The sequence below is a fragment of the Pelecanus crispus genome, chromosome 3, assembly GCF_030463565.1.
Source record: "Pelecanus crispus isolate bPelCri1 chromosome 3, bPelCri1.pri, whole genome shotgun sequence".
Classification (NCBI taxonomy): Eukaryota; Metazoa; Chordata; class Aves; order Pelecaniformes; family Pelecanidae; genus Pelecanus; species Pelecanus crispus.
The window spans coordinates 16,873,234-17,011,657 of NC_134645.1; the positions used below are offsets into that span (position 1 = coordinate 16,873,234).

General features: G+C 43.9%; 6 protein-coding genes across 12 annotated transcripts; 2 read left to right on the forward strand and 4 right to left on the reverse strand.

The window, feature by feature from the left end:
• Positions 1-29,478: 29,478 nt before the first annotated feature.
• Positions 29,479-36,280, reverse strand: PSMB1 (proteasome 20S subunit beta 1). Its single transcript, XM_009491364.2, has 6 exons — positions 36,149-36,280; positions 34,972-35,079; positions 33,473-33,554; positions 32,894-33,023; positions 31,179-31,285; positions 29,479-29,746 (listed from the first exon to the last, which is right to left on the reverse strand). Exons 1-6 carry the CDS (start codon positions 36,247-36,249, stop codon positions 29,561-29,563), a joined length of 714 nt encoding a protein of 237 aa, XP_009489639.1. The 5' UTR covers positions 36,250-36,280; the 3' UTR covers positions 29,479-29,560.
• A 1,043-nt stretch (positions 36,281-37,323) lies between these two features.
• Positions 37,324-57,316, forward strand: TBP (TATA-box binding protein). 5 transcript variants are annotated; one of them, XR_012830926.1, is made up of 11 exons: positions 38,170-38,200; positions 39,122-39,357; positions 40,008-40,339; positions 41,478-41,565; positions 43,567-43,658; positions 44,833-45,000; positions 45,294-45,388; positions 46,305-46,569; positions 47,633-47,810; positions 48,421-48,534; positions 57,295-57,316. XR_012830926.1 is itself a non-coding variant. In XM_075707146.1 (8 exons), exons 2-8 carry the CDS (start codon positions 39,304-39,306, stop codon positions 46,382-46,384), a joined length of 909 nt encoding a protein of 302 aa, XP_075563261.1. In that variant the 5' UTR covers positions 38,170-38,200; positions 39,122-39,303; the 3' UTR covers positions 46,385-47,615. The 5 variants fall into 5 exon arrangements, 1 of the variants encoding a protein (XP_075563261.1); XR_012830925.1 differs by lacking the exons at positions 38,170-38,200; positions 57,295-57,316 and adding an exon at positions 37,324-37,349 and having other exon boundaries at positions 48,421-48,562; XR_012830927.1 differs by lacking the exons at positions 38,170-38,200; positions 57,295-57,316 and adding an exon at positions 37,335-37,365 and having other exon boundaries at positions 48,421-48,562.
• PDCD2 (programmed cell death 2) lies at positions 53,506-59,384 on the reverse strand. The gene is made up of 6 exons (XM_075707145.1): positions 59,087-59,384; positions 58,756-59,007; positions 57,255-57,440; positions 56,081-56,196; positions 54,637-54,753; positions 53,506-53,930 (listed from the first exon to the last, which is right to left on the reverse strand). Exons 1-6 carry the CDS (start codon positions 59,382-59,384, stop codon positions 53,769-53,771), a joined length of 1,131 nt encoding a protein of 376 aa, XP_075563260.1. The 3' UTR covers positions 53,506-53,768.
• Positions 59,385-60,284: 900 nt separating this feature from the next.
• Positions 60,285-82,513, reverse strand: GNPAT (glyceronephosphate O-acyltransferase). Its single transcript, XM_075707310.1, has 16 exons — positions 82,250-82,513; positions 78,580-78,771; positions 75,953-76,129; positions 74,938-75,067; positions 72,213-72,340; positions 71,683-71,758; positions 70,923-71,074; positions 70,702-70,832; positions 69,786-70,009; positions 67,005-67,247; positions 66,219-66,298; positions 63,605-63,745; positions 62,588-62,687; positions 62,401-62,494; positions 60,642-60,703; positions 60,285-60,334 (listed from the first exon to the last, which is right to left on the reverse strand). Exons 1-16 carry the CDS (start codon positions 82,511-82,513, stop codon positions 60,291-60,293), a joined length of 2,238 nt encoding a protein of 745 aa, XP_075563425.1. The 3' UTR covers positions 60,285-60,290.
• Positions 82,514-82,575: 62 nt separating this feature from the next.
• Positions 82,576-89,350, forward strand: FSAF1 (40S small subunit processome assembly factor 1). The gene is made up of 7 exons (XM_075708202.1): positions 82,576-82,636; positions 82,819-83,108; positions 85,703-85,759; positions 86,624-86,719; positions 87,431-87,514; positions 88,549-88,601; positions 89,026-89,350. Exons 1-7 carry the CDS (start codon positions 82,576-82,578, stop codon positions 89,153-89,155), a joined length of 771 nt encoding a protein of 256 aa, XP_075564317.1. The 3' UTR covers positions 89,156-89,350.
• Positions 89,351-98,632: 9,282 nt separating this feature from the next.
• On the reverse strand, positions 98,633-133,076 carry TRIM67 (tripartite motif containing 67). Of its 3 annotated transcripts, XM_075707287.1 has the most exons (11): positions 132,958-133,076; positions 132,135-132,876; positions 125,853-125,948; positions 121,318-121,440; positions 119,888-119,998; positions 117,515-117,674; positions 110,775-110,920; positions 107,693-107,831; positions 106,345-106,648; positions 100,199-100,361; positions 98,633-98,698 (listed from the first exon to the last, which is right to left on the reverse strand). In XM_075707287.1, exons 1-11 carry the CDS (start codon positions 133,074-133,076, stop codon positions 98,633-98,635), a joined length of 2,169 nt encoding a protein of 722 aa, XP_075563402.1. The 3 variants fall into 3 exon arrangements, with proteins under 3 accessions (XP_075563402.1, XP_075563401.1, XP_075563400.1); XM_075707286.1 differs by having other exon boundaries at positions 117,521-117,674; positions 132,135-133,076; XM_075707285.1 differs by having other exon boundaries at positions 132,135-133,076.
• Positions 133,077-138,424: the final 5,348 nt, after the last annotated feature.

Genomic DNA, 138,424 nt, shown 5'->3' on the forward strand with positions numbered 1-138,424 from the left:
ATGCAGTCTGTAATAGAGAAAACAGATGCAGTGATAATTATCCCAGTGCCCTGCATATCAAACATTAACTATTGGTGGTGGGAAAAAAGAGGCTGAAATCAAAACAAAGTGGGATTTGCTGCACCAGATCAAACTACCAGTTCAGGTGGCCTGACACTATCTTCAAATATGGGCTGAGCTTGGTAATTTATAAATAAATCAGGTATTCTTCTCTATAACATTGCAAAGAATATATAATGCTTCTTAGGCTTGCTATCAGTTGTTTGCATGTGATTCTTGCTAGTCAGGCATGGAACTCAAGAGGGCCCTGGGGCTTCTAATTATAATTATTTGAGTATTTTAAATCTACAACCTGAATTGTCCATGCAGTTTTACTGCCCTCAAAAGCAGTAGCCAGCTGTACTCTGTCTTCAGTAATATGGGAATTGAAATGCCTCGATAGGAAGTTTGAGGTTGGATCACTGAAATAAGTTTTGCCTGTGGCTGTTGCGGAAAATTCCATATGGATGTGCAAGCTTATCATCTGATCTTCCAAGATGCTGGTGAGTATAGCACTAGCCAGAGCAACCAGTGTGTATGTTAAGATCTTAGCCCAGGCTGGAAGGTTTAGTCCTTTGACTAAAATCATTGCAGCTGTTTCTGATTGCTCTTGTTTTGCCATCACATAGCTGAAGATGATTCAATTTGAAAAAATAAGTGTCCAATAAATAGCCTGCAATATGATCTAATCTCTTCTGCTATTTTTTTTCTGATTCTTTTTAGAAGGGTTTCAATACTGAAAATGTGAAACTGCTCTCCGAAGCAGACAAAGGTATTTGGCACAGATTCCTGTCAACTAACTGGAGGCATCTAACTTATGATGCCTTAAGGGCGCTCACCCAGCATTAGCTGTCTGAAAGCTGGGCTGCTGCAGATCCAAACTGATAGTCTGTCTTCCTTCGCTTGCCAGTCAGGACACAACAGGTATTTTCAGAGGGCAGTTCAGCCCCTCATAAAATAGGTGGGGAAATTGTCTCCTGCAGGTGCCTGTTTTATGTCTGACTGTAAAGGGATCCTAAAGTGCTGACACGAGCTAGAAGCCTGATTTTTGGTGGCTTGGTTACCTGAGGTGAGTGTTACCTCCGTTAGCCTCATTGTTCCCTTCACTTCTTCTCAACATAGAGGAAAGACAGCCTCTTCCAGAGGGTTCTTTAGATCACTTGAGACCTGAATCTGCCCTTGCAAAGTGCTGTTTTTCCTTTGACTATAGAAATGGGCAGCTCAGAGAGATAGTGTTAGGATGAAACCAGATTGTCCTCCTGCAGTCTTATTCTGGAGGAGAGGGAGAGAGGACTTGTTGCAGAGCCCCGGAGCACTGCCAGTTCACTGGAAGTCTCTCTCTGGGAGCTGTTCCTCCTCCAAATAAGGAACTCTGTAAGTGCTAGAATCTATGGGACACAAATATCTTACCAAAAACTTTTGACTTACCAAGCAGGTTTTCTTCATGAAGTGAAGATGTACAGTATATTGATTAGAAAATAGTCTGCTGTGACATCTGAACATGGACACTCATGCCTGTAGACTTAACAAAGTGGGCTGCTTTTATTTTGAAAACTAAATAAATTGTCACTCATCAACACATTGCTCCATAAAAGTGGCCTTGCTCATGTTAGTCCTTGTCACATTAACACAAGTTAGAAGTATGTGCCACCATTTTCTGATGTACACATGAATGTGTTCATCTCATTCAGTTGTCCTAAAAGGTTGGGCAATAAGATCAAACTGCTGTGCTAGGCCTGTTACTTCAGTTCGTCCTCAGCTGGTCCAGCTTTGTTCAGAAGCACGCTCATGAGATGGACTCACTGATCTGGAGTAGAAAAGTGTGACCCACAAACTGGGTGAACTCACCTGTGCGAAATGTATGAGAAATAGATCAAGACAATGCTGTCTGTTTACCTGCTTTTGATCTCCACCAGACCATAGCAATTTATCATCTTTCCAAAGTGAAAGCCCTGCTCAGTACAGAGCTGAGGCTGCTTAGGACGCACAAGTGTTCAGGTCAAAAAAATCTAATGGGCTTTCTGGGTTTGAAGTATACCTGTCTAGATACAGTTTGTTCCAATTATATTTGGCTGTCGTTCTACGTATATCAAATATACTTACGGGATGGTCTCCTAAGGGATATTGTCGGAGCAGAAGAGGCTTGCTTTTTTGCAAAACTCTCCTAAAGTTGGACAAAATGTTTAGAAATACCCCATATGTGTAATCATCCAGGAGAAAGGTGTGATTTGTTAATGTGAAAAGCCATGTGCCCTGCTCTGGTCATAGAAGGAAGACAAGAGAGAAGGGGCTATTGGAAGCTGAAGGCACCTCCCCGGGGTACAGCTGAGACCAGGTCAGGCTGGACCCGAACACCAGACCCTTCTCTGCATTCTCCTGCATGACACGCTGAGCAGCAGCAGGAGCAGCCACTGCTTTGGTTCAGCAGTAATCACTGGGCTAGCCCTTCATTAGTGTCTGACACTAATTAATATGCCATGTGCTCTTTCATAAGTACTCACAGCTTTTGCTAGGCAGATGGTAACTTTCATTACTTGACCAGATTTGTTGATCTCCTGTTAGATATCTCACCCCTTGCACAGCTCTGTGGCCATACTGTGTCAGGCTGCTGAGTGTTGTCAGCCACAAAGAAGGATCCTGTTTGATTTTGAAAGCCATGGCCTGAGTAAAATCCCATTGCTCTTTTCTGATACATCTCCTACTGACATCAACTTTTTGTCTGAATTTTGTCTGAACACAGAAGAACAAGCTGCAGGTTTAAGCTCACTGTGGGCAGCAAATTCCCTCCCTCATCTTAAAACCCTTTTGTTTTTCTGCAATTTTGTAGCATCTTTTATGTCTCAGGAGGAAAATTACAAGTTGTAAATTTCTTTATGTGTCCTCCTTTCACACTCCTAGGAGTGAAAAATAAAATGCTGCCCAGCTAGGCCATCCCTCTGCCTCTGAATAAACATTTGTGTGAGGGCTCCCATTCTTGCCAAGGTGTTAGGATAACATTTTCATGCTGATTCCTCTGCTCTCTTTCAGCATCCCAGTGCTGGAGATCCATTTCCGAGGCTTTGAAATGGCCATGCTCTCACCTCATCTCATACACATGGAAATTAGATCACCAGAAGGAGCAGGCTTGTAAATCCCACCACGAAGCCCACAGGGCAGCTTAGGAAATTATGACCTGCAGTATATTAACAGCTGAGTGAAGAGCTCTGTGCAGCCAAAGAAGCTGCAATGAAAATGGAGGAGGCAGGGTTGGTAGGTGGGCAAGGGCACAGCTTGGGCCCTCTAGGAGGCTTGGGCCTCCTTCCTTCAAATTCCACTGACCATTTTGCCATTGTTTCAGCAAAAGCCAGAGCTGAGCATTTAAAACTTTTAACTTGTTTGTTTATTTTTATACACTGAGGACAAAGGGTCTCTTATCATTAGCTACTGCTTGTGTAAGGATTCAGAAACCACAGCTGATAGGGGAGCCATGTCATACTGGGCACCACACATGCCCAGATCGTCCTTGCCACAAACTTGACAGACAAGAGACAAAGGGCTACAGCATACGAGTAGCATGGGTATTGCAGCAACACATTTCTGGCAAGACGGGCCAGTGCCATCAACCACAAGACCAACTTGTCTCCTTAGGAGTTGTGTAAGACACAGAGGGGGCTGACTGGGGGCACAACCATCTCCTGCTTATGCTGCTTCTAATTAACCAGAGGACTTGCTGGCACATGGTGTCAGGGAGGCAGATGATAACTCCTGCGACTGCACAGTGAGGAGAACAAGGTTTTGTGCTTCAAAGGGGATCTTGGTGTAGTTATTCCCAGAACCATGTTGGCAAGCCCTCCAGCTACCGGCCGTCACGTCCTCTGTCTGGTATTGATCCTGCTCATTTTCTGAGCAGAATTAGCCACGAACATTTCTGCTGGTTTAGTTGTACCTAAACAAGGGCTGGTAAAATGATGGTGGTAAGAGAAGGAATATTCTCCAGCTCCTGGCTGCCATAGCTGGTCTGAGAGGAGTTTCCAGTGCAGACCTGGAAACAGGTCTGCAGGCAGGAGGGTTATGTCAGTCCTCAAGTTTCACAGCTGGGATCCAGAAACAATTTTTCTCTTCATTACCTAATTGCATAGGTAGCTTAAATTGTGGGGGGGATCTTTCTTGTTTCTTTCTTCTGAATTTCCTTCACTTGTGTACTCCATCCATGTCCAGGGAAGCACCTAGACTTTGGTTTGGTTGCACTGTCAGTGCTGCTGTTTTGTTCTCTGTATATGCAAAGCAGTTCCGAAGGAGCTTATGTGTGAACAGGTAAGTGTATTGCTAAACCCACACCTCTGAGAGCTTAACTGAACACTTCTGTTCACTCCTGACCTGTAAGCCAGAGTGAGTAACTCTGTTAGGTTTGAAGTGTCTCTCTGGTGACAGTAGATAAGGTCAGTGTTGCTTGTTTAGGGTAAGGCAAATTAGGTACAGTGAAAGGCCTGAAGGGAAGGAGGGAAGGCTATTGTGGGAAAGACAATACATTCAGTATTGTTGTGTCCCTGTAAAAGAGAAAGGAGGCAGCCACCAAAGCCCTGATCTAGATTAGATCCAGAGGTCTTGTTGGGACTGCAATAAGATCATCTTCAAAGCTGACTCAGATATTTGTTTTCTGAACTTTGGCAGGAGCTGGTTTGAGGATATTGCTTCAGGCACAACTTGAATATAAAATACCATGAAATTCATATTTGTCAGTGATCAAAAAGACAGATAGAAATAAGCTGTTTGGGAGATGAAAACTTTAACCAACACTGAAAGAAATTATACAGAAATCCCAAGATCAGTCAAGTAGGGTATCTTAACATATTTTAACATGGTTAAATGCCTATTAGTGTGGGCCTTTAGAGCAAGTGTCTTTTGATACATTGGAAAAAATCAGCAAAAGAACAGTTCTCATGGCTCTTTGAAAGACTCCTGCTTTTTTAAAAGCAAAGTAAGAGGTGGATTTCTTCCTGAAATCCTGTACTACGGACTGTGTCTCCCAGGTGAAATCCTGTGTTCAAAGATAAACATGTGCACACCTTTGCTATACCCAAGCTCTTTATTTTTACGGATTATTTGTTTTAGAGGCCCCTGAGGACTTCTAAGTAATTTTCTTATAATCAGGGGGACACAGTGAAGCATGTGCAACAGCACTTGAAATGGGAATGTTCCTCATTCTGTATTAGCTGGCACACTCCTTCTGGGGGGTGTCTGGTTTGGGCTGTAGGGTTTTTCTAGTTCATGTCTGTAGAGCTGTCTTACATCAAAAGAGAACCAAGAGAAAAGGGAACAAAATCTTAAAACCATTCTCTTTCCTCTGCCACTACCAGGAAATATGCTCCCAAGAATGAGAGCAGGTCAGATTATTCAGCATTGGTATATAAGTGCTTTGGGAAGGGTTACTAGGGCATTTCCATTATGTGCTGTGGTTGTTTGGTGGTTGTGACATTTAGAGGGTACTTTGAAGAAAATAGCCCGGCTGGTAAATGACAGCAGAGAAAGGGGAAGGAAAGCAAATGGAGAGGAGGGAAGTTCACAGAGATTTCCTGACAAGATGAAAGGGTGAAGAAAACCCAATGAGTTCTTATTCAAAAACCATTTTGGTTGCTTCTGTTTGAATGGGAGAATGGTTTCTTAGCATGCTTAACAACTAATTGGTCCTGTCCAGGAGTATACTTCACCAAATGTCTGCTGTGTTTAACACCCCAGTCAACTTTGTAATGTGTGATGAGAATTATTTTTACAGCTGAGCTTCTTAAGGGAGGCCCACATGTGGTGTGTAAACCCTGGTGGGTTTTAATGCACCTCAGTTGCACTAAAGAGGGAAATGCTGATCTTCACTGGGATTAATAAGGTGGACTAAAGTATAAGCATCCAATATTTAAACCAAATGAAAAGCAGCCTGGGAACCTGGTGTGCTCTACAGGGAACCCCGTGTGTGCATGTGGGGGGACAGGGACGATGACAGGACTTCCCTTGCTGTATCTCAGCAGTTTTGGTCACGTCATCTTTCCCATATATCCTCCAGTGTCACAACCCGCAGAGGAGATGAAATAGTGACCGCTACTCCAGCAGGATGCTGTGAGAATTTAGTGGTTGTACGTGGCTTTAACAAAAGGTTCAGTAAGTCTCAGTGCTCTCATATCAGGTGATGGCATAAATATTGCTAAGTACTTAACTAAAAATGACAAGTTTGGGCATAAAGTATTAGTCTAGCATGAGAAGGAGTCTTGTGGGGAAGCACATTCCTATTTTGAGTGTGACCTTGGGAAAATTGCTTAACCTGTCCTCTGTGTCTTTATTGCCCAACTCTAAACCCAAGTTGATATGTTACTTACTGCCTTGTTTTCAGGATTGCATGAGCAAATTAATCAACTTCTGAGAGGCATTCAGATACTACAGTGATATAAATAGAGCTGGCCAGGAAACTTTTCTCAGATCCTTCAACGTTATTGCACATCAAGATAAAACAATCCTTCAAATGTTGTTTGGTGGATTGGTAATTGAAACAAATACACACATAGAACAGATATAATTTTGGTAGTAAGCATGCTCCTATAGGATGTGGATTCACTTTCAAATTGCCATTAACTCATTTCATAGAGGGACCTGAACCTAGGGCTTTCCTTTCCTGGAAAATTGTTCAGAATTGGGGTGCTTTGTTAAAAAAAGCTTTTTGTGTTCAAAAAAAAAAAAAAAATCTGACTGGCTCTGCACAGAGTAGGAACAGGAGGAATGTGATGCATAAGTGCAAAATTTAAATATGGACCAATCCTTAGAGAGAAGGCAAGGCATGAGGGGAGAGAAGAAAAAAGAAAGAGAATAAAAAAAGGACTGCATATCTATCACCAAATGTCTTTTCCAAAGCATGTGGAAAAAAGCATCATGAAGAGTGCAACACAGCAGGCTAGGTGTAGACTGAATACATAAACCTGTCCCCAAAACATTGAATAGTGCAATGGTATGGGATAGTGAGGTGTGAAACAGGGCAAATTTGGAGAAAGGAGAACTATGTCAGCAGCAGCAGCAGCATCAAAACATAGAGGCCAACATAGCCTTGTTTAAGAGGAATTAGAGGCTTGGAGAGAGGGGAGGGAGAAAGTGTTGATGCACTATGAGATTATCACACATTTCTAAAGAGGTCTGAAAGAGTTGACTTCCTGCTGTGGGGTTTCTCTCATATTGGTGTGAACAGGCATTGCACTATCACCTGCAAAGTCTTTAAGTGCAAGCGGTGACACTTCAGTATTCACAGCCTGCCTTAGAAAATCCAAGGGAAGCAAAAGAAAGATGAAAACCATGCAAGTCAAAAGGGTGCTGCTCCCATTGTTCTTTTTGCTGCTTGGTTAACTGGGAATCCCTTTGAGCAACAGAGAGGTCACATCTCCCCAGATGCGCTCTGCCCGCATCCTAGGGCAGGGCAGCACTGCCAGTGTGGAAGCAGCTCCTCACAAACACCTTTTATGCCTTTCATGGTAACAGCACAATGAAATCACCCTGCTAGGCAGGACACAAGCTATCACCATGAAAGCATGGTTTTAGCAGAATATATACATGCGAGCACAACTACCAGTGGAAGATGATTACCTTGTGACATGACAACACGGCCCCTTTTACAGAAGAGGCAGGACTGAAACCACTTGGGACTGTCTTGAACTGAGCTAGGACTTTGTGGGCACTTAACACTGTGTCTGAGTTACCAAAGACAAGAATGGGTGCACCTAGACCCTCTCCAGCTAGGGGATGACCGCTGCACGCCCCTGGGCATGAACTCCTGCCGGTCCCAGCCCACTGGCTTGAGGACTGAATGTGCTGTCAAGTACGTGAAGACCTGAAGCTAAGGAAGCCACTGTAACTGTGACAGGAAGGAGTGGGAGCTTCACAGAAAAAGTATAACAGCAATGAGCGGGTCATGCATCAGAAACTGAGGGGAAAGGCAAATTAGCCCGAGTTTTTGACACCAGGTGAAATAGTTTGTCAACAGGGCGACAGTCACTGGAGGACCGTGCTGAAATCAAGAAAGATGTTAGGCATGTCCGTGTGCTTTGCTGCATGAGTTTCATACTTTGCAGAAGGTGTAGCACAACTGAGCTCTCCCAAGGAAAGCCTTGGGCTTCCAAAGGGCACTCTGCTATCTCCAGCATGAAGTAATGGATTGGCAGTGTAGGCTGGTTGTTGTACTGTGTTACAAATGTGTAACAAGAACCTGGGAAAAGCAGGGCTAATCAAGGTCCTTTATTTAGACAATACAATAGGAATAACAAAGCCTGGCTTATTTTCCAGGAAGGGATATGTGGGAGGGTTTCTTCTGGGGGTAGGGGGAGTATGCTCTGAGTATATGCTTGTCTGGTTTTAATACTTATTTCTGGTTTGGATAAACTCATTCATGTGATGTACAATCCTCAAATAAGGATGAGAACTAACCGTGATCTGCAACCCTATGACATCTCACAGCCATTTTCGGCAAGGAAGAAGCTGTTCATGTTCTTGATTCTTTGTGGGAGACAAGACTTTGGTCTATTTTCTATAACCACCACCAAAAAAATCAAGCAAGCTGCAAATGTTTTATTTTTCATTATTATTAACCCATCCCCAGCAAGTTAATCCTTTTCTCTCTAAAGACAGTGAGATAGTGTGCCTGGCTGACACTTACCAGAGAGCCTTTTGAGCTTGCCTTCCCCGCATTTCAAGGAAAAGGGTTTTTTTTCTCCTTTTAATGAAAATTCACTTTTTTTTTTTTTTTGGTCCTCATTTATTCATTTATTTTTGAGGCTTTCCACCTCTTAACTGTGGGAAAAGGCTTCACTTTGCCAGGGTACAGCATGCATTGTAAAAGTAATTCAATTTTACACCATAGCAATGACACGATCAAGGGAACTTTGAGCAGGCTTTGTGACCAAGAGCATTTAACAAGTATGTGAAAAGCTTCCAAAGAGGCTTCATGAAAGAAAGAAAGGTTATAACAATAGGAGAGGTAGTTTGATAGTGGCAAATTAAGAGTCATAGGAGTGATTCTAATCAGGTTAGACTTTAAAGAAAGACAAGCACCTTTATATCTCTTGGGTATAGGCCTGAGTGCATTAAGAACTGTTGGATTTGTGTTGGGAAGTACACGAATAAATCCCTGTGGCACTCAGCACTTGCTCTTTCTTGGGCTGAAGAATTTAGCCCTGCAAGGACAATGGTGTTCCAGGCAAAATAAGTAAAACTGCAGATTTGGACCAAGTACTTCGGAAAAATAATATTGAACCTTTGTTGGTTTTAGTCAATATCTAGACCTTGTTAGAGGTTGTTAATCTTCCATTGTGTTCCCTGTGGAGACCTCCTGGCAGTTCCAATGCAAGCATGGAAACAGTCTTGTGTATAAAAGCAATGACGAACCATTCACACGTTACTAGTTTATAAAGCTCTGTGCAGCCTGAGCCAGATTCTGTCCTGAGCTATATACCAGTGAAGTACACCAAGTACCACATACTAGAAAGGCCATGCAAATGACGAATAACTATATAGACTGAGTGTATTCATATGCACATTAGGGAGTCTGGTTTTGGGCATATCATTAAAACTTAGGGTTGATAAGGAACATGTATAGAAAAGTACATTTTAAAGGACAATCCAGCTAGCTAGAAAGATAATAGATATACAAACAGCCTATCAAGCTGTTAAGGCTAGTTTTGTTTCTCACATGTGGCTAAATCAACACCTTTTATATATGTGTTACTGTGAAAAATGGTCAGAGTTTATTTTGCATGGGAAAAGGTTATAATTTGTCTTTTTTTCTGTTAGTGAAAAAAAAGAAACAAAAAAGTTGAGCCTGACGCGTTTTTGCAATCGACAGGGACACCTACAGGAAGACAAAATTAACACATTGGCATATTGGGTGTTTTCTGCTTTATTTGTTCACAGCTTGAGCCTATTACCTAATAGAGACACAAGAAAATGGCCCATCTGTTTGCAGTGGGCAAATGTGTGAGTACTACTCTCTGGGGCTGCATGGGAGAAGGGTTGCTTTTCAAGAACGTATTTACTTTACTCTCTGTTTTCTCAACGGTGTGTATAACTCAATACTAAAAGGCTAATTTGTTTAAGAAAACCAAACCTGACTTCTTCAGTTAATTGCTTACAGAAAAGCTGTAGGTATTGCATGGAGTCTGTGTGCTTTGCTGAGTGCACTGGAGTGGCCTCTGCTATGCAACCAGCGAGGAAGCAGAAAAGCCAGCCCAATGGCAGCAAATCACTCATTGTTCCTGGCCTGCTTGCTCTGGCGGGGCTGCAGCTCTTGGGAAAGATCAAGGATGTATGCGTAAGGAGTGGGAGAGAGATGAAAGTCTGTCTATCAAGGAATGGGGATGAGGCAGCTGGGAGGGAAAGTCTGCTCAGGGGCACGCAGGATTTGAGATATGATTAATGCTTTGGCAACATGTTAACAAGAACAGGATCTGGCAACTGAGAGGAAATGCCTATGTGTTCGCTTGCTACCAGCCTCAAGCCAGAACAGGAGCCTATGCTCATGCAAAAGTGAATCCAAGCTTTTGCATGTACATAAGTGGAAACGGGCTGTAATTGAACCACATGGAATTTGGAGACCCACAAGCTGAGGGGCCCGTTCCACTGGTGGGAGCTGGGTCTACTTTGTAGCTCCTTTTATCAGCAGGACGGGGGTCGTTTTCATAAAGAGCAGCACACTCTCAAAATGTCAGCAGTCACTGCATCTTCTGTCCAGCTCCTTTGCCACTCAGGCTTTTAAAACAATCTTTAAAACTCCTAGAGTCAAACCCAGCAATGACAGAGGTAGCCTTTACTTCCCTGTAGTCTGCAGGGACAGAACTGCTTGAAGGTATTAGCTATGCTAAGCCTCTTAAATAACTATTAAACGCATAAAACTCTTAAATGCACACAAATCCTGTGTAACAAATGGCAAACAATAAGGAAAAGCTGATCAACCATTATACAGCAATTTAATCTATGCAATTTGCATAATTTTGTCTAACAGAAGGAGGCTGTAGCAGAATTGCTTTCTTAAGAAACACAGAGATGTTGTACAAAACAGGTAAACAATTGGGAATGAGGATTTTGCAAGTCCTTGGCAAATTCTTGGCATACGGACAAAGGGAGTGTAATAGAATTGCAAGGCATGTGATGTAGATGGACTGGAAGAGACAAAAGGCAATTTGGGCGCATGAAAAAAAGTAATTTTTGCAATCAAATTGGGAAATTTAGAACAAAGGATGAATATGTACCTTTAACTCTGTCCCTCTGTATCATTGCAGTAGACTTAATGTGTCAGCATCCGGTACCTGATCTATAGTACTCTTTATTATGACAGACAAGCTACAGCTACCTGCAATATTTGTGCATGTGTAGCACCTTCACATCTGGAGAGATCAAAGAGTGGTGACTTCTGAGCAGCCTGTTTTACAGATGGCCACAAGGCAAATGAGCCACCAGTACCAGGACTGGGGGGCACTCCATGAAATAGCCCGTGCCTCCTCTGGGGCTCTTACAGAAACAGTTTTCTCTGGTTTACAGTCTGTAAGGTGGGTCCATATTTCTGGAAATATGCCTAGCACGTTGTGGACTCTGTAACACTAATTTAAGCTCACATACTGAGCATACATTATTTCAGGGACAGGAGCTGTACAACTTACTCGTATAACTGGGGGCTGCTTGTCACTGCAGAGCCACCTACTTAGGTACAGCCCCTGCACCCTATGAATTTACACCAGCAGCTTATTAACAACTTAGTGCTGGGCTGCAAAACACCTTCCCCCCACCTGCCCCAGGAATGTCCTCTATTATGTTCCCAGCAATCTGGTGGCCATCAACACCTTGCTGATAAACTGGAAATCTTCACCTTCTTCTATCCTCACCTCTCAAACGACCCATGAAAGAGTCTTGGAGATCAAAGAAATCCCCTTCTATCCTTATCCTTCTGACAGAGAGACTGATGGGATTTAGCACCCATGTGGGAATATCAGCATTGGTAATTGGGGAGTGGTAGGGGTGGAAAAATGATTGGGGAGGGTGGAAGAGCCCAGAAGATAAATTACCTGGGGAGGAGGTGCATACTGAATTGTGGTCTCCATAGCAAGTGTGAGAAGACAGAAGAGAAATTACTTCCTCTGCTCCAAATAAAGATCAAGGAGTATTTGCATTCAAAGGGGTTGGGTTTTGCACATATGTCATCTCTTCAGTCACTTTCTTTTAACTGGAAATCCTCACTAATTAATTGTTCTGCAAATTCTGCTCCTGCACATCATATGACTGAAGGGCTTGCTTGTTTCTCCAGTGCTGACTGCATGTGTTCCTTGCCCTTGCATTTTGCTGTCCAAAGCTAAATAAAATGCATAAAGGACTTAGATGAGAGAATGAGGGAATTCTATGAGTTTTTTAAAGGATCCTGCAATTCCAGTACATTTAAGTATAGGCCTGTGTGCTACAGATAACCAAACAAAATGTCCAGTAACAGTTATCCATTATTTATCCTTTTTTTCCCAGAAATTTTAGGCTTTATCTTGAATTTATGTTAGCAAATTCAGCAACCTGGGGGCTTTTCACAGCACCTTAGGCAGGCTAAAGTGGAACTGATGAATAATCAGTGATGGAACAGCTGTTATCCAGAGATAACAGAGGACTTCAGGCTGCAGATGTGCATGGGGTCAAGGGAGACAATGTTGTGCATGAAAAAGTCATACAATGGAGTTCTGTGTATTTTCTTCAGATTGAAGAACAAAGAAGCAACAACCTTTTGTCTGCTGCTGTCATTCCCTGCTTCACCATTAAGGTAGTTTTCTTTTTTTTTTTCCTTATGGGAAGTATTTTGAAATAGACCCCTGTCAACCATGCCCTGAAACAGATGAGCCCATCCATGAGCAGGATCCTTTTTAGAAGTTTAAATAGTCTGTATGTCAAAACATGTGGCGGTCAGGTTAGCACAGTGCTTTGGATACCTGTGATTTGGGTATATTTGTTTCAAAGACAAGTTAATTTTTAATCACTGAGTATGCCAAGTTTCAAAGGACAAATGAAAAATACAAGAAAACAAGACTATACTTATGGGTTCAGTAAAGATCTTTCCAGCCTGGTAGCTGGCCTCTAACAGTGGTCAATAGCAGTGTGTAAGAACAGGCTAGCAAAGAGAGACAATTCTTTTTGTGTATCCTTCTGATAGCTGGTAGTCTGTGATTTAAGATATTTTGGGTTGAGCTTGTATTCATGTCTTTGTGTTAAATTGTATTTATGGACTATTCTAAACAGATTTGTCTTTTGGTTTGTTTTTTGTTTGGTTGGTTTGGTTTTGGTGTTTTTTTGCTGTTAATCAATCTGAAAGTTTTGTAATTTATACTTTATAGGAAGAGGTACTTCATCTGTTTTGAACCTGTCAGCAGATCATTTCAGGTGAAGCCCATTAATGTTTGTATTGTGAGAAATGGTGAATAACCGTTCCCTTGTTGCCTCTCCATATCCATCACAATGTTACATATCACTGTTGTTCCTCAATTAGAGTCTTTGTCTGCTTAATCTCTCCTTCCCCAAAAATCATCTCCTGCTTTTGAGCATCTTTGTACAGTATTTCACCTGACTTCCAGCACAGCCGGGGGAGCAAGTGTGGAGCAAGCGCCATGCCGCATCGTCGTCCCCCAGCACATGCGGAGCTCGCCTCAGCCATGGGCAGGTCCCCAGCATCTGGAGGAGAGCAGGCAGCTCCTCCAAGCCCCTGCTGCAGAAGTGCCCAAACCCCTGAAGTACTGCCATGCCAGGGAAGGCAGGCAGGAACCAACTTTGTATAATGGTGTGCTGTGGCACCAGCTTGCCAGGAAAGTCAGCGTGCCTCACCTGAGGCTGAGCACAAACCTCTCTCTCTTCCTCCTGGCAGGAGCACAGCTGTGAGAGGACAGGAGCCCCAGCGCAGAGCTCTGTGCCAGCTGTGTGCCCAGGAGTGGGGCGTACCCAAACATCTCCCCTGGAGCTGGCCACAGCCAGCAGGCTGCATTGGGTGTTTGGCTGTGGGTCACTGTCCCACACACCCACCACCCTGCTAGGGGGCCAGCACCTTAATGAACTGATTATGTTCTAACTGTTGGGATTTTTTTTAAGGAAGGTGAATGTTCAGAGATAATCTCCCCAGCTAGGCAGGGGTGCACTCATCCTCTGTGGAGCATCCCTCATATTCAAAATGGAGAGTTGTGGTGGGTTTAGTTGAGAAATGCCAGTGAGAACACACAGCAGTTATGTTCCCAGCCCAGCTTGTTATTTTTTTATGGTTCCCATCCCCAACAGAGGACAATGGCTTCTGTTGCTCTTACAGTCCATGGGAATCTGGTGTTTGACAGTACACTCCCAACACTTCTGGGGTTTTTTTCTGTTTTTATTTTACTGTTGAACTTAGGATTTTAGCTCTTTTTTGTTGTTGGGGGGGTGTTTAATTGCTTTCTCCCCTCCTCCACACTTCATTCTTTCAGCATAGGGCTGCCACTCACCAGCTGTTCACAATTCCTTCACCCCTTCTGTTTTTCAGTACGACACTACCATGACATAGGCTCAAAGGACATTTTCTTTCTTGCAGGAGGCTTCCCATGCCCACTGAATACATTTAATAACAATACTTTTCTCTCTTTTTTCCTAGCTTGGAGGAAAGTTATTATATCTGTACTCCTCATATAATTCAGATTGGCCAATCTCTCATCCTCAAATTGTCTGAGTTTGATTTCTTGAGTGGTTTTAGATCCTAGGATGACTGATCTTCCTCTCTCCTTGGTAGAGCAAACTCATCCACAAAGTGAGTACTCCATAATTACTTTTCAACAAAAAGTTCACTTATCAACTCATAAATCTCATCTCATCTCCCCTGCCCTTTCCTTTTTATTTTGTGTAATTGGATTCTTTTTTCTAGTCTGAAATTTAACCAAAAATCAGCACATTCCCACATATCAGCAAATAGTACCCAAAAGAGGCAAACTGGAATGACATTGTGAAGCAATTGGTTACAGCAGAGTCATCTGCTGAAGGGAGGGAGAACAGCTATCGCTTGGCAAGGTGCAGAGCATGGCAACTCCTGCTGTTGCTAATGGGAGAAGAGGCTGCTGAGCTCCTCTCAGGAATGTACTGTTTTAATTTCTAATTAAGTTATTTGTTCACTTGTTAAAGAACTCATCTCTTAGGGCAGTGACTCTCAAAGACAATAATAGTGGCTGCATGCAGCCACCAGGGAATTCATTGCAGCCACAAGATAAAAACTTGCTCTGATTGTTCAGTTCTGTTTTGACTTAAACTGTCAAAGCTGTGGCCACCATTAATTTACTGTGATGGCACGCATCACAGCTGCTTGTCTGAGAGTTGCTGGTTACTCCTCTCTCTTAGACACTTGGAGCAGGAGTTCCCAAGCTGCAGTCTAATGGACTATGTCAAGTAGTCTGCAAAGCCGTACTAACATTGCATATTGGCATTGTCTCTGTAATGTTTTGTTAAAAGCGCTTTGAGAAGGAGTGCGACAGGCTGCAGGAACACCAGGGTGCTCTGTGGCTCCAGAGGAAATGGGGACCATCAAACTGACAGGTCAGGTTTGCTCTCAGAGCACGTCTCTGCCAGTCTCCATTTCCAGGTGACCAGTGCCTTCTGCTGGCCAGGGTCCCTGTCCCTGGCTTGTGTCTTCCAGATCTATCCTTTGCCTGCAAAGCAACCTTACAGGCATCAAAGCAACCCCAAAACATGTTTTTCTAAGGAACTGGCCATGTCAGAGTTCGTGTGCAAAAAAGGCCCCTCTAAAGACTCCTAATCCAAGAGCCTCTGACAGCCAGATTGGCTCAAAATCAATTCCCTACAAAAAAGATCCTGCCGATGAGATGGCTTCTCTTTCATTGCTGGTAGACAAGGACAAAATTAAACACATCAAACATGCTTAGTTTCCAAAGGCAAAGTTGCAAAATGTTGCACAAAAGATATACATATATCCATTACTTTTACTACTTGTACTACCTTACTTTCTTGTCTTTTCCTTTGGTGCTTATCTAGCTTCCGGAGGAGCCATTTCTGTGGTAGGAAGTAAAGGACAAAATCTTCCGTGTTTTATTGCACAATGTACTATACTGTTCCCTTACCATAAAACCTTTTATGAGGATACTGTTCCTCATATGAAACAGTTTTCTCTCCTGTAAATGATCAGCTTTGTATTATTTTTCTATTACTTATCAACATATCATCAAACCCCTTAACACCCTCCCCCTAAAGCCCAGCTTTATAGAAGTATTTGCTTGTATGGCTTAGGACAGCACTTGCATGTGGTTCAAGGCTTGCAAAAAATAACCAAAAAGAGCAAAAGGAATTTGAGTGCTTTGGCTTTAAGGAAAAACATTGACTATGGACAAATATTAGTAATATCCCAACCATGAGATAAGAAGGTATTGATTTGGTATTGATGGTCTATATGAGAACTGCTTGCAAAAGATAAAAATGGGACCCCTGAAATTCCTGAGACATGACCAAGCAGTTGGTTAGAAATACTTCCTACAAAACACTGCAGCCCAGGCAGAGCGGAAGCATCCAGGAAAGGCTGCAGCTGAGTTGAGTAACTGCTGGCCAAGGAAAGTCAGCAGCAACCCAGATAGGTCAAGAGCAGCAGTCTGAAGCAGGCTCTGCTCCTGGGTTTGGGTCTTTTCCCAGGGGGAAGCTGGGTCAGACTCCCTGTAGCCCTGCAGAGGAGGTGACAACTCAGGACGGGTGAAGTTTGGATAAGGAGACACCAAAGGCTGGCATGAATTACTTTGTTTAGGAAGAGAGTTTGGTCCTTCTGGCCTCATAAGCCCTTTCAGTGTTCAGAGAGACAGTCTGGGTATGTGTGCATGATCTGTGTAGGACATGTGCAGGGGGCTGGACATGCTCTCCATGCACAGACCTGTGATGTAGCATGCAGGCTATGTCTGTTGCTGCTTGAACCTCTGTTTGTCTTCACGAAGGCTGAGGAGTCTCCAGGGGTATGCGTGGTGAAGGTACCTGGGTCTGCAGCATCTGCAGTGGCTGGTGGAGGTTACTGTCCTGCCTATGAGTTATAAAATGCTCATGGTCCACCTGAGCAGAGCTCCTGGGAAAAAGACGTGTTGTGTCTATAGCAGATGCCCTCATTTGCCAGTGATGGAGGAACATGCTGCTGGCACTGGGCTGCTGTGCCTGTCCCCAGCTGCTGACAGAGCCCCTTGTCTGCTGCTTCTGGTTCCTCTCAGGTGGGTGGTACATGTAAGCAAAATACACAGGTGGCGTAAGTCCCTCGAAGCCTTACTTACTCCTCCCTGACATGTAGAGGCTGAATCCAAGAGGTCCAGGAAGCTGCCTGTGGCCAGCTGGGACTGAGAGCCCTGAGCCTTCCCAGGGATGGGGAAAGCAGGCCTTCCCTCTCCTTCACTCTCTCAAGCAAAACAAAACACAGGGCTTACTCTTTTTAAGCGTCATTCTGGGGCTCTCGCTGAGGCAGCTGACCCAGTTGTGTCTGGCACTGTAAATTACGCAAAGAAAATTTAGGCAATTCTAAGATAAGGCAGCAGCTAAGTATGTGTTTTGGGGTTGTTTTTTTTCAGTCATTGCTTTGGGATTTTTTTAAAGCAGGTGCCCGTTTTCCCTAAGTCAAAACCTCTTCCAGTTCACATCCCTCCCCCACCCCTAACACACGGTAAATAAAATGAAGCTGGCTCAAAATACCTGTGTAATACTCCCTAAAATGCCATGAAGACCCCATATCTTCTATGGCAAGTCACTTTCAAGGCTGAGACACATACATATTTTGTGGGATGCTGTGGACTAGGATTTGACAGGTGCATGCATCCATGGGCATGGGGCTGCAAGGTCAGAGTGCGAATCTTCTAACTAAGCAAGTTCACCCTTATCCAGAACAGCTCGTGCTTTCGGCAGTGAAGGCAGCTTACATACTGTGAAACTTTTGAAGGAAACCCAAAACCTAGAGGATGTTTTTCCCTAATAAAAATCAAGTTTGAAAGCGTATGAAGCCAACAGTGGCAAAAGGGCATAGGGCAGCAGTGCGTGAATGCAGTACGGGGAGTTTTCAACAGCAAAATGATTCGGAGAACAAAAGTCGTCTTTTTCAGAAAGGATGAAGGTTTCTGATATTTTAAGCCCAAATCTGATCTTTCTTAGTCTGTTTCATCACGAATTTACTTTTTTGCACCTATTTCCACCATGTATATAACATGCCAATTAGAAGAGACAGCTGTGCTGGAGAAACCAAGCTGCAAAGTAACCATGTTCGCTGTCTAACACTGAGCACAAGGGAGAGGGATGGCAGCTTGTTTCTGAGCTTATCCTAAATCCTTCGCTTCCCCAGAAGTGCCAGGGGCTTGCGGGCGAATCTGGGACCCCTCCAGGTGAGGAGGGTGTTGGGGAGTGGGGCCAGCTCTGCAGAATCCCCGGTGTTTGCACGGGAGAGGAAGGTCTGCAGCAACTCTGCCCTTTCACACGAGGGAGGGAGCTGGGGACGCAGCCTCAGGGCTTGTGAATCTGTAGCTGTGCACCAGTATTTCGCGCTTCTGTGGCACGCCTGATATGATCAGCTTTGTTTCCAAGTACTGCTGTGGAGGTTTGTCATCAACTTTTTCGTTGAGTCGTCATGCTGTCCTCCTCCCCTCCCCTCCCTGCCCTCCACCCCTTTATCGGTGCCCCCTCCACCTTCCCCCTGCTCAATCGCACTCAACAAGACAGTCTGAATTTTCCATATCTACTTTTTCTTTTTTTCTTTCCCCCCCCTCTTTTGTCTTCTGGTAACAGCGTTTGGCATTTCCCGGACAGCCCATACTCCATAAGGCCTCAGTGTCTGAATACGAGGACGGCTTGAACGTTGCCTGCTGAGACTGAAGAAGAACTTGAGTGAAAATAATCCTCTCTTTTGTTCCGCTTGGGTTGCTTTTTGTTTGCCTGACAGATGTTCGGCCCCTGTGTGTGTGCACAGAGTGGCTCCTCCACCGGGCCCTCTGATCCGCCAGCTTATTGATTTCTGCCTATCTGTGCGGCTTGTCTCCAGCCCTTACAGATGCGAGGGCTGTGGCCCGGGCGGCAGCCCCTCTCCTTTGCACACAAATAGGGTGATCCTCTATTGTGAGGGGGCTGGCGGAATAGAGCTGGCCTCGCTCCCTCTTGAGCCGTTGTGACAAATTCAGGCGGGTTTAGGGGGGCAGAGGGGAGGTGCATGTCAAGTACCAAGCCGCCATGCTGCGTTTTGACATGTCGTGATGCACTATTGCACAGGTGACCGAGTAAACAGGAAGGAAGAGGCTGCGGGCAGAAAGGCCTCCGAGCCTTGCACTGCACCTGTGTGTTATCTCCAGTTCATATTTCAGTTGCTTGACTGATGAACGTAGGGATCAAAGCTGTCGCCAGGGAAAGCCTTGTAAACCACAGTACTCGCTATTGCCCTGCTCCTCCTCCATGGCATTGCTGCCTGCTGCCCCAAGTTTCACCAAATGGCCTAGCCACACAGTCACTGCAACTGAGAATTTCATCTTGCAATTAATGGCCTTGTAAGCCACTTGTAATGTTTTTCTTCCACCTTGTTTTTTTTTGTTTTGGCTTGATTTTCTGCCTCCTGAGCAGAGGCGCAAGGACTCTGTCAGCAGAAAGGTGTCGGGGTGCTCTGCGAGAGAGGCACACTGCAGACTTGCATCCACGTTTTGGTGTACAGCTGTAGGCTCACTTTGCTGTTGACAGCAGTTTGGCTTTTATTTGTCCCCTGACATATGCCTGCAGAGGTCTGATCCACCACTGGCTCTAGTGCTCTGTATGGAGTGTGGAAAATGCGGCGGCTGCTTTGCTGCACTCAGCTGTCCCCGCTCCATCAGTCCACACTCCTAGAAAGAAGTCCTTGTGCATGCTGCCCACCACGTGCCTGTGACGGCAGTGGACACACTCTCAAGGTGCATCCCTTTCTCTGGAGCTGGGATAAGGGCTGTAAGGGCAGCTCGGGGTGCATATCTCCCACCCTGCAAACCTGTTACATGCCTCGCACCTATGGTGAGCTCACTGTCTGCAGACCAGCTTTTCTGCTCTGTATCACATTGCCCTGCCTTATTTCCCCTCTTCCTAAAGCGTATCACATATCGCCGTGCGTGTCAGAGCCTCCAGAGCTATGACTGTGCGGTGGCTAGGCAAGGGGCATCCTTTGATTTCACTGATGCTATTAGGCACTGGGTTGTCATTTAATACCGCAGTAGTTGGGCGCCAGCTTATTGAAAACTTAGCTAACTATGTGTTAATGACCTGTTGCTTGACAGGATATTTTACCCCACAGAAACAAATACAGACACGTTTGTAGTGCCACGGAGTTCATCTGTTCTCCTGAAGCGTTGCTCTTTGCTTGCAAGGGTTGGGGTAGCTCTGTTTGGACTTGTTAAGGGAAAACTCCCACTGACATGTAGTAGTCTGTTGGATCTTCCTGAGAGGCTGTCAGAGCTGGCAGCGATACTTCACATGGTGTCAAGTGATTTATACTAACGTGAAAAGCAGGCAGGGAGGGAAACTGAGTTCGCAGCCTGGGGTGGCCTGCATTGCACCTCCAGCTGCGTTACGGTTACTGGATCTGAGACTGAAACCACAGTATGGTGCCTTCCAGTGCTCAGTGGATGCTTCCCATTGACAGCTTACTGGGACTCAGTCAGAGCCAATGGCAAAGGACATGTCTCTGTGTAATACTTCTTTGAACAGCATCTAGCAGTAGGCTGGGAGGAGAGACTCGGACAGCATCTGTAGGGCAGGGTGGCTGTTCCAAGCAGCCGATGCCTGTGTCTCAGTGTGCTACAGCAGCACCATAAGGGTCACCTTCACTCACGTGGGTAAGACAAATAACTGCTCCTCTCAGCATCATCTCAGGCCTTGAGCTTTCCTTCGCTGATGCACATGTCATGCAGTTCAAGCAGGGGTGTGTGTATAGATCTTTAATTTAGGGAAAAACAACATTGACAAGCCACAGTGGTATCAGTAGCTAGCAACTTTAATTACCCTCTTTGTTAATCTTGGATCTTCCTTGACACATATGTAAAAATGAGGAAAAGGGGCTCATTTGGAAAGGAGAAGAGCTTTGTAAAATGCTCTCTGGTTTGACAAGTGGGGCCTTGCTGAGCTTACTGGACCCTGTACTTGGCCTCTCTTTTGGTCGACAGAAGCAGACTGTAACTGCTGAGAATCACTCAATGCAAAGGGAATTTTGTCCTGGGAGTGTCACCCAAACACTCTGTTAGCTGGCTTGTGGCTCGGTAACATTTAAGATGTTGGGCTCAGCCTGCTAAAAACAAGAGGTTTGGGGCTAGGCATTCACAGAGCTTGCCTGTAGCAAGTTGTGGGGATGCCCAGCCTCCCAGTTCAAGCCAGGAAGGACTGCAGATGATGTATGAACAATTCCTGACTGGAGGATGAAGGGGAGAAAAAAATTCCAAAATACACATCTATTGATCCTCTGAAGTCAGGAGGTGGGGGTGATAAAAACTTCCTCTGGCTTTCAGGTAAGAAATGCCTTGTGGGTGTGGGAGGATCAGTGAATACAGCCCCGTGCATCAGTCAGTACCTGCAGGACAATGTAATGCATCACCTGGCACAAGTGATTTGGTACATGTGTATTTTTGCAAAGGCCATGTTATGATTCTCTGTAAGGACCATTAAACCAATATGGTGGGAGTTATGTAAAGCAGTTATATTCCATAGGTGGTACCTGAAACCCAAGCTGTGCCCATGCTGAGTGTTAGAAAGGGAAAATCAGTATTTGGATTAAATCCTTTGACTTGCCTTGTTCCTGCCTTTACTCTCACAGCCCTTCCCTTTGCTCCGCACAGCCTGTGGGTGATGTTGTTGTTTGCAGGGCTGTGTGCGAGCTATTCTGTGACTTTTCTTTTAAAGCAGTTCTTTGAAATTCTGCTGCTTCTGTAATGGGGTTTGAGCGCGGTTGTATCACTGTTGTGATGGTCTGTCAAGCCATCTAATTGGGTTGTCTCATTAAAACTTACAATCAGCACTTACAAGGCAGAAATCCTGTAGTCCAACACTGTAAGCCAGAGCCACGCTGTCTGACCAAGAGCCTCCACATGGGTTAGGATGTGGATGCAGAGGTCGATGGGAACCTGCGTCTCTGTGCGAACTCACCCCCCCCTCTTCTAAGATGAAGTTTGAATATATCAGGCCACCTCCGACTTTACCTTCTCTTCAATGAGACTAATGGGAGCAAGTCAGCTAAAATAAAAAAATAGGTGGCTTTTAGTCTCCAGTTCAGAGACAAGACTACTTCTGGGATCTTAGACTGGATAGTCAAGGACTGTCCACTAGTCTCTGCTGGATAGCTTGGTCTTGATATTTCTTTTTGTTAGCGAGAGTGTGAGGAGGAAATGGTGCAAGAAAAGGGAAGATTTGTGTAGTCTCTAATAGAAATTAAATTCTTGGAGTAGCTCTGAAATGCATTTTGGCTTTGAATAGAAACGGTTTATGAAAAAATCCTCTACCTCTGCAGGTCAAAATATTAGTTACATCACTGCAACTGCATTTTCTAATGAGAAGTCCTTTTTTATTTTAAATCTGAGCCAACTAGGCAAAAGGACCTCACTTATTTCAGGAGCCTGATTCACTGTCTTCTTTTTTTTTATTTTAACTGCAATGATGACTTCTGGCACCATAGTTGAATTTAACTGGGAGCATGAACTGGAGCTCAGAACTCCAGGTCTAGACACAGAGTGAAAATGAAGGCAGCTTTCCTGCCAACTCTGGGCTTACACTGAACATGGTGTTTAAACTAAACTGCCAGAAACCACTCTTAAATGTTTGTGCAGGAGTTTTATGGGTTAAATTAGGCATGTGAACGCCTGCATATAGATGCTGCTTTGGCCACTGTGACTCCCCAGATGCTCGGAGAAGAGCATCTTGGCTGTTTGGTGCTTCACTGAGTTTGATGCAGAGTGTCCCTTTGACAGAGAAGCATCTTCACAGAGGTGAAGGGCACCACAGCCCCTGACTTTAAAGGCTGTAGAGCCAAACAAAATACATTTGATGGGTTAGATGTAATAAGCTGCACTGAATAAAAAGCCTGCCTGTTCAAGGCTGTAAGCTCAACGGCACTGCACTGAGGGCCTGGAGAAATGAGGGGGAATTGTATTCCTGCAGAAATGCTTTTGGCTGTGACCAAGTGCATGCTCTAGCTGAAACAGGATGGCTGGCCAGAGACATTGGCTGCCCAGGTGACATCTTTAGAGAGTTAAGGAGTGTTGATAAACTTTGTTACGCATCAGTCTAACAAATGCGTAGCCCAGGCTGAGCCACATATCACACTGGTCTTCACATGAGCTTGTGTGAATTCTGTTCAGCATCACTTACTGTGCAATAGGGTGTGGACAGCAAAGTTTTCCTTTGCCTACCTCTCACAGTGATCCCCAGGTTGGAGTTGTATGAGAAAAATCTGTGTCACAACTGAAATCTTCTTGTTTGGTTGTGTTTTTTAAAGAGCAGTTTAATGTAAAAGCCTCACTAAGTACCAGCTGAAAACACTTTGCATCACCCTTTTAAATGTTTTTACTTCAAATTTTGTGGGTTAGCTCTGGGTGAGCACTTCTCTTGGCTTTTGTGAAAAGTCGTAAAACCCCAGACTTTGTGGCTTATTTTAAATCAGAGAATGAAAACACACTGCATGGCTCTTCCAAAGACAAATTATCTTTCATTTTTAAAAATCCCATCTAATTGTCGTCAATCAAGCCATTCCCTGCGCTAATAAGATGGAGGCGGGGAATGGAATGCCATTCCAGCTGAGGCAGCTGTTGCACGTGTCAACCGGTTTCAAAACGCTTGGCAAAAGTTGTAAATGCAGTTCTAATGAGATCGACTTGTCTGCAACTAGCAAACAAATACCAGCCGCACCAAAATGTTTGTTTGCCATAGGACTTAATGGAGATTGTGTTAACCATTCCACATTCAAGGGTATATGTCAAGAAAAGTTCAGATCAAGCATAAGGCAGTGACACTGGAATGCAGCTTTCTCCAAAACAGTTGCTTATATGAAACCTGAGGAAAACCCTTCTGTTTTTTTCTTCCGCCCCTCCCCCACCCCCACCAGGCCTCTTAACTTTCTGCTCAGTGCATGAAGTTCTTTGCAAAGGATGCATAAGCAAGCTACAAACAGAAATATATTTTCTACTGGTATGTTTGAGGATGGACTTGTGGTAGGGGACAGACTCCTGAGACACTCTACAGCATCTCTCACCTTCCAGGTACCTGCAGCTGGGTACAGCTCTATCAGCAGCTCAGGTTGGTTGTGGAGAAGAAGAAGAGGCACTCAGCTGAGCCACCCAAGGTCTCCAGTATGAGAGCATAGCATTGAGAAACCAATAAACAGACCCAACTGCCAAGCTGATTACAGCCATTTTTCACAAAGCCTGGTTAAACAGAGCATTGGTCCAGTGGGGTTGTAATCCTGTTCAGCTCAGCCACCTGAGTGGGCCATGCACTGCAGATGTCACACACCCACATCTGGGTGGGCACCTAGGTAAATCAGCACATCAGTGACTTCTTGTAGAACCACCAAGGAGATCACCAAACTTGTGTGGCTGGAGAAAGCCAAGCAATGGAAATATCTAAATTTCAGAGAAGTCAGGTCTCAGGTAAGCCAAAAGCACTTTACCCCAACCATGAACTATCTGTAACACTGCAGTACAACTTGCCATCAAGTACAACATCCACATCTTGTTCCTCTTCCTCAGCAAAAATGGGAATCCTGGTTTTTAACTTTCCTTTTATGTTTTTTTGATCTAAAGTGCAGAGGACTGGTTGAATATTTGGTAGCGTGACTACTCTCTTACCAGTACCCCTTTAATGCGTGCCTTGTGCCAAAGAATATTAATTATTGTAGGCTACAGTGAAGTCCATCCCTACCCCCACTTGAGCCTCTGAAATGAACAGTGAAGTTGAACTTTGCCAGCAACTGTTAGGAAAAGGGCCAAGAACAGCCTAACAGGAAAGATACTGAGGATTTTTTGTTTGTTTTTCTGCTAAACCATGTTTTTGTAATTATGACTACTTTGTTGAAATTGCTTAGAAAAGGAAGTACACATAAAATGGTCCATACAATTAAACTAACTACATATTAGAGTTGAAAGAATATAAGGCTGCTCTCACCCTGTTGCACTCACACAGACAAAACCCCTTCTCAAAAGGAATTTGGCCCGAGAAGGCAGATCTGGAGACAAATCTTAGTTAACTTCAGGCCCATGTACCATATTGCCTGGTTTATGACTGCCCCAAATGGCCTAAAGGCAAAGGACATTCACACTAAACAAAAGCAATGGCTGAAAGAAAGAGAAGGAGGAATTGGAAAGCTGTCATTTCCAAATCCCTTCTACTCAAAAGCTGGTTCCTGACTCTGGATCAGAAACCCTGAACAAGACAGCAATTACTTTACGCTCCTAAAACTATCTTCTGCTAGACTGGGGAGAAACAGGACTACTTTGTTTTGTTCAGATTCACATGAATGCTGTTTTAATCATTCTCCACTTGCTCCTGCCACTTCTCCCCAAGCTCAGGTTTGTAAAATCCCAAACTGCTAAATTGAGATCACTCACCAAGACAGCCTTCTCTTGCTTTCCAGGACAGATGATGCTAGGATATCAAAAAAAAAGTTTTTCAAGTGTGGAAAATTACAACTTTGTCCCCTAAGTAAATAAATAATGTAAAGGAGTAAGTTGCAGTAGGACTACTTCAAACTGCTATACTTCAAATATATTTAAAGTTTTATAATTTCCATTTAAATGTTTTTCTCTAGGAAATGGCAATAAAATAGAAGCAGCCTGCTCCTGACTCCCAGCACACTGAGTCTTATGTAGTGTTACAGGCACATCTCACTGTAAAAGGAAAAATGTCATCCCATCAGTATTTGGTTTATAAAACATTTTATGATTCAGCCTTAAGAAAGACGTCGTTTTATTTAAAGGAAAATTAAACTTATCCTTGACTGATACAGTGGACTAAACTTCTAAAAGCATATATGCAATATATATGTCCTGTCAAGCACTTTCACTTTCCAAAGTAACAAGCCCCCTCCCCTGTACACAAAATGGATTTGACGCATAAAGAATATTGCTGAAAACACATCCAAAAATAAAGCTAGGTCTACTTTAGAAACCTAGTTTTTAAGGCCGATTCTGACCTCGTACGGTCCCTTATATAAGCAACAGCATGCTGCCACTTGGCCGAGATCAAAATAAAGCCTCCCATCTCCTCAATAAACAATACCGCAAAGCACATTATAGCGGGCAACTGGTAAAGCATGTATGACTATTTTTACCCACAGTGCGTGTAATTGTGTTGAAGCCTGTGACAGCAACTAACTATTGCCATCTTAAGGCGGCCCTTAGTATTGCTGCAGATGAAGTCGAGCTAGCTGTCGCTGCTACTGTGCACTGCTCGTTACATACCCCGTTGCTTGCCAGTTCTTGAACAAGGTGGCTAGAAGTGCTCGCTGCAAGGTTAGTCAAATCCTGCAGTACAGCTCTCTTTTGAAATACACATGTAACGTGTTTAGTATCAAGAAAAAGTATTGCAAGTATAAACATTTTCCCTCTCCTTTCTCTTACATAAAACTGTGTTAAAGCCATCTAATCCCTGGCCAAGCAGGTCCACCAAATCCAGACCTCTGCTTCTAGTAACCTGAAGTGGTATTGTTGCATTTGTACCTCTACAGCCTACCTGCCTGGACAGCTCTGTAGCCAGATAGTGCTCAAAGTGCTTAATAAACGATTAATTTACCTTGTAGACATGGTGCAACATGACTACTGACCTGATTTATACATAGGAAGTACAGGCACAGAACTAAGGAGACCTGCAGACGGGGCATTCCTACCTTCCATCCCCAGGTGATGACAATCTTCACAAACAAAGCTAAGTAACTTGGTGCATTAAAAAAAAAAAAACACACAACCCTCTTGGTGCCTTTTATCTGTGAGACACATCTGACATCCGTACCTTTGAATGTGTTTGAATGTGTTTAATGAGCAAGCAAGTAACTTCTAGCTGAGCGGCCCGTGAACGTTTTTGTACCCGCGCATCTTCTGTCACTCCTGCAACTCCCAACTCTGAGCATGAGCGGTGATGACATCAGGGAAAGACATAACTGGGAAGCAAAAAGACAAATTGGGAAACAAACCTTCCCACATCACTCGTTCCAAACCCATCCACAGAGGGAGTGAATGTAGTGCTACCTTCTGCAAAAGAAGTTTGTTATTTTTGGCCCAATGTCCCTGTGAAAAAGCTTCCATCCCCTGCTGGTTCTTCAGCCAGCTGTACTCTGCAGGGAAATGGAAAACTGAAAAGAATACAAAATGGCCAGCTCATCTGCACAAGTGCTCCAACAGGATAGCGCTGACACATGGTGGCAGGAGAACTTGCACCCCAGTACCTGCTGCTGTATCTCTTCCCAGACTGCAAATGAGACCTAAACACTCTAATCACCTCATATTGCTCCTAAAACAACTTACAGAGACAGGCCTAGATGCCTCAAACTAAAACAAGTCATTCCTAAAATCTCTTGGACATGCATTTACTTCGGATGTAAAATTTAGCCTGAAATATAAAAGCATCCAAATTTATCAATTTTTTTTTTTTAATTTAACCAGTGCAACTCTCCTACACATTTGGCATCCTCTAAGAACATTCAATTAATTCAGGTACAAATTAGATAGTTCTCCTTGTCTGTTGCCCTTCCCTTCACTGTTTAGATCTTGCATACTGCAAACAGACCTGTCCCAAAGGCAGGCATGTCAGCTTGTTACCCTCAGCTGCTTTTCTTTGCAACTTAAGTACTATTCAGTTTCACTAGACTTCACCAGCTCTGCATAAACCTGTAGCACTCCATTGTGAAACACTTGGGCAATTCAACATAAATCTGGTATCAAAGATAGCCGAACTTAAAGTGCTTTAATTGAATTTTATAGATGTAACAGAGCATGTATTTAATTTGGTATTGCTGATTTGTACTTTAAATATACATAAGCTTTCTGCTCTCAGAATTACTGCACCATGTGCAGTCTGCTCAGTACAGAACAGCATATAGCTACACAAGCATTCACACAGCTAACCTCTTCCACTTAAGATGACTTTTGCAAATAATGTTAAACATCCCACCAAGTTACCTGAACCTGTCTGGAAGTTCTGACTTGGGTGACCAAGTGACTTCAGCTCCAGCATTATTCAGACTAGGACACTGTGCTCCTTCCTTATTGCCTAACTACGCAGGGATGAGGTGTTCCCTCCTTGCTCTGCCCAACAGCGGCACCCACTGGTCAAGTGTTTTCATGAGCACTTTGGGAAACAGCTGCTGTTCGAGTTCCCACTCACTGGACTTCCTAAACACAGCTACAGTCAGTTTAAATGCACTAGCTGTTTGACTATTGAAGTTCAAAATGCTACCCAGTATTTAAACCGTCCAGAAAACCTGAGACTACCATCGCTGGTGAAGACTAGCCGGAGCTAGGAAAAATGCACAGCACCTGAAATGCTGCACAGAAGGCAGTCAGCTGCCTCCAAACAGGAGACAAGGTTACTGTACAGTCAAACACGTCAGGAAAATGGTTCTTTTAAAAAGCCAGTATGTCACATCAATCAATGAGATATTTTATATGTCCTTTTCTAAATAGCTACAGACCGTGAAAGGATTCCTGGGTGAGAGAAGATTATTTTGCCTTTGATGACGCAGCTCTGATTTTCTAAAGGTCCTGGTACTGAAGCCAATTTCCAGGAGTGCTATACAGCACATCAAAGAGTCTACCCCTGATGCAATTTCCCAAGAATCAAAAGTAGTAGTAGGACTAACGAAGCCCCCAGACATTAACAGGCACTCAGGAATCTCCATACTGAGTTATCTTCCACCAGCAGCCAGAAAAGGATGATGCTTCAGATTTTGGGCATTAACCAAATAGAAACACGTAGAGGTGAGCCCAGATGCAGAATCCAGGACTAAACTCTGGAAGATTCCATTTAACATTCTTTTTACACAGAGAAATTGGTGTCAGGTGACTCATATTTATAGTCTCTGTAAATAAGTACAGAGAGGTCAAATGCCAGGACAGCATGTCAGAGAGATAAAGAAGATAGGAAAAGCAAGCTATGAAGTGCAGAGAAGGAGAAGACAGCACGAACACAGCAAATGCTTTTCTCACTAAACCGAGGCTGAACTGAAAGCATTATCAGAAAAGTCAGTGAACCTAAATTTTAGTAACTTTAAACTCCTCCATATTGTAGCATAAGGGATTGTGAAAAGGGAATTAAATTGACATTGGAATTAGATTGATCAATAGATTAAGAAGAGATGAACGAAACTGACTCTTAGCCGCTTCCTTACGATGAACTGCTCTGGTTTCTAAAACACAGTATCACTTCTAACAAAGGTAGAAAATATTCAGCATTACAGTTGTTGAACTTCTTGAAAAAAATTTAATAGGACAAATGTCTTCATAATACAGGTAAATTGTACATTATAGATTATGTGTTTATAAGTGAACTGAATTTAGTCTTTTCGTAATTCGACAGTTTCCTCTCTAATGCCATCTTTTGTAACAATGCAAATCTTAAGTGCATCCCCAGTGTACACATCTCTCTCAGCAGCAGAAATAAAGACATCCTTAACCAGCTGCAAAGCCTTCTCCAGGGTCAGAGGTACATGTTCCACATTTTGCATGTTCTTGAAGCCAATCTAAGAAAAGATGAAAATGCATTTTAAAGGAGGTATGATCCATCTAGCAGAAAGCTGTTTCAGTCTCTGCACTAGAATGAGCAGCTTTAGACAACTTAAAAAGAAGAAATGGTTGGTCTGTTTTAGAAACCCAAAGCTGGCAGAAGTACTCCTCCACACAGTTTACAGCTGCACGATCAAAACTTTGCCAGTGCTTATCCTCTTACAAAAGTAACTAGAAGCAGACTGAGTATACAGCCCGCATAGCTCCTCCCACCCATTCAGCACATACAAGATTGCAATGAACATTCAGATCTGAACTGATCTAATTCTTCAGAAACTTCTCACTGGGTTAGCAGTATCAGAAGTGCACACAAGCCTTTTCTCTTAATTAGGAACATTTCTTAAAAGCAAATATTCCTAAACATACCTAGAATTCAAAAATAACAGCCTATACTGGAGCATAACTGCTCCTATTAAATAGTGTATTTTAGCTAACAAACTTAAGTGCCCACTTAAGCATCAGAACTGGAAAAGGAGGGGAAGAGTCACTTACTAAGCCTCAAACTCATAAGCGATAAAAACCAACTTATGACAACTTTGTTTCTACAGAAGATATTTTATCTTCTTCAGTTAATAGAGTTCAAAACTAAGTCAGAACTGAGAACCTGGAGTTGTTTAAAAAAAAAGGAAAGATTCTGTTCCTTACTCAGCGGATAAGAACTAAGAGTGCTTATGGCTTTTTAAAGCACAAAAGTTGTGTTGACATCAGGCTCAACTGACTAAACAATACCAATGCCAATATCTGAGAATAAAATGACTAAAACATGCTTTGGTATTTCTCTCATTCAAAAATTAACAGCTTCAATTAAGTATGAAAATATTCTTCAAGTATTTTTAGACAGATTTAACTGAATAGGTTTCCAGCAGTTTTTTGTAAGAACATTCTTAGAAAATGGTGTCTGAATTGTGCAAAACTTAACATACACTTGTTCAGAAGTCTTAAGTGATAAAATGTATTATATACACCTACTAATTCTATCTTCTTAATTTAGTATTATTTCATGCTAAATTACAGGCATATTTATGTTATCAGCTAGGGAAAAAACACAGGGGGGAAAAAAAACCCAAACAAATAGCTCCTATGGGAAACATAATTCCCTAATTAAAACATCTACCCGTATTTTAAACAGGCAGTCCACTGTTTGTAGCATACTAAAAACCTGAACAGATTCTAAAGCAAAACTTTGCTTTCTTCTGAGAAGGTAGAGCCACACAATTTATAAATGTGTAGATTAACAGTCCTACCTGTAATACAGTTAAAACTTCTCTCAAAAAGTAATATTCCTTAAAAGTCAAGCTACATTAATTTGAATGTCACAAATGTTTATTGAGATCATTAAAAAAAAAAAGGGGGTGGGAGGACGACAAAGGAGAAAGAGAGCTATTTTACCTGGTTATCAAGCAAGGGCTGCAGCATGGCACTTGCTGATCCACCTGCTTTGAAAGAATCTCTCTGGTATGAGCCCACTGGATCAAAGCTATATACCGCTCCCTTTCCTGGAGGGGGTGGGGGGGGGGAAAAAAAGTACGTAACCACTATCCAGAAAGATTCTCAATACAGATATGCCTTTACATCAAAAACCAGCTCTCTCCATAAGCAGTCTCTGGAATACCAGAGAACCCAGCAAACCTTTACCAAATAATACTGCAGTATGTTCAGACAATGCTTCGTACAGTAGGCTCACTATGGTTGTGACCTGGTACTATATGCAAGGTTATTTCCAATATTTAAGCTATAACCATGCTCTAACAGACGTTTTCTACAGTACCGACCAGAAAAAGTGCTGATGCAGAATAATCAAAGCAGGAGAATGTGCTAGAGTGCAGCGCTGCGCGAAGAGCTCTACTGGTTCTAAAGCTAGCACAAAGAGGCAGTTTAGCCATCGTTCCTGAACACCACAGTTCTTGAACTACTTCCAGAGAGTGTGCTTGGATGCTTCTGCATTGCCTTCCCAGAACCAGGGATGATGCTCTTGCCTCTTTTACACATTTCCCTCTGGAGTCAGGCCAGGTTGTGTAAAGCTTATTAGCTTGCGCCAGCATGAGAGATGCAGACATACTGTACCTGTGAAGCATCAGCATTTGATGAGGCCATACTAGTCAAAACGCACACCTGGCCAAGCTCATCCTTTCTCTTCCAACAGGCTGCAGCTGATTTAGTAAACTGGCCAGTGCACTTGGCAGCACAGCACAAATAGCTGAGCAGCTCTGAGAAAGCTAGCAGGCGTCCAGAAAGTAATACTAAATCAGAATGAATCCATTTTGCTGCACCCAAATTAAGGCCATGCACGCAAACCTGCGATATTTTTTTATTGATTGCTACAGCACCCTCATAATCTGAGATTTACCATTACACAGGGCGGACTAATCCCTTTCCAGACTCCACATATGGTAGACATGTCTTAGCAAGACTGGGAAAGCAGTGTAACTTAATGGTAATAACAAACTGTGGGGAATGGTTGAAATTATCCAAACAAGACCACCACTGAGCTCCTGCTCAAAGCCAGAGAACACAGTATTTTAGCAACCCAACCAAATCATTGGACAAGAGCCCAGTAAGTCCTGGAAGGGCTACATGCTGAACTACAGCTTCCATGTAGAAGTCATGATTTTCATTAGAGATTAGTTAGCATTTAAAAATCTCTTTGTAGAAACCTGTCTCTGGAGTAAATATTAATATTTAATAACCTCTAACACACTGATGGGCTCAAGTAAAATATATGCAATTTTACTGCTAACATCTCCTTTAAAGGCACAATTAAGAATTCCAGCAAAGCTGTTATGAAGTGTTCCAGTCTAGAGTAAAGTATAAGAGGTAAGCAACATTAGAAGATTTCACTTGTAATCAAACAATTATAACATAGTTTTTAGACTTTCAGACCTTCAGAAATGGAAGATCAAGTTAGTAGCAGAAACTAGGAAACAAGTCAGATGCCTAATACGCATTTGACGTGTGTAAGTACCATAATGCCTAAAGGTAGGTGTTAGGAATAAGAACACAAACTTTGTTATTCCATCAGTACACCCAAGATGTAAAAAGATAGCTAGCTATTCACCTACAGAGATTTAACCCCCCTTTTCTTCTTTTTTTTTTTAAAGTCTTACCTTCTTCATCAAGTCCACCAATTATGTTGTAAACATAGTAAGGAAAGAAACGTCGAGAATACAGAATCGTAGACAGCATTGCTGCGATAGCCCCAGTAGTCATGGTCTTGTTATTGGAATGCTTGTACATCTGCAAATGGTACCGCATGTCCAAAAAGAAAGTCAAACACTAAATTTTACACTCAATCAGAATTACATTTTCTGTAACCTCACTACGGAGGAATCTGATGCTAAGCAAGATTATTAACTAGCATGATTACTGAAAACACACTGGTCTAAAAGTAAAGCCTTCTTACAAGCCAAAAATTAACATTTCTCCAAAGTTTTGCAAAGAATAGATGTTGCCTCACTAACATTATCCTCTCCAGCTCTTCCATTCTTTAATTTTGTGATGTTACACTTAGTAAGAACACAGCATCAATTTCCCCTTCCTGACCTTTCCCTAGCCATACAGGCATAGTTACAATACAAACACTTGAAGAAAGCCAGCAAAAATTGTATTTAAAACATACCATATGATTGGTCTCAAATGTGATACTAAGAATATAAGTTGCTAAATATAGTAAGATAGTTAGCTACCTTTAATCTTGCTTCAATAATTTTAGTAAGGGTAAGGCAGTCACCATGGAAACCACTGCATCCAATGACCGTTTGTTCTGTTCTGTAAAATGTAAAGTTTTGTTGTGAGTTTAGATTTAGTGTGAACCATACCACTTTCTTACACAGTAGATTATTACAAAAACACCAAATGTATTTTCAGTTTCTCTAACGCTATCAGAAACAGCTGTCTAACACGTAGTACCAGAAATTTTGTGTACAAAAGGTAACTGCAACCTGCATCTTGGAGAGGACTCATGAAGTGCAGGACCACACAGATGTCTGTCTTCAATCCACTGACTTACACAGCAAGACTGATGAAAAGAAATTCTTAATTTCTTCATGCACCCCTAACTCTAGCTACTACCATTCAGTCTCGCTAGAGGGTCTCTTCTGAGACGGGGAGCCTGTTAGATCATATCACTCAGCCCAGTTTTACTCCATCTGGGCAGACGACTGTGTCAAGATCACGAGATGGTTATGTAACATCTAGGCAGTAGGTGGGTTTCTGCATCAGCACAACAGAAGCTACCTGCCTGCGGGTGCATCGCAGAAGGTTAGCTCTTTACTCAGTTTCAAAACATTTCATGAACACTAACTACAGGAGTGCATGTTTGGAATTTAAGTTCTAGTGAATTAGTGAGAGTCTACAACCATTCACACGTACTTATAGACTAACACAAAGCAGGCATTCAGAAAACAGTTTAAATTGAAATCTTCTCTCAGTCTGTCGCTAGAATTACACAAAGCCATCATGTGCAGTATGCAGACAGTATTTTCCGTTTGGACAGCATCAGAGAGTCAAAGATACAGTAAGGAGATAGCCGGGAGAAACATACGTTCATGTGATCTTGCGTCATCAATTAAAAAAAAGTTTATGTGGCTGATGGCAGCCTACTAGGTAAGCACCTGCTACAGTCAAAAGAATGTAAACAATATGTATTTTTAAACAAAGGGGATGCTATCTAGGTGAGTCAAGATAAGCATACAATGAGCATAAAAAGTTCAATAATGGAACTACTGACAGGTATACCTCTCCTAAAACAAACACCTCTTTGAAGAACCAGATAGCTGACTACAGAGACACAGTACAACTGGCAGCAGTGGGCGCACTTGTGTCTCAACACCAGGTGTCCTGACGAAGCAGAACAAGTTACCACAGGATTAAGTTTTGCTACAGTTAAGAACAAAAAATGAACAAAAGTTCATCTGATTATCCAGCCAAAAAACCCACCCAGTTTACTTTAAGCCTTGTATCATGCTAAAAATGTTATCAGCATGCAACAAGAAATCTGGCTGTACTTAACATCACATCTTGCATTACAGCAAGAGTCACCATCACTCCAAAATCAATTTTGTTACTATCCTTTTTTTCTGAGAATTCTGCTTAAATAAAGTGATAGACCATTCCAGGCAGGTGACATGCTGATCAGTATAAAAGATCTTTCATCTGTATCAATTCTCGTAAGATCTGGGCTTACAGTTTGTAGCATTTTGGACTGTCCCGGGAGTGAATTGCATAACCTTCACTCAGTCGCGTGTCAGAGGCAACGATACAGAAGTCTTCTCCAGCAATCGCCAACACAGTCCTTAAAGAAGAGTATTCATATAATCATGACTTTTAGCATAAACATTTTCTTAGGCAACAGAGGAACAAACTAGATAGTAGTTCTATATCCAGAGTCACGTTTTGTCAAGCATCTTATATTCCTTGCTATGTTTCCCACTATGCACATCCCTACATGGGACTCAAGATTGGAGAAGATACTAGACACACTGAAGAAAATATATGTACATGATTATCTACTTTGACTAAAAACTGTATGGAACCTTGGCAAAACAGAGTTTCTATACAATGCAAGAACCGGACTCAATGGACTAGCAATTTTAGATGCCTAGTAATAAAAAATTCACCCTTCTAAACCAGTTTGGCTCTCCAAGCAAAAACACTCCAGCCAAGTACTAAGCATCAATATCATTACACTTAAATTATCATCATTTTTTTTAATCTGATGTTATCCTATATTATTTACTTCCAAATAGCTAGTTTTCTGATTGCCACATGTGTGCTCCCATTAAGTAACAAACAGATATCCTTTAAAAAGCAGTTAGGCATTATTTAAAAAAAAAAAAAAAATCTAAATAACACTATCCTGGACAGATCCTGTCACCAACTCAGAAAAAGCCTCTGTAAAACATCACCCAACTTTAACACTTATGACAAGGTAGCTTACAACCCAGTTACAGGTTTAAAAGCTGGTAATATGACCACTACATAAGTTTCCTGAGTCACTATAAAGAAACAACCCTGCGGGGAACGGAAGGGGCTTATTTTGACCCGTAAAAGTTCAGTGAGCCCGAGTGTGCCAAAAGCCACAATGGACAGGCAAAAACACCCCGAAGAGCTGCAAGGACCCGCGGGATGCTCAGCCCAGGACAAGGGCGAGCCCAGAGCAAGGGCAAGCCCAGCTCTGCCCCGTGCTGCCTCCCCTTCCTCTACAAAGAAGCACTCGCAAGGGGAGACAAGCCCTCACAGAGTGGCGGGGGAGGCAAGAGTAAGACAAGGAAGACCCAGCCCTACCACCACTCTCCTCAGGGCCCCCTCCCCCGGGAAGAGGGCGCCTCAGCCCACCCCACTCCCTGCCTGCGATTCCTCACCCTCCGTTAAAGGTGTAGGGCGAGAAGCGGTACTGCACGGGCGCGCCGAGCTCGTAGCCCATCTCGGGCCTGGAGTCCGCGTAACCAGCAGTGGACAACATCCCTGCAGCCCACCTCAGTGCTGTCTCACGGCAAAATGGCGGCACCGGAGCCGGAAGTAGCGAGCGACCGCTCTAGGCGGGCAGCGGCTGCCTCCTCTCGTCTGCTCTGGAGGACGCTAAGCCCCAGGCTGGGGCGCCCGGGGCCATTGGGAGCGGCGGTTGCCGGTGCCCCGCTGTCACCGGCCGCTCCCCGCCAGCGGGCAGGCGGTGGGCTCTGCGTCTGCCTGTCTCACCGGGGCCTGTCCCAGCCTGGGCTTGGCGGGGCCCCCCGGGCGCGGCACCAGTTCTTGCCCGGTCCCAGCCCCGGTCTTCTGCAGGCCTGGTCGTGGAAGCAGGCAGGTTGATGGCAGCTCTGGTGAGGTGATCAGAGACCCCCTTGTGTCCGAGCAGACCCGGAGCTGGGTGGTTCCTGCTCTGGAAAGGGGGGAGCACCTTGAAAAGCGCTGCGAAGAGTAGGGATCTGGGAGCACACAAGGTCCTTCAGATGGGTCGTGGGGTGCTGTGCCCCGCACCACGGCACAAGTAGGAACAAGCAGGCAGGGCTGGCGTAGAGGCAGAAACAGGTGCCCGGGGAGAAGGACGGGGGAGCAAGGAGCTGCAAGGGACGCGTGTGGTCCTCCAGAGGAGAAGCGCGTCCCCCTGCCTAGGAAGAAGGGCTGCTCTTGCTGAAGTCCGCGCCGGAGCCGTGCACAGGTAGCAACGAGAACCGCGAGGCGGTGGCACTGCGGGGTGCGCGGCTCCGCCGCAATGAGCGAGGGGCGGCGGTTTGCACAGCTAGAAAATGGTGAACAACCTTCCAGCACCCGAGCCTGTGGCCAGGCCAGGCCTGGCACCGGAACCACGCGTGCTAACGCTGGGCACTGCTGGAGAACAACGGCCTCCGCCGGCCGGCCCCGCTCCGCGGGCTGCAAGGCCGGCGGCCCCGCCAGCAGCTCAGCCGCCGCGCCCACCTCCCCACGCCCTCACTGAAGGTGGCGGCGGGGAAGGCGGTGCGGGCGCGCGGCGGAAGTGACGCGCTCGGGACGCGCCGGCGGCGCGGGGGGCAGTTTGGCTGCCGCGGGCACTGTGCGGCGGCGGCGGGGTGGCGCCAGGAGCGGCAGGTACCGGGAGCGGCAGGTACCGGCCGCGCCCTCCCTCCCTCCCCGGGCCGCCGCACGCCCCGCTGCCCGAGGAGGGGACGACGGGTGCCCGCGGGGCCGCGATGGGCCTGGAGGGCGGGGGCGGGGCGCGGGGCCGGGCTCGCTCCGCACCTCCCCGCCGGCGCCGCCGTAGGGCCGGGGCCCTCCGCGCCGGCCTGAGCCGCGGGGGAAGCGGGGAGGGCCTTCCGGGGCGAGGAGGTGGCGGTCCCCCACCCCGCGGGGCTCCGGGGCGTCTCGGGGGCGAGCGGCGGCCGTTGGTGCCGCTGGCGGGATGGCCGCGGGCAGCGGCGACTGCGGCGGTCACCGCCTTCCCCCTGTGAGGGCGGGCGGGCGGGAAGGGGGCGCGGCGGTGGCGCGGCCCTGCCGGCGGGGGCGGCTGCGTGCTGCTGGCGCCGGTCTTCGAGCGGGTGGGGGGCCTGGGCGGCGCGGAGAAGCAGGAGGGGCCGCCTCATGCCGAAATGGGCTCTTTCCGAGCACTGCTGTGTGTTCGGGGAGAGATCCTGAAAAGGGGTTCGGGGGGCGGGGCGGGGCCTTCTCCGGGGTATCTCTGGGCTCTGTTGCGTCGACAAAAACGTTCCCCAACGTTTGTAGCGCGGACGCGAGCGAGCCACGGCTAGGCGGTTGCAAGATGGACCTCTGCGTAGGTGGTGTCCTGACTGGGCTCTGGCGTGCGGGGTATCTAGACTTCTTACTAAACAGCTGGGCTGTCGAGGAGTTGACTTTGTTTCTTCTGGGGTAGTCTGTAGGCTCCTAATTTACCACCATCTCCAGGCTGTAAAACCTGGATGCTCTGTTTGATACCTTTGGTGAAGGTAAAGATAATATTATCTTATGGTCAAGGGGAAAAAAAGCATGTCTTTTCAGCTGCAGTATAGATATTAATGTAATTCTGAGTTCTCATACCTTAAAAAAAAAAAAAGGCCGAATAGACTTTCTTGAGATTTTGAGGTCTACCTCCAGCCTAAAAATGACCTTGAGTATTTCTGGGCAACAGATATCTAGTTAAGAAAGCTATAATTTAATGGAAAATATTTGATATCAAGGTGTAATGTTTAAATTCTCCACTTGTGTTCTTTATTGCCGTAACACAGCAACAGAGTTACAGTTAAAAAAAAAAAACCAAAACCCCATGCATACATTTCACTTGTGTACCTGAAACTGGCTTTCACATAGTTACTTTCTTCTCATAAAGCACATGTTGTTGTTTGAAATGTCTTAGTACTTTATTTTATGGAAGTGGATGAAAGAGGGTTACCTAGCTCCAATTTGAGCAGTGATACTTTTACCATAGAAGAAGAAATATTTTTGAAGCCCAAGCCTTAAAATGGCCAGGAAGAGACTTACAAGCAATGTGTCAGTAAGCTTGTCCATTAGCAGTCAGTGGAATTCAATTCTAAAAAAAAAAAATTAGTGATTTTCCAGCTAAAGCAAAGCTTGGAGTAGAATGAGCATTAACAGCTTGAGTTGTTTGTGCAGGAGGATTAGGTTAGACAAAGGCCTGCTCATGTGAGTCAGGTTACCTGCCAGGGGCTTCAGTAGAAGCACGCTGCAAAGGTTCTATAGAGTGTGCCTGAAAAAGGTTATTTTTATGGATTGTGCATGTGTGCCTGTGTGTGAATGTTCTTATATATATTTGTATGTGGGTGTCTCTTGTCTAACTCAGCAGCTGATAGGTTTGCTTTTGGTTTTGTGTTTAGATATTATTCTCAAGATACTACTTTTTCTCTTTTCAGACTTCGATTAGTATTTTAGACTCATAATGCACATTTCTCTGGAGCTGATGTTTTCCTAACACTTTCGGCTTGGCCTAAAAAGCTGGAATGTTTTAAAGGGTTAAAAACCCTCTTGGATTTGAAGTTAATTTAAATTAATTGAAGGAAATACTTCTGGCTTCACCAAAGAAATAACTGGAATTATGGATCAGAACAACAGCTTGCCACCTTATGCTCAAGGCTTAGCCTCCCCTCAGGTAAAAACAAATTATTTAATATACAAGTGTGATCTGAATTTCTTTGTGAAAGAGTTTTCCATTTCTTGCATGTAACTTCAGGTTTTTTGTTTCCATATCTGAAAAATTCTGTTAGGTATAGAATTATACTAGTATAAAGCAGAATTTTAAAACCATCAATTTGTATATCCAGAGGTATAAGAAACATGCAGATATGTGGGATTCGTTTAGTTGAAACATTACTGACAAGTTGGAAATATTAATCTAATTTTGGTGGTTGCCCTTTAAACTAACTTATATGTAACGGACTGTCACTGTGCTATGAATGCATTTGGTACGATGAGCACAGTCTTTGTTCAAACAATTGCAAGTTAAACTGTGGGTCAAAGTTGAGACATGCTTGCAAGGTAGTGTGAGAAGCATATCAGTGTCACTGGCTGGAGATGAACAATGCTAGAACTGACAGATCCCTAGAGATAATATATTATTCTATAGAAGAACTGCATTTCCAAGGGCTTTCTGTTTTTAGTGAGTTACTACTATGTGCCTCAGGTTTGATACAACCAACTTATGCTGATTTATTTTTAGACTCCTCCTGAAAACTTTTTCTCTTAAAAATAAAATGGAGTCAACAAGGATCTGTGGTTTCTGTTTGTTGCTTTCTTCTGTAGGGTGCAATGACTCCAGGAATTCCAATTTTTAGCCCAATGATGCCATATGGCACAGGACTGACACCACAGCCTGTCCAGAGCACCAACAGTCTGTCCATCCTAGAGGAACAGCAGCGGCAGCAGCAGCAGCAACAAGCAGCGCAGCAATCTACGTCACAGCAAGCGACACAGGGAACATCTGGTCAAACTCCCCAGCTCTTCCACTCACAGACTCTTACCACAGCCCCTTTGCCGGGAACCACACCTCTGTACCCCTCTCCAATGACTCCAATGACTCCGATAACTCCTGCAACACCAGCGTCCGAGAGCTCTGGGATAGTGCCACAGCTACAGTGAGTATCCCATGTGTTCGTGTAACACGTCCCTTTCTCAGGTAGCCCTTTAAAGACTTAGGACCAAAGCCACATCAGGAATTGGGTACTGCATTTTGGTGGAAAGGGACGTCCTGAGAATTTATGGGTATCCTCTAGCTATATGAGTAATCTTTGCTTTCATTTTTAGCTTAGCTTCATTACTAAGCCACTTAGTAATATAAACAGTTTCTTAGTGATTTGTCAACCATATATTTTTTAAGCATAACCAGTGGAGGATGTTATATATGTCTTCATTTAGTAGGGAACTAGAAGGGTAGAGGGGGAGGAACTAGTTGCTAGTCTAGGAGCTAGAGCTGAGTTGTACTTAATATTCCATGTTCCCTTTTCTAGTTCACGGCTACAACTGAGTTTGTGGTAAGGGAAAAAAAACCTAGAACTTGTTCTAGGCTTAGGTAGGAAAGTATTTTCACCGAACTTTAGTTTTAAAGAGACCTTTACAGCAATTTATGGAAGGCCCAAAGAGAAATTGTTGATAATACGAATTTTGCACTGAGTAGTTCCTCGTATTTCTTTTTTTTTTTTTTTTCCCCATTGAGGACCTTTATATTTCAGGGTTTTCCCAGGAAACAAGTGTCCAAGGAAATTTTGCATCTAGGAACTTCTCTTAAACTTTCTAGAGACCTGCTTTCCCATTGCCTGGCAATTTGTTTACCTCCTGGGTCATTCCCACTTAGTCCTGCGCCTCCTCTTCCTCCTTGAAGGGCATACCAAGGAAAATTTCAGATGGTACTATTGCTACCTCATTTTCTCCTGTTTCCAGCAGCTTCCCTGATTGTGGTGGGGGCTCTGAGCATCAAGAATTTTTCCTGCCAAACTGAGTCTTCTCATGAGACACTTTTCATAATAGCTGGCAGATAAGGAGGAACCAGCAATCATGACTACTTCGGAGCTACTGCCCTACAAAAGGAGGTTCCTGAGCCAAAACACTGCTCAGTGCTCCTGTCAGTAGGAAAGATGTCACTCAAGCTCACTTGGAGAAACAAATTTAAAAGAAAAACACAAAAAACAAATAAAATTAATCAAGCATGGTTAAAAATGAGGAAGACACATGAATTCTTTGTTGTCTTTTTAATGTATTTCTCTGAACTATCTTCAGGAATATTGTGTCCACGGTGAATCTTGGTTGCAAACTTGACCTAAAAACTATTGCGCTTCGTGCCCGAAATGCTGAATATAATCCCAAGGTAAGAGAAATGTATTAGAGTTCATCCTAGAACAGATAAGCAAAAGGCACAGGTTGTGGGTGTACTTTGCTGTAATAGATTGAAAAACCTTCCTACTATAGATGCAGTTTTATACTGTAGTTAAATCTTTAATAAACTTAGAAGACTCTTGTCAAACTAGCAAGAAGCATTTTCATACTGATGTAGCTGTGTTTTACACCAGCTCGTAATTTGGTAGATTTAGAAAGAACACAGCACATTTAGGAAGAACCTAACCAACAGTGTCATACACTGGCGAAGTTTTTTGTTGTAGAGGTGGCCTCTGCTCCTCTGCTGCTGTTCATATGGGCATGTTTGTTTGTAATGCTCAGAAAGTTCCTTTTTAATCTTACTGTGAAATGTCTGATGATGAAGTCTTGTTCCCTGTCTCCCAACAAAAAGAAAGGAAGGAAGAATTCAACTTCTGGGCTCCTGCTAGAGCCACGGTTGTTCTGTGTACGCTGTGGCTTCCTCCACCCAGCTGCTCCCCTGGAATTCTTGTGGTCGCAGTGCTGTCACTGGGTTTTTACACTCTTGCTTCCCCTCTGAGCTCCATTCCTACATTTTCCCCCAATAGTCCTGCCATCTCCTTGCTCCCAATGGCGAGGTTTGGTGGAACAGCAAAATGAAATTTGATTTTTTTTTCATGTTGACTTCTAAGTTGCCCACTGCTTCTAAATAGAAGTTTGTTAAACCGTGGGATTTTTTTTTAGCTCGGGAAACTTTGAACAACAGCAGAGGACCTGGGGCGTTGAATCAAGAAAATTATGTCGCTTCATTTTTCATTCGGGTGGCTCCTCTTGGGAATGTTATCTTTGCAAACACAGTCGTTGGACACTATTTGTAATACAAGTTTATAGATGTTGTGTAGTTGAATTGACTTGCCTTGGGAAGGCTTCAGTTTTCCTGGGGTGTGGGGTTTTTTGTTGTTTTAATATTTGGGATTTTGCTGCAGTTGACCTGAACTCTGCTCTCAAAGATTAAAGCACACATGCAGGCATGTGTGATAAATAACTGTTACTGTAAGTTTGCATCAGTGATGCTGTTACATAATTACATGTGAGTAAAAATTTGAGCATGCCATGGTAACTCTTAAGGTAGGGGTAGGTGGCTGTGTAAAATTTGTAGGCTAGAAAAATCAATACAAAATGCTGTTTTCCACAGTGGAGAGAAAGAAGGGTTATGTAACACACTCCAGACTTTTAGGCAGTACATTCGTCTATCAATGAAAGATGTTGCTTGGCTGTATTATTTAAGCCACAGTTTAACAAACGTGCTGTTAGGTAACCCATGCTACCGCCTTCGTTATGTCAGCAGAACAGTTTATGGGACTGCACGGTGAGCTGGTCCAAGTTAAATACACTGGGCAAACAGGGGTTTGTGTGTGTGTGTGTATGCCCACATCAGTTTCCACTATCTCTTGCTTCAAAGAGTTTAAGAATATTTGGAAATGCAGGCAGAGAGGTTACAGTACTTAGTATAAAAAGCTAGAGCTAACCAGGCTGCTGTGTTCTACTGTGGTAGTTGAGATGACTTCTGTTTACACAGAACTTCGATCTGCGGACACAGAAACAAAAGATCATAAAATATTTGCAGATAGATAGACTTCCATCCTGCTTATAACATCAAATTTCAAGACATGTGGAGGAAATTTTTTTATTTACTTTTCAGACTGTCTCTATTGCTGTGTTGCAAATGTTAGCATTATTTATATGTTGCATATACAGTAATGAGAGATGAGCTTAGAGATGAGATAGGAATGCAATGGTAAATATCCTTCCTGACTCGACCTCTCAGTGTGTGTGTGTTTGAAGCTACTTATGATTTAAGCATTTCAAGTAAATTTTCAGTGATCCATAAGTATGTTTGAACTTAGTATTTCTTTACGATACAGTGTAAATTGCTACTTAGATTATGCAAATTTGGTTTTAATGTAACAATTACAGCAATGTATCACTAATAGTCCCAATGCTCCTATTTCAGCGTTTTGCTGCTGTTATTATGAGAATAAGAGAACCACGTACTACTGCACTTATATTCAGCTCTGGAAAAATGGTGTGCACAGGAGCAAAAAGGTATGTTTAGGCATTACAAGCAAACTAATTCAGGCTGTCTTTTCTCTTGTACAACGATGCTTTAGAAGTACTATTATTTGTGTACAGTATTTGTATATATACAACGAAGTCGTACAGGTACAGCTAAGCTTGCTTCCCAATTATTTCAAACAGACTAATGATTCTTCACAAAATGTCCTTTCATGACTGAAAGGACTACGGAAAGGGAAATGGTAGTTCTGTTTCTGAAGCTCTTTCATACAGTCTGATAAACTGGTTTGCAGAGGTTATTATATTTACTTATTTGGCTTTGCAGTTATCTTTTTTCTAATAATTAAAATTTTCAATGACTGTGCACTGAAACTGCTTAAACTGTAGAGGCAGTGGCAGAGGAAGAGTGATTTTATATTTGAATAGTTTCATTCATCTCAGGCCAAGAGCTCCAAGTCACTGGTCCCTGTAAGTCTGGTCTGTTCTTAACATGATCACTGAAGCATAAGAATTGAAAAGCAAACATAAGCTTAACTCCAGTGGGCAGAAGAGAAATTCTGCTCTGAAGAAGTCTGTTAGGAATCCAGAAGGAATAAGCTAAGGAGCAGAGATGAATGAATAGAGCTGTACAGGAAACGCTTTCTTTGCCTGGTGACGTTTGAAGTTCAAGTTGTCTTACTCTGTTAGGAGCAACCAGATCCTCGGCTTTTTACAAAACTGAAGCAAACTGAGTTCTGCAGCAGCATGTAAGGCCGTGCAGTTGCCTTAAACCCAGGTTTGAATGCCTGGGCTGAATCAAGCAGAGGATTTTGGCAGTTTACAGATTTTTATAGAAATACGCATTTTCTAGCAGTAGTAGTTCAAAGTTGTTCTACACTGACAACTTAAGTAACAGTTTTCATGTCTCATTAGAGGGACTCGGGTCGATATTTTAAGAGTGTGAAATATATGGAATTATAATTTACTGTTTTCTGCCTCATGAACACCGAGTACAACATTAATGGTGTTCAGGATCCTAGTACCAAAATTAGCATGCAGACCAGTGCTAGTTGTTAATTTTGTTTGTAAATATTTTGCATGTGACCGTCCCCTCCCCCTCAACACAGACATTTTTTTCCCCAGTTAATTATCTGTTGTTTAATGCTATTTGCTTCAAGTAATACTTAACTGAGGAAATAATATGGATATCCTTTTCTCACTTCAGTGAGGAGCAATCCAGACTGGCAGCAAGGAAGTATGCAAGAGTTGTTCAGAAACTGGGTTTTCCTGCAAAATTTTTGGATTTTAAAATTCAGAACATGGTGGGCAGCTGTGATGTGAAATTTCCCATCAGATTAGAAGGACTGGTACTCACACACCAGCAGTTCAGCAGGTAAAAAAAGGCTTGCTTATGTTTCATTCTTGCTGCATGTTGACTAGCTTAGAGAGTGACATGTGTTTAGATTATTCCTTTGCACCAGAGGGAAATCTGCATCTTTGTTCCCATCGCTTCTCTGCCTCGGGTGTAACTGAGGTTGCCCAAAATGAACCCATTGAAGTGATCTTCCCTGCTACTTTCCAGATTTCAGTGAGGTCTACATCTGCTCTGCCTATTCCTGCAGTCCGGCAGATCAAAGACTGGAACGTGTGTCTGCAAGCATGTTTAAACACTCTCTTCTCTTACAGCTACGAGCCAGAATTGTTTCCTGGCTTAATCTACAGAATGATCAAGCCCAGAATTGTTCTACTTATTTTTGTTTCTGGAAAAGTGGTTTTAACTGGTAAGTGAAGACAGTATCTTACCCCGGTAGGTTAGATTTAGACTGTGTTACAGAGAACACACAACAATGCCAGAGGTATGTAGTTTGCTAGATGCTTTCCGTTAGAGAAGACAGGACTGAGAAAGAACAGATAGTACAGTATTCTGTGGATGAGAATACATGAAGCAAACTACACGTTTGGCTAAATCCATATAAGCAATGATCATGAATCCTAATCAAGTATGCAGGTGCCCAAAAAGCTGTAAGAGCGCAGGTGATGTTTCTGCCAAAATCTGGAAGTCTGTTTCTGTGTGCTGGATGTGTGTGACTGAGCTAACTGTTCTTTGACAGCTTGGCTGGAGGCTGCTGCCATTCTCCTTTGATACAGCAGCCGAAGAAGGGGAGATATCTGAGCTCTAGGACCTCCTCAACCTCGGGCACTTCACCTACACCCCTCCTTTTCCTCTCATGCTGAACCTTACTATGGAGAAAAAAGTCCACAAGACTCTCAGACAAAAGAAGGAGCAGTATGGCAAGGGGTGGGCCTCTGCAGGCTGTCTCTATTGCCAGACCTTGCTCCCCAGATGTTCACGCTCTCAAAAAACGCTCCACCAGTTAGGCCTTTATGCAGAAACGTCCCATAGGGCTGTACTTTTTAGTTGGGTCTCCTGCAGAAATTATGTATAGAAAAATCCCATTTGCAAGTACAGCATAAGCATGAAGATGCTAATGGAAGTTTTACCAGTTATCAGAATAAATAGTGAGAAGGCTGGTAATGTATGCTCTACATGAAATGGGTATTTTAAAAAAAAATCATAAAAATAGGGATTTATGGATATGCATAGGTTTTTATATAGAGTCGCATTCAAATAAACATTCTACGAGCTAAAATTAAGTATTTGGCGAAAGGTACAAACTTAATTCCCTCTCTTTTTAGGTGCTAAAGTACGAGCAGAAATCTATGAAGCGTTTGAGAACATCTATCCTATTTTAAAGGGATTCAGAAAGACAACGTAACGGTTTCTACATCTTTCAGAGAAATCGGGGGGTATATTTTAAAAGGTATTGCGTATGGCATAGCAGTGACAAGAGATGGACTTCAACGAAACTGCAACACCAGGACTTGGACTATTTCCCAGTTAGTGCCTACTTCCCTGATGCTCGAGGGGAACTGTATTATTGATTATGTCTACTGAGTTACTGTGAGTTGCTTTACTGGGCTGTTCCTGGAGCAGTCCCTCCAAGTTTTATTTATGAATATAAATAAAAAATTCTAGCTCTTAAATAGTTTTAATGCCAGTTCTATTAATAGAAAATCCATAAGTTGGTTTAAAAGACAAATGCAGCTGTGTCACTCTGTATAAACCACTTAAATTGCCATGTATATATGTTTTAACTTCCATAAGACCATGGTTTTTATAGTTTTCAGAAGTTCAGCTTTTAAATTTTTTCAATTTTAAATTTCTTTGGTGCCAGACACATTCCCTCTTTCCAGTATTAAGCAAGACAGAATAAATTTATTAATGAAAATGGCTCACTGTACATATATATATAATATATACCTTCCTTCTCTTTCCTCCTTCAGCTCCACATGTACAATAAACCCTGTTTATACAATTATGGGAACTGTCTTATGAATTTTAAAATTACCCAGCTGGTCGAGTTAAATATGTTGAAAACTTTTTTTTGTTTAAATTTAATCTGGATTTTTCAATAGCACATGCACTACTGTAAGTGACTTGTTGTTTTGAGAGAATCTTAACAATGCTCTGGCTTGCTTACCAGCAGTCATATCCCTGGCAATGTCTGGCTTGAATATTTCTAGTACGTTAAAGCAAAAGAGATGACTGGTTGAAGAAGTTTGTGTTCAAGTACGTGTTGCCTCATGTTCAACAGATGGGATTTATGCAAGTCTGAAATAACTACACTTGACTGAATTGGAACAAACATCCCTGCTTAGCTTATAGAATTTCTTTAAATACTACTTTTGTATTTTACCAACTATGACAGTCTCGCTATATTAGTGTTCCTGTAAAATGTCAAAGCCCTTCTAACTAGAGTCAGTATGTACATAATCTTCCCTCTGAACTGTGCTTGAAGCTTAATGGGCTGAGAACTAAAAATAAACTTTTTTTTCTCCAGTAAATTTCCAGTAATTGTAACCTCCTTTCTACAACTTGCACGTTCTTTCAAACAGCTTTTATCTAAAACTAACCCCAGTGTAACCGTGGTCTCTTTATTTACTGAGTTGGTGTTTCATTCCAGACAAAATGAAGTTTTGGCTGGCTTTGCTACTGCTCCGTTTGCAGATCCTGAGTGACCTTGATCCTTAGTCTTCTCTACTCCCCTCACAGCGGTGTACACCAGTGTGTCTCCAGGTTTTAATAACTGGTTTCATGGATCTTATCAGAAAGCTGTTGTTTAATAACGTAGCTCTGCCAGGGTAAGTTCAAGATACCCAAACACTGCATTGCCTTCAGTGCCACACCACTCTGTGCTGTGAGCTAATAAACGTTCCTGAGTGCTCTTGAATGTAACTGTAGGACTGCCCATGCTTTTGCAGGACCCTGAACTATTACCAGCTTATCTGCAAAAGTCTTAACTCTGCAGGAAAACTTGGAGCCTTAAGTAACTGTGGGATGGTTTTCAACAAAATCAGTCAAGCTGTACTACAGGGACTTAAGTTACTGTTTGCTGTTCCATGACATGTACAAAGGCTTAAAACTACCCTTTTAGAAATTAAGTTCTGTGATGACCAAACAGCTTATACATAACGCATTCACTACCTGCGCATTTGAGTATTTCCAATATCTAAGTTAGTAAGAAAAAAACCCCAAACAAACCAACAGTGGGCCTAGGGCTGTCATAAAATCACCTTCAGAAGCACTGGTAAGCAGACATGAGCAGATTAAGGGAATATGTAACAAGTAAATTCTATACTGAGACACACACACACAAAAAAAAGCCTTATCTATGTAGCTATAGCCACAGGAGTAGTTAAGCAACTACCACAGTAAATTCAGCATGATGGTTTCACTTTTCTCTTCCCTCAGCTATATGGCAGTCAAGTATCAGAAGAATCCTTGCAGAGGGCACTTATTTTTGACCTTCACCAAAGACGGCAGACTTACAGTACTGCACAGCTTGAAAATCTGCTGCTACAGGCAGTAAGTAACGAGACAAACGTGTTCTGTTTAAACTGTTTCTGCACCAGACGGTCCCATACAGAAATAGTTTAACTCTGTTAATAAAGTCAGAAAGAACAATTTTTGTGCATTTTATCTTGAATAACCACTCCGTCAGAACATGTAACAGCTGCCAGGTTAGATTCAGTGTACCTTTTGAGAAAGAGAAGCAGAGTCTCCGAGGCGAAGGGCTCGGGAGCGGACGCTCGCGCCGGGGCACCCTTGCTAAGGCGGCAAAAAAGCGCAGGGCGAGAGCGGGCAGCCCAGCCCCCCGCCTGGAGCGGGAAAGGGCGAGCTGCTGACGTGCGGCAGCTCTGACGCAGCGTGGGCGGGGACAGGAGTGACGGCGGCCACCACCCCCCACCCCCACCCCCACCTCCACCTCCACCTCCACCTCCACCTCCTATAAAAGCAGCCCCCGGGCAGCGCGAGCGACCAGGACGGGCAAAGAGGGCGTGGCCACGTGCCCCTCGTAGCTCAAGGGGTAGGTTCGGTAAGTTCAGCTGGTGAGAGGGAGCCCAGGCATGGCTATGGTGTCCATCCAGCGGAAGGCTGTATCCTCTACACTACCCAGAAAGGCTGTATCTACCCAGACTGAGCTCCCAGGGAAACACGCAGCCCTCCAGGTCTCTGGCTGCAGGAAGTGCCACCAGCTTGCACTGGGAACAGATGGCAGCAGAGCAAACAGCTGTGTGCGCTGTGACCAAGTGGACTATCTACTTGGCCTGGTGGCAGAGCCAAGGGAGGAAGTAGGCTATGGAGCATCAGGGAGTCTGAGCAAGAGATAGACAGGTGGAATCACGCTCTGAGCTCCCAGAAACCTGACCAGGGACAGCCTCCAGAAAAAGCCTGTGACCAAAGGGAGTCAGTATCCTCCCCCCACCAAGACGTAGGCAGGGTCTTAGAGGGAAGCAGTGAGTGGAAACAAGTCCACAATCAGGGCGGCAAGCAAACCCTTACCTTGCCCACCGTGACCCCCCCAGGTGCCTCTGCACAATAGGTATGAGGCTCTAGATGTGGAGGACCAGTCAGTGGACGATGTGGGCATCAATCCATCGACACCAGAAGAGTGGCCAAGACCACAAAGACCTACCCCCTCCACAGGGAAGAAAAGACGGGTCATAGTCATAGGAGACTCCCTCCTGAGGGGAACAGAGGGTCCAATATGCTGGGTGGACCCGCCTCATAGGGAATTCTGCTGCCTGCCAGGAGCCTGGGTCAGAGATATCACCAGGAGACTTCCCAGCCTGGTACGGCCCTCTGACTACTACCCCTTACTGCTCTTCCACGTGGGTGGTGACGAAGTTGCAGTGCACAGCCCAAGGGTGATTAAAAAAGACTTCAGGGCCTTGGGACGGTTAGTGAGGGAATCGGGGGCACACGTCATCTTTTCCTCCCTCCTTCCAGTTGTGGGAGGTGACATCGGTAGGAACAGGCGGATCCAATCTCTTAACACATGGCTCCGTGGCTGGTACCACCATCACAACTTTGGGTTCTTTGACAATGGGACAGCCTACATGGCACCAGGCTTGCTGGCGACAAATGGGAGCCACCTTTCTCAAAGGGGAAAGAGGGTCTTTGCTCAGGAGCTTGCGGGGCTCATTGACAGGGCTTTAAACTAGATGTGAAGAGGGAGGGGGAACATATCAGGCTTGCCTGTGACAAGCTGTGGGATGGTACGCAATGGTTAGAGGGACGGGGTGCTACTGTGAGCCCTCAACCTATTACGCAGAGGCATGATGGGGACACCGCAGCACAGTTGGAAGTCTGGCAGAGATGAGCCGGGGGCTCCTGAGATAGTTAGAGCTCACAAGGAAACCTTCGTGAAACACCCCGAGGGAAACAAGGGATGTTCCACTAAGAGGTGACACGGCCAACAGCCCAGATGAAATGCCTCTACATGAATGCACGCAGCATGGGCAACAAACAGGAGGAGTTGGAAGCTGCTGTGCTACTAGAAAGCTACGACCTGATTGCCATAACTGAAACCTGGTGGGACGAATCCCACGACTGGAATGTGGCTATCGATGGCTACAGGTTGTTCAGAAGGGACAGGCGAGGAAGGAGGGGCGGAGGCGTTGCCCTCTACGTAAAGAAATCAATACAGTGTGAAGAGCTGTCCCTGAAAAATAGCCATGAGCAGGTCGAAAGCTTATGGGTAAGAGTTAGAGACAGAGGCAACAAAGGGAACCTTGTGGTTGGTGTCTACTACAGGCCGCCTGATCAAGGGGAGCCTGGTGACGAAGCCTTCTTCCTCCAGCTCTGGGAGGCTTTGCGCTTGCAGACTCTTGTCCTGCTGGGGGACTTCAACCACCCCGACATTTGCTGGAAAAGCAACACGGCGAGCTGTAGGCAATCCAGGAAATTCCTGGAATGCATAGACGACAACTTCCTAAGCCAGGTAATAGACACCCCTGCCCGAGGGGACGTGATACTGGATCTGATGGTCACCAATGCAAGTGAGCTCATCGGTGATGTCAAGACTGGAGGCAGCTTGGGCTGCAGTGATCACGCATTGGTGGAGTTCACACTCCTGAGGGACATGGGAAAAGCGAGGAGTACAGTCAGGACCCTAAATTTTAGGAAAGCAAACTTCCAGCTCTTCAAGGAGTTAGTCAGAAGGACCCCCTGGGAGACGGTCCTCAGGGACAGGGGAATGGAACAGAGTTGGCAGATCTTTAAGGACACCTTCCATAGAGCACAAGAGCTATCAGTCCCCAAGTGTAAAAAATCAGGCAAGGAAGGGAAGAGACCAGCATGGCTGAGTTGAGACCTGCTGGTCAAACTAAAGAGTAAGAGGGAACTGCACAGGCAGTGGAAGCAGGGACAGGTGTCCTGGGGGGAATACAGGGAAATGGCCCGGTTGCGTAGGGAGGAGGTCAGGAAGGCCAAGGCGAGGATGGAGCTGAATTTGGCAAGGGACATAAAGAATAACAAGAAGGGCTTCTACAGGTATGTCAACCAGAAAAGGAAGGTTAAAGAAAGCGTACCCCCCTTGATGAACAAAAAAGGCGAACTTGTATCAGTGGATGAGGAGAAGGCTGAGGTACTCAACTTCTTTGCCGCGGTCTTCCCTGGAAGCCTCTCTCCTCACCCCTCCCGAATCGATGGACCAAAAGATGGGGACCACGGGGGTAAAGCCCCTCCCACTGTAAGGGAAGATCAGGTTCGAGACCACCTGAAGAACCTCACTGTACTCAAGTCTATGGGACCTGATGAGATGCATCCCAGAGTCCTGAGGGAATTGGCTGATGTAGTTGCCAAGCCACTCTCCATGATATTTGAAAAGTCATGGCAGTCAGGTGAAGTCCCTGCTGACTGGAAAAAGGGGAATGTTGTGCCCATTTTTAAAAAGGGAAGAAAGGAGGACCCTGGGAACTACCGACCTGTCAGCTTCACCTCTGTGCCTGGGAAGATCATGGAGCAGATCCTCCTAGAAGCTACGCTCAAGCACATGGAGGACAGGGAGGTGATTTGAGACAGCCAGCATGGATTCACCAAGGGCAAGTCCTGCCTGACCAACCTCATGGCTTTCTATGGAGTAACTGCATCAGTGGACAAGGGAAAAGCAACAGATGTCATCTACTTGGATTTCTGTAAAGCATTCGACACAGTCCCCCACAACATCCTTCTCTCTAAATTGGAGAGATATGGGTTTGATGGGTGGACTGTTCGATGGATAAGGAATTGGCGGGACAGTCGCATCCAGAGGGTTGTGGTCAATGGCTCGATGTCCACATGGAGACCGGTGACAAGTGGGGTCCCTCAGGGGTCTGTACTGGGACCGGTGCTATTTAACATCTTCATCAATGACATAGACAGTGGGATCGAGCGCACCCTCAGCAAGTTTGCAGACGACACCAAGCTGAGTGGTGCGGCTGACACACCAGGAGGACGAGATGTCATCCAAAGGGACCTGGACAAGCTTGGAGAGGTGGGCCTCTGTGAACCTCATGAGGTTCAACAAGGCCAAGTGCAAGGTCCTGCACCTGGGACGGGGCAACCCCCAATATCAATACAGGGTGGGGGATGAAGAGATTGAGAGCAGCCCTGCGGAGAAGGACTTGGGGGTACTGGGGGATGAAAAGCTGGACGTGAGCCGGCAATATGCGCTTGCAGCCCAGAAAGCCAACCGTATCCTGGGCTGCATCAAAAGGAGCGTGGCCTGCAGGTCGAGGGAGGTGATTTTGCCTCTCTACTCTGCTCCGGTAAGACCTCACCTGGAGTGCTGCGTCCAGCTCTGGGGCCCTCAGCACAAGGACATGGACATGCTGGAGCGGGTCCAGAAGAGGGCCACCAAAATGATCCCAGGGCTGGAGCACCTCTCCTATGAGGCCAGGCTAAGGGAGTTGGGGTTGTTCAGCCTGGAGAAGAGAAGGCTGTGAAGAGACCTTATTGCAACCTTCCAATACTTAAAGGGGGCCTACAGGAAGGATGGGGAGAATCTTTTTAGCAAGGCCTGTTGTGACAGGACAAGGAATAATGGATTTAAACTAAAGAATAGATTTAGACTAGACATTAAAAAGAAATTTTTTACAATGAGGGTGGTCAGGCACTGGAACAGGTTGCCCAGAGAGGTGGTAGAGGCCCCATCCCTGGCAACATTCAAGGTCAGGTTGGATGGGGCTCTGAGCAACCCAATCTAGTTAAAGCTGTCCCTGCTCACTGCAGGGGTGTTGGGCTAGATGATCTCTAAAGGTCCCTTCCAACCCAAAGCATTCTATGATTCTATGATTTAAGTTTCACAGTGAAGGGCTACGCAGCATTGTCTTAGCTATGACTTCTGTACACCTCCTGAGCTTAAGCACTCAAGTGATCTTACAGCAGTCTGCTTTTCTCTGTGAATTAATGTTAATTTTTGGGTAGCACAAAGAAAATCCTGACAGACAACAATCTAAGTTCTTCAAGTTCAGTCACCAACAAAAGGTACTTTCACCAATGCAAAAATATTTAATTTTTATTTAAACATTCAGAATTCAGACTGAAATGAAACTCACTTAACAAATGCATCTGGCTTCATTACCAGGTTGAAGTAAAAGCTCCTGTGGAGCACAAGAGAGAGGCTGCCAAGGTCTACTTTTAGTAGTCCTATCACCGTTACAAGATACACAGATATCAGTGACTTTAGTTCAATTACCTGTTTGCCTAGTGCATAGATGCATTAAGATAAGGCAAATATTCTATTTAGATGACTCAACTTAGTAACTTGATGGAAGTTAAATAGAGCCTGCAGAGAAGTCTTGTTTCCATATGACCTCTTCCAGGTATTTGTTTCCCTCACCACAGTTGTCAGCGCAAGTGTATACCACCAGCGTTCCCCAGTCAATGCTCTCTCCAAGGCTGTCAACCTGAAGGTGATTCAGGAGCTGTGGCATAATCTTCAAGGAAGAACAAGGGTTTAGAGGCAGGCCACAGCTCTCCACCCTCTCCCTGCATCTCTTCCCAAAGGAGGGTTCTGCCTTCATTTATGTTCTCTTACAGCAAAATCCCAATCAGAGCTACTAAGTAACACAGCAGCTCAAATAAAATCAATTTGGAATTCCCAAAACAGTGTAGTAGATGCACAGGGAATGAAACGCATGGCCCTACTTATTTTATCTACAGAATTTTTATTTATTTAAGTGTTGCCTGATTTGTAAGCCTCCTTCCATTTGAAATTACCTTCATAACTATGTTTTGTCTTTGCATAACATTAAGTGTATTCACCATACATATGCTCCTAGCATTCAAAATTCTACAACTGAATACTTCCAGCCAGACGTATTTCCAATTCATATCATACAGGCTTTTTTTTTTTTAAATATACAATACCAGACTCCCATTACTTAAGAGATGGTTCCATATTCACAAGTGCACCATTTTACGGATGGTGCAAATTATCATACGGGAACCTAACCTTCTGTATGTGAAAGCCTTACAGGAAATAGCAGTTAAAATAGTAAATAAGGGCTTTGTGCAATTTAGCATAGTTAGTCTGCAGTAACTTCAACTATCCTGCTCTAACTACAAGACAACACCTATACAATTTGAGCCTGTTAAGTCTGAACTACATTACCTATATTATCTTTAAATGAATTTACATACCTGGAATTCAAAAATCCTTTTGGCACCGCATAAACAATTTGGGATATCTTTTTCTTCAGGAATATTGTCACCTGATACCCAGATTGGGCCTTCTCCTCCTCTGCAGTATCTAATAATCTGAAATAGAGCAGAAGTTCTCAAGACTGTCTTTTCATCTTGGTATAAAATTGGTATTTATTGACATAGACAAAGCGGTAAGATGGTTGCAGAAAAACATCAGTTCCTTTAAGTAATACCCATGGCAAAGTCTATCAGTTGCAAATGCGGTATTCTAAATAAGACAGGTTCTTTATATAAGTTTTCTTAACTATGTGAATCATGCAAGTATGCATACAGCATTTTTTCAACGATCCAGGGATAAATTGCTATGATCTGAATTCTCTAAGCAACCTAGAAATGCTAGGCCAGGTATTTTATAGCCTTGAGATGGCGGAACAGCAGATTGATAGATCAGCAGATAGAAGTGTACAGAAAAGTCAGGAATTCAACCCAGCTCTGTTTGCACTTCTGCATCTAAATGCAAGGGGACTGTCCTGATGTCCAAGAAGGAGGTACTTTCAGACATTTGTATCCTTTGTTGTTCTGTTACTATAAATATTTATATAGCAAATCAGGCATTATCAACAAGAGGACTCTTATGCAGATCAGTCAGTATGGGGATGGTCAGAGAGGGAGGTGATGCACCTACCCCAAACAGACAAGGGAACAGGCTCCAAGTGTCCTACTTTCTGGATGTGCACCCTCACCCCTCAGCTACAAGATAAAACGTGGAGAGAATGTCTTCCTCCACCACCTTTAAGGATTCAGGCCCGTGTTTCCTCTGAATGGGACCAGGAACCATGTTTTTGTTTGACAACATGGCTTTCTTCAGCCTCTTGTGTTAGCAAGAAATAGCATGGGGGGAGATTTCTTATTTTAAATAGTTGAAATTTTAAATGGGGGGAGATTTCTTATTTTAAATAGTTGAAATTTTAAAGCCATCACTAATTTCTTCAACTTTAAAAAAAGCCAAACCAACCCCCCTGCTCCCCATGCAGCTGGTGACTGTGCCAGAGCTCCTCTTGGAAGTTCTGGTTCTGCTGACAAGGAAAGCCAGCAGAGTCAAAGGCTGGGGAAGAGAGCGATGGTTCACCACCCACTTTGGTTAGAACCACTTCAGAGGCCGGCAGGTCCTCCCCCACCAAGCTGGCTTCAGTGCCTCTGTGCCTTCTCATCCTGACCAATTTCTGTTTGAGATAGATGAGCAGGTGCTAAATTTTTACTTCAGCATGAATCAAGTCCTGCACGTAAGGAAGATTAGGGTATGCTGGTTAAGGTGTGTGGAGGATGAGGGGGCATCCCCATCGCCATTTCTAACCGTAGGTATGAAAGGCACTGAAACATTTTGCAGATGCAGCAGGATGCTGTGCCAGAACCCACAAGTTCTAAGGCTGCCCCATCTGACCTGCTCTGGTTCGGCAGCTATTTGCTCTTGAAACATTTGGAAGATCTTGTCTTCTTCAGTCTCATGTTTTGCCATTGCTTCCAATGTCTCTTCGTCTAAGGCTTGAAATGCTTCACCTAAGCAAGAAAAACCCCAAAAGGTTAAAGGCTAATGCAAGAGAGCCAAAAATTAAAACAAATACTGTACCTGTAAGTGCATTTTGCTCTCAAGAATCATTCCCAGTGTAAATCACTATGACTTTTTTTTTTTTTTTGGTGACGTAGTAAGATTCAGTCACACACAGATCCATTTACTAGTTTTAGTTGCATTTTAAACACAGATGTCAGTAGTAGAACGCTGGAAAGGGAAGGAGTTATCTACCAAAGTTTATGGCTCCCAGTGGGATTGCTGAGACTGCTGAACCTTCAGAATGTGACATCTGGAAAAGACCACCCGTGCTGTGCACGTGCCAGACTTCGGCTTCTAGCACTGAAGAGCGTATCTGTTACACTCCCACGTTCACGTCAATGTGGGGCACTGAGCAGTCTCAAGACAGCTTCAGACCAGAGTAAGGGACAGCTGGGAACCCAGCAGCCTTCCCCTGTAACACCACACGCTCTCCACCCTGGGCAGGTGCAAAGCCAGTGTGGTGAGCTGCAAACACACAGGGAATTTTGGGGAGAGGGGCAGTGCCTGCACTTCAACTGCTTAATTCAAGGTCAGTTAAAATAGCCTCACAACAGTTTTCTTCTAGCACAGACAAGGAGGTTTGTTAAGTACTTCCCGTAAATTAAGACAAATTGAACCAAGTCAAGCCAAGACCATCTAACTCAATCTCCCAATTCCAACAGTCTCCTCCAGCAGCAGACACTCAGGGCCCTGTTCTTCACACTGGAGTTGATCCTTACCTGCGGGAAGCACACAGGGACACAGTCTTAACTCCCAGCTACCTGCAGCTTCACTGCAGCAGCAGCTGCTTCAACAGCTCCTGGGGTTGGGGCTTAGTAAGTCTCTCCCCTAAAAGCAACTTATATTGCAGGATATATGCAAAAAACTTGCATCACAAATGACTGTAGATTAAGCCTTTTGTCACCAGTAGTTAACAATGAACGCTTAAAAATCACAGTATTTTACATTTTAAAGATGTAATACCGGCTTCATTAGGAAGAACTACAGACAGCATCTTATTTCGTACCTGCACTGCCTGTAGCTCCAAGTTCCTTTTGTTCTTCCAGGTCCTCTGAAGTATCTACAGCTCCTTGTTCATCATCAGGATCTATGCTGCTGTCAGCAGGAGATTCTGGTTCCTCAGGTGCTATCAAAATTTCATATTCTGGAAAAAGGAATTCATTATGCTCTGGAATGGCATCCACCGAGTGCTCTACAAAACAGAAAACAGATACCACTTCACAATGTCATCTCATATTACGTGTCTTTCTCCCCAAAAGCTATGCAGCAAACTACATAGCAAAAATACAGCACAAACATTGCATGAGCAAGAGCGATTTACATCACTGCTAGACCTGATTTAAAGATATCGAAGATTTTATATTAAGGACAGTAGAACACTACAATAAGCGATGCATTTCTTTGAATCTTTGTAAATCTATAAGACACAGAAGACAGACTAAGCAGTGTTAGCAGCTGCATTTTAAAAACCAAAACCTGCAGTCTGACAGCTCCGTGCATATCTCATTCTGACCGGCATATGCACGCAAGTCAAGCATGCATCAGGTGCCCTGAGGCGGTATCATTTTTTCTTATTTTTCCTTTGCCTATATTGAATCGGCAAGGTTTCCACAAATGCATCAAGTGTACCTTCTGTAATGACGGTATTAACTACGTGCTAGTAAATTTCAGGTTTTCACTGTTTCAATTAGACATTTCAAATGTCTGACCTGTAACTTGATTTGCATAAATCAGCTTTTAACGTTCTGCTTATTTCCACCTCCTACAATCAAAGTTTTTGGGACTAGCATCCCACACTGTTTGACGGGAGATACATCACATGCACCATGTCTCATTGCACCATTATTAATGCGATGCTTCTGAAGACAAAAAAAAACCCCAAACCCCTTTAAATACTCTGTACTTGTCCCTTTAACAACCAGCAAACAAACAAGCCTACGAATGAGAGGAGAGCAGGAGAGGGCATGGTTTAAGAAAAGGGTCTCTAAAACAGCACACTTGTGGAAACTACACAGTATCCTGTGAAGGCATCACCTCTGTACGTTCCTTTCCAATTTATGAATAAGCCATCTTAAAAGCCGCCTGCAAAGGGAAGAAACCGGTCTACATCCTTTCAGCTTTTTATGACGCAAGGTGGGCAAAAAGAGGTCTCTGAAAGAGACCAAAGGTGTGCCTTAAATTTGTTTGCCTTCCAGGAACAACAAAGACGCCACATTCTTGAGTCACGCTAAGTAATCATCTAAGAGAAAGAAAAGCATCTGAAACAATTACTGATAGTTTCCTTACAAATGACAGAACAGCGCAGACAACGCGCCCTTCTCCGCCCTCTCCCCTGCAGGCCCCTACCCCACTAACAAGCAAGCTCGGCGCGCTGACAGGGCTGCGGCCTCGCACCAGCAACACCTCCCGGCCAGCCCCGTGCGATTTTTGGGGGGGTGCCACCGCACCTCAGAAGCGACGGAGCCGACGGCAAACTTGCAGCACCGCTCCGCCCCGCCGAGACCCACCTCCGGCGGCGTGCTGGCCGCAGAACCGCCGGTGCTGCCGCCAGTCCAGCGCCTGGTGCTCGGGGCCGCAGTAGGCAGCGCGGCGGCAGCGGCCGCAGGCGCGGGGCCCCAGGCAGCCGCAGACGCGGCAGAGCGCGGCGCCGCCGCGGAGCCGGGCGGTGGGCCCGGCGGCGGCAGGGCCCGGCGGCGGCCCCTCGGGGGGCGGCTCCTCGGAGTAGGTGTCGTTCCGCCGCGGCAGCTGGTTCCGGAACACTGCGGGCGAGAGACAGCCGTCAGCGCGGCGGCGGCCGGCAGCCCTCGCCCCCTCCTGGCTCACCGCCCCCCGCCTCACCGCACAGGGCCCCCCCCGGGCCCGGCCGACGGTAGCAGGAGGCGCCGCGGCAGGCGAAGACGAAGAGGGTGCGGTGGAAGGCATCGGGGCGGTCGGGCAGCGGCGCGTACAGCTGGAGCAGGAAGGCGCGGGGCTGCTCGCAGAGGCCGCAGCGCAGGGCGGCGGGGCCCGGCAGCCCGGCCTCGCCCAGCCACGCCGGCCGCCCCCCGACCTTGCTCGGGAAGTAGGCGCTGCGCAGCCGCCAGCCGCCGTCGGGCCCCACCGCCGCCGCGAAACCCAGCTCCACGCCGTCCGCCATGCTGCCGCCTCGCCCCGCCCCCGGCGGCCGCCATGCTGCCGCCTCGCCCCGCCCCCGGCGGCCGCCATGCTGCCGCCTCGCCCCGCCCCCGGCGGCCGCCATGCTGCCGCCTCGCCCCGCCCCCGGCGGCCGCCATGCTGCCGCCTCGCCCCGCCCCCGGCGGCCGCCATGCTGCCGCCTCGCCCCGCCCCCGGCGGCCGCCATGCTGCCGCCTCGCCCCGCCCCCGGCGGCCGCCATGCTGCCGCCTCGCCCCGCCCCCGGCGGCCGCCATGCTGCCGCCCCCCCCGGCGGCCGCCCCGCCCTCGTACCGGGGCAGAGGCGGGGAGGGCAGAGCTCTGCCGCCTAAGCGGGCACCCCCGGCGGCGGGGCTGGGAGGAAGAGAGAAGGGACGAGTGAACGACACTGCTTTAATTCGATTTTTTAAATACAACATTCACGAAGTAATTCGAATAATGCCAAGTGGCCTTAAAAACAAAGCAAAACCCAACATAATAAGCATTTCTGGTTATTGCCCAAGATTAGCAAGTATTTTAATTCCCTCTTCCATCTTCACATCCATGAAATATTTGAAAGCAATCACATTCCTTGTTACAAGTCTAGAAAAATGCAGTTAAGTAGCCATTACTGTGCAAGTCCCTTTAAATATTTATCAAAAAAAAAAAAAGACAATGCTTAATCTGTTTTAAAAAAACAAAACACAGGATACAAACACAACTCTAACCGTCGGTGGCAACGGTTTCTACGTGGTAAGGGTGAGCTGCCCGCTGGAGAACACCGCTCTGCCTCCCTGGGTCGCAGGCCGGCCAGGCAGGAGGGGAACCTCGCCTGCTCCCGTCCCACTCCGGCCAGCCAGCAGTCGCTGTGCTCAGCCGGCGCTTACATCCAGTCACGGCCTCAGGAACCACTTAGAGTCGTGCAGCCACAGGTTTCTGTACAGGTACCCTAGCGTCTAACAAAGGAAAAAAACCAAAAAAACCCACTTATCAAAACGCTGTATATATTGCTCCATTAAACTTCCTTTTGCTCTATTTTTCCTTGGTCATTCGGTTGCACAGTGTTTCAAATAAAGAAGAGAGATTCAAAGCTGCAGTCAATGACACCAGAAAAAGTATTGTAAAAAAAAAAAAAATTAGGGTTTTTATACAGATAAATCTAAGGAACTAGTAGGGAAAGCACACTACGTCTAACGTACATGCATTGTCCAGAGTAATTTATAACTTGAAAAGCTCTCTTCAAATTAATTAGAGAACACTTACCAAACATGTCCAGGATTTTATTAACAGCCTCTTGATTTACGTTGTAAGTGAATCCATTGGACCTACAGTTAAAAGAAAAAACCCTGCTTCTTCAGTGAATATTTCTTATTCCAGTCATGTCTATGCAAATAATCCGAATTAAACATTTTCATAATTACATCCTATTCTTCTTCCTACCAGCATACATATTAAATTTTAAGGACATGGCAGACTTCTAAGCAGATTGTACTCAAGGACACTTATAGTTTGTTTGTTTTCAATCATATAATTTTCAAGACTATCTCTCTGAAACTGAACCAAATGTTCAGCTAATGTCAAATTCTGTTGCACACAACTGATTTACTCCTTTTACTTGAAAGGGGAATTTAGGTACAGACATCTATTTAGCACAGTGACATGGCAGGGGACGTAACAACAACAACAACAGTACTTTGTGCACTTTCCAAGAGCACTACAAATCTTAACCAATTCATTTCCTGAACAGAGGCATAAGAAGATAGCTCAGAGCCATCAGCTGCCAACTATGTTCTGTGAAACGCTCAGACAATGTGGGGACTTGTTGCATCAGGGACTTCCATGGTTATACTTTTAAATACAGTACCACAACACAAATTAGTTTGATAACAGGAAATGCATGTCACCATATTTTTGTGTAACAATAGCTGGTTTTTAACCTTAGGCCTATAAACTATGAACTGCGTTAAAAGACTTTAATGACTAAGCTTTCAGTTAAATTGCGTTGAGATGTCAGTGCCGAACCCCCCCCCGCCAATTAGTAGTATCCTGATTATTGCTTACATTGCCTGATGAGGCTTATTGTAACACAGACAGTAATTCTTTGTTGTGGTTTAACCCAGCAGGCAGCTAACCACCACACAGACATTTGCTCACTCCCCCCCCACAGTGGGATGGGGGAGAGAATCGCAAAAAGAAAAAAAAAAAAAAAAAGAAAAAAAAAAGGTAAAATTCATGGGTTGAGATAAAGACAGTTTAATAGAACAGAAAGGGAAGGGAAAATAATAATAATAATGATAAAAAGATATACAAAATAAGTGATACACAATGCAATTGCTCACTAACTGCCGACCGATGCCCAGCCAGTTGCTCAGCAGCAATCGCTGCCCCCCGGCCAACTGCCCCCAGTTTACACGCTGAGCATGACATCATATGGTATGGAACACCCCTTTGGTCAGTTTGGGTCAGCTGTCCTGGCTGTGTCCCCTCCCAGCTTCTTGTGCACCTGGCAGAGCATGGGAAGCTGAAAAGTCCTTGACTAGTGTAAGCAGTACTTAGCAACAAGTATCAGTGTGTTATCAGCATTATTCTCATACTAAATCCAAAACGCAGCACTATGCCAGCTGCTAGAAGGAAAAAACAAATTAACTCTATCCCAGCCAAAACCAGGACACTCTTCTATTAAAAATAAGCAGGACTGTTCTCTTTGTTATCAAAGCCTTGGGAGAAACTTTGAAAACCAAAAGGTAAAGGGAGTCAGAAGCAGCCTATTAGTGAGTTGATGAATTTTGTTGCTGGGTCCCACAGGAGTGTTTTCACTATGAGGGGGTGCCACTCTGCTTCTACAACATGTACAGAAAGGAACTACCTGGGTCTTCACCACGACTCAGGTAAATCCAATCAACCTTCAGCTGACTGGTGCTCAGGCAGTCAGGGTTCTGCTGTTCTGCTTCATACTAATAGCTCACCGTTAAGAATTGCCACACACTGACTTCTATATACCAAAAAAGCCAACGTTACTTACATTTTCTTCTTCTTCACTGCACCTAGTTGCACAAGAGCTGCTAAGGCATTTTTCTGCATGTCAGAAGACAGCGCTTCATAACACTGCGTATTTCCTACAGAGAAAGCAGAAACACAATTAAGAGTTTTATCACGGTCCATTAACAGGCTACACTTGCAAAATCATATTGCTTAATGGCTGTACACACCCTTCTCAAGAAGTTGAAAAACAAAGTTGCGGACTCCAGGTATAAACTGCTTCTCAGTAAAGGCTTCTCTTGTTTCCTTTGAGAGGTATCTGAAAATTAACTAACATTTTTACAAAAATTAGTGCTTCTTTCCTTTTGATTGTCAGCTTGTTATGAATTACAAACAGATGTGTTCTCGTAAGTAATACTGTTACATTGAAAAGCGTAGCAGGGGAACTCAAAAGGTATCATTACACAGAGCATCTGAAATTTTTATTACTGTTTAACAGGCATGAGAATCCTAACATTAAAATAAGATTCAGTATTACTATAATAGTTACCTTACACACTAATTTAACATTCCTGTTCTCACAATCAAAAACAGTATGATTTTTTTTTAAAGCAATACCTGTTTTACAGATGGGAAAAACTGGGCAAATCAGTACAGTTCAGCCCGTCGTACACCAGATCATTAACAGACTCCACTAGGTTCAAACATGTACAGTCCCACCAATCTTATGCTGACATACCTGAGATTTTAGCCTCCTGTTTTTGTATACAGTTTATTATAGGCATGTAAGTGTCTAGTCTTATTAAAACCTTGGAAAACCAGAAGAATTTAAAGAGATATGGATGCAGTTAAGGACTCCAAAAAAAGCTATCAGAGGCGAGATGCAATTCATTTCTGCACCTGGCAGGACATCTCACATAAAATGAATTAAGCAAGAGTTCCTCATAAGAAAAGAACAATTAATCCTGGTAGCAGGACACTCCCCAGGAAGTTTATAAACACACAACAGGCCACCACATTACAAAGTAGTTACTGCTTTAGTCAATTGGAAAAGTCTGAGCCAAAAGCTGAAATCAGGATCCCAGGTGGGAGGGTGACATTTAAGATATTTATTACTGCCATTTCTCAACTCTTGCACTCCCCAGCTGTAAAAACAGTCACTATTTATACTGCAGAAGTATCACAGCTCTCCTAGTTTCCCTATAAAACACAGGAGAAAAAAGAAAATTTTCTTGAGAACAACATACCTGATAACCTTCCACAAAAGGTCTGAACACAGCTGACAAGAAAGACACTATAACACTTCCTTTGTCGGTAGGGTAGATTTCCTGTTGACTTGTTTGAATGGCATCGCATTTTGTGAGTAGAAAACATCCTTCCTCAAAATCCTGGGAGAGAGAAGCATAACTGAAATTTTAACATCTATGGTAAGCGCAGCTACCTTCCCCCACAAAATCAACAATAAAAACCACACAACAGGACACCACTTCCATTTCCGAACTCAGTTCTCAAGAGACTCGAACCAAAATTTTCCTGTATACTAGAAATACCCTTATAAAAAGGCAGCAGGAACATGTTCTTAAACACAGCAGTATCTCGATGCACAACAGGCCTAGGAGCAAAGGAAGCAGCTGTGGCTGCTATTGTAACAGCCAGCCTGAGCTCCCTTGGGATTTTGTCAGAACAGGGTCAGGTTGTCTGGTTTAGGGTTTTTTCTGTGGGTATTTTTTATTATTTATTTTTAAAGTCAGGGTTTGCCTTTATCTTGTGTCCACTGTTTGCAATAAACGATAACATAGTTCACTGACCTGGCCTCTACAAAAGAGCCAAGACAATGGCCAAAAGCTACAAATTATGGAAATGTCAATGACAAAACCATTTTACTGCCAATATTGGTATAAGGGGGAGTGGACACAGGACATACACAGAGAACACGAGGGGATGGGACACAGGCATGACAGACACATGGATGACTAGAGGGGTGGGTTGCACAGAGATCCCTTAACATTATAGCAACTCTTTCGAGTGCAGTAAAGTCAGTCATAGCCAGTCACCTTCCTGTTCCCTGCTTGGTTTTGGTACTCAAAAAAAGCTGCAAGAGGCAACAATTGCTAACAGTGAAAACTTAACATAATGGTGCCAATCAGCCTTTTAAAAACGGCCCAATTCTCTTCTGTATAAAAATATATGAGGTTTTAATATAGTTGCAAGTCTTGAATATTCTTATGAAAATTATACTTACCTCTCTTTTTAATGCAGGAAAGGTCACAAATATCACCATCAGATATTTGGCCTTATCATTGATAAAAATCACATTTAATCAGTTTTAAATCCACATAAAAACTACACGTGGACTTACAAGTTTATATTGGGTATGACGTTGAACCAGTTCTTTTACTAATAAACTTGTGCTGAGCTGCATTTCAAGCTGGCTGTACTAGAGCCAGCTCCGACCCAGCAGGATGTATACAAACTGACACAGCAAGTCCTGCAGAGAGCAAAGCGCTGCCCACAGTTTTCACAGCTTGGCTGTGTCCAGCTGTTTTAGGAGAGCACACAGACATACTGGGCCCTGTAATAAGGCAGTATGCAGGAACAATACTGGCTTTGTCTGAGACATGGCTGTATGAGGTGGGGGGTGAAATGAGAGGAAACTCTTTTCAAGCAAATAGGATGCAACTAAAGCTTCCATAAGACTCTACAAGGAGCACTGTTACACCATTAGGAACGTTCTCACTTCAAAAACCTTCAACAGGCTGCATCGCCTCAACTCTGTAGAAGATTTTGGCTGCAGAAATTTAAATCCGGCTTTACTATAAGCACTTCCCTCATAGTGCTCGCAATGTACTATCTGAATCTACACAAGGTAAGTGCCAATAATAAAAAGCTGAAAGGGCTCAACCATGAACCATCAAAATATTAAAAAAAAAGTTTACTAATGCACAGGAACATCAAAACCTTCAGAGTTCAAGGTATAAGAGGAACATTAGCCGTTGTATAAACACTACAGAGTAGATACTGCCAGGCTGCGCAGGCAAGGAGAGGTGGGTACAGAGGTGTACTTTAACAGATGAGGCACTGGGTGTTGGCACAGTCCTCTGGTAGCCCTCCCACCACAGACCACACGCATGGAGCTACACAAAACAACTGATCACAGCTGTACTGGAAGGAGTATCATCAACCAGAGGAGAATAGGTACTTATATTTAGAATTGCATACTCTATTTAGCAGAGATAACAAGGGTATACAATGGTTGATCATTAATTGCTATAATACCTATAGTTTAACTTTCTGAAAGAGCAGGAGTGCCCCTCTGCTCCACAGGCTGCAAGAGCTTTTAGGAAAAATTATCCTGGTGTACCCTCAATGAGAATTCTTGTTTTGTTTCTCCACTGACAGAACATACCCACTCTGTGATAGAATTCAATTAAATCTACATTAACACTTTTTTCTTCACAGCCTAAGGTCTCTTTCATAAGTGTAAATACAGGCCTCTTGCTCTGCAGTTCATTTAAACGACTGCTTTACATATAGTTTTATATCCATGCTGGAAGACTGGTAGCTCTATGCAAAAAAGCCAAACTTCTGCTACAGTTCATTTTAATAGTTCAGAATTGGGCAATTTCAGGATTTTTAGTTTTTTACTGGAAGGGGGGCTGAAGATTGCATATGCAACCTTGTGGATTCAGACAATATTTGGAACTAACCAAATGACCCGCTTTCATGTTCTCCCTCCCGCTTACAGATCAAGTTGATATCGCTGTAGGTGTTTATCACAAAGCACTTGTTTGGCAGAGCCCTGAAGTCAGATGCTAGCTGGCTGTGTTACTATCTGTATTTTTGTATAAAGTACATTTTTACCTTCAATGAAATGCCAGGAAAGAAGATGAACTCATCAGAAAACACATCTCTCAAGAAGCTGAAGCAGCTATAGACTTCCTCTGAAAAAAATATTGTACTGTTGTTTAAAAACATAATTTAAAATATGCAAGTGAAAAGCCATTTACTCCTTAGAGAGAGTACCTACTTCAAATAAAATTTGGACTTGACATTAAAAGCATACATACACATGCAGCAGAAACCACCACAACAGAACAGCAAGTACTCAAAGCTATTGATTAAATCGTTACCAAAAGGAAAGAGCAGGGGGTTGTAGCTTCTCAGAATGTGCATTAAGTACCACATAATCAGATGCTGCACAAAACTAAGGCATGTATTCTGCAAAGTTTAAGAGCCAAGTATTGGAAAACACTGAACAACTTCAGAAGCAGTAGTGGGAAGAGAAGACAGACCGAGAACTGGCTGTACTGTATGCAAGTGTGAGCTGTGTGTAATTTGTAACCTAAAAAGCTGGTCTGCTAAATGCCAACAAAATAAGACACTTAGGAACCGGGCTCAGCTCATCTTAACCCTGCCCTCTCAGCAGAATACACCTACTTTCAAAAGTATCAAAGGGTAAACAAACAAAAAAGGCAAGCAAAATACCCCCGTCCCCTCCCAACACATCCACCTTATGCCATGGGACCTTATCCAGAATATAACAGTCTCGGATAGCTCCCACTAGCAGTCACAGGAACCTTGTGCTCCTCTCACAGCTGACAGCACAAGGAGCAAAGGCAGCAGGCTCTCAGAGCTACCCAAACATACCTTTTCTGAAGCTGTGTGTCATCTGCAAGGCAACTGCCACCAGAGATGGACGCACAAACACATTCAGCAGCTGGTTTCTGTAGGTGGCACACATGAGGATGGCCAGAGCGCGCTTAAAGACAATTTCCCCTATGGCTCCATCTTCCACTCTGTCATTTAGGACCACCTGGCCATCAACAAGGTGAGCGATGTTGGAATGCAGGGTGAGGCCAGACAGAACTGCCTTTTTGGCACACAGGTTATCTAGCAGGAAAATGCAACACTCAAGAAGATGCAAAAGGGAACACAACTCCACTGAAACAGCCTAAAATGTATTTAAATTAAACAGCATTTAATTAAATTTTATCACTGAAGACAAATTATTACACCAAACATTCAGTTAGAGAGATGTTCTAAAATAATCCATACCAGAAATTGGCAGCCTAGGCATAGTGTGAGATGGAGAGAACAAATTTCAGACATTTCTGTAATGAAAGCACTTTAAATTCTTCCACTTGCTAAGAATGACAAATACTTCCTTTGTCTCTGGCACAAGTATTCTGAGCCTCCAAATAAAAGAGATAGATCTGTTTGATGGATACATCCATCAGTAAGGAAACAGAGACCATACTTTTGCTTAGGCATTTCTGACACTACAAGTTTTGAATCAGATGCACAAGTCTATGTTTTTCCTCAACTCTCATATACAAGGAAGGCCTCATACCGAATTAAGTTTAAAGGAATCCTAACATAAGTACCATTACATAGTATACCTCTCAAAAAGAAACCAGACTGTACTTGCATCCAAATCTCTTCTTGTTTTGCAATACAATCCTTTTAAAATGCCTAAAGCAAGGAAGTCTGTGGGTTTGGGTTTGGTTTGTTTTTTTTTTTTAAACAACAAAGTTCTTCAAAGGCAGGCATGGGTTTCACAAACCTGTGGGCTTTAGTCAAGCTTTTTTGTCAGTATGGCACACCACAAACTTTATCCGAATAAAGAGCAGCATCTCAGGTCTTGAAAATAAGATCACCTTTTTAGAATACCTTACACTTTAAACACTACCAAAACATCCCGTGCACCAAATGTGAACTCTTTGACAAGCAAGGAAAGAAGCAATAAAAACTTCTTACTGAACACTAAAATACACTTTACATGTTCACAACACCAGAAGCATATCAAATCAATATAGCCTCTAACAGAAAAAAAGAAAAAAATTCCTATTCTTTCCCCCTTAACATAGGTTTCACATAGAATCTTCTTGCATCTTATTTGCTCCTTCAGCCTACTTTGTTCAAGTTTTGCTAAAGCTCCCAAGTTTCTCAATGCAATAAGAAGCAGAAGACTGAGCAAGTCATTTCGCAGTTCCTGTTTTTAATATAAAATTTCTAACAGCCAAGCAAATTTCTCCCTGTAACAACCAACCAGCATGACAAAGGCAGAAACAACTAGCTGTTTGGAGACAGAAGAACAGACAGGGTACATGTAGTTGCTGACATGGTGACATCACCAAACTAGCCTTTAAAATATATCTATCCTTTCAAATTATTGACAATCCAAAACAAAACAACAAACCCTGTTTCTATGCAACTGATGCCTAGACTGGGGCCAGCACACTCCAACAAAACCTGCTCAGTTGTCATTCCTCTCTTTCATTACCATGCCTATTTTGCCATTCCCTGACTACATCACAACTATACTAAAGCAAAAGCTTATTCATTGTTGCTAAAATAATAAACAAAATAAGCAAACAAACCCAAATGTGGTATGTTTTTCAGTTTACTGTACAGTAAGATTGTAAATGATGTTTAAATATTGCCATGCAGTTCTTCCTTTTACCAGTCTGGCAGGAGCAGACCTTGTCTGCATTCACTGCAGTGCAGGTCCCTGAAAGGAAAAGTGATTTTCTTCCAGAAATGACGGAGCTCCGTTATAACTGTAGCCTGCTCCTATTTCTTTATTGCAGTATTGAGAGGGATCCTGAATTATACACGACTACAAAAGCAAAGATCCATGGTTTAAGCCTACCTACAGTGAAAAGGTAGATGTACTTGCATTACACATCATTTTTCTTTGCTAGCTTTACCACTTAGTCCTGAGGCTCTAAAAGTAACTACCTGTGTCACTTTGGCTCACAGAGAGAAGTTTAAAACAACTGTTCAGAAAGTTTGGAAGGAGAATCAATCTTTCAGCAGCCAATATGTACATACACATTATATATATATAAAAAAGAGAGCATGTGTGTATAAATATATAAATAAAACCACCAAAGAAGCCTTCTCCCCAGAAGTCATCACTGTTTCTGGGGATGAAGTGAAATTTAAAAATAAATAAGACAACTTACAATTTTGATTTTCTCTCACCCATTTGTTCCTACTGGTTCTTTGACACAGTAACAACTTTGACTATAGTCAATATCAAGCAATAAACACAGCATTACACCAAATTGACTACTGCAGATCAGGTAATTGCCTGTGACTTACATAGGGTTCAGAAAGATAGATACTAGGCAAATCTCAGTACTCTAATACAAGTATCTTATAATTTCCCCCTCATTCCACACTTCAGGATATAACAGTAAAGTATCTGTTCTACTTCCACCTAACTGTTTTTCAAAGTATTATCTTATACAGGCTAAGTCAAAACCTATCAGGTTTTAGCATCATTTTTAGCATATCCTAAAATCCATTTCCAACTCTGAGGAAAACATTCTGTAAAATTGTCACCATACACTGCTTCCACAGAAATACAATTTATTCTTCATAAGCAAAAAAAGGACTAGAGAGAACACTTTCTCTGCATACCAGGCCATTCAATGAATCCTCCAAAAATCTGTGTTAAGCCTTTAAGCCACAGGGTCTTTTCTAACAGAAGTTCAAAATCCATGGCTGGCAAATTCTGGAGCAGGACAGCAGCAACTAGCACCCATGGGCTCAAAACCATGTTTTCTATTTGCAGGAGCTCCATTTTATAAGCTACGTCACTGACAAATTCTTGGATATCCTCAGATGGCTTTTGGGGAAGGTGCCTGAAAAGAACAATGCAGTTCAAGGTAAAGAGCTCCAAAAATTGGAATATATATCATACCCTTATTTCTTCTGTATTGCTCCCAGATCCGTAACTACTTTATAGCACCTAACATCTGGAGGGTGATTCTATTTGTGTGCTATGTAGAACAGAAGTACAGAGCAAAACATCAGTAGCTTCATGACAGTATTTGAAACGCAGATCTCTATTGATGCTGTACGCTTGCTATCTTAAAAAAAAATTCAAAAGCATTATGTTTTATACAACAAATTGCAAAAGCCACCCAATCCAGTCCAGCTCACCCATCCACTGCAGCTCCCTGGCACATGATCACATAACAGTTTGCAGTAATAAAGCAAGAAGGGAGGGGAAGGTGGAATTTTTAAGTTACAATAACACCGAATTCTCAGAAAACAGAGCTTTGTCTGGCTCATGTATCACCATGAATTTTTAAAATGGCATCTTCCCGACACAGTACAAAGCTATGCAAGTAACAACCTGTTTCAGAAACACCCAATCACAAGCATGATAAGCCTCTGCTCAGACAAAACAGGTTCAGCTGTCTAAATAGTCAGGTGGAGGGGAGATGACAGAAGTGGAAAACAAAGTATAAGAGAACATATTAATTATTTTACAGAGGTGAGGACTAAACAAATGCTTTTCCTGTGCATACACCATGGAAAGATGTGGTACCTGGGAACCAAATTGTATGGGCACCGACTGATTCTCCCAGATGCCAAGGTTCTAAGTGATACCGGCTGGCCAACGTAGATGTGTATGGTACCAAAATTGTCACTGAGGATTCTTCTGGCTTTTAACAACCCCTAAGAAAACAGGAAGAGCAAAACTCAAATTTTGGTGCTACAGGGTGTGTACACATCCACCTATGTTCTGTTCTTAAGGAATTTACATACAGATGTAGATTCTTTGGGCTTTGGGACTCCTAGGAGTTCATATGCATAGAGAGATTCTTCTAATATCCTCTCGTAGCTGATGCTGATGGGAACAAGGTATGTGTCAAAGACTTCACGTTTAAAAAATGGTTCCATCACAATGCTGAGAAGACCTGCAAATTAAAAAAAAATTTAAAAAAAGAAAAAAAAAGTGACTCACCTGTCTTTTTTGAGAAGGGAAAAGCAACTGCAATTTAACTTTGAAAAAGGTATCTTCAGATTTTAGAAACTGCTAATATGCGTACATTGTGCTTGTTCTCCCTTCAAGCAAGCAGAAGCGCAAGACCTTGCCCAAGCTTTAAAACAGAAGCTAAATTTAAACAATGCCTTTGGACAACTATTTGTGCTCTTTTCAACAGCACTGCTCTGCGGTCGCACAGCATCTTCCTTCTAAAGATTCCCCATTACTTTTACAGTTAGCTTACAATATTTCTCTGCTGGTAAGGGGACGCCTATTTTCTAGAAAGAAAATGGGGAAGAGTTACGCAATGAAGTACACAATAGGGCAAAGGGAGAGAAAGCAGTAGAGCGCAAGAGACGTGCATTGCCGTTCTTTGTATGGCTTAGGAACTCTAATCATAGTGTTTTCCACTACTCTGACAGACCTCACCAATTTCCCACCACTTTAACATCCCTTCCTGTCTGAAGAACTTACGAAGCACATAGCCACTAATGAAAACACTAATAATCGTAAAAAGTTCCAAGTTTTCAACAAACCTACCAAACTTTGGAGTCAGAGTCTTGGCAGTGCGGCTTCTAGTCCCTTCAAGAAAAAATTCAATTGGGGCATAGCCACTCTTCAAAAGTAAAACAGCAACAAAAAAAGCTGGTCAGAAAAATAAAACCGTTTCTTCTTTACTGCCCGCAAATAGTTTTAAGTACTTCAAATGTAAGTAAGTTTTTTTAATGGAAGCCATGCATATCTAACTTCAGTCATCTCTAAGCCTATGTTCATCCATTGTATCTGGCACACCGTAACTTAAATTAATGAAAATATTGTGTCTGTCATGAGATATGGGCACATGATTCAAAGCAACTGATGAGTAACAATTTGTTTACCACCTACTGCTGAACTATAATAACAGAGTATACGCATGCTCTTCACCTACAGCAATTCTGTGGTAAAACGCATTTACTCAGGTCACAGGGAAGACTCAATCACATAGCTATAACATCGTGCATATTTCACATGAATTGTTCCAGCAGAGTATTTCTTAAGCATACATTTTGAGAGCTCAGTAATTTATTTACCCTTAACATTGTTTTTACATATTCAGCAAACACTGCCCAGTAGAGTCTGTTCCCACCGAAGGAACGTCGCATAAAAAAGGCACCTGCCCTTCGTAGCAGCTCACCAACTATTTTCATTCCTAGGAAATCTGAAAAACAATCAAACAAAAAACAAAACCGCACACACAAAGCTTATTGATTGATATCAGCCAGCAAAATCAACTATGTTCTCTAATACACTGAATCAATTACGAGAATAAAGACGACCTCTTTCAAGGATTCTGTTGTTGCAAATACCTTTATTTGCTTTCAGATTGTCTAGCAAGACTTTTGTCGACATGAATGGCATATTATAATACACTTTCAGTTTTTTTTTTTTTTTTGTAAGCAGCATTCACTTAGAGCAATTTATTTTCGTAATTTAGATGGCCAGATTTCAACCATAATAAAGACTAAGTTTTTGAAGGACATTGTCTCACTCATCTTCAGAAAGATCAGTTACCACTTGTATCCTAGAAGACACAGAAATTAACTGACCAATTACACTACATTATACCATTTATGATCTGACTCATCACTTCGGGAGGTGTACACCAAACCAGCTAAAATTTTTTATAGTTTTCTAGGTTTAAGCAATGATGGTCAACTTATCAAAACCAGGAACACTTAGCGTTAACAAATTTCTTAGGGAAGCATTTCAAACAAGTCTACACAGCAGCTGGCCATGTGCTGCTTCAACCTCCTTGCCACCTCAATCCATGAAACACTTGAGAACGATATTCACTCAGTAACATAAATTCACATTTCCAGCTGCAACACTGACAATGACTGCCTTGAAGATGTCATGTAATATGTCACACACACACACACACGTGAGAGAGATATATGTATCTTCCTCTAAGAAAAAAATAGATAAAAGGAAATTGGATACAGGGCCCTGGGCAGCAATAGCAGCTGTCAGAGCTTCCCATGTGCAGAGGTCCATCTTTTTCCCTTACTCTCCTACTACCCTCCCTGTCTCATCACAACACAGACTCTATCCCCTCCCTCACTTCCACCCTCCTGCTGCATACTCAACCCCCTAACCAGGATGCTGGCTGCACAGCCAACGCCTCTCCCCATCACACACTGCCGCCCCACAAACTGGGACTGAAATGTATCCTTTCACATACCTCAAGCCCACACCACCTCACTAGCTCTATGCCTCTAATATGACCTTTTCCCAAGACCTGAGACAGAAACACAATCCCAGCACCAGTTAGATTCCCACTAATGTTCTGTATGAGCATGTACTCTGGTGCTACTGGCAACTGTTTACCTTCCCTTAGCTAATCCCCATAGATCTGTATGCTGTTTGAAGCCAAGCGATAACTAACAAAGCAGAGGCACTTACCACCTATAACAGGACAGTGTCTCTCCACTCAGCACAAGTACCACTTTGAGGGTGACTTTGTAAACTGCATCCCATGAACCTCTAAACACAATATGAAGTAAATACAACTACAACCATAGAGAAGTGTGCTTTCTCCAGAGGAATTTAAAATAACACACACATGCAGCAGTATAATCAAGCTGCAAGCCCCTAATTCCGAAGAATTTTGACCCCCAAACACTTAAAAAATGTTAATCACTAAAAAAATCCCTCTAAGCTAAACTAATAGTATCTTAAGATAATGTTTTGAGGCCCAGAACTCAAAAAGGCTCTAATCCATAAGTCAGCAACGGATTACACTGATACCTATGACAGCACGTGAGCAGATTCTGAACAACACATGGCTGCACCACCTTGATCAAGGCAGCTATGAGACATCAACTTCTGAATTCACCAGAATCTAACCTGCCTCTCCCAGAAGCAAGACACTACCAACTTGAAGACCAGCAGAATCTCGTCTTCCCTAGCAAGCACACTCTCCCAGCTTCTTCTGATTTTCTACTGGTCCTCCTAACATCTTGATTGGAAAAAATAGACTACAGTAGAGCAGTAGGTTCCCAGATCTTTGCTAGCTTGCCTGTGCACATTACAGCACTGCACCAGACCTGAGGTTGTTGTCTGCCTGCTTAGAAGACTGGGTTGATACCCAAGACTTCCAAGATCAGGTTTCTCAGTTAAGTGCTGCCAGAGTCTGGATTTTCAAAAAGTACATTAACTCAGAAGATATTTACTGTTAAAGTCTTCAAGAATTGTTTCCTGCAAATATACTGGCTTCATCTGTTTTAAAATTAGAATCTCCAAAATCGTGACCTCTGATGTGAAATTTTGTTTCCCAGCCAGCTCTGCTCTCAGCACTTCACATAACAGAGTTCTGCCAATGCTTCAAGGGAATCAGTGGCATCAGCAACAAGCACAAGGTGGCTGGCACTTCCTATCTGGCTACTATGACTGCACTTAAAACTGTATAAAGTATCACAAAAGGTTCTGCATACACAGCAGCTCTTTGTCAAGTTTTCACCTGTCCCCAGGCAAAAAAAAGCAATATAGAAGTCTTCTTTACAACATCTATCTTTGCCCCTGTCTTGGGTCTACAGATGGAGTACTTCTGGGCGAATCTGCTATGAAAAAATTCACCTTTGATTGGACTCAGCACCGATGAGAAGCTTTCAGACGCTGTAAGCATCTCACCCAAGGAGGTTTTAACCAGACATGTTTGGAAGAGAAGTTAAACACAACTACTTACAGTAGCAGCTACAGGACCCCTTGCTACCGATTCTCTGAATCCTGAAAACATTGTTGAAAGAACATACTTGCCTATTCCTGCAGCAATGACAGGCAAAGCCAAGTCATATGTATATAGCAAATAAGACAGCATCAAAAAGTCTACATAGCTTCGGTGACTGGGCAGCAGTACAACTGGATGCTCCTGAATGGCATGTTGCAACTGAAAAAAAAAAAAAAAACAAAAAAACCAAACCAGCACAAACAATATTGTTCTAATATTTACAGACTGACTGTTGAAATTTGCAAATACAGATCTTCACAGGGCTTAAGGCAAACAGAAGCCGATTTGTTTGAGGGTGGTTTCTCTGCTCACGTACTCTATACCTTTTTCAGCATGGAACCACAGGAAATTTGGAGCAGTAGTTTCCAGACCAGCAACCTGTGGTTTGCAAGCATCACAGGACTCAAAAGCCAGGGCCACCTCATTATGTGATAGTCTAATTCAAATCCCTTTTGATGGGGATGGGAAACCCAACAGGGGCTGGAAGGGCTGACATTGCTGTCTTCCAGGCAATGCACTGCACCCTCCAGAACAGTGGCATCCTGCAATGAAACAGGGGGACAACAGCTCCCCAGGGAACTGGGGCAAACTTAAAGCATCTCCTGCCTCAGAGGTGCGCAGTGTTTCACCACTCTTAGCTGTACAAAGGTTTTGCAGAACCGCCAGCCCACTCAGCCACATAACATTAGGTTTTCACCCCCAGTTCAGCTAAATGCGTTATTAAATTTATAATACGAGATAAAAAAAACTCTCTCAGTGGCTAACAGAATCACTGACACATGACTGCAAGTACTCCTTACCATAGGAAGCATTTGGAAAATGTACAAAAAGTTCTGCTGACAGTTTGCCCCTAAAGTACTTATATATCATCTATCTTCCCGCCCCACACACACTTATTAAGAAATGCAGTAATAAACACAAGTGCAGTCTTGGTTTTTTTAAATGGTATTTTTTGTATTTGTTACTTGGATCGAAGATTAGAGTCTTTGTCCCAGTGACTGATATGAAAATATTGTAACTTTTTTTCCCCCCACCAGTACTTACTCTCTGCATTCCTTCTTCATTCACACAAACTCTCTGGAAAAGCCGTTTAAATATTTTACTCAGAGTAAAAGCAAAAAATCTGACAGCTCCTAATTGCATACTGTGGCCCATCTCATCCAGGATTTCCGTGGCTTCTTCTTGAATAATATCAGGTGACTCTCCCACCTCTTTTGCTAACTAAAGAGAAACAGAACAAACAAAATAGCAGTCAGATGTTATTCCCTTCTCCTTGCCCATGCACACCATTCTATGTACCACAATTATGGCAGAACTACTATGGCTGACTACTGCAACAGTCAGCAAGATTTTGTTTTATGTGATAGGCATGCATCTAATCTTACAGAATCTGTTCTGTGTCAGCCAACAAGAAAAAGCCAAGTAAAAGCTGTTCAAAAATCAAGACTGAGCTTAGATGTCAATGGCGGGGGAGAGGGTGTGCAACAATTCCTGCCCCCCCACCCCCAAACCACACCATCTGAATGTTTTAATCTGTAGCATCTTCAGAGGAGATTTAAGTTTGAAGAACATTTCCTATTGGTCTGAAGAAGGCTATGTACAATTTTCTAGTAAAATGAAACCTATGTTTGCAGAGATATTCACAACATAAATCTTTGAAGTGCATTTGGGTTAGATTTTAAGACTTGGCTGAAGAACCTCAGCCCTGTCACTCCTGAATTTCTTTGCAATGTATTACTTTGGCAATGGGTAGCTGAAATGCATACAAAGCACTGTCTCTACCAACTTAGCATATCAATGATCTTTTTTCCTATCGCTATGCACATTGCATTTTGCAGTTTCTTAGAACAGACTTAAATAATGGTCGTCTCTCCTATTTGGTACTATGAATCTAGAAATATTTAATTGAAAAGTTAGTCTTTTACTGCTATGGAATGAGGAACATGCCTTTCACTGAACACAGAGGAGGGAAGAGGAGGAATGGCAGAAGAAAAAGCCTCCAAAAAAGCATGGTTCTGCTTAGAGGCCAGCACTGCTTACATATTATTTCTTTTTTGTGACATATGAGAAAATCCACCTCCTCATACCACCTTACTATCATATCTACTGTTTCAATTGTGTTTTAATAAATGCATTATCCTTCATCTTGTGTACTTCCACATGTAGACATAACTGATTATTTTAACCACTTAAAGAGCCAAAAACTGCTTCCACTTGAGCCTGAGAAAAATCAATCTCTCTTAGGAAGCCAAAAAATTATTCTTGTTATTCGCTAGGGGAAGTGTTCTCATTCACCAGTAAAAGGCTCACCACACAGTTGATCCTGTGTGAATTAAGTGCACATCCACTATAAAACTAGGCATTTACTCCCCAAAAATCAGGAATCAAAAAACCAGACCAATCACATATAGCAAGCTAAAACAAACAAATACACTTCATTTCACATACTGAACATTAGTAACCTCAGCAATTTGTCACAAGAACAAATCGTAGTATGCCTGTGTAAAGCTGTGTAAACTCTGCCCAGACAGGAGGCACACTAATCGTAGATCGTTAGGCATATTGCCCAAGACAGTCCCAGTTAGATACCTTCTGTAATCCATAGTGCAAAGGTGATAACTAGGTTGCAATGGCAGAACTGCTAACCCCTTTCAATCACTTGACGCTAGCTGGGAAAATATCCATCAACATCATTTTCCATCAAAAAAGCAGCACTTCAGAAGAAAACATCACACAAATGTCTTTCTGTCAAATCCTCTGTAAAATATTTTCTTTCAATAAATATTTTAGTATTTCTAGAGTTGAAAGATTCAATTTTTTTTTATTTCATACTACTTAGCAATTCATGATGGCAAGAGGACTACTTTGTAGGACATGGTTTAGTTTGTCACATCATAAGAAGTTTTGATATCTCATAAGTAACATTGACCATTAAAAAAAATAGAAAAATTTTATGGTAGCCACTCACTCAGGACTAACCAAAACATCTTATATACTTCTGTTGGCCTGGAATTATTTTTCATGAATACTGAAAATAGTTACTCTGCTAACTAAACACACACACTCTTATTTCAGCCATTTCAACACAGCATAAAATACGAGCCAGTTTGAATATAAAATATTTCATTCATTACAAAGTAGTAGCTGCCCTTCATCTTAAAACAAAAATATGGTTACATCTTAGACAGTGTTTCTAATTCAAAGAATTCTCTATGAAATATACTCTTACTTTAGGGAATGTAGCATTTATGATGGATTCATAAATAAGTCACTAGCCTATAAAATTCCTACAAGACATCCACAAAGTACAAAAACGCCTACTAAGAAGGAGAGTGCTTATGCCTTTCACAATGCTGCTCTCTGACAAGGGGGGGGGGGGAATGTAGTCAAGCACATCAGATAAGTTAGATGGTAAAGTGTCATATATGCAAAATCAAAACACCATTTCATGAATGAGCTATCCAACAGCTTTAGTGGCAACTCCATGGTAAATCAGTACTTGTTTTTCCTGCCAACAGAGTACAGCTTTCAAGTTACTGATTTATTGGACCATCTTTCAAACTACAGCTATCGTGTCTGATAAGGTCAGCAATAATCTTTTTTCCCTGCTGCTACACAAAGTTTGGCTGTGTTCAGTCTGCCTTGTCTTACAGCTCAGTACCCAGCCTCACCTGCTTGATAACATACTGAACTTGCTCTGACTGGAGAACAGCACTTTTAATATCGTTTGGCTTGCAAGGTGAAAGTCCCTTGTAGATCACAGGAGTATAACATTTCATCGCATATCTCAAGTCACTGGACAATCTTCTTTCCTCCAAGATATCTTCAAACTCATCTCTTTTCTTTGACGTGAGCTCTTTCTGCTGGGAACATACAAATAAAGAATGAGATGCTGTCTCGAGCCATTCAGTGGTCTGCTTGGCTACAGTACCAAAATAATGGCACGCAATACTTTTGCAATGTTTGGGGGTTTTTTTTTAAGCTTTCTGTAGTGTCTCCATTATGCATTACCTGCTTGGAACAATGCTGCAAATAGAAAGAAACTAAAAAGAAAAAAAAAAACCACAACCCCCAACAAAAAACCTCAACCATTTCCATCTGCAAAGATCCCCAAAGCACCCTATGCCACATTACTTAATTCTGCCCAACAGGAAGAAGCTGAGAGAACACTTGGGCTGTGAAAGCTAAAGTGCCTTGCCTCCAGCCTTTCCATGAGTAATAGGTATTAACTAAAACACCTTTGATTCCAACTCTTGCAGCTGCATGAAGACAATGCCATGAATGACATTATAAACATGCAATCATCCCCACAAAAAAATAATCCTTGTACTTTAAGCTGCATCTGGGACCTTGGTAATTTGTGCTGGCTTTTCAATCAAGCTTGGACACAGGGTACATAAACCACGGCCAGGCAGGAACAAACCAAAAAAACCACTATCGGCCACATGAAGATCAAAAATGCAGTACAGTGCACACACAGGTAAAAAAGAGAGCACAGCCTGTGAGTAACCAATACCACTGCTAAGCAGGAAAACAAATGGTATGCCAAGAACTAATTGCGGATCCGTCCTGCTGCAGAAAATCTCAATGACGAAACTCTTCCCCTCGAGTCAGTAGGCATCCCCTGGGCTGAAGAGAGATGTCTCCTATTACACCACAGTTTGTATGAATGACCCCTCAGTCTTTCCAAAACTGAAATTGTATTTCTCTAAACTTCAAAACAGCAGCAGTAGCTACCAGACAAGCAAGGTAACTGGAGTAAGCCTCTGTGAAACACAAATGTAAAAGTATTGGTTATAAGCAAGCATATTTATTAGAAGATGCTAAAATAAAAATGCTTACGTCTTCCTTTACAGCACCACTTGAAGGGTACCACAGGCATCACTTTCATTCATTCTGCCTCCTCTCCCTATATGCAACCTGTGCAGAACCAGTCTGGTAATGAAGGATAAAACATGTTGTTTCATGGGCTCCTACAGTGACCTTTTCTGGTGTTGAGAGGAAAGCCTGGCCAGCAAGTACAGGGAGAACACCAGGAACAGAGAAGCAAAATGCCCAGCAGTGGTGGCTGAGTTTTCAACCTTGGGAGAGGGAGTCCGGTTTCACTACCAGCTGACCACAGCCACATCAGCAACACTATCAAAACAAGCTGACATTTAAAGTAAGTAGAGAGCAAACATTTAATTCCTGTCCATTGATCAACATAAGATAATTTGGCAAAACAAAACAAAAAAAACCCAAACCAGGAATATCGCTACTTAAGAACCACAAAAAAATCCTTCAAAGCCTCAACTGCATTGAAAGCCAATTTCATTTTGTCAGAGAACACAAATTGCACTATAATGTTTGACCTTCTCATTCTTTCCCCCACACAGTACAGTCAAATTTGAATGCCATCCTCCTACTACAGTAGCATTTGGTAGATCATTTAACTTCTCTCTCCACTATTGTAAGTTTAGAGAATTGTCCCACAGTAACTGCAGAACCAACTCTCCAGGGACTTTTAAAACAATCCTATACAATGTATTAAACCCAGGCTCATATTCATTTAAAAGTTCCAGGGTTTTTTTGCCTGTATGGTTTAGCATTACAGTTTTCAATCTTTCTTCTTCCACAGCTTTCAACTAGTTGGTGTTTTGCAAGAGCCAAGTAAGCTAAGAACTGTTAAGAAGACTGGAAATAATTTGTATTAGCCATTTGTTGCCATTGACACCTTGTAGCAAGCCCTTTGATTAAACATGAAACAGAAAAAAAAACATACCCTGTAACAGCAAAAAAGATAGCATCAGAAAATATTAGTTGGCTCTAAGTATACACCTACTTAGATCAGTACGTGCCAAGTCATTGCTCAGAAAATCTAAGCAACTTTCATTTCAGTTACCAAAGTTTAAATCCTGCAACATGCAACTACACAAAAGCCAGATCAAGAAAGCCAGCGCTCAGCTCGGGTATCATCAGCTGCATCAGCAGTCACTGCACTGCTACAGCCATTCCCCAGCACACCTCTGGTGAGCAGAGTTTTGCAAAGGCCACGACCAATTGAAAAGGCACCTCTCTGCCACTGCTCCTCGTCACGTTTCCAGATTTGAAGTGCAACTGATTTCATGGCAATAGGTATTTTCACACCCTGTCCTGAAGTAGTGCTGAGGGAGCCAAACCACACACATTTTACCAACCACTAAAGAAGAAAAATGCTGCTTTTAGACAATACAGTCAAGCCGTTGTTCCAGCTTCGGTTGCTGACTGGTAGAGAATATGCTGTTGGAAACCTGGATGTTGGACAATTCAGTTATGTGCGTGCTTACTGCACCACTGGTGAAGTACAAAAGTGCAACAGTGGGAGCCTGAAATTTCTCTGCTTCCATATAACCTCTGAAAGCAACAGAACAGGAGGGCTCATGACGCATTTGGGATATCAGCATACAGCCAAAGAGACACAGAAGAGAAGTTTGGGAATCTTTGCTGAAACTGGGACCTGTTTCCCCTCTCTCCCCAGCCCTCTCTTCTAAATCCAAGTAGGGAGCGGGGTTTAAGCACCTCACACCCAAATCTTGTCTGAGACTGGCATAGGAGCTGCAGAGCAAAAACAAGGTCAATGAAGTCATTTCCACCACCTAACATGGGAAAATCTGCTTTGGCCCCTCCATCTCCGCGACAATTTTCTGGTGCTGAATTTGTCATGGCTAGCAGGTTTCTGTGCTGCACGACTGCCTTCTGAAGTGGCCCCTGCTCGGACGCCTGCCGCCCCAGCCAGCCTCTCAGCCAGGCCCGGCTGCGGGGCAGAACCTCTCTGCAGGAGCCCGAGCCCCTTCCCACCTTTCTTCAGCCGGCTGGCGTTCCACAGCACATCCGAGGGGAGAACCGGCGCTCGGGATCGGGAGCTTTGTCGCGACTGACACGACAGGTACTGGGGAAGCAGGCGAGCAGGAGGAGCGGGCGTGGGGCCCGCAGCGGCTGGGAAGGTGAACTTCTGAGGGGAAGCATCCGGCTCCCGCTCGGCCCCCACCTGCCCCCGCTGGGGCCCGGGAACGGCCTCGTCCCCTCCCGAGCCCCGCAGAGCGCAGCCCCCGCGCCAGGGCCGCGCCGCCTGTCCCCGCCCCGCGAAGGGGGTAGGGCCGGGGAGGTTGAGCGCAGCACACCCGCGCCCGGCGGAGCCCCGGAAACCTCCCTCCGGAGCGCGGCCCCCGCTTCCTTTGGCCCAAACCGGGGATCCCGGCGTTGCGCCAAGCACCGTCACGCCGCTTCAGAGCGACGGGCACCGAGGCGGCGCGGGGGCGAGGCGAGCAGCCCCCTTTCACCGCAGCACCGAGCCCCGTCCGCCCCCGCCCTGCCGCCACCTACCGAGTACATGGGCGCCCCTCGCCGCGCTCGCCCGGGCGCTGCCGCCGCTGCCGCTGCCGCCGCTGCCGCCGCCATGGTCCTGCGAGCTCCAACCGCCCCGCGCCGCCCCGCGCCCCGCTCGCCCGCCCTACCCCGCCGCAGGGGCCTCATGCCCGCCGCCGCCTCCCGCAGCACCCATGGCCCCAAGCCGCCCGGGCTCGGCTGCCCAGCGCGCTGCGGCGGACGCGGGGGAGGGCGGGGGGACCGCGCGATGGGCGGCGCCATCTTGGGGGCGACGGGAGCCGCTCGGGATCAAACGTTCTTCCGCCCGCCGCCTCGCGGCCGCCATGGGGTCGCGGGAGCCGTGCCGCCGGCTGGAGGCGGTGCTCGGCGCGCTCTACGACCTGGGTGGGTGAGCGGGGCCGTGCCGTGGGCTGCCGGCGCTGGGCAGTGCGGCCGGGCCAGGCGCTGCGCCGCGGCACCGAGGCCTTCCCTGGGGGCTGGGGAAGGGAGCGGGCTGGGCGTTCACTCTTAAGCGGAGTGATGGCGGCCGCACATGGCTGACCCGGGGCACGTGTTCCGGCACGCAGGTGAGGAGCCCGGCGCTCGGGGCGCCGCGGAGGGCCGCCAGGCGAGCGCAGGGGCGGCGGCGGCGGCGGAGACCCGGGGACCGCAGCCGGCGGCGGGCATTGCCGGCGGGGCGGCGGGCGGGCGGCGCGGAGCCCGCGACTTCTTCGGGGAGCTGCGGGCTGAGCTGGGCGCTGCCGCCGCCCCGCCGTCCCCCGCCGCGCCGCCGGTCGTGGAGGTCGTCGTGTTCCGCGGGAGGACGAAGAAGAAGGGGCGGCCAGGCCCCGCGGCGGCCCCCGCCAGCAGCGCCCAGGTAGGGCCGGGGCGGGCGGGTGGGCTCCCGGGGGCGGGCGGAGCGGCCCCCCGGCTGTGTCTGGCCCCCTCTGCCCCAGGGCCGCCCTCTGCTGCGGGCATGGGTGCTGCTGGCCCGTGGCAGGGGCCGCCTTGTGACGGGGCACGGCACCGGAAACGGTGAACACAGCTCAGTTTTTCAAAGCACGGGTATTTTTCTTTAAAGCCACGCCAAAGACTTTACACTGAGCAGGTGTCCCTTTCACACTGGGATGTCCCTTTCTGGTGACAGTTAAAAGCAAACAAAACCCTCTGCATGTTTGGGGTTTTTTTCTGTCTCCCCAGTCTCTCCCCATAAATTGTGAGATACCTTCTGTAATTCCCTCCCCTCTTGTGCCTAGTTTCTTCCCTCTTGCTAGTACAGCTGTCTGTCCAGGATCTTTCAGCGATCTGCATGCTCAGCCTGATCAGCATCCAGTCCTGCTGATTCCTGACAGAGCTGCTGGCAGGGCAGGCTGAAGCAGGGGTAGGGGCAGGACTTGAAGACTTTTTTCCCAATTTCAGATCTCTGGATAAATATCCTGTATTTGAAGTGGGTGTATCCCAACAAAACAAGTTATCTGCAGATAGGACTGCCAATATGGCAAGTGAGTGAAATGGAAAACAAAGCCTCTTGGCTACTTCTCTGCCTGAGAGTTTTGTGTGCTGCTCTATTCTTGTGAATAGGTGTGGATGTGAGGTGTCAAAGCTTCCTCCTCTTCTCTGGCATCACAGTTCTTACCTATTCACAAGCAGCATGCATCTTGGAGGACCGGTGTTGGGTGGTCAATGGCAGAAGGCATGACAACATTAGATCTCAGTTCTCTGGTTTGCTTTGTGGGTGTTAAATTCCCTTGTGCTACCAAAAACTGTAGCTGAGTTGCTTCAGCAGAGAGGCCTGGATTAGGCTTGGCTGGAAGCAGAGCTGCCTTCCACACCGGGCAGAGGGTCGCTTGCTCACTAGTTGGTCTCCAGATCTTACAGGTTTTCTGGTTGTTTTCTTTGAGTCATGTTTACAGCCATAACACCAGAAGCCCAATTCTCAAATAAGCTCTGATGAGCCAACACATGGCTGGCTGTAATTCAGGGAGATTTACTGGTATCTGGGGTTTGACTGCTTGGAATTGGGAAGTTCAAGAGACTGACCAAGCAGTTGGTTGAATCCGTAAAGTTTTGTGCTTTTTCCAGCATGTTTTCCTCTAAAAATTGCCCTAGATACTTATTATTTTCTTACGCTTTTTACAACTTAAATATTTCTGCCTGAAAAGACTCGTGTTGGGCTTGTTAGTAAAATGCTTTGAAAATAACCAGGTTCCTTTGTGGTTGAAATGGACAATTTTATATACAAGCTTTTGCAGAGTTGAGACAAGTTTGGGTTTTGCTCTGGTGGGTGCAGAGGGAAGCCCTGATGTAACCCTGGGACCTGAAACTGTGACTTAACATCCTGGAGATGTGAAAAAGAAATGTGTTAGAAGCATTCAGGTTCAGTTTAAATACATATGTATTACTCCTGCTTCTTCAGAGGGGATAGAGTGCCCTTGAGAGTAAATAGGGAAGGATAAGGGGATGCTCTTGAACAGACGGCAGCTCCCCTGCCAGTGCCTCCTGCCTGCAGAGGTGGTTCAGCACGTCCTCCCTGAAATCAGGAGTCAGACGCCAACTAAAATAACCCTGGGAGATTTGTTACTGTTCTGAAGCGTCCCATGTGGGGCACTCCTGTAGCGAGCAGGTGTTGAGCTCTCCCTGGGAATTTTGTGCTGCTTTTTCTTCCTTGGATACAGGCTGTCTCCCCTGGAGAGTTTCCCTCCAAACTGAAAACTGCTGATGGAAGGTTTCAGTGTAAATCACGGAGCAGAAAAGATGTAGTTTTTACTAATCCCATTTTGAGCAAGTAGTTTCTTTAAACAGCATTAAGTGGGATCTGCCGTTTGCTGACAGCATTTCTTTTGGAGTTGTTTCTCTTGCATTACTTAAGCTGGGTATGTGCGTTAATATATGTCCATGCAGTTACGAATGAAGCTTGTTCTGCGTGTTGCCACCAGCTATCGGTACGTGCACTGTTACCACTGCACTCTCTGTCTTGAACAAAATGACTTAAAGTTCCTGTCCTGTCCTGCATTAGCAGTTTGATATGGATTTGGAAATGGAAATGTGTGTGATGTGTAGCTCACGTGGCAGTTTTTCCTCTTATAAAATATAACTTATACTTGAAGGAATAAAATTAGTTGCAGCTATTAATATCTTACTGAATTATGAAACTTCTTGTAAGATGTAGCAGATGATCCAGGCAAGAAAATGCCGGACAAAGCTATATGCTCTGTGCTATAATGGTAGCCTATAAATTGTGCAAGGTTGTTCCAGTAAGACCCTATAATATCTACACATTAAAAATGCCATTGGGACCATCTCTTTTAATGAATCAAGGTATTAAAGCTAGAAAAAGATACTGCTGGAAAGCTGTATACTCTTCCCTACCACCCATTTTACATTTTGTTGCTTTCCAAAATACTATCACTGTCAGCATTTTAACTGGTGTTACTTGTTACATTCGTTCAAAATGTTTTATTTTGTTTATAGACCAAAATAGTGGATGAAGAGAAAAATGCAAATGAACAAGAATTTAACTTCGAAAAAGTAAGTCAGCGGGACCTATTGAACCTCAATATTTTAGTGTGCAAGGTGTGTGTATTGGGAACACCTTGGGAAAGCTACGGTGGGACCGATGAGAAACGCTTCTAGAAAAGGTTCTCTCTTGTAGGTGAGGATTTCCTAATAGGTAATTTTGGCTGTGTGCCATGCTAAAGGAGGAGCATGCTGGCTGTTGTCAACTGCTCTGTGTGAAGAGAGGTGTGTTACAACTCTGTGGCCTTTCTTTTTGATCTTTCAATGAGAATTTGAGGAAGATCACTGTGTGTTAGCTGTGTAAAGCTATGTGAGTACCTGTAATGTATAGCATAGCTCTTTCAGGCCCATGGTGTTAATCTTGGATTTCTGATCTTGTGTGGGAGGGGGGAAAAAAAGCATATTGGCATCTGTTTTTGAACGGCAGATGACTTTTTTCCATTTGTGTTTTGTTCTTATCTGCTCTTATATGAGCCTAAGTAACATTGGCCTTCTTAGATACTGACTCGTTTGCAGGTCTGTGCAAGTTGTGTTACATGCGTGATCTCTGCTCAGAGATGTGCTGTGATCCAGTGAAATCTCTCACTGCAGATGCTGCGTGGAGCTCCATACTGCTGAGAACACTGAGGATTTAACCACTGCCTTTAAAAAGACTATAAATTCACCACTGATTTGCCAGGGTATTCTTCTATAGTGTCAACTATATGTATGTAGGTAGTCAAACCACTTCGCCATCTGCTTTATTTTATAGCATGCCGACTTCAGGTATTAGCCTGGGTTTCTTTAGGAGTATGACTTTGTTGTGGTCTGTCAAGCGTTATTTTACAATAGGTTGGACAAATTATGAAATGCTTGCAATTTTCTGTAACGTTTTAGGCTCGTTTGGAAGTGCACAAATTTGGAATCACTGGATACAAGAAGCAGGAACAACGCATATGGGAACAGGAGCGTGCTATCATGCTGGGAGCCAAGGTAATTGTCGCTTGGTTTTTGTGCTAGGCAGTCACCCAGCTGTTACAGTGCAGGAAAGGAGTAGAAAACACTGGGGGGGGTTTGCCACTACTTCTTTAAAACACAAGATTCCCCACCCTGATCCTTCTTTCACTTCATCCTTACTTTTACATTTTCTATTCTGTCTTGTCTATTTTCTGTTGATGTTTGGAAAATTAGTATGGTTGTGTTATCAGAGATGTTGTTTAGATGAAATATGACTGTCTGGGGTAGAAAACATTTACTAATTTTTTTAATCAGGCTATTCAAAACTAAATTGTTGGAGGGAGGGGCTTGCTTTTTAAAGCTTCACTCTCCCAGTGAATTAAAGATGGAGAAGACTTTTCAGTTTTATCATCAGTAGTGTAGAGGAAAAAAATAATTTTTTTAGGTCTTCTTTGGGTGGTGTGGAGGGGTATGGGTTTTCTTTCTAGCTGAGAGTGTATGTGGAAACCTTGTAGGACTGATATAGAGCGTAAGCCTCCCTCTCTACTGGCCCCACCAAGAAAGATATGGTTTCTGTGTGCCTACCTTACATCCCTTAAGTCTCTTCCTCTCGCCTAAGAGGAAACAAACCATTTCTAATGTTTCCCCAGCACCACCTGAAAAATATTTTCCATGCAAGTGTGTGAATATTTTTTTGAACGTATTTGAAAATTTCATCAGTGGTATCCCTCCCAATCTTTATTGCAGCCCCCCAAAAAGGAACACGTGAACTACAAGACTTACCAAGAGAAAATGAAAGGGGAAAAAACCGCAAAGGATGATATGGGAAAGGTTTGTGTGAAATTTTCTGTGTAAAAAGGCAGCATGTGAGAGCTAGCCCAAAAGCCTGGCAGGTAATGGCTCAGGTGCAGGAGGAGTGCCTGAGCTTGACACCCACTGCTCCCCATGGAGTGGGTTCCTGGCTCCAGCAGGACTAATTGCGTCACTAAAAGCTGGTTGTGTGCAGGATGAAGGGCACAGAGCTAGGCTTGTGTTGTGGTGGGTGTCACTGCCTCATCCTTTGAGGCTGATAGACTGATGACACAAAATCAGCAGGTTTTTTTTTTCCTTGCCTCTTAAAGCCGGGGGGGGGGGGGGGGCGGGCGGGAAAGGTGTTCAATTAAAGTTTGTTGCATGTTTTCTAACCACAGAGAGCCAGATCTTCAGCTGGTTTTATATCAGCACAATTCCATCTAGGATCTTGCTCATTATTTAAAGCAAGGGTGAGGTTTCTGTTGCATCCATCCTCTAGCATGGCCCATCTGGCTCCAAGCCTACTCCCTGCCTCCCCGTGGAGCCTTCTCATGTAGGCGGGAGCAGGCTGCAGGGCAGGCGATTGCTCTAGCAGCCTGTTTCCTGCCACCCTCTTTCCCAGGGGACCTACTTCTCCTCCTCTGTCACATGGCTCAAAGTGCATCCAGTGCCTGACGAGATGTGGTTGAACCCTGTCATTTGACAGGTATGCTCAGTCAGGCGACTAGGCACACCTGCCTGGTAGCAAGTCCATCTTTTGACCCAAGGATCTGCCACATGCCCAAGAAGCAAGCCTTTCTCCCCTTGTGTTGCTGGATTTGTGCCTCCTCATGTGGCAGGGGCAGCACGTTGGTCATGAGAGGGCTGTGCTTTCCATAAGGTGACAGGAAGGGCTCTGGGCACTCCTAGCAGTGCCTCTGTAATGCATTGCATCACTTGGCCTGTTAGGTCTCCCTGCTTTAAATGCCTGCTGCTCCGTGAAGCAAAGGCTACTTGAGTGTTTTGTGTGCAGATGGTTGTTTATCCAAGATGCTCTGTTTCTTTTCCATTAAAATACGTGTCTTTAAAAACAGGAACATAAAGGTGATTCTCTTAAGAAGAAGAAGAAGAAAGAACAGAAGGAGAGGTGAGCTGTTTTTAACATGGTTAAAATAAACTTGCTTTTATACAGCCTCCCCAGTGTATAGCCCTTACGTAACTGTGCAGAGTCTTACACCAGAAGTCAGGCAAATCACAGTGGAAGGAACTTCTCCAACTGCAGAAGAACTGTTAGTCACAAAATGGTGACCTTGCTCTGTGTCTAGCAGTTTCAGAGGCCTTAGTTACACAGCTTGTGTGTCATTTCTGCCCCAACATGTCTAAGACTGCAGCTGGAGCCGAGATGGATGGAAATCCCTGTGTGCGGACCCAGGGTATGCCACTCACTCAGAGCCCTGGAAATAATTTTTGCAAAACACAAGCTACAGTATACAGAGGCTTGAAAGGTGAAGGGAAGCTTCATGAGTTTCTGGTGTATTTCTTAATCCATTGTTTCCCCCTTCCTATTACAGGAAGGCCAAAAGGAAGAAATCGGTGCCTAGCATTTGGCCTGCAGGACAAGTGGGAAAATTCAGAGATGGGACCTTGATTCTGCAAAGCTATGACATAAAGAAAATTAAATCATCTAAAGTTATCAAATGAACTTCTGGTACAAAGTGAAATGGACAATACGCATAAGATAGAATTCACATTGCTACCAACACGGACTTACAGAGCCTATCACCGTCCCACCATGTCCTGATTCTTTTACCTTGTTTTTTATTGTAGGATTTCCTATCTTCAGTTCTGCCTTGGGGAAAATATGAGAATTTACCATTTTATAAATAAAAAGAAGACTTTTTTATTAAGAAAGTTACACGGGCTGTTTTTATTAGTTAATATGTGTTAAAGAAAGCATTTCACTTTCTAGAATTAACTTATTGGCTGTAAGTAAAAAATTTAATTCACTGATGTATTAAAATATATAGCTTTTTGCTTTCATCTGGAAGGAATATGGAAAAAGCAATACCTTATTTGCTCTGAACCTGAAGCAGGTATTCTGAAACACTTACCAGGTATGTATCTGTTTCTGTATCTGTATGAATTGTTAGCGGATAGTGGAACTGCACAACAAACAGTTTTCCTGTCCAGCAAAACCTCTTAAGGTTTCAAAATTTTCTGCTTTGGAATGCAAATGAGATTTTCTGAAATTTTGACCCAGGTCAGAGTTACAGACTCAACTTGTATATCTCTGCAGAGATGTCCAAATAAGCACCATTTCATATGGTGGTTTGGTGGCTTGGTTGGTTGGTTTGTAAAAAGAAAAACATGTAAGACTGAGCCAAATGAGGCACAGATACTCAATAGCAACTGTTTGTTCATGGTTAACTTGTGTGTGTTTGTGTTCCCATGCTCATAAGGTTTTTCTGTGATATCTTTATCAAAAGTGAAGTTCTAGTGCTATTTGGATTTCAGCAATTTGGTGTTTCTGGAAGAACAGTTTTGTCCTCTGTAGCTAAATATTTTTTTGTTTTTAAGGTTGTGTTTCTATTAGAAATGGCAATGGTTAGTAACCTTCCAAAATGTCCTCTCCGCTATACCTCAGTCTAAAGAAACTTGAATATTTTAGAGGGAGGCAAAAATAAGGTTAACTGTTAAATGACAGAGGAAAAATTTCACACTGTGTTCTTTATATGTAAGGTTATTTGGAGCTTGTTTGAACAGCTCTGGCAGTGAAGCAGGTGTATACGAGAAGGAAAACAACCCTCACTGGAGAAACTTCTTATAGGTGTGTTGGTGAAATTCAGCATACCCCTGTGGGCTGGGGAAGCAAAGCATGCTTCCTGGCTGCCACCTGGGAGACTGAATAAGGTGATCTCTAACCCTGAGCGAGCGGCGAGGTCTGTGTCAGCTTGCAGCTCGCAACAAGAACAGGAGCATAGTCCTCTCCCCAAACAGCAGTATCAGAGGCTGCACCCTTCACAGGGTAGGAAAGTATTCTGGGGTAGGGAGAGCTGCACCACAGAAAGGGATGCTTTCTGGCACACTCCTTCCCCCACACCTTCCACCTTACTTTCAGGTCCTGGAGAGCCCTGCCAGCACAGAGAGGACTAAGAGGAGGGAGAGGGCCTGGAGGGCACGAGAGCTGGGTAAAAAGCAGAAGGGAGTGTTTCTGGAGCCATGTGGGAAGAGGAGGGGTGTGCAGAGTTGGGTTGCTAAATACTTCTATCACATACCATAATTGCATCATTCAGTCTCCTCTTACTTCAGTATTGGTTGCAGATTCAAACTGGAATTAACAATCCTGTCTGGTTACAGACTTAGAGAAATGTCAAATCGTGATTGCATGTGAAGATGTAATCACTAAGCAGAACTGAGTACAGAGCATCAAGACTTGTTGAGGCAACAGATGGGCTTTGGATGTTGTGGGATAACCTGTATTTTTTAATTCCTGGTTAATCCTTGAGCTCAGTTTTTCACTGCTCACTTCTAGATAGTTTTGTTCAACTGGCTTTGGGTATAATCTGTTGTGGGATTTTATGTACTCAATCAGCTTTGGTAATTGAAAGGGTTCACTTTCCACCTCCACAGCTCCCAAAAGCTATTTAGGACTGAAACTTGGTCAGAATGGAGTGTCTAATTTTTGCAGTCCTTGTCTCAAGCTTTTAAGCTCTGTTAAAGAAGAGTTGAGAAAAAAATCAGTTCTTAAAATAAAAAGTTGAAAACTGAAATGCTAAGCTGACAGCAGAACGTGAAAGCTTGGGGGAAAAAAAACCCCAAAATAAAAGCTTATTAAGAATTTTGCATTTTGTCACTTGTTTAACATTGGTGTGTATGCATTATGAAAGGTTTCTGTTATATGGTGATAGGTTGCTTTTTTATATCAAATCCCGAAGGTGATTTGAGCTGGCCATGCTACATCCTTGTAGGATGCTCTTCTCAGGTAAACATGGTACTTTCAGTCCTATTTTGTTATTAGACGCAGTAACAAAAATGGTAACAACTGACATTTGGCAAACAAAACTGTTGAGAACCTGTTATGCACCTCGTGTTTCTCTGGATTGGCATGTGTTACTAATCGAGTAATTAACAGTATGTAGATGTATGTTCAGGCAGCAAGCTGTGTTGCTTTTGGAGCATGCACTGATACACAAAAGCCAGTGTTGACTGAATAACTGATTGATTATGGGCAAGGGAGAGCAGGGACCATCTTATTTTGCCCTCTACCTGCAGTCAGATAGAGGAATGAGTGATAAAGGAAGAATGCAAGGATTTCTCCTTATCTGCTCTCTTTCGCATGCCTCTTCCTGTGACAGTTAGCTTTATTCTGTTTCCCCATGTGCTAAAACCATTGTGATTATCCTTCCTCCCAGTAAAACCCTTTGCCATGAAGGAGTTGAGGCCAAGTTGTTTCCTGCAGGAAGACAACAAAAAAAAAAAAAAGGCCATGTTGGATGGTGTCTCCACACTCCTGTCTGTGCTTATTCCTGATTGTTTTGGCTGGGTTTCTGTTTCTTACTCTGGTGCTGCTGTTAGTGTGTTGGCATGCTTTATTCTGCTTTATTAACAGACATTTATGAAGGTCGCATAGCTTCACTGAGGGCCTTTTTGCAGGGACTGAGTGTGCTGCCTCTGTAGCATTGCTCAGTCCCCCACAAGGCATGTGCTTGATAGAGGCGCGAAGCTCCAAGATGATACGTCATTTTAAACCATCTCGCAAAGTTAAGCCTTTTGTGCCCTGACAAGCTTTCTGCCCAGTCTGACTTTTACACTTACCCAAAGGCCTTTCCAGTCGGATCCTACTGGTGTCACAGTTACTTCCAGGCTCTGCTTACTCCAATGTCAGAAATTTCTAGAGGCTGGGAAGTCACCCAAAGTGTCTAAGATGGGTTGGAGCTAAGTAACACATCTCCAGGTACTCTATAACCAACATGAGCTGGAGCTAATGGAGTGGTGCTGAGAAAGAGAGGTGTTTCATGCCACTGAATCCAGGGTATGCCTGAAGTTGAGGCACAGATGGTTGCTCTGAGGGAGGACTCTTGGCTTTCTCCAGCTACTGGATTATTCTTGACTGTGGTAACAAAGCAGAGTTAGGCACGCATCCTGCGTGAGTGCCTCATCTACATTATGACTTTCTTTTTTATAGTAACTTGTAATAATAAATAGGGTACTGATGCTGAATTTGTTGGCAATGTTTTAAGAATTTATTTAGAAACTGTAAATCAGCATAAACTCATATGTCAGGTTTTCCAAAAGTGTAATAATAATAATAAACAAAGTTTTAGTTGGACCAAAAGACAAAAAGCAGTTTGTTTCCAATTCAAAAAATACAAACGTTTGCTACAGGTACAAAATTATAAAAAGTTTGTATTTTCTTCTTGATCTGGTGACAGACACATACAGCAGTTGTGTATTTCACCAGCTCCAAATTCTTATGCGCTATGGGAAATGACAATAAAGAAAAAAATGTCATGAAGAAAACACAGAAACAACTTCTTATCTTTCATTTAACCAGAAGTGAACACCATTCTCTTATTCCTTTGCACTTTTTTCGTTGCCAACATTTAAATTAGTGTTATTCATGCTTCATATAACAATCAGAAATAACAGCAGGTTTACCTCATGCATTTATTTTTAATATTCATCACATAATGTCTTCTCACCATGCTACCTAGAAAGGTTAGTGTTTTTATTGACAACATTTAAGGGAGGTGAGGGATGAAGGAATGCAGTTAGGATCCAGGAATATTTCTATCTACTACTTCACAACAAAATGTTAGAAATCCTCCAATTAGCATAAAAATAATTTTGTAATTAATTCTGCTTGGATCTGTTTGCAATAACAAATGTAACAAAAAGGTCACTTAACAGAAGGGGGAAAAGCTGCTGAGTGCCTCTGTCAGTAAAACGCACGTCTGTCTCCTGTATTGTGCAAAGATGCAGGAGCCCCGCATGTCTAGTCTCTGTGGCTTGCAGATGGGCTTCTGCATGTAAGAAGACCAAGTGCGTCTTATTTATGATAGATTTGTGCTTTAGGCTGCCACTGCAGCCGATTGTGTGTGTGCAGTGTTCAGTAGTGCTGGGCAGAGGAATCACCAGAAATGTTGTCAGTAAAAACTAGAAGCAGCTAATTTTTTTTTTTTTTAAAAAAAAGACTCTCCATCTTTGTTTGGTCATTTTCAGTGACAAGTGCCCTGTACATTTGCAATGTGGTCGATTTGTTGCTGTAACCTGTTGAAGGACTTGAAACTGTAATCTCCCTTCCAAAGTTGATCTAGCCAAGATGCTTGGGGTTTTCATATTATCTTTCCTGGTTCAAAGTTGAATTCTTGACTTTGCTATTTAAGCAGAATGCTGCAAAGCTGGTAAAGCCCGAGATTAGGTCTTAACAACTCTCTTTCCTCATCTTTCTGTTTGTGAGCAAAGGATGTACTAGATGGCACTATAAAGCTGCTGTTACCAGGTTGTTGGTACTTTGCATCCATTCTCACAGGAGCGAGTAATCTGAATTGTGGTCCAAAAATGCACCACCTCTTGTTGGCAGTCACAAACACGGTATTTTTCATATGTTGGTAGTAGCAGCTTAGCTTTGATCTCATCTCTTTCTTACTTGTTTAAGAAAAATTATTATGTAAGAAAGAAAGGGAAAAAAAAAAGCTTCATCTTACATTTCTTCTTGCTCTGGAACAACCTGGAAACCAGAATATTGGGTGCTCTCTGCCATCTTTACTAACTACACTTTGGGGAAAAAAAAAAAGACCAAAATAAAAGCTTACATAGCAGTACAACAGAACTCTATCACCAGCCAAGAACAAACTACAGCAATACACTATAATGGCATTATTTACAACATGATGGAACATTATGCATATAATAAATTACATTTAATACTTTTCCTCTTAAACTCTGATATATGTAAGCTCATGCTTTTTTTATTTATTTTGTTCAGTCCAATATATTTTCCTCTAAGCATCTTAACTGAATAGGCAAGTATAGGAGGTGACAATGCTGTTTGCCTATCTTTTCTATGTTTTTAGAAGCCAAATTGCTTTCCAAATTCATGATGCATCACAGTATGCTATTGTTCTCACTGACATTTATTTCGCATACCTTTCCACAGCACTAGTAGTAAGGGATTGTCAGCTAGGCCTGTGCTCATACTGACATTAAGTCTTAGTAAGAGATCTTGTGAGCTCTTTTTGAGTTGATGAGGGAAAAGAAGGGAATGCAAATTGTGTAGCACTGCACGCTTTGGAAAGTGTGACGTGGTCCTGATGGCACGCTTCTGTTTGTTTCCACTAAACCTAACAGGGGAATTTGCAGAGGAAAGAGCCAGGAAGAAGGTTCACAACGGCTAATGTTCTGGATCACTGGGGTAGATGAAAACTAAGAGTCCCCTGTTGCTCTGCATGAAAGAAGTTTGCCTGCTGTATTTATTTAGCAGCTGTGTAGAGGTCAAGCTTTGTTATGTTTATTAGAGGAGGGCTTGTTTGTTTGTGGTTTTGGGGTTTTTTTTTAAACATTAAGTCAATTTACAGCTACCTTGTGTGGGCTCTGTACCATAGTGGATGGGATTCATCCCAGTGCAAAAGGCTCTGCTCTCCTGCTTATAAGAAGCAGCCTGGCCTCTAGGAGCAGCAGAGTCCCATGAAAGGCAGCTCTGTGCGGGTCCAGGTGCCAGAGGAGGTTGGAATCCCAGACAGCTGCACAAATACCCCAAGGAATCAAAAGGAAGCAAGAGCATCCGCAGTGGTCCCCTTGGGTATCTATGCTACTCTTCAGCCCCCTGGGTTCTCCCTAGACAGTCAGCAACACAGTCCCTGCGAGGACCATAGTATAAAGGCTGACTCCCTCCTAAAGAAGGGATTTGGAGGAAACAAAAACTGATGAGATGCTGTAGATGAAGAACATGCAAACTGCTGGGTTTATAACAAGATGGACCTTGGGGGAGTTACCTGCAGCGAAGCAAACTACCTCCAGCCTGAGCAGAGAGGTGGAAGTGCCCCACGTCTCCCCACCTGATACTGTTCTACAAAGGGAAAATTCTGATGTGTCTGTGTTCCACCACTGCCATCTGGATGCTCTGCATAAATATTCATGTGTGGAGTAATTAGTTTCCTAGTGTAATTCTAACTACTTAAGCATTATTTCTATTAATCAAACTACCAAAATGTATCCAGCTGAAGTCAGGAGACTACACTCTATTGGAGTAATTGGTTTATTGCTATGAGTCATGCCAAGCCCAAGTCCTTGAGTGTGTACACACCAACACATACAACCACTTTGTTTAGTTTTTGACCTAGGCTAAATTAGTCTTACTAATAGAGATTACCTACTTCTAACTGTATTCCTTTTATTTGCATTTCCACTAGGTTAAAAGGAGACTGTAATGGTAGCTAGTCTGTACCCTACTTTTATGAATGTTAGAATGTTTAGAGGATAACAAATGAGCTTCTCTACAGCTCTGAAGCATGTCCCTACCTACTGACCATATTTCCACTAGAAATTAGTAAACTGTATCACTGTGTTCCCCTCAAGGTGTAATGCACCAGGAACCAATACCAAAGCAACTATGAAAACCAAGTACTGCAAACACTTCTAAAACCCATTCAGAATTAATTTTAAACATCTGGCAATAGTTGAAGATTGCAAAGATGTAAATTCATTTGAGTTTCCTTCACAGAAATTGGGAGTAAAGACAAAGGTTCAGTCCCAAAACAAACAATGCCCTTTTGTTTTTAATATAAGTGAAAGTGGAGTGCCTTCTGTATTAAAATTATCATGGGATGTTTCCCAATATAAAAAACTATGTGCAACTTATGTACAGTATTCCCATACACTGCTCTAACTGGCAATACTCAAAGCCAATGCTATGATTACAACTGTTAGGTTTGTAGAAGAGCACACTCAATAGGAAATTCGGGGTCCTGTAGCATTCTAGCTGAGGTAGGTTAAAACAGACCTGCTAATTAGAAAATCCTGCATGAATTCACATGGTATTAAATGAAACCGAAAATTGTAACGCAGTTGGTCTCTGCTATTCTTTAAGAAACCAAGATGGGCATAGCAGTTATTCCAATGTCTACAGGTTTACTAATACAATCCATTCCAGACTTTGAAGAAAGTACCATTGCTTTCCCACTTAAAAGCTTATGTTATTTTTTCCTGTCGTTGGTTTTATTTCCTATTTCAGTCTTGACATCACTGAAGGTGCACTACTGTTCTGCAGGAGAGGTGGGCTACAGGGTGCTTGGTTGGTTACAGGCAGCATGATGGCAGACTGCTTTTTCTCTGTGCAATAGCCTGGGACTGTTTTGTTCTGGGCTGCCTCCCCCTCCCCTCTGGGCTGCAAGGTGGGCTGACCCCAGGGAGGATCTTGGTCACTCTGCCACAGGGAAGCCTTGCCATCGCTCAGCACTACCTGAGTGATGTGCTCTGGCCACAGACCAGAAGTGGACCTGCAGCAGGATGCTTGGGGGCTGGCAGGCTGCCTGAGGGCAGGCCTGGGCTGTTTGTTCCGTGGCTGTGGTTTAATGCAAGGCAGTAAGCTGGATTTTGGTTAGAATATTTGTTTTCAGGTTTAATAATTACATGCCTGGTAACAATAGGCGTGTGTGTATACTTATGCTTGGAGAGGAAAATTTGTATTAGCAGCACGATTTAAAAAAAGGAACTAGTACATCAATGGGATTTAAGAGTTTATGCTTTTCTTGTCTGATGGCACCACACTTAGGTGGGATTAGAGTGCCAGAGCCTGAGATGTCATGGGCTCACAGAGTCTGCTGTATCTTTTTCTTATGCATTGCTGCTATACACACACACACTTGCATATGTTAACTGGGTTCAGAGGAAAAGAAGCACACACACAAATCAATGTGTTTTCTGACAACAGCACACAGGTGACAGTGCCATGGCTGTGGGAAAAGTTCCCTGTCAGTCAGACTCCAGTTGCCATGGGCAGCACCTGAAATGGCTACTCATTTTCATGGAAAATGCCAGACACAGGTAAGTCTTGCAAAAGATTTATGTCCCAATCCAGAAAAATTCTTAGGGATGGATTTCACATTAATACTATGAATCTCTCTTGCTCAAGTGCTTCATTAGGATCAAGACATTAATTAGCTCACACTAACCTAATAGAAAATTAAGGCTTCTGATTGCAAAGCTACATTGGAACTACAGCTGCCCAGGACTTACCAGGATCAAGGCTGGAAACAGCATTTCTTTACATGGGATACTTTGCATGTGCCATATTTAAATAAATCCCTTGTCAATTCAATCCAAAGGGATCTCCCCTGCACTGTTTTTCAAGAGTTGTGCTGATAACCACAATCAGATCTTCTGTATGTGATAGTCTCCACAATCACACCTAAATAACAAACGCTAAAATGTATCAAGGATATTTTTCTCTCTACTTTTCGTAGCTGAATTCTGCATGTATCATGTGTTAGCTAAAATGAGCGCAACTATTACATGGCAGTGTTTGGAAACCAATCTTATTCTCGTTGAAGATAACGAGATAAGTTCTGCTGCTGAATTCTAAGGGAACATTATCCCATAGCTTACTGCAGTCTAGAGCCAGAAGGAATAATTAATGGTCATTTGAGCCCCTGAATGTAATGGACAACCAGGAATTCTTGAGCACGGAGCCTCCACTTCAGCTGTCAAAACATATGTTTTCTTCATTTAAGGACTTCAGGTGGCAAGGGAATCCAGTTCACCTACTGGTAAATTGCTCCAACAGCTGTTGACCCTCAGTCTTAGTCTTACCCATTTTTTCCAGCATCCCTAATATCTTTTAAGCACAAACCCAGCCATGAGACTGAAAATACACTCATTTAACCTTTTGCTTCATAAATATACATGTGTGTGTGTGTGCACATGTGTGTACATATGTATGCAATGCAGTGCAGATATGTTCAAGTACCCATCTGCAACTGAGAGCCAGTTCAGTGGGTATGCTTGCTATGGCTGTTAAATTAAGAATGGAGGCTGTAACCAGCAGCTTATTCGGTGAGCAACATGCTGTACAGTGTTTTAAGTCAGGGAAGAGAGTGCTTTTTTACTGACTTACTGAAAAGTGCCAAATCACACTGAGAAAGCTTATGGAATCCAGTACAGGGTCGGGCAGGGGCTTCATTAGTTGTTGGGCAACTTGGGCTGTTTTACACATTGTGGCACCTCCAGTCCTGTGTGCAGGGTCACCTGCACAAAGAAGAAATAACATGTAGATTCAAAACTGGGACATTGTCAGCAGAAAGCATTTGTGAAGTCCAAGAGCAAGTAAATGACAGGGAAGGGCTGTGGGAGTTCTGGTCCAGGTTTAAGTCATCAAGAATATTAATGGCGATGATATTGAGCCCCTGAAATAAACAAGTCTCCTTCCCCCTTCCCTCCTGAACACCTTGGGGTCTGTATCTCTTCTCAAATCCAGCCACCAATTGTAGGTCTCCAGCAGTGCTGCTTGCTAGACACAAGGTGGATGGTGTCTTTGTGTGAGGGACCCTGAATAATTCAGGACAGGGGTCACACAGTGGAGCCCACATACTAAAATAAGAAAATCCTTTTATCTTTGCTGTCCTGGCAGGACAGAGCACAGGACATTTTAGTGCTCCTTCTGTAACCTGACGTCTCTACAAGGTCAGGGTTCCCACACAGATGTACCAGAGCACCATTCAACAGCAAACACAAGCTTAGTCTCAAGAGTTTCCCCCTGCACCCTTGTCAGCCACGCTCTGCCTTAACTCAGCTCTGGTAAGAAATGTAAGGCAGGTACTTAAAGGATGTAGGTAGCTAAAACTGAAGGTAGGTTGTGAGTAAATATCTATGTTGAATATAGCAATCAGGTGCCCAGAGAAGTGTCTGTGTGTTCTATGTTGGTGCATCAAATACAATAAAGCTATGAAACCTTCCTGAAGATTTGGATGCCACCAGTAACGAATGCTAAATGTTCATGTACTAGTAAGGCCATGCAAGGTTTCTGGTTTCAGTTTGGGTGTTTTAAATGACAAGTGTTCCACCCTGGCTGCATTGGTCCTGCTTGACATAAGCTGACCTCCTTCAGTCCTCAGGCTCCTGGGTGTTTCCATAGGTTCTCCCTTACATTATGTCCTGTTTCTAGCCATATGCGCTGGTCTTGAAGTAAAAATGCATTACATTTAAAAAGGGTTCCTCCAAGGGGATTCCTCTTGAGAACAGACAGTAATCTCCAAAATTCAGAAGGAGCAGGAATAATGTACTGACTGGATCTTCTCTGTTGCACTAATTCTCTGACCTACATTGTCTTTGCTCTCCCTACCCCTGTGCTGCTCACATTTCTGTCTCTTGCCAACGTTAATAATCTCCAAACATAAGATCTAAGTGGAATTCAGATACTCATGTTTTTTAGTCAAACTGGCAGGGGAAGTCTTAGCACCGCTGCTTTCCAAGTGGAGCGTTGCAGCAAAATAAGTGTAGGAATTAGTGCGTGCAGGTACTTTTACTTGTTTTTACAGCATTACTCCTCACATCTGTGAGGCAAGGCAGAAGGTCAAATGCAGTTTTCCAAAAAGTGCTAGTAGCCTAGGTGTCAGTCTGAGAAGGAAAGAGCCCCTATCCATACTGACTACCTACAGATGACATTATCAGACCCAGCAGCATTGGCCAGTAGCATACATTCTCCTTTAGATGAGAAGGGTAAGTGGGACTGAACTGCAGAAGACTTACCTGGACGTTTCGATTGAGGCTTAATGCAGGCATGAAGACACCCTCGACATTTTCAAATGCTGGAGGCCCTTGCTGCTGCCCATTTATGTAAAAGGTCAGGCTGTGCTTGTTCAGATCCAGGAGAACACCAACGGTGGCACCTTTAGAAACTCCTCCTTCAGTCCTAAGGTATAAAGGGACCACACGGTTGGTGAAGGCAGAGTGCTACACTGCTGATGCTCTCTCTAGGACAAGGCAGTCTTACTAAGCAAAGGGAGAGTGGAGCAGCATGGTGAAATGATTATCCCCGCGGCATTTGGCAATGACTGATCCACACCTTTATCTGAAGCATATGTACCACATTCATGGGAGCTTAATGGGGGATTCTAAAGAGAAATGAGTTCCATCTGTCCTCCAGCTGCAATCTAAGAACTGAAAATGGGGTCCAGAGCTAACAGGTCCCCTCGGCTGATGAGAGACGGGGAGGTGAGCAGGTCAGCTCAGTACTGAGCGTGTGGGACAGGAGTCCTGGAGACACGGCTCCTCAGAGCATCCCTGCTAGAGTGAAGAGATGCACAGCAGGGAATGAAAAAGCAGAAAGCCGGGTTCATAGGCATTCATTTCTAATCATTATGCCTGCTAACAGCTCAAGACTCAGACTTCCAGTTCGAGTACTCACCTTGGCATCCCCTAAGGGGACCCAGCTTTCCAGAGACCAGGGAGCCAGCACAGGTACAACAGATAGTGGTTTTGGGGAGGAAGGGAAGGTCGGGCTTGTTAGGGATAAGCGTAGCTCCCTGACTGACAAGGTGCTCAGCTATAGGACTGGGAGCTGTTTCAAGTGTGCAGGCACAGTTATTAATACTAGTGATAATTGGTTGTGTCAGGAGCAGCTGCTGAGAGCTACCGTGGTATCAAAGCTTGCCAGGACAGACTCAGCCAGCCATTACACGCTTGAGCGATTTGACATTAATGCACTTTGATTTGGGGGTTAGTCAAACCCAGTATTACTTTAAAGAGCACTGAGCAAAAAAATCTACTAGATATGCAGATTGGCCACAGGCACTGCTACTCTGTTAATATCATGGGGGTTCTGCGATGGATTTGCAGCCTGACACAATTCGTTCAGGGTAAATCAGATTTCAAATAATTTGCGGTAGGAAAGGAAGCAGCTGTCTTTTGTCCCACGCACTCCCTTCAGGCACAAAACATTCACAAGATTAATGCAATTTTAACATAAAATTTATCACACTAGGTAGGCAAAACATTCAGAAAGCGGGGGGAAGGATCAAAATATGATTAGGAAGAACATAGTACAGGGTAAGAAATTTTCATCTTGTCCACTAGGTGTCATGAACCTCTTTCCTTTAAAGGTGGCACATGGGATTTCCTCTGAAGACAAGGGAGTTTTATCTGTGGCATAATAGTATAGAATACTATTCTGACTTCTCCATTGAAAGCTCGTCAAACAATAACAGTATAGCTGAGAATCACAAATTGGCTCCGAGATGTGTTAGATTTCAAATTTTACCATTCTCAGGCTCCTTTTATTTGCTTTCTGGCCCTATAAGCATTTATAGGTTTCTCTTTGAGCTCTTCTCCAAAACCATAAAGTAAATTATTTTCCAACAAAAGTTAAGATGCTTACCTATACTCAGTATCTCAGTATCTAGACTGTTTTTATTAAAAGCACTGAATCATAAAACTCATGAGGAGATTGTGGGAAGCAACAGTACTATGATCTAGAGCTATTTACAAATACATTACATTATTTTTTTCTCTGTTTAGGGGCAGTTTTGATTGTAGGGCACCACATTTTATATCCTGCAGTGTTTTAAAATAGATTTTATGACATCCTTTTAAATGACATTGATTCTCTTAGGGAAACAGAAGCAGCAACTTTGCCTTTTTGAGATGATTATGCTCTTTCCTATATGATAAGCTAATTTGCTTCTTGTGGGCTAATTAGCTGTGTGCTGCACAGTGACATTGAGTGACTCCTCTGCAGCCCCCGGAGACAGCCCCGCTGAAGAGCAGATAGATGCTGCCTGCAGAGCAAGTGCGGGACCCAGCTGAGGCCCCTCCAGGAGCCAAAGGCACACGGGGACAGAGCAAAGGGATGGCGACCCTCTCCCTTCCTTGCTGCCACAAGTCTTGCAAGACTTCAGCAGGTAGATTGCCTGGTTCCTCCACCGCCACCTCCCCACAGTGAGCAACCAGCTCTGGCAGGATGAAGCCAGGGCAAAGGCAAGCAGGGGCACCTTGTCATGCTGCTACCAGGGAGGCTGGACATCCTCTGAGACTGAACAGCTGCTCTTCCCGAGCATCCCACGATTTCCTTGGGTACAGTACTTCGAGGACTCCAGTGCTTTTTGGACTACTGTCATGGTCACTTCCTTTAGGAGGAGAGGTGGGCTAGTCAAAGTTTCACGAGCAAACTTAAAAGGCATTTCCTCACTCTTCTGTACATCATTTAGACAGTATTACAGGACAATTTTTCTAATATATGCCTTAGTTGCGATAAAATAAGCCAGCTAGCTCAAGAGACTCAAACTGATGTTGCTCTCTCCATGTACACTTCTGTGGCAGCACGTAAAAAAGCTGCTGCTTTACTGTAATGCATTTTTTAAACTACTTAATGGCAGTTATACAGTAGGGTCCTAGTAATCTGCAGGCCATGTAAAAGGAAAATAGAATCATAGAATCATTCTATGATTCTAAAAATACAAACTGTTTTCAGTTGTTCAAAATACAACTGTTTGTTACAATATTTCTTCAATAAATACTTAGCATTCATTAAATGATAATCAGTTTTTAGGATATGCACCACTCTTTCATTACTTCAAGTAAATCACACTTCTCATACCTCTTTTCTCACAGTCCTGCACATTTTTATTTCTGCGTGCAATGATAAGTCCTGAGTGTGGAACTGCTGTGCAGAAGCCTGTAAGGTCCGAGTACAGATAGGGGCATCTGGCTACCATGAAAAATGCCATTGCCTGTGGTAGTGGAGGTTGTTACTCAAAGATGCTTTCAGCAGCAGCTTGGACAATATGCAGAATACGACTGCATGCATTGGCTTGAGGAATTAAGAATAGTAGTAAGTTCACTATTATTGAAAAAGAAAGCTTAGCAATTTATCAATGCTTTAATAAACTGAAGAATTAGTTTAACTCTGCATTTACAGTATTTGAATCATAAGCTTTACTTAACAGCTTTACCATGTCTGTTGTCAAGGACAGTATTTTTCAGTCAATTGTAACATTTTTGTGTGATGAAAACCTGGTCTTGGATTCTCTGAAGTCAGTGAAGAGACTCTTCTGATCGCAGAGAGCTTTAAGACTACACTCTAAATTCTCTAGATTTTGACTTCCCACTGTCTTTCAGCATAAAACATTTCAGTGCAATATCCAACTCTTTCTTTACATAATCATGTAGTGGCTAGAGTATCACCTATAGCATCAGGTACTCCTGCTGCTGGGAACTTTGCCAAGGAACGGATCTATTGCAATGAATGCCAGTGCCTCTTAGCAATGGACTTACAACATCTCTGGTGAGAACTGATTATTTCCAGGAACAACGAGGCTGAAAGGTACCTCACCAAGCTATATCCCTGCCCTAAAGTGTTTTCTTAACCAGTTTGCTCAACGTGTTCTCAAAGGTTCCCTCTGTTTTTGATAGCATTAGAGTCTTCTATTCATGCCTCTTCTTCTAGCATTATAGAAGTCATGCTAGTTTTTAAGGATGTTGGCAGGTCCAATTTTGCATGCTATGAGTGAAAGGAACAGGAAAGTACTCTAAACGCGGCAGGTCCCATGAATAGGTCTTTTGAGCTCCACCTCAGCTTATCCTTGAAGCTAGTCATTTATTTATTGCCCTAATTTATTCTCATAAAGATTAGGAAGCATGAAGTGATTACTAAAATGTAACTTCCATCACAATAACATCTGAGAGGCTGAAAACTGACAATAAATTTCCTTCAGACTGTGATACTGTGCTCTCATGCACTTGTCTCCAGTGGGGAAAAACAACTAGGCAGCAATAACTGTTTTCACAAGACTATTACAGCTAATGAGTTAAAAAACTGACCTACTTGACTGTCACAGTTAAAAATATAATGCCTAGACCTAATTTCATTGAAGCGCATGTGATTTCATAAGACTATATGCCCCTTACAAGTGTACTGCACTTGAACAGATATTCCATGGGTCTATCAATACTTGGATGTGCCTGCAAAGCCTTTGTGTTTTATCTAGTAAAAACTGAGAAACTATCATCAACAGAAGGTGTTTTGTTTCCCTGTTTAAGTAGGAAATGATGGAAGCAGGATGACTGGAAGTCCGAAGTGTTTCCATTGTTTGCGCTTCCTAGAGAAAAAGCTTTTGCTTAGCTCGTGTATTGCTTGCTGGGAGGAGCATGCCAAGGACCAAATCCATAAAACAGGTTTCTGGGACAGAAGTACACAGAATGGTTGCCAGCTTTTTTCCAGAAAACAAAAGCTGTTTCACAGAGCATTAAAATTAATACAGCTTAACATTACTTGCATCCTAAATCGAACCAAGATGTTAAAGAGACAGAAAATCTTTTGATATATTTATTATACTGATGTTATTTTACTCTACATTGTCTTAGGACATGACCTAAGGTCTTTGGAGCCATGGAAAATATTCCAATTGGCTTCAGACAGCTTTTGATCCAACTACAAGGTTCTTCCACCTGTCTGTAACAAACTGCAAAATCAAACTACGCTTCAAACAAAATTCCCAGCAATTGCAGTATACTTAAAATACAAGTATGCTTTAGAGTATAAATGACTATTCAACAGGAGACACTACAACCAGCTTTAGGATACAGTGCATGTTGACATGAACTTATTTCTTGAAGGAGATAATACCTGCATTTGAGCATTTTAAAAATCATTGCAAGCCTTTCTTCTAAGCACTTGGTATAACAGAAACAATACCTGAGCTAGTGTGGAAGACAGTCAGTAGAAAACCAAATTGATATTGATTTTGGCTCTGCCACAGACCTGCTACGTATCCTTGGTCAGTCACTTTATTCATACATCAATCACTGTGATAGAGTAGGTATACAAATACACCATTTTCCAAAATAAGCAAGGGACTTCGGATCCTGAATCACACTCTTCAGCGGAGACCTTCTCAAGGGTCTCAGTTTCTATAGTACCCAGCTGACCTTCAGCTAGGGCTGACCGTCTCATGGGACCCAGAGAGAACGCAGTGCAGTTCTGCTCTGGTGATACCCCAGGGAGCTTCAAGCAAAGTTGACCACGTCTCCCCTGCGCAGTCCAGCATCATATCAAGGAAACACAGCCAGCACTAGGCAGAGGTAACTATCATGAGTGCTGAAAGCCATGCAACTGTGTCAGCACAACACTAGATCTATGCTGATACATGCTGTCTCTGTGCAATCCGTCCCTGGAGGTGGCTTCAGTAAGAACATGTCTCCCCACTGCTCTGTTGCATAGAGCATACAGAGCCTCTGAGCGTCGGGAGAAAGAGGGGTTTTGTAACGATGGCTCAGGGGCATTCTGAAATCCTCCTTTGTGTAAGTTGGTTGTACTAGTTGAGACACTTTTCAAAGCTCTTCGGTACAATGGCTCAGTGGGACAGAAGCTGTCACTTAGCCCTCACTGCCAAACAGTCCCTTGTGTCCAGATCACCACAGGTGTGACCTACAGCCTTACCTTTAATCAGCTTTCAGGACTGGCAATAAACACCTGCATTTTGGACAGGTGATCACCAGTGCTTTGCCTAATTATTGTGCAACCCTGCAGCCAAGATTCCTCCTAAGGAAGAGAATAAACCACCTTTCTCCCTGTGCTCCTTCAGCAACGAGAGAGAAATGCTGCATCCCAGTGTGCTGCACTCCTGTCTGCTTACACCATGGGTGGGATGTGCAATAACGGGCTTAAATCACAGCAGAGGGGATTTAGGCTAGGTCTCAGGAAAAAACTGCTAACAGTGAGGATAACAAACACCAACACAGATTGCTAAGGTCCAGTCGCTGTCACTAGTGATTTTTAAGATGGAATAAAATAACTACATTAGCAGGAAGATGGACTAGATGGCTTGCTGAGACCCCTTCCTCTGATGCAAAGCAGAAAAAATGATCAGTAATGAGAAAAACATGCAAGTGGCGCTTACCGATTGGTGTGAGAATTGCAATGCATGAACCAGCTGCGGTTGTTGTCAACGTACATGGCCCATGCCTTGTCGTCCTTGCCTAGCATCATGTCCTTGACGACGTTAATCCTGGCAATACCAAAGGCTGGATCCGGATGGTTGTCATACCGGTCCACATGCAGTTCCCAGTAATGCACACCCTTGGAGAAGGCTGCTGTGCCAAGAACAACCCGGTCATCATAGCTGTTGCAGGTGGCAGTCTGGTTGTCATTCGACAGCACTATGTCTCTGTGGGCTGAGGAGGGGTCGAAGGTGAACCACGCCACTGTGGAAGGGGAAAAGGAAAGGCAGGATTATGGCAGACCGGGCTGTGTTCAAGTGTTGTCTGCTTTACTTCAATTACGAGAATGAGATTCTGCCTTCCTATAGACCCCACTGCACTTTCAGGTAATAAAGACAATCTTTTCCTTGTTACTGTAGGCAGCTACGCAAGATTGCTTTGAGCTGGTACCCTGCAGTTTTTCAGCACAGAAGTGCCTTATATTATCTGTGCTTGTTCCTCTGAACATAAGCTGCTAAGGGCATTGACTTTCTGTTCTCACACAGTAACAAGAAAGTCTTTGAGGAGACAAAGGCTTCTCCACGATGCGGAAACTGCTCACATAGGTGAATTGGTTCAGGATCGCCTTTAATGGAAATGGAGCTTCACTGTGTCTGTGCTGGTTAAGACTGACTTCACTAGTTTATCAAAGGGGGAAAAAAATGGAAAATAAACCAGAAAAAGCTCTTAAAGTATAAATATTCTATACTGGCCTATTTTGGCAACACAGCATAAAAGTGGAAGTGATAATAGCATGCACTTCTCGATTCATTACAGTATCATTAATGAAGATGAAGTTCTTGTAATGCCCATATGGATGTCAAGTGTAATTACAGAGGAACAAGCATGAATTCCCATCTCTGTATTATCAAACCTTGCTGTGAAATTGAAGCAGTAGTGAAGAAAAAGGCAAATTCCAAAGAAATATGGAGAAGTGGAGACAGAGTGGCACAAAAATATCCCAGGTATTGCATAACTGCTTCTGTATGCTGAAGCAAGTAAGAATCTTAGTTAGACCCCAGACTTCTACAGCCAAATAAAATTGCATGATTTGAAACCTGAACTGTTACTGATAACGGAGAATTCCCAAAACTGCTAGGAGGAGAGCTCAGTCCCTGTGCACACTCAGTTCCTGGCCTCTTCACTCAGATCATCCAAAATCTCCATGCCAGTAAGTGCCAAAGATATTAGTGGGTATAAAGGGATGCAAGTGTCCTGCCACTGAGACCTGCAGCTTTTCACTTAGAAACTGGCAAAAACCCAACTCACCATCCGACGTCTGTAAAATAACTGTCTTGCTGTAAGGACCAACTCCTGATGAGTTGAAAGCTTTGACTCTTGCATTATAGGTACTGTTGAAATGAAGGCCATCAATGGTACAGAGAGTCTCCTTGCCAACATATACTTCCTAAACATTCCAAAAAAAAGGAGAGAGAGAAAGAGGGACATAGTTTAACTGTTTCTCTGTGCCTTGTGATAACATGTTAAGATTTCTAAATATAACCCACAAGTGAACAGCTTCTCATTGCTTCCCAGGATGTAGAAGTTATGCTGTTATAACACAGACAGCCACAGCAGTCGAGACATCAAGGATGGTTAGCAAGGGAGACACTAAGGTGAAGATGAAGCTGGAAGGGTACAGCAATAAAGAGCAACACAGAAACATCTTAATTTTTATTCTCTTTTCCTAAACATCTACTCCAAAACACTATATAGTAGTCCCAGTGTCTGACCACTGTGGCCGTTCTTATATTTATGTAGGACCAAAAAAGGGGATCATGGAAGAATAAAAAAACACGTAAGCACAGTTTTATTCTGTTGGAAAGGTTGTCTCATGCCTGTGTTAAAATATAATTTTGAAAACCGCAAACATAGAATCAGCAGAAACTGATCTCCTAAAGATTAGGATCACATGCATCACACGATGAAACAGAAACTAGACAACAGAGAGATCATAAAAGTCTGCAAAGATTTATTAAACAGCAAGCACTTGTGTAGTGTGAAATATTTCAGGAGGAGGAACATCTAGGAAGACTAATGAAGAGGATCAGTCAGATTATAGTCTATGATCAACTGAGAGAAGCCTAGAAACCTCATGTTTGTTTGAAAACTGAACAGAAAATGACAGAAAAGGAAAAAAATCCTGTCTTGCTAGTGGGTTGAAAGCCACAATTCCTTTCCACCTCCATTTTCTCTGATTCTGTGAAATCCATAGATTTATGGTAGCAAAGGCCCTAAAGAGCTTACGGCTGTGACTAAGCAGGCCACTCGGGCCCCAGTTCAGTTAAGACACTTAAGTATACGCGTAAGAATAGTCCTGTTGTTTAAGGCCCTTTGATATGAACCTAAAGTGTATTAAGTATGTGATGAACAAGAAAGGGATTGCTTAAGTTTACAGTGGGCCATGTGTTTGTCTACTTTGCTACCACGGCAGCTACTACAAATAACAAAATGTCTTGGGTCCTGAGTTAGCTAATGATCTTTCATGGAGAGAAAGAAGAGTTCTACTAGAATAGCTTAATTTATCTCCATGTTATAAAATATGTTGTCTGTGCAAAAAGTCATATTTGTAGGACAACTTCAACATTTTCTAATCAATTTCATATTTTTATGTACTGTTCACTGCTTGTGTTTATTCAGATTGATGATCTTTACTACAAAGAGAGAAAAAAAACATTCTTTAAATCCACCCATCGAATACTGATAAAGTGCAGTCCGTGTCATTGCTTTCAGATATATAATCCTTCACGAAAAGGGTCAGCAAACTCTTATTGAAATGGCATTGCTGAGAAGCCTGCAGTTTATCTTTCAATGGGTAAAACTGAGGGTTTCCACCACAGCAAGCAAAGTGTTCCTGAGAAGTTTTCACCCTAGATTTTTAAGGATTGAGATGGTTTTGTATCTTTTTCAATACAAAATCTTGACAGCTCTGGCAGTCCTAAAACCTTTGCCAGTTACAAACGCCGCCCCCCCCCCCTCCCCCCCCCCCCAATTCTGCTTGGATACGCACCAGCCTGAAATCTTGTTTATTCACAAGTATTTATTTAGATGTGAACAGCACTTGAAAAAGTTTATCCAAGAGACTGGAATACATAACACCTTGTTCCGTTAGGAACATTCTTCATTCTTCATGCACTGATAACACACTTACTGATATTAACTACACCGGCAGCTCCCGGTAGCCATTCACAAAGGTACCTTTTCACACTTCCAGCAGTGGATACCAGCCTCTTCAAACCCATGTGTAATGACACTTGGACCAAGGAACTGAGGAGACCTTCCAGAGACACAGTGCCCTCTTCAAAATGCCCTGCCAATATCGCTGTCTCTTCTGACGAGGGGCATCCAAATCAGGTGCCTTTGCTGGCTATGGGTGTAGCAGTTTGGCACAAGGAGACAGTTCCTTAGATGGACCCATGGCAGGCCATTTTCAGCTTGAGAAACCTTTAGGTTTCCAGTGAGAAGCCAGTCTGCAGCTCCCGAAGAAATGCCATCACATGTTTTTGGCAAAATTTCCCATTTGTGAAGAGAGCAGCTGAACTCCACAATGATCTCCAGATGCTTTCAAGGCACTAGCCCCTAGGGAATGCACTGGGCCAGCCTGGTCCCGGAGCAACAGCAGCATGAAGCCTGCCTGAGGAGGAAGGGCCACACCTTCCAGCAGGACATGGCTGGCAGAAAGCTGATTGAATTATTTCTGTAGTTTATGGCTAGAAGGGGCAGGAGCCTATAAGTACCCTGCACCTGCAGCCAGGAGCAAGCAGTTGTGGCACCACCCTGAGGGTCTGGAAGGACAGCACTCAGGATGCCTTCCCATACTTACCAACCCCATTGCAGCGTGTCTGCGGAAAGTTCCACCAGCCTGGTCTCATCCACTCCCAGAGAAAAGATTTAGAAATCCCGTATTTTTATGCAGGATCCCATTTTTACTCAGAAAACCAGGAAAAAATTGAGTTGCATTTCTGGACCAAGAATCTCAGCTGTTGAAACAGGGTGCTATGGACAGATGAGAGCAGAGGCTTCAAAAAAATCTCTGTTTTGTGGAATGAACCACTTTCAGCTCCTGTAGGCTACTATGGGATTTTCTGCTCTGGTACTCTCCAGGGGGACCTCAAGGCCCTCTTTACCAGAGCCTTGAGAATAACCTCAACGAAACTTCCTACCCAAGCTGGGGGTCCTTCTAATAAGCAGCATCTGCACGGCTTTCTACATCCATGCGACGGAAGCAGGGATGTTTTGACAACCCATATCTTCCCCACCCCCTCTCCCCACCCTCAGACAGACACAAATCCATATCCTGAGGAAACTCACATACAAAGAAACACAAATAAATGCTGAATGAAATTCTCACTCGGAATTGGCCACCGTCTCCATCATCAAGTTCCAAGATATAACCTTCTACCGGGTTGTGGCTCAAAGGTGGCATCCTCCAGGCCAATGTCACACTGTTGTTTCTGGTGCAACACTTCTCCAGCTGCAGTAATGGGACGGGTGGCACTGTAACAGGAACTGGGTACAGATTAGTGTAACACTGCCCTACCCCATTAGTCCGTGCCACGAGCAGTACGGCAACCGCTCACCTCCCTCCCCTCACAGGGGAGTCAATATTCGCTAGGAAGAGGGTCTGTTCCCTTCCTTGAAACAAAAGGCAATGAAAATGATATAACAAAATGTCGTTACTCAGTTAGACAAATCATTTGGCTGAAATACATAAACGGAAACATATCGGGACATGCTTCTGGTGCCTCACAAGAACTACAGCCTGGGGACCTCATGCCTGGTTTCCTTCCCAGGGGTCACTGGCTGGAAGAGTTTTTTCTCACACTACAGCACTTTGCCCCCACTGTCCCCAAAAGGAGAGAGGGAGCAGCAGTGGCAGGGGGTGTCTCGGGCCGTGGGGCGGCACAGGAGACACAGTGCTGCCAGGAAGCCCAGCTCATTAATGAAGAACTGTGTTATTAACCAGAAGAGCAGCCACCCCTCCCAGCACGGTAGCGAGATAGAGCCTGAACTCCACAGCAGGAAAACAATTCTTCACAACAGTCTGTTTTTTTTTTTAACCTAATCTAACACACCACCCCGACACACACCCAGTTTTTCATCAAAATCATGTTGGATATGTTTTCTTTACGGCAGCCTTACTTAAAAGAAACTGTTGAAGAAAATTGTTCCATTTGCAAATTTTATCTAAATCCCTTGGTTCAGGTAGCAAAAGGAACTTCTGCACCACAGGAGATTGCTTGTGGCTCTCTCCACTCAGAAATTACAGGTGCAAAGTTATCTACCAACATGCCTGTTTAGCAACTTGCTCAGGAGAAACACCCAGAGACTGTTGACCACACCAGCATCTTAAGAATAAAAATAAACAGAGCAAAACATTCAGCCATGCCTCTGTGGGAAAAAGGCCTTCACCACACCTTCTCTGCTAAACACAACTAAACTCTCACCAGTCAGTCTTTGCTGGAAATTATAAAGTGAAAATTCAGTCTTCTGGAGAGATCTGGCATGTATCTCACACACTGTTGAAATCGCACAGGTTAAGTGGGATGTAAGTGATGCATAGACCCTGCCTGGTCTTCTGCCCAAGGCTGAATTTCGCTGTTCAGGATCATTTCTGCAGAGCTCAACAGTGTCTTACAAGGAGCTGAGTGCTCTGAGCATTCACTGACTTACCTCTAACAATGTCAGTTTGCTCTTCTTTTATCTATTCTGCTTTGAGCCTCTAGTTTATTTTCCTGTCTGCATGAGAGCTAAGCCCTTGAGCTGTTCCTTTCAACGTATTTTACCTCTCTGGATAAAAGAGGCCTGATCACATTTTGTGTACCAAGCAGTCTGTGGGAAAACGGACACTGCCATGTGACGGGGTTAAGGCTTCACCCCCACTTTGGAAGTGACACAAAAGTCAACATCACACTTGTGATAAACAGTGCGGAAGCTACCAAGGCTTTCTGCTGGCATTATCCATCACTGCAGTGAACACAGATGGTTGGTAGCCCAGAAGAATGACTGTGGTCTGAAACAAAAGAGCTTTATAAATTAGCTCTTGAAGGTTTTTCTCTGAAAAGAGAAAAAAAAGCCTTGTTCCTATTCCTTGATATTTAAGGATGACTCAGAGGGTGTCATAAATAAAAACCTGCTTGTTTTTTCCACATGGGAAGTTCAGACTTTTCTCTAGGAGACACTGTGTCTGGAGAAGTAACAGAAATGTGACATTACAAGAGTCAAAAAGCTGAGAATGAGGAATTCAGAGGTAATGGGATTTTTTAAGTGAACCATTTTAAGTTTAAGGTTTTGTCTGTGTTTGTTAGCCTCTGTATTTCCAGTGATTGATGAGCCTGGGAGAAGATAGGGCTGTATCAGCCATACACACTCCTGCCACTTTAGCTAACCAGTTAACACTCTCAGGAGGCATTCGCTGGGTCCTTCCCACTTCTGAGACTCCCCCTGGCAAAACTGGATGAAAACCTAATTCCTGAAGCGTATAAAGTGCAAAATAGACAACACCCCCTCACCTCTGAATAAACCACTAACCTCTCCAACCCCCTGCAAGAATCTTGTGGGAAGACTGACGGGAGGCTTTCAGTGACTGTTCATGTAATGCACAATGCTGAAAAAAAAGAGCAGAATTTTGGGGGCAGGGTAAGTGTTTTATGAGACCCTTTTAATTATGGAAACAGGAATGCCATCTAGGATTAACATATGTTTTCATATGGTAAAGTGCTGCTGTTCCCAATTCCCAGGGGCAGTGTGAATTTTGGCCCTACGTGTGAGAGTCACACATACCTATGGGGAAGTGCCTGGGCTTCTTTACTGTGTCACTGGACATTTAAGTTTTTGTGAGTAATCCTTATCAGCCTCCTACTCCCTTTGGGCGAGCCTGTGTCCTGAACTGCACAACCCACAGCAGATGCAGGAGAGAAGAAGCTCCCACCAAGCAGCTGTGCAGCTTTGCTGGATGCAGCTCGCTGCACCTGCCCTCCTGCCTCCACCCCTGGATGCAGATGGGCAGAGATTTGCCATGATATCAGATTCCCTCTGGAAGGAGAAAAGGTGAACACTTGTTGTAAAAGTCATAGGAAAGTACGAAGCGAGTTGAATAATTGGGACACTGGGATATACTTCATAGTGAAGACCAATGGGACAGGACTAAGAAAATTAAAATATAGGCTAAGTGTCAGAAAAAAAAGAAGACTCAGATGTTAAATTACAGTACTGTCCCACTTCTTGTTCAACTTAAAGTCCTCTAGAGAGATTTTGAAGGAAAAGATTAAAAATATAAGGGGAGAAATGATACTGCATTGGCACAGCAAGACCTGTTAATGAGTCTGAATGATGTCCTGCTATTTTAAAAGTGCTTCATGCAGGTCACACTTAGCTAAAAAATGTGATACTGATGTCTCATGTCAGCTCAGCAGTTTCAAAGACACATTGCTCAATGTATCTCACAGCTGATCTCCTCTCAGGGTAGAGTAGGGCTGCTCTAAGATGTTGTCTGGTTTTTGTCCTCTTGACAAGCAAGTTGTGCAATGATGCCCTCCACCTTCCCAGATTAATTTTTAAAGGACTAAATGCAGTGAAAGAACAGGACCCCCAGAAACATGAAAACTTTGACCTCCTCCAAAACTGTAGTATGACCCTGCAATAGCCTGAGTCACTGCTGTAGGAAGTGCCCTACAAACAGCGTCATCAACAGAGAAGGAAAGACCACAGGCAAAGGCCTGGGTCCATGACACAGAGCAGACAGAACCAGCCATAAAGCCTACACTGAAACAGTTACTCTTTCATTATCAGGGCTGTGCAGCTCATGCCTGGAGAAGCAGAGTAGATATGCAGCAGGAGCTGTGTCTGAGGAACCTTCACGGACTGGTCTGCAGCAGAGGGAAGGATTCACTCCTGGCAAGGAGAAGGGGCATAGGAGTGAGTATTCACAGGTGGTACAGAAAAATAGAGAGTAGCTATATTTTTTCCTATTTTGTACCTAGTCTCTGTTTTACCAAGATTGCAAGACAGTTCCAGCTGTTTGAACAAAACAAACCTGGAACCCATATTTGCCTATGCCCATAGGCACAGGAAATGTGATGTACACATTGAGCCAGTTATCAAAGAGGACAGGAATTTTGTGCCAAGGCACGCAGAAAAAAGCAATAGAGAGAAGAAAACATGGACAGAGGAAGGGGATCTGGGAAAGCTCAAAGTGCCAGCCATTACTAGAGCTGTGTGTGTGTCTCAGCAGGTCAGCTAGCCTGGGAAGCGTGGGACTCTTGCCAAAGGGCTATCAGTGAGACCCTTTGGTCAACATGACTGCTTAAGCATTACTTCTGCACCTATCACATTTCTGCACATTTAATTTGTTACCAAACTGCTCATTCTTTCTGTAAAAATAGAAAACACCCTGTGATCTTTATTTATTGATATTAGTTTTAGATATGGGCTTATACAGAGCCCACCGGTAAGGTACATGATCAAGTCATCAAAGCAAATGTAATGTGATTTGTTCTCATTTTCATTCTTCTTTGTCTAACACAGTGAATCAATGTTTACTTACAAGCATGCTTTCACTCTAAATGACCCTTGCAAGCTCAATGAGGTTGAATGAGGCCAGAGTTTGAAAAAAAAAAATAGAAACTCAGTCATGCACTAAACATCGATAACAATAGTACAGACCTTACATTGCAAAGCTTTTGGAACAAAACAACTTGCAGTTGGAAAAGCCATGCTGGCCCTATTCTCCTAGGTTTCCCTGAAACTCCCTTTACAGATCATGTCTGATGTCTTTAATGCATCTACTCTTGTCAGATCAACCAGTATAGTGACTTAATAACACTCCCATCAACACCAACATTTGGCAAAGACTGATGACTTGTTGGTGCGCTGGGGTAGGTAGGATTGGAGAAAAAGGAGCAGATGAGAAGAGACACATAGATTTTTCTTTGTCCAATTGAAGGCTCAGAAATATGCAAGTCCTGATGGTGATAAAAAGCAAAACATCGCCCTGCAACACCAGCTTCTCCTCACAGTCAGCAAAGTGATGTTCCCAGTAAGTTTGGGTGCTCACTGCTGAAATGCTGAGTTGCTTACTCTGTGGTACCTATATTTCTAGATGCATGAGAAGATAATGCAGAGCTGGTTGAGGTCATGAAGGTGATTTTCAGGAAAAAAAGTGAAAGTGTCAGACTGAGAAGTTCAAATGCAAATAGATTTGCAGTCATAAACTGAAAAATATAAATACACCTATATATACTAAACAATCCCCAATACCGATGAATGTGAGCTTGGGACCAGTTGGCAGCTTGTACCGCTTGGGCACACAGAGGTGCGAGGAGGAATAATGCAGTCCGTTATGAAGGAAGGGTGGCCAGGATAAATGGTATTCCCACCACTCTTTGCATGGTATGTACATGGTCATGTCAGTTGTGCTGACCAACCTGATGGACATGCAGTGGGTACTCCCTGGTCAAGGTCAAGACAGCTCAAGGAAAAGCACTTCCTGAGGTCTAACTGTTAAGATGCACCTGGGGAGCAAAGCCCAAGGGTGTTCGTAAGCTCTGCACAGGTTTGGGCAGAAGCAGTCCTGTCCTCTTCTCTGCTCCTCAGACTGTGTCTGTGATCATATGATAAATGAGAGCATCAGCAGACAGCACCATCTTTCACAAAGCTCCAGTGAATCTGGCTCAATTAAAGTCTCTAAGTCTTCAAGCTTAAAGCCAGATGAGTGTCCAAAAGCCAAACACCTAAGCTGCTCTCACCTCAAGTGACCTGTGGTTAATTAGCAATCTAAGTGGATAGTTTAACTAAATTCTTTATATGTTTGGGAAGGACAGTGGCAGAAGATCAGTATTAAATATATTTACCAATAAGTATGGCCAGCATTAAATATAAAATGATTTAAACAGACAAGTGCAGACAGTATTGGGAGTTTTATCAGTGATACTCTTTCTCTCTTGACTCTGCTTTCCTGGCTGTTAACATTTCAAAGGAGCAGTTTACAGGTGTTTTTTGAGTAACTTTAATGCAGCCTGTTTATGCCAAGATGCAAATCACTCTTGGTGAGCACACTTTGGCCTTTAACTGTTTATCCTTGTTTTGCACATATTTATCTGCCAAATTATCCACCTTAATTACTTCATCTTGGGTCCCTTAGGTTCAGAATTAGGCCCAGGGAAGACAGATAAACTGAACAGAAATCTTTTTGCTTGCTTGCAGTCAAAAAAAGCACATCCGACATCACAACACGATTATCCTTAACTCATTCATTGACTTCTGGCAGCCTCTACCCTGTCACCCACATGTATAATTAAGGCTTGAGTCACCACTGAGGGAAGCTAATGGCATCATTCCCAGGGACCACAATGGTCTTCGAATCTAGGCAGTCTATGGATCTATCTAATTCTGATGCAGTTCTCATCCTGCTCCATATAAACCAAGCTCATTACAAGCGCATGATGCTGATTTTTTTTTTTGCCAATGGCATCTACTGTTCATCAGCTTCTGCTTTTAAATATTTTTTTTAACCTCCTTTCCTTTTAGTGTGGCCCTCAGGATCACTCAGATACCTGGAATCAAGGAATGGTATAGCTATGGAGCTACTTTCCCCTTGTGAAACCCTGCCTCATGGTTTTTTTTAAGCTGGGCGCTGTTTGCAGCGCAGTGCAAATATAAGTCAAAGCGGGGGTCCCTATTCAAGCATATGTGTGCATGTGGGAATATTTATTTACTACTTCAGCTGTTCCTGACAAGATAGGGCTAATTGGTATTTTGAATTTACCATGTTAAATCTAGGAATGCTGTAAAATGGCATAAAGTTTCATGCAGCTAATGTCTTTTTAATCTTCAAAGCTGACAGATAGCCCTACTCTGAAGAATTTATCTTTTCAAATCTTTAACTGCGCCTGGTATCTCTGTCTGAGCTTGTTCAGGTCACTGCATATGAAGTGAGTACACCTTTCTAGAATCTGAATTTGCTTGAAAACCTTTTAAAACTGTCCAGCAGTTTCAAGTCATTCCTCTTTCCGCCCTCCATGTCCCCCTTCTTCCCAGCACTGTTTCAACACATGCATGAAAAACAGAAAAAAGAAAATCATAAAAGCTCACCCCTACATTTCATCTGAATAAAATCCAGCTGGTGAATTGACTGCAGTAAAGGTTCACTATCCAGAGTCAAGTCAAACTCAGCAGACACTTTTGGCTCCAAGGCTCCTTTGACCCACTGTTCCTGAGATACCTGAACACGCTTGATTAAAGCATCCGAAATCTGAAAGAGAGTATCAGGCTTGTAATGAAATGGCAGATGCACACATTAAAAGTGACAGAATGTCTGTGAGAGAGATACAGCACAATGAAACCGGGAATATGACAGCACGACAGCTGAGACAGGATCTGGTCGTTTTGGGGTGAGTTCCATTTATGTTGCATCCTTTTGCCTCATCTTTTCAAAACAAATCTCATCTTAGGGTAGGAAAGTAAAAATCGCATTTACAAAGCCCGTTAAGATTATGTTACGTATCATGCCTCTGAATGCCACATATACTTCTGCACTCTGCTCTCTCTCACAGTCCAGTTTTGCTCTCCTGTTTAAAAAGCAGTTGCACAAAGACAGGCTTATAACGTTAGAAGGTCTCTCCATTCAGCAGAGGATTCAGTGGATGAAAGCTGAAAGCAACAAAAAAAATCAAATGGAAAGGAAGGTGTATATTACAGTGAGAGTGATAAGTTGTCAGATAGATTTCCGAAGAATATGATGGATTTCCTATCATTACATCAAAACTGAATTTCATTTTAAAAGCTTTGCTCTAGCTCAGCCCACAGACAATTAGGCCAAAAGTCAGACTAAGATGATTGCAACAGACTCGTCTGGAAGTGAAATCCTGACTCTGAGGAAATCAATTAACTCAACTGTCCTTGAGTTCAGTGAAGCTGCCACTTGGATATCTGGAGTCCCTTCCAGTGAGCTTCCTGTAAATCACAGGGAGCAGAATTTTCTTCTGGATAGCTCATAGAGAGTTTTTCTTTATTGCAGGAGTTCAGATACCTTTCCTCATTACTGTTACTGGAAGACACTCCTGTGTGAGCCCCTGCATCAACACCTCCTAATCAGTCTGTGCAGTAAGTGGAGAAGCATCTTACAGCCTTCCTACAGCCCTGGAGTCACTGGAATGCTGGATCCCTTGGCTGTGTTTCAATGTCCTGGCTGCAGAAGTAGTTTCTCTAAGTAACATAGTGTCTCAGTGTTTGCTGGCTGCCTCAAAAGCATCATTAGATAAACCAAGAAAAGGTAAAAAGAGAAGTATTTTTTAATAAAAGGTGACTGCAAAGAATGAAGCCACGAGGTTACAGGGAAAGTAAGCTGAAATGAAAATGAAGCACGTATCTAGCTAGCATGTAGATAAGACCTAAAGGTTTCATTTGTCCTGCAGTATCCAAAGAACTGCCTGCTAAAATCTGTGTAGTCTTGAGATTAATATACACCACACATTCTCCACTCTTGCTTGAGACCAGACGTGACAGTAACAATCAATCTGGAGTGCTAATAGGTTTAAGTTGGCTAATTCTCATCCTGTTTTTCAGTGATGCTGTGACAGCCCCCTGACGCTCATGCATTCATGAGTGTAGCATGCCCTGTTCAGCTAACAGCCATGTGCAGATCATTTTGTTTGATGTGCCTTTCTTCTTAGGCAATTAATAAGGCAACAAAACTAACTGGCAAAATAAAAGAATTAATAAAAATAATAGAATTAATTAGGCAAAATAATTAATTGGATAATAAAACTCTGAAGTTTTATCTCATCAATAGACACTTTCACTGCTTGCACCTAAGAAACAACATCCCGCAAATTAAGGCAATTGTTGGATAGGCCATATTTTGCAAAGAGGGGGTACCTGGATCCTCCAGCTACAAGACAGGTCTTGTAGCCCTGTGGGGTGCAACAACCCCAGTGAAGCAAAGCTACACGCAAGCCATTGAGGCTGTATTTCCTCACAGGGGAGATGCTGAAGGGACTCTTTCACATGGGAAAGAGTAGTGCAAAGGGGAGAAGCAAAAAGGGGAGAAGTACTACTCTGCTGAGTCATAGACCTTTCCAAGTTGATCAGAGAGCTCTGTGAGGCCCTGTGTTGGGTTTCTCAGATGAGAATAAAATAATATTCTGCAGGAAGTTAGCATTAACTGCTAGCATCTCTCTTTCGGCCCAGGAGGAAGGGCTGGCAAGAGGAAAGATGGCAGTAGTCAGGAAAGTGGTGTGACAGCTAACTCCACACCTCAGTCAGAGTGCGGCTCTTCAAAGCCATCCCTTCGCTGAGACATTCATGCAGTCACCAGGCTACCTGAGCTTTTAGACAGTACTAACAGGAGTTAAGGTGAACCTGCCTCAGAGGTGGAAGAGGCTAATTGGCAAAGCCATCCATTTTTAGATTTAACTTTAACGTCTTTTCTTTTTTTTTTCCCCAGAATATCAGAAAGAAAAATACCTGTAAAAACCCAGAGGGATCATTTTCTTTGATAACTTCTAGGCAGTACTCCATAAGCCCCGTTGACTGGCGTAGCTTCAGTGTACAGTGATTTATCTGGTCCCAAACAACCTGGAAAACAAGCATCAGTACAGTTCTGATGGCTGCCTCGGCTTACAGTGAATTGTATAAGACTATTTCAGAAGACACAACGAATGGAAGAGCATGTTAAAGCTATGCTTAATTTAGCTGCCATATGGCCATTGCCGTATCTCCATCAGCTACACTCACTTGCTCTGTATTGTACATAATGATAATTAGCTTGGCAAAATGTTGTGCACAGGGAATCTCAATTTTCAGAGCAGATTAATTGCTCAAAGGTCAGGCTTGCTCGAGGCAGAAAGAGCACAGAACATGTTTCTGCATTTGCAGTATTCACATTTACCATCACACTTTCACTAAAACCTCAGCTTTTAAAAAAATCCTTCACTTAAAAGGCAAATATTATAGAGGATAACTGCAGGAGTGGTTTCTTGCAGATTATACTCTACCATTCTCTTCACAATTCACCATTGATCCTGCTCAGCTTAAGAACGCATTGCTAGGATTAAGAAATAAAAACGCTGTATCTCATTTTTCCCGATTTTGGACTTCATTCTGCTGCCACATGGCTGTAGACTAGGCCTAACAGCACCGTGTTCGAGAGCACAACTCCTGAGGAACAACAGCCTAACAGGAATAAACTGCAGGATTAGCTGTGCTGTTAGCAGTATGTCCTAAGTGTTGGTTCTTATTAAGCATGGGGGGTTTTTAAATGCTAATCTCAGGTAGATTTTATTCATTGTTTGTCATGTTAGATTTTCACTTCAATTTTTTCCTTCTGTCTTAGATACTATTAATGTTACTGGCACTATAATACCTCAAAATCACATATGCAGTTCGACGTTTCAAGAAATGTGTCTGTTTAAACATTTCTTGACTGTCACTTTGTTCAACCATTTATAGCTTTCTTCTCCCACCCCCCTTTACTGCATTTCTTTAATATCTTTTGAGTAAGCACATGGATTTCTCGGGGTGGCTTGTCTGAATTTCAAAGGTTTGAAGAGACACCAAAATCCCAGCATCTTACTTGGGCAGAAGGGCTTTCTTGCATTTGGAAGGTCCCAGAATCCAAATCACACAGGTTTCATGCACAAGTACTTCTCAAAAGACAGCCCAAATCCATCAGATAAATAAAGACTGACAGCCTGATTCAACAAACTGCTGAAGTATATTTCTCATTTTAAGTGTATAAGCACAGTTCCACCAAACTGCTGAACTGGAACCTGCTGAAGGACTTCAAGATTTGGTCATTAGGAGTTTTCATGGTGTAAAGGGCTGGGGACTTAACAAAATGCACAGTTAACACCAGGTATCAACAGCTGTGCTCAGCTGATGAGAGTTGTGCTCACCTTCAGCTTGTGCTCACGTTCTTTGGTCACTTTTGTGAGCAGTTTTGCCTTCTGTCGCGTTAAGGCATCAACCAAGGCATCACACTGAGCGACAAGACAGGCTTCATAATCCAACCCATTTTCCTAGAAGAAGGTGAGAGTCATACTCATCAAAGAAAGAATATTTTACACCTTAAGCTATGGTTCATTCTTACCTGAATGTTTTCCATTCAGAAAAGATTTCCTTTTAAGACTTTGGCATTTCTGTTGCCCTTCTGATTTCATTATAGTGATATGTAATAGCTGCATGCTATAATATGAAACAGTAAGATGCTATGCCACAAAATGGGCTTATTTAAAACCCTCATTTACTGGCACTTTCTGGACAACAGATGTAGTACAACATAATGGAAAATATGTACCTAACATACACAATCCATACATACACATAAAAGGGTTCTGCCCCATTCTGTGTTAATTATCCCACTGTAACAACTTTGAGATCACTGGCTCCACACCGTGGCAATTAGAAGAGAATTTTGGACCAGAATCTGGTCTACAGGCTTATTACAAGGAAATTAATCAGGTACAAATCCCTGAGATTTTGTGTATCACTTAGCCTTACATAAACCCCTGTCCTATCAATGGGGAACAAACCCTGCTACCACAGAATCCCACTGCAGCAGTAGAAAACTGAGTAGATGGTACCACAAAGTCCTGAGCTGCCCCTCTTCCAGGGGATGGCTTTCTCTGGCCATGGAACTGATGCTGTAGCACCCATTCAAAGGGAGACTCTCCCGTGCTTCCCCCACTCATCAGACTAGAAGAAGGAGAAAGCTTTCAAGCTCCTCTTTCCAGGATATGTTCAGTTGTCCTATCAGCTTTCTTCCCAATCCCCCAAGTTACCAAAAAAAAAAAAAGCAGCATTAAATGTGAGAAGACTTTAAACATGTGCTGAAGGAGAAGCATCTCCATGGGAAGCCATCGCACACCCCTAACTCATTACTATCTCTTAGCTCTTTTGTTTATGCTTTTCTCTTCTTTTCTGTTCATTGCTTTGTCTTCATTCTTTTGACAGCAAAATTTTCAGCGCTGTATTCCCTTCCCTCACTGCAATCCATGCATCCCGCTCTCCAGCTGAGGCGCCCGCCGCGGTCCTAGACCTGCCAGCAAGATGGGGGGGAGAAACACCAGACAGCTCAGTTACTGTTCACAGGTTTGTTTTAAGACTCTTCCTGTTTGTATCTCTCCCTCCTCCGCTTATATCACACCCGACTCCCTCTTAAGCCCATTTCCATCCAGCTACTCTTGAAGTGCTGGTTTGTGTACAAAGTCTGAATCAGTCAATGGCTGTAGTACATCATTTCTCTCCTCATTTTCTGTTCACACATCAAAAGGGGTGTTTGGCACTATGCCTCTTTTAAGTAAGAAAGGATGGAATTGTTACAGCAGATAGGAAAATGTGAAAATCAGATAACGACAGCAACAAGGAGGAGCAAGGAAGCAACATGGGCAATGAGGAACAGGCAGTTTCTGAAAAGAAGAGATCAAGAGATTCAAAAGTGACCTCAGAAAGGAGACAGGAAGAAAAAAAGAGGGGGAAACGAGATCTGCAAAGCAAGGAAAAGAAAATCAGATTATGAATTTGCAAATTGTCCCAGGTAAGTTAAAAGCACAGCTCCTGGTAGCTCTGGCAAACTCAGGAGATAAAGAGTGCAGATGGCTGTCTGGTCTGCTGTGCATTGAGACAGGATAATAAAATGTACATATTGCTCACTCCTTTGTGTAAACATACACTTAAAAAACATTTTTGCTGCGGGGTAAGTGTCTGTATGTGTGTGTGTGAAAACCATCATAAGACTTCTTTTAGAAATAACCTGCTTTAGAAATAACCTTCTTTTAGAAATAACCTTCTTTTAGAAATAACCTGCTCTGACATACAAGGTTCTGGCTATCTGGCTATAAATCTATGCACAAAGGCTACATCTATTCCCCCCCAAATAACAGTCCACTGGTGTTTTGGTCCAGATGCCAAAAGGCACAGATCAGCTCATGACACATCTAAACCCTTTCCCCTAAAATAGTGTGGCTGTACCAAACCTGCCTACCAGGAGTATTCCCTGGTATATGCTATCATCGAATGCTGCTCAAGCATCACCTGGGAAGAGTGCAATTTGTCACGGGACAAAACCATGCCAGGGAGCTCATTAAGGGTTAAACTCTGTGGGTGATCATCCTTTCGCCCTGTGAGTTATGCCCCAGCCTTGTTTTACTTATGAATACATATGCAGATGATTACTCCTGCTGTTTTGGTTTGCTGAAATTTGATGTCCTCACTCAGCCTCATGCTGGAGATTGGCTCAACACGTGAGGTTCAGATCCAGCTTTGTGCCCAGACATGCCTAAATGCTAGAGGGCAACTGCTGGATACAACTTCCTCTTCTGAGTTCTCGTCTAGCATTTTAAGCAATGAGCAGCATCAAAGAAATGGCTTGGTCTTTCGATCTAATTGTAGCAGCTCCCTTATGCAGAGCAATTTGGCAGTGATTTTATTGAAAGGCATTAAAGGATTTTACAGCATAGTCGTAAATAGTCGTAATAGGCCACCTTCAGGTTTCAGGAGGGAAAAATACATTTTTAATGGAGCTAAGTGACTCAAGAAAAGATTGTTGATGGACTACTGCTTTGGATGAGTTATCCCATCCTAAAATAGCTGTTCATATATATAGGCAGAACTGCTTTCTAGAGGTGCCTGTCCTTCTCCCTGGACAACAGAAGAAGCCCTAATGACTAGGTTAGATGAGCTACTTAACTAAACAGGTGTCGTGGTTTAGCCCCAGCCAGCAACTCAGCACCACACAGCCACTCACTCACTCCCCCTGCCCCGGTGGGATGGGGGAGAGAATTGGAGGAGTAAGAGTGAGAAACACTCCTGGGTTGAGATAAGAACAGTTTAATAATTGAAATAAAGGAAAATAGTAATGATAATAATAACAATATAATAATGATAATAATAATAATATACAAGCAAGTGATGCACAATGCAATTGCTCACCACCCAACGACCGATACCCAGACAGTTCCCGAGCAGCGATCGCTGCTCCCCAGCCAACCCCCCCCAGTTTATGTACTGAGCATGACGCCATATGGTATGGAATAGCCCTTTGGGCAGTTTGGATCAACTATTCTGGCTGTGCCCCCTCCCAGTTTCTTGTGCACCTGGCAGAGCGTGGGAAGCTGAAAAGTCCTTGACTAGCACAAGCAGTACTTAGCAACAACTAAAAACATCAGTGTGTTATCAACATTCTTCTCCTACTAAATCCAAAACACAGCACTATGCCTGCTACTAGGAAGAAAATTAACTCTATCCCAGCCGAAACCAGGACAACAGGTAAAGTCAGCTGAGAGAAACCTCACACCGTGACCAAAACATGGCACGTGACAGGTACCAGTTGGTGGCTTCGCACTGGTTTCTTTCAGTTAGGTGTGCTATCTTTTACCAGTTTCCCAGATTTAGTTTCTTCCCTTCCCCATGTGGCTGCAGAAGACTGTGAAGGTGGGTAGCCCTGTGGCGACCTGAGAGCTTGGGCAGCATTTGTGATATGAATTCATCATCTGGAGTGTTAAGTGGAATATTTTAATGATTAAATCCTAAACTAAATACAGATTTTCAAACTTCTGCTTTGGCTTTCTGTTAGTAACAGGCACAGGCCTTGCTTGTTGATGAAAGATGAGCAAGCAGCAGAACGGGCATATCGCAGAGCAGATGATGTATATCCCACAGAAAACCCACCACGGCAGAGCACTGCTGCTGCGGATAACAAGTGTCCCCTCCTGGGCGCTGTGAAGCTCAAACGATGGCAGCACATTTCCAGCCTCACTGCAGGGTGAGAAGGACCTTGAGGATCACCTGACCTCCAGCACTGATGAGTCTAAATTTGGTCGAAAACGGGACTTGTTTCATTTTGGGTTTGTGCCCTCAATTACTGCACTCACCAGGAGCCCTCTTCTGACTATTAAAGCTAGGCAATTATAGGCATGAAAATACCTTCTGCTTCAATAAATGACCACATTTATTTAGCAGCATTTGTTTCTTCTTCTTTTTTTTTTTGACTTCCTACAAATACTCTAATTAAACAGGTTGACTGGATTTTGTCCAGAAATGAGTACATTTTTAGAAAATGTAAGATGAAAAACAAGGAGTAAATTTTGAATGTGTTAAAATGAGAACTTATCCTAAATGCCCAACTGAAACAATTGCAGTCAGGAAGGAGCCCAGAAGCATGACCAATGGATTCAATCAAATACTAATCAACACAGCTCAGATATCCAGTATTGAGTATCAGCTTCTTGCAATAAACAGCAAACAATCTAGAAGCTAAGAGGGGCTTGCAGGCATTATTTGATGAATGATTTTGCCTAGCAAATCCATTCAAGAAAGGTTAGATGATTCTAGGAAAGATGAGAACAGCACAGGAGACAAAGTCATCAAATAAATTATTCACTCAGTTCTATTGATTACTGTATTATCAAAACAGTTAATATTCTACAGTTACCTGGATCTGCTGCAATAAATTTTTCAGCTGAACCAGAAATTCTTTAGCCTCCTTTGCTTTATCTGAAACACCATTTAATGCCTGGGACAGCTGTGCCTGCAAGGAAAAAAAAAGGGGGGGGGGGGGGGAAGGAAAAATTAGACATAAAATGCAAATGTGTTTTTTACTAATCCTTGGTTTTGATGATTAATAATGTGCTAAAAGGCTTACTTGCTGTCACATGTATTCTTACATGCACAGAGTGTTGCTGCTAGAAAAGAACAGTTAAGATTTTAATTGTAATAAGATTTAATAAAGGTGAAATATGCATGTGGGGGCAGTCAAGTATTGTGTCTGCACATTCCACTTTATTGCAGTGACTTGGTAAGTCAAAATACCTTTTTATAAGAAACCTACCCACATCTATAAGGAAATAATAGTCTTACACTTACACAGTAGCATCTGTTGTGCCGAAAAATCCCCAAATGCTTTCCAAAATGGCACTTTTTTTTCATCAAACCCTGAATTTCTTTATAATTTTGGTCGATTCTGCCAAAGCTGAGACACACTAGGACTTCAAAGACAGATCTACATTTTCAGACTTCATAGTAATGTCCCTTTGGGGCTCCAGTTTCTCATGCTCCAACCAAAAAAAACCAGTGAATATTTCTGGAAAAGTTGGGAAAAAACCCTTCCTCTAATTTTTGACTGGTGAGAGATAAGGACTGTATCTATTTTAAGTGCACACTGAAGACCCAACATCCTCTTTGCTCAGCTGGTACCCAAGATCTCTAAAATGAGCAATCAGCTTCTTGATGGACTTCCAAGATGGGAAGGAAATGGCAGTTCTGCCGCTGGGTAGACCCAGAACTGCCGCAGTCTGAGCAGAGCAGCCCCGGCGCAGCTTCCCTGGAAGCGCAGCTGGGATTACACAAACAACATTGCTCTGCTTGTCCGCCTGTGGCAAGCCCGGATCCAGCATTACTTCTCTGTACAGACATAATGCACAGTGACCAGATAAGTCCCATTGTGAGTGTCCTGCAGGTTAGACACTCTCGTCGTGGCTCTACCCCTCAGGAGGACTTGGCAACTACCAGATTGCCAATGCCCAGTTAATTATCCTCGCCAAACAGATACAACAATTGACATCAGGAAATGGAAAATGAAGTGTCTTTGCTAACGTCAGGCTTTCAGAAGGTTAATTCCTCTTCTTAATTCCTTAGGACTCGAGCGTACCTTGAGACAGAGCCTTGTATGTAGGAAGGCACAAATGTTATAAGCCTCTAAGATGAGAGCTAATTGAAACTCAGTAAGTCACCACTCATTCTCTGCTTCCCTCTTGCTCCTGGAGGGAAGAAAATTACTCCATCCCTGGAAAGGGCATGGCTCACTTCTTCAAGGCTGCCAAAGTTTTGAGCTTACCTCCTGCCTGAATGTCTCCTACTCATCCTCCCCTTGTGCTCGTTCATTCGCACAGGACAGCAAAGAGCAGACCCTGGCAGCTCCTTCTGGGCACTCCACAGCCCAGCTCTGAGGCAGGCAGCCTTACACAGGCAGAGGCAGCTGCCTAACCCCACAAAGCTCTGCGGGAAGTGGGTACAAACCCTGACTGGGAGCTGGGACTCAATTACAGAGAAAGAAGCCATCCTAGGTTTTTTTTCACACAAACTTTTTCGTTTTAGCCCAGCTGTAGGTATTGCATTAGTGCTAAATTTGAAAATAAAATACGCTTTACCACAACTCATTTGTAGCAAATGTAATGGGAAGACACATCACTGTGTATGTTTCCCAATATTTGAATATTTAATATTCTCTTACACAAACTCCTGTCACTTCACAAAAATTTAAAGCAGTCATGTTTGATATGAACAGTACTTGAGGTCACAGAACTGAACTCTTAAGTCCTTGAAAGGGTCCTTATTTTCTGCCAGATCAGACAATCAGGATTTCAGATCAGCTCTCCACGGGCTGATCACGGTTGCCAGAGCTTAAATCCCACCCTTTTTGGCTGCACTTTGTGCTCCATCCACAAGGCACATTTGAGTCTTTGGTCCGTCAAGCTGACGCAAGACAAGGTGGAAGCGGCATATGACAAAGTGGCTGGGGAGGAAGCAAGAAAGAAATAGGTGGCAAAAGCATGGCATGCTCTGCCATTGACTGGTCCGACCAAATTGTCCCAGGGAGGCAAGGGCTCCTTTCTTTCAAATCAAAACCAATGGTTGGTTTTGATAAAAATAAAACTTTCACTTTACCAGCATCTGCCCTAGCTCTCAAATCATCTCAAAGTGCATTTCACCAGATAAGAAGAGCCAAAAGCTATATGTGGGCATCACAGCAGCCATAGAAAACTGAATCACCGCAGATGAATTGTAACCAGCATATGTATGATGGCAATTAGCACGCTCCCATTGCAAAGAGCTGCAATAGAAACTCAACCACGTCATTGTTCAAAGAGCTCGTAAGCAAATCACTGTGTTCATTAAAACCTGTGGTTGCATTAACACAACTGCAGTGTAAAACCAAGGAAAAGACTAGATCTCCATTTGTGAAACCCACTTAGAGATAATAGCCTTGTTTTTCCAAGCACTTGTAAAAGATACCTTACAAAGCAGTGGAATTTAGTCATGCACTTCCCATTAAAATCAAATGGAGCTACATGACTAAGCCCTCAGTAAACCAAGCAAGCCATAAAAAATGCCCTGTGCACTCAGAGCAATCTTTTGTTCTGCAGAAATATTTCCTGGAAGCCAAACTGAAATGTTACAAGCTCCATTGACTGCAATAATTAATAACTCCTGACAAACAGTATTCTACCTGGCGTTATCTTTACTTGAACACCTGGTCTTGCAGCCAAAAGTGTGGATGCTGAGATGGATACCAAGTTTCTACTTCTGTCAGATACAGGAACAGAGAGATAGTGAGGGTGAGTAATTAAACCCAGATGGGCATGGAAGACCGATGCTTCCTTTGATTTTAGGAAACGAACCAGATAATGCCAATGTCCTTTTTCAACCCAACAGTTCATGCTCATTTAATTTGTTTTCCTTCCATCTCTCCTTAGCAGCAGATTAACTATTGATTAGATAAGCTTACCCTGGTGCTGAATTCTGAAACAGCCCTCATGTTTTTGGGAACACAACTCTTTAAGCTGGCAAATAAAAGCAGGCATTCAGGCTCTGATACTTGCCTTCAACTGCCTGCCTGCTTGCCCGTCACACACATACCCAGCTGTGGCTTTTTTGTGCAACATTATGGGGGGTGGAGGGGTGGTGTGTGTGTGTGTGTGCGTGCGTGCGTGCGTGTGTAAAAAAAAAACATTCAGAATGGGCAGAGCTGAAATGTGTCCACCATCATTCCTGGTGTTAGTAGGTCAACTACCAACTTAAATCTGAAAACAGTGTCACTGTTCTTGTCATGAAGACCTAAAAGGACTTCACTTTGGCAGTAAACTTACACAGTTTTACTTCAAAAACTTAAACTGATGGTCTAGATGCACAGTTCATGCAAGTGAATATAATAAAGTCCAGTTAAGTCAGTGGATTTACACTGATTTATGCCATTTGGCCCCTGTTTTTGTTGCACACAATTTTTAATTTATCTGAAGAAGTTACATACAGCAGCCTAAAGGGGAAACGCACACCATTAGCAGGGGCCAACCAGCCTTGTACAGCTTTCATGCCAGCAATACAAATGCACGTTTCATTGCATCGTCTGAAGCACTGTACAGACAAGGTTATACACTCTATTTGCCACTAAATCACTGCATAGGGCCCAGACAAAGGAGTAGTCAAACAGCTTGAACAAAAGGCTGATACAGAAGGGGAATGGGAATGGATTCTGAAGCTGAAGGCATGCAAGGCCTTTGGAAAAGCAGTTCTAGAAGTCAGCAGAAAAACTGGTTCAAGTTTGCTGCCATGGGGTGAAAGTGTGAGGTGGAGGAAATGGCTCTGGCAGCCTTTCTTAGGTGAAGAATACCGGCCACTGGCCTTAGAAAGAGATAAGCAGGTGCTTATCAGCTGATGGTGAACAACTATCAGTCTGTCAAATTTACTGGGCTAAGAACACTCACAGACAAGCCCTTCCAGCTGCCTCTACCAGCTACACCTGGAGCATCTGGAGAGAACGCATAAAACTTGATTTACATTTGGCATACCACTCAATCTAAGTAATATATGGTTTGGCCAAAGTAACTACAGGTAATAAACTTGCAGAAACTGCTGTATCTGAGAACTATTTCTAAGCAGAAATATCTAATTCCAAAACAATTTATCTGAATGAATGTGAGCTGATGATTTAGGCTGTCTGGCTATGTGGTTTCATTACATTTATCTTCTGCCAAGCACATTATTCTGGGAAAAATAATACTCACAAGAGGACAATTTTGGAGTCCACAAATGAGTTAATTTTTAGTATTTTTTTCCTTTCACTAGAATTTTCACATTGATTGAGCCTGTAAATCAAGAGAAAATCCCATTCTGTGATACTTTAATCTCAGAAAAAAATGCAGTAAAAATACAAACCACCAGGGTATTGTTCTTTCTTTTGACCGTATTTGACAGTAGGAAAGAAAGAAAATACTGACTGTGCACTTTGATTACATCAGAGTTTGTCACATTGTTCAAAAGGCATCAAACAGTTTTAACTCAAGGTAGACCATAATATAGCACAAGCTGGTCTCTCACACTCCAAAACATCAGCCACAGTTGCACAGTGAACTCAGTCCCTGCTCATTAAAATAATCCCACTCAGAAGCGGATCCTGCCATTAGCACAAACAGCAATAGCTGCGAATTTGTTATCGGCTCCTTCTGAGCCAAGAGAATGTCTCCTCTGCACAAACACCCGCCACGTTAGGGAGGAGATGGCGGAGCCCTTGGCAGAGGGTATTCAAACTGAAACACGTGTTGAAGAAGTTTGTCTTTCTCAGAGGGACAAACTATGCAGATCCCCCCAAGGGGCATCTTTTTTGAACCTTAAAATCGAAAGTAATTTTTTTTTCCTCACCAAATGTCTTAGCCTAGCTTGTGCTCAGCCACTGCATGGCTGAGGGATGATGAGACCAGTCTTGATTTTACCCTCTTCCACAGTGTCTGAAAGGACCTGTCTGTGCTTCCTTTACTGCTAACTGCAGCAGAGAGTGAGAAGAAGGGAATCCTGCAGCCAGCAGAGCTGACCAAGTGCTCTTTGCACAGCTGCGGGAGAAGTCCTTTCCCCCCAGCACAGTGGGAAGCTCCAAAGGACTGCTCTCAGCACTCAGGTATTCAAGTCCCCTCTGTATGTTCGTATGTGTTAACTAATCATTTTTCCAGAGGAGTCCACCATTCTTAGCAAGAATGAGCTAACTTCATACACTTTTTCAACTTCGACGGTCATGTCTTGCTCTTTATTCAAACAACTGCAAAGTCTTATTTTTAACAAGGAGAGTGTGGCTGAGTGACCCAGCAGCTCTACCAGAACTCGGCAAACTGCCTGTGCTGCAAAGCGGCTGGCTCTGAAGTCTTCCCATGGGGTCTCCAGGGAGAGCTAAGGAGCATCGCTTGCAAGGAAGCATGAATCAGGCCGCAACATTCTATGAATGAGAAAAAGCTTTACTTGTCCCCAGACCCCATCCATCCTACTCTTCCTTACTCATTTTTGTGTCACAAAGTCCCCCCAGCCATTCCTTCTGGCCTCTTTGAGAACTGAGAGGGAGGGGAGGCCTCTCTGAGGCCCAGGAGACAACACGGTGTCCTGTGATCCTCCCTATCACACTTCCGTGTCTAAAACATTTGAGTGGCTCCGGGCCACTCTCCCTCATTGACACAATGGCAGGGAGGAAGACACGGCGGGAAATGGTTGTGGCAGCTCCCACCGAGCCCCAGGTGAAAGGGAGGCAGCGAAAGCAAGGAGTGACCATCCTGTCTGCACCTACTCCTCACAGACAGCTGCTGCCACCTGCGAGAGGATGGGACGGCCAAGGACCTTGTTTGAAAGGCAAACAAGTTAGTGAGACAGACTCGCTAATCCCAGGTGTCGCCGGGGGCCCGGTTTAGCCTGAGATTTGCTGGCTGAGATAAGGCAAGGCCAATATGGGGGGGCATCTGTGGGTTCTCGAACCCTGAGCAGAGGCTGCGGCGTCACCAGGCAGTCAGGAAGGACCGGTGACCTAAGGGCGCCATGCCCAGGGGAAAAAAGTCTGGGAGGACGATGGCCGTGAGGTGTCCTCAGGTCCCACAAACTCCAGCGCGATGCCAGGGCACTGGGACGAACAACTCCCAGCGCCCAGCATCGCCTCAGCCCCTCCTGGCCGGCCGAGGGGACTCACCTTGTGCTGCTTCCACATGGCGCCCAGGGCCTTCACGTCGTGCTTGCCGTGCTTGCCCTCCTCCAGGCACTGGTAGCAGACGGGGCTGCGGCAGCTCACGCAGTACATGCTGTAGTTCTCCAGGTCGTGCTCGGCGCACGTCGGCAGCTTGCGGCCGCCGCCCGCCCCCTTCCCGCCGCCGCCGCCGCCGTCGCCGCCGCCGCCGGGGGCGCCCGGGTGCGCGGGCGGCGGCGCCAGGCGGTGCTTGGCGAAGGGCCCGCGGGCCGGGTGGCAGCGGAGCTGGCAGGCGGCGCAGTACAGCACCTCGCACTGCTCGCACAGCACCGCCGCCGGCTCGGGCGGGCTGCGGTCGCAGAGCTGGCACTTGGCGGCGGCGGCGGCGCGGCCCTGCTGGTAGCGCTGCACGATGGCCTCCAGCAGCCGGTTGCGCTGGAAGCCGCGGAGGCCGCGCTGGTCCAGGGAGGCGCTCCGGTGGCACTGCGGGCAGGTGAGGGAGGAGCTGGCGGCACCGGCGCCCCGCGGAGCTGCCGCCGCCGCCGCCGCTCCCGGGGGCGCCGGCACCAGCGGCAGCACCCGCACGCCGTTGGGGGACTTCAGGCTGGGGGTGTAGGAGCCGTAGCCGCTGTCGGCCTCGCTGTGCAGGCTCAGCTTGTCCGCGTGGTCCCCGCCGCCGCCGCCGCCGCCGCCGCCGCCGCCGCCGCCCGCCGCGCACTCCGGCTCCAGGCAGGCGGCGGAGCCCGCGGCCGCTCCCGGCCCCGGCGCGGCGGCGGCGGGCGGCGCGGTGCCCCGCGGGTGGAGCAGGGGCGGCAGGCGCTGCTCGCTCTCCGGCGTCTGCACGGCGATGGTGCGGGCGCAGGGCAGGCAGACATTGTGCGAGCAGGGCAGGATGATGGGCTCCCGGAAGAGCGAGCCGCACACCGGGCACTTGAGCTCCTCTTCCATGGCCGCGGCGCGGCTTTGTGTGCGGGGCCGCGGGCGGGCTCAGGCGGGCGGCGCGGGGTCGCCGCCGCCGGCTCCCCCCATCCCCCGCGGTGCCCTTCGCCGCCTACCTCGCCTCCGGGCGCCGGGGCGAGGCCGGGAGGGCTCCGGCCGCCGCTCCCGCCCCGGCCGGTTCAGCACCCGCTGGGGATAGACAGCTCCGTGCGGCGGGGCCGGGCCGGGGCCGGGGCCGGAGGTGCCGCCCGGCGGCTGCTCGGGGCGGGGGAAAGGCTCCCTCCCGGCCGTGGCTCGGGCACGGAGCGCGGCGGGGCTGTTTTAACGTCGGTGGCATAGAGTAATAATATATGGGGAGGGGAGGCGGGGGGAGGAGGGAGGGCAGGAGTAGGCAGGGGCGGGAGGAGCCCTTTCCAGCAAATAAGTGATCGCTCGCTCTACGGCTGGGGACGGCGAGAACATTTTTTAAAGGATCTCCGTACGGCGATGCCTTTACATGTTTAAATAAAGCCATTGTTTGCGTAGCGGATTGAACGCAGACGGGGTTTCCTTATCCCTCGTAGCGCTTTCTCCCCTCCCCGAGGAAAGGAGGACGCTTTCCCACGAACTGAGAGTGTGCTTCTCCTTCGTGCGGTTCTCACCATGCTGGAGCACAACCGAGATGCTCACAATGTCAGCCGCTGTTTGAGGGAAGGACGAAAAAGGGGTTAAAAGAGGAGCGCGAACCCCGGTTACAAATGCTGTGGCTGGAGGGGGCGGAGGAGCGTGGCGAGCAGGGCGCCGTGCCGCATCGCCCAAGCTCTAGCCCTGTAACCCCAACAGAAATTTGCTGCGAAGATAGGCCAGGGATGGCAGCTGAGAGTTTATGAACTTAAAATAACCCTCCTTAGGAGAAGGAGCCCAGCAGTGGGAAATCCCCCATCTGTTTTGTTTACTCTACATACTCTTAGCGTGGATGTAGCAGTGGTTTATTTTCATAGTGAAGAGATTATACATGAGTGATTTCACTGCTTTTTTTTTTTATTATTATTTATTCGTCTATCTTGTCTAAAAGCCACTTCTGTATTAACTTCAGTTCCATAAGCAGATCCTCATTTTTTGTTTGTTTTAAAATGCAAGCTTGTTGTTTCAGAGCAGCTATTTAGAAAATGCAGAACTAACTGGTGTCAAATGAAAAAAAGAAAAGACAGAATATATGAAATGCATCGCCTTTCATCATGATGTTTCTCAGTACACGGTGAGTATTTTGTGACACTGGGTAGGAAAGGACTTTCTAGTTTGGGGTTTTGCTTTTGCCAGATTATTAAAACTGTTGATGCATAGAAAAGGAGGAATGGGGACAGAGAGTAGGAATATATTAAAGCTTCCAGTTTTTTCAGTCTTTCCTCTCTGCAGTTTTCCTTCTTGTATCTTGCCTCGCTGCTCTCATGACAAGCTGAGGGGGAAGAAAGTCCTGAGGGGTTTAAAGCTTTGTAGTTTCCCAGTTCAAGGTGCAAAGGGGCAGGTTTGTCCTCTGGCACAGAAAAGAATCAGCCCTGACCCACATAAACCTGCCTGTCTTCTAGCTAGGTGTCCTTTTATGTGACCTCTGTGCCAAGGCTGAGAGTTTCTAGACTGACTGTGTGTTTGGGCTACCTCCAGCCAGAAACCACAGCAGTGCAAGAAATGTTCTGAAACACCACTGATTTCACAGCTACCTTATGCTACTACATCGCAAGAAAAAGCTGTGGGTGAAATGCTGTTATCTTCATAGTCTCTGTTCTCTGCTCTACCATCTGTCAGCAGTGGGAGTGGATGTATGCTGAAGATTTCTTGCCGACCTATACGTGAATCCAAGTCACAAATCTCAAGTCTATGTTGGAAGCCATAATCCTAAAGGTAATTAGGAAGACATGGTAGCTTTTTTCCTGGACTTTTGCTTTCTTTCTTTATGTGTCTTGTGTGTAAGGTGCCAGTGATCATAACGTGTGTAATGGTAGCATCAGGTCTGAGACACCTAAGCAAAACTGGACATATTGGTCAGGAAGTGGTGGAAATGCAAAGGTATGAACACCAAACCTGACCAGCTCCCCTTTATAGCTGCTTTTTAGCCGGGGCTTACAAGTTCCAGAGTTCTAATACACTGGATTTTATATTTCCATTTTGACCATTACTCTAGAGTTTACGTAAATTCCTAGCATTGTTTGCACTTGACTACAGAGGGAAATGGCAATAAAGAAACCATCTCTCAAGTACAACCACTCTCTTTCAAACTGAACTTCCCTTCTCCTCTCCACAAACCTGATCTGGCCTCAGCATATTTCCATAACAGATGACATTTGAAACAAAAATGAAAAAGTGATTGGGTCTTCCCTGCACTGTGGTGTGACTTGTTTTTCATTCAGGATCTTTTTCCACCTACTTTAGAAATTTGTCTGAAACGTTTATGTCCAGGACAGCTATGGCTTTGAGAGAAGGGAGGGCTGCACGTCGTCCGGTGCCCCTGTTTACCTGTCCTACTGATCCCAGAACAGCTCTTATTTCTAAGGAATTGTAGAGTTTGAATGCAGGAAACCTTCATCTCCATGGCAGCAGAGACTGGTGGTGGAACTAGCACCTACTAGTATGATACTAAATGCTCTGATGGGTTGAGGTTGCAGAGTACAGATTCTCCTCCTTATGACAAATATTTATCTATATACCTGTAAGGGCGCTGATGGTGATGGAGGTGAACAGTGAAAACACTGCTGACATCCTTACTGCTCCAGGGGCCAGAACAGAAACTGATCTAAGCATTGAAAAATGCCACTGAGATTGAGTAGGCTGACTTTGGACACCCTTACTCTTGCTGAGGAACAGATCACACTGAGCCGATCCCACTAATTTTAATGGAGCTATTCATAAAACACTGTTCGGTCTGAGCCTGATAGAATCGGGCCTTTACTATGTTTTGTAATCAAACCATCTTTATAATGGAGGTGATCCCTGTGATTTTTCCTCTTTTTATGTTCAAATGAGTCTTTAATCTGTTAGAGCTGTAATGGTATATGGATAACCTAGAAACCCTATTCTGGCAGTTGCGGCTTTGATCTTTATTTTAATATTTCAGTATCACTAGTATCATCCCCTTAAACTATTTACCCTCTGTAAGAACTTATTAGCATGTTTCATATCTCCCTGACAGGAAAAAAGCTAATGAAGTTTATTTATAAATTTATATAATAAAAGATAAGGCAGGCTGCAGTACAACCCCTCAGGAAGGAGAGAGATTTGATTCATCTTTTTGCTTCTCTTGTTTTATTGCTCATGCCTTCTCCTTCTGTTTGTTGTTCTGTTTTTTTATTGTTTTCCCATTTCTTCTCTTGTACTTTTTTGTATTTTATATTGCTCTCACATGTTAACCCCTTTCCAATTAGTTTTTCCTCTTTTTCTTTTCCCTTGTCTTTTTCCTTCAATAGCTGTCCACCGAGGTCACTTCACTTTCTTCGGTTTTCTTTTACCACTGCTGTTTCCCCATGGGAAACTTTTTGATTCCAGTATTCCAGCATTGCTCCCGCTAACAGGCATCACTCCAAGCACAAATCCTGTGGTTTAAAGGGTAACAGAGAAAAAAGGGATCTTATCTCCACAAGTGCTTATTCCATTACAAAAAGAAGGACAGAGAGAGAGTTCACAAGAACAGAGAAGACAAAATGCACCTGGGCTAATGCCAGCAGTTTGTGTGGCAGTGCAGGGTGAAAGAGTCTCGCTGCCTCATTATAAATGCATGGTGCTCAATTACCAGCGGCAGATACCCTCAGCAACCACTGTGGACAACGCAGCTGCAGCAGCTGGTCATCTCTGAATTTTAGGTTGGAGTACTAACCATTGGCTGTGTCTTTTGATACACACACCTACATCACACCTTGGCATTGCTCTTACGCATAACAAACAAGATGCCACACTGTAATCTCCCCTCGCTGCTTATTCTTTACCACGTTCTGTACCCAGACTCTTCTTCCCAACATTACTAGCTGCAGCTGGTGTTGCATGTTCTGTTTGAGGGGTGATGTGGCAAAGAGGCATGGGAGGGTAGGCTTCCACCCCAGGCTTAGAGGAAAAGCTGATGTATACGGTCTGTGGGGCAGGGGAGCTTTGGAAATGGTAGCTATGTTCTACCCCTCTCCCTTCATTCCTTGGTTTTGTAGATTTGCATTAGGTACATTATGTAGGTGTAACAGTTCTGAAGTCAGGTTGCTTCTGGGGTTTTTTTTGAGCATGCATTCAAGTAGGTATTATGTTATTTAGGGTTTTCAAATGTTTGCACATTGATCTGTTCATGAAAGGAATGAAGGCAGAGCTTGGCAGGAGCCCAGAAGAGTGCCACAGAAGCATGGCTGCTGATAAAAAGCTTATCTGTTGGCTAGCAGAAGACTGTATCTGTAATAGAAATGCAGCAACATATTGAATTTTCTCTGTCAGAGGAGTAAATCTGCCATAAAAAATATAATTCATAACAGAGGACAATTCTATACAATGGAATTTTATTCAGACTGTCTGCTAGGTATATGCTTGTTATGATGGTTAAATGGCAAAAAATTATGCTTGATCCTAAACATTGTTTCACAAATACTCACTTCTAAATCTATTTCAGCAATCTTGAACAAAATTTGATACAGAGGAAAATACTGTTTGAAACATATATGCCAACAAAAAGTAGTAGGTTGGCACAGACAAATTGCAGTAACAGGTCGGTTTCAACACTTCTTAACAAATCTGTATTGAAAAGAAAGCACAAAGAAAGCACAAAAGGCACCAACCTACAATCACGGCTCTTGAAGAATAAGATCTCTTGTTTCTGTGCTGCTGTAAAAATACCTCGGCCTGCAAGCCTCTGGAATTACTCCAGGGGCACCTTGGCTTTTCTGCTGTGCAAGGAGCCCTTGTTGCTGTTCCTGCAGTGGAGTGAGATCCTTTCCTTCGCTGCTATAGTTCAGCCTGCAGGCAGCATCCTCAGAAAGGTGCTTCCTCTTTTGGGAGGTGAGAGGATGAGAGTGCTGGACCCTGAGCAGCTGCGTGTAGAGGAGAGCTGGAAATTGTGCCCTCCTTTGGACCCATTTCAGAACACCATTGATGATGGGATCATGGTCAGCATCTTCACAATACGATTATTATAGAGAGCTCTTGTTGCATTTGCTGCCCTTTTTTTGAAGTGTGTGTGCAAACTTCTCACAGAGCTGATATAGTTTCAGTGGTGTTACGGCAGAGATTGGGTTATGGCTTCTCATTTCGTTTCCCATGTCCGCTTGAGGAGAGGGTCGTAGGAGGCTGTCCTGAGCACGGACTTGCAGTCTGTCTCAACCCTCTGCACCCATCCTGCTCTCCCCGGCTGTCCCCAT

Excerpts from the sequence above, each read along its gene's own strand:
- GNPAT (XM_075707310.1), bottom strand. The coding sequence starts at position 82,513 with ATGGCGCCGCCCATCGCGCGGTCCCCCCGCCCTCCCCCGCGTCCGCCG. Across the intron at positions 76,130-78,579 it reads TTCAGTATGTTATCAAGCAG|TTAGCAAAAGAGGTGGGAGA; the intron begins GTGAGGCTGGGT and ends GTTTCTCTTTAG. Across the intron at positions 70,833-70,922 it reads AGCCCAAAGAATCTACATCT|GGGTTGTTAAAAGCCAGAAG; the intron begins GTATGTAAATTC and ends CTGTTTTCTTAG.
- FSAF1 (XM_075708202.1), top strand. The coding sequence starts at position 82,576 with ATGGGGTCGCGGGAGCCGTGCCGCCGGCTGGAGGCGGTGCTCGGCGCG. Across the intron at positions 86,720-87,430 it reads CTATCATGCTGGGAGCCAAG|CCCCCCAAAAAGGAACACGT; the intron begins GTAATTGTCGCT and ends TCTTTATTGCAG. Across the intron at positions 88,602-89,025 it reads AAGAAAGAACAGAAGGAGAG|GAAGGCCAAAAGGAAGAAAT; the intron begins GTGAGCTGTTTT and ends TTCCTATTACAG.
- TRIM67 (XM_075707285.1), bottom strand. The coding sequence starts at position 133,076 with ATGGAAGAGGAGCTCAAGTGCCCGGTGTGCGGCTCGCTCTTCCGGGAG. Across the intron at positions 117,675-119,887 it reads ATCCCTCTGGGTTTTTACAG|ATTTCGGATGCTTTAATCAA; the intron begins GTATTTTTCTTT and ends ACTCTCTTTCAG. Across the intron at positions 106,649-107,692 it reads TATTTTACAGACGTCGGATG|TGGCGTGGTTCACCTTCGAC; the intron begins GTGAGTTGGGTT and ends CCCCTTCCACAG.
- PDCD2 (XM_075707145.1), bottom strand. The coding sequence starts at position 59,384 with ATGGCGGACGGCGTGGAGCTGGGTTTCGCGGCGGCGGTGGGGCCCGAC. Across the intron at positions 59,008-59,086 it reads CCCGGGGGGGGCCCTGTGCG|TGTTCCGGAACCAGCTGCCG; the intron begins GTGAGGCGGGGG and ends TCTCGCCCGCAG. Across the intron at positions 56,197-57,254 it reads TGGAGCTACAGGCAGTGCAG|GTGAAGCATTTCAAGCCTTA; the intron begins GTACGAAATAAG and ends TTTCTTGCTTAG.
- TBP (XM_075707146.1), top strand. The coding sequence starts at position 39,304 with ATGGATCAGAACAACAGCTTGCCACCTTATGCTCAAGGCTTAGCCTCC. Across the intron at positions 40,340-41,477 it reads GGGATAGTGCCACAGCTACA|GAATATTGTGTCCACGGTGA; the intron begins GTGAGTATCCCA and ends AACTATCTTCAG. Across the intron at positions 45,001-45,293 it reads ACACACCAGCAGTTCAGCAG|CTACGAGCCAGAATTGTTTC; the intron begins GTAAAAAAAGGC and ends CTTCTCTTACAG.
- PSMB1 (XM_009491364.2), bottom strand. The coding sequence starts at position 36,249 with ATGTTGTCCACTGCTGGTTACGCGGACTCCAGGCCCGAGATGGGCTAC. Across the intron at positions 33,024-33,472 it reads TTATTGAAGCAAGATTAAAG|ATGTACAAGCATTCCAATAA; the intron begins GTAGCTAACTAT and ends TACCATTTGCAG. Across the intron at positions 31,286-32,893 it reads TGGTGGACTTGATGAAGAAG|GAAAGGGAGCGGTATATAGC; the intron begins GTAAGACTTTAA and ends CACCCCCTCCAG.